This window comes from Peromyscus maniculatus, chromosome 8 (assembly GCF_049852395.1).
Source record: "Peromyscus maniculatus bairdii isolate BWxNUB_F1_BW_parent chromosome 8, HU_Pman_BW_mat_3.1, whole genome shotgun sequence".
Classification (NCBI taxonomy): Eukaryota; Metazoa; Chordata; class Mammalia; order Rodentia; family Cricetidae; genus Peromyscus; species Peromyscus maniculatus.
In genome coordinates, this window is record NC_134859.1 from 104,509,760 (window position 1) to 104,652,413 (window position 142,654).

The 142,654-nt window shown below is 52.5% G+C and overlaps 1 protein-coding gene across 1 annotated transcript; it reads left to right on the forward strand.

The window, feature by feature from the left end:
• The first annotated feature begins 20,670 nt into the window (after nt 1–20,670).
• On the forward strand, nt 20,671–87,504 carry Mgat5b (alpha-1,6-mannosylglycoprotein 6-beta-N-acetylglucosaminyltransferase B). Its single transcript, XM_042283171.2, has 17 exons — nt 20,671–20,867; nt 24,534–24,646; nt 34,319–34,466; nt 46,118–46,233; nt 46,799–46,872; nt 47,754–47,924; nt 48,473–48,637; nt 49,344–49,513; nt 66,429–66,560; nt 67,835–67,968; nt 72,704–72,834; nt 79,167–79,322; nt 80,733–80,879; nt 81,014–81,130; nt 84,263–84,337; nt 85,440–85,696; nt 86,037–87,504. Exons 1-17 carry the CDS (start codon nt 20,800–20,802, stop codon nt 86,233–86,235), a joined length of 2,373 nt encoding a protein of 790 aa, XP_042139105.2. The 5' UTR covers nt 20,671–20,799; the 3' UTR covers nt 86,236–87,504.
• Nucleotides 87,505–142,654: the final 55,150 nt, after the last annotated feature.

Genomic DNA, 142,654 nt, shown 5'->3' on the forward strand with positions numbered 1-142,654 from the left:
GCAGCTTCGTGTGTGTGTGTGTGTGTGTGTGTGTGTGTGTGTGTGTGTGTGTGTGTGTGTGTGTGTAACAGGGAAGGAAGGAGCCTTGAAGACCACCATAGACTGTGTCCCTTTCAAATTCATATGGAGGAATCTAACTAGAGGGACTAGGGAGAGGGCTCAGTCTGTAATGGGCATGCTGGGCAAACGTGAAAACCTGAGTTTTCATGCCAGCAGCCAGGACAAAGCCAGGCTTGGTGGTGCACACATGTGATCCCAACACTGGGAGGCAGAGGCAGGTGGATTCCGGGGACTCCCTGGCCAGCCGCTCTTGTCAATCGGTGAGCTCCAGGTTAGAAGGACCCATGAGATGGCGCAGTGTGTAAAGGCCCTTGCTGCCAAGTCTGATGACACGAGCTTCCGTCCCAGGACCTACATGGTGGCAGGAGAGAAGCAACTTCTACAAGCTGTCCTCTGACCTACACACACACACAGACACACACACAGATACACACACACACACACACCCCAATATGATAGTGTCAGGAGACAGGCACCTCCACACATGCATCATGGCATGTATACACATACACACACACACACATAGACACACACACATACACACACATACACAGACACACACACACAGAGACACACACACACACACACACACACACATAGACACCCCCCCAATATGATAGTGTCAGGAGACAGGCACCTCTACACATGCATCATGGCATGTACACACACACACACACACACACACACACACACACATAGACACACACACACACACACTCACAAACCCTAATATGATAGTGTCAGGAGACAGGCACCTCTACACATGCATCATGGCATGTACACACACACACACACACACACACACACACACACACACACACACCCCAATATGATAGTGTCAGGAGACAGGCTTTTGGGAGGTGGTTAGGACTGGAGGAGGTCATGAGGCTGGGCCTCATTCTGGGATTGGTGACCTTACTGCCTTTCTATCACAGGAGGACCCAGCAGCCAGGTGGCCATTTACAAACCAAGAAGCCTCACCACGAACCCGGATCTTGGGCTTGCCAGCCTTCTGAACCGTGAGTCTGCTGTTCGCGCCCCAGGCTGCGGCATTTTGTGACAGCAGCTGGAGCCGACTCGCTGGGACAGCTTTCCCGGCTAAGGCTTCTGTCTTCCCGGCAGCACCTGCTGCCCGGTGTCTGCTGGAGAACAGCCACCTCTCTCTGATGGAAGAAGGGATGCTGCTGTCCTTGTCCCTGGTCCCTGCAGCTCTGCAAGCCCCCCTGGAGAGCTGGGCCTCTGATTCCAGTGGACTGCCCCCAAGTCTCCCTCTGTGTCCCAAATGAAGGTCTGTGGTGCCCTGTCCTGGCCATCCAGGAGCACCCGCAGACGGTGCTCTGGGGGATGTGGCTGCAAGATGTCTTCTTTGTTGAGTTGATTTTTCTCTTGTCTGTGCACAGAATTGGGCTTATTTACTTCTAGAAAGCAGGGGTGGAGAAGAGAGACGGGACATTTTCCTCTCCTATCTACAAAGTGCACATTTTCTTTGTGTGGCTGGAAAACGTCTGAGCTTTGAAAGTGCGTCTTAAATGGCCTAATTGTCTGGTCTCAGTCCTGGCTTGGCGCCCTACATCTGGCTCTTCATGGATTTGAATGGGGGCGGGGCACTGCTGGGAGAGCCTTCCCTAACTTGGGGATATTTTTGGCAGATCATAGTTTGCTTTTCTGGGTCAAGTCTGTCTTCCACGGCCACTGCTACCTGCTGCCTCCGATCCTGAGGCCTTTGACTCTGGCTTTGGGGAGGAGTCCTGCCCTGGGCAGCTGAGTTCCCACCAGGACCACAGCTTCACTGTCATACCCTGGCCAGGGTATCCCACCCAGGGAAAGGGAAGGGGTGCTGCCTGAACTCCGGGTCCATAGAGCCCCAAGATGATGAGGGCTTGGAGCTGGCACCCACCCTAGACTGTGGTATTCCCTGAACTGGCTTCATCCCTGTAGATAACCGTGATGAACACCGAGGCACAGCCTTTATGAGAGGATTAAGTAGAAAAGGCTCCAATTGCCAGGCGGCCATGGCGCACGCCTTTAATCCCAGCACTCTGGAGGCAGAGCCAGGCAGATGTCTGTGAGTTTGAGGCCAGCCTGGTCTACAGAACGAGATCCAGGACAGGCACCAAAGCTACACAGAATAACCCTGTCTCAAAAAACAAACAAACAAACAAACAAACAAACAAAAGCTTCAATTCGGCCTGTGTTGAGAAGTTTAGTTAGTTTATTTGGAGTGCTGAGAATGCAACCCGCGGTTTCCCTGATGTGTTTCCTCTGAAGGGAAAGGTATCCTGGCAGTCAGAAGCCAAGGAATACCTGAGCCCTGAAGGGAAAGGCATCCCAACAGAAGCGTTACAGCTCTGTTCTGGGGGGGGGGGGACCCTTTTCCCAGCGAAGTGTTACAGTCCCTGCTCCAGGAAAGGTTTCCTTCCCTAATGCAAGTGTAACAACTCTGCTCGAGCAGGGGAGGGTTTCCCCAGCGAGACTGCTCCGCTTCCCCAGAGTGTAACAATTCTGCTCCAGCAAGGGAAATTTTCCCCAGCCAAGGTGTTACAGTTCTGCTCTGCTCCTGCTCCGCTCCCCTGACAAGGGCTGTTACAGCTCTGCTCCAGAGAAAGTTGTTCCCTCTCCTCTCTGCTCCACTCTGGCAAAAGAAAGTCCGCACAAAAAACTTCACTCGAGATTTATTGAGAGGGAGGGATCCAGGAGGGTGGCTGCCTCTGCCAGGGTGGAAAAAGGGCACCCCCCAAATGAACAGGCACAGGGCTTATATAGGGCTTCTTAGGGGCGGAGCTTTCCAAGGTGGGGATTTTCAGGGTGGGGATTGGTAGGATTTCAATTCCTGAGTTTGGGACAAGCTCAGAGGCTGGTTGGTTTCATGCTCAGGGATTGGCTGCTTTTTGTGCCCAGGGATTGGTTGGATTTCAATTCCTGAGTTGGTTAGGGGCAGGGTGTATTTCCTTGACTCTGGTCTGAGAGCCAGGGTGTTCTTTCACTGGCCCTTTTTGCCCTACACCTGATGGCAGGCAAATGTTCTACCATCGAGCTGCGTTCCCAGCCCTCTAAACACAATTTTACGGTTTTTGAGACAGGTTCTTGATGAGCCGAGAATGGCCGGAAACTCTGCATCACGTTGGCCAATCTTCCCAGTAGCTAGGATTACAGGTGTGCTGTTCCATGCCCGTCTCAGCAGAGCAATCTAGGCACACTGAGGGGCTGGGGTGACTCAGTTGGGGGAGCACTTGTCTAACATCCAGGAAGCCCTAGGTTTGATCCCCAACACCACATAAACCAGGCATGGTGGTGCATGCTTATAATCCCAGAATTTGGAAGGAGGCAGGAACTCCCAGACATTCATTTCAAGCTTGCCAAGTAGCCCAGGCTGGCCCTGAACTTAGTTTTATTTGCCAGGTGTGGTGGTGCACTCCTTTAATCCTAGCACTCAGGTGGATCTCTGTGAGTTTCAGGCAGCTCAGGGCTACACAGCAAGCTCTTGTCTCAAACAAAACAAACAAACAAAAAACCCTCCAAAATTTATTATTATGTGTGTTTGTCTGTGAGTGTAGATGCCCACAGAGGCATAGGATCTCCCTGGAGCTGGAGTTTCATGTGGTTCCAGCTGCTGGATGTGGGTGCTGGGAACCAGACCCAGTTCCTCTGTAAGAGCATTATTAACTCCTAACCACTGAGCTATCCCGCTAGCCTCTGCTCCTACTTCCTCTTCTCTGAGCTCCTGATGCTCTGGCCTTCCAGTCCAGATTTCCAAGTTACCTAGGCTGTTCCTGTGGGGTCCCTCCCCATCTTTACATGGAGTCTCCTCTTCCCTCCTGCATGGTGATTTTCTCTCACCAATCCCCAGCATAGCACATAGTGGTTGTCTCTCCTGATCTCAATACAGGGCCTCATGTAGCTCAGGCTAGCCCCCAACTCTCTATGTTGTTGTTACTGATCTAAAACTCCTGATCCTCTTACCTCCACCTTCCAGTGCTAGGGTTGTAAATGTGCACCACTGTAGCTGGGCACCACTGCAGCTGGGCACCACTGCACCCGGGCACCACTGCACCCAGGCACCACTGCAGCTGGGCACCACTGCACTCGGGCACCACTGTAGTCGGGCACCACTGCAGCCAGGCACCACTGCAGCCGGGCACCACTGCAGCCGGGCATCACTTCAGCTGGGCACCACTGCAGCTGGTCACCACTGCACCCGAGCACCACTGCAGCCGGGCACCACTGCAGCCGGGCACCACTGCACCCAGGCACCACTGCAGGTGGGCACCACTGCAGCTGGGCACCACTTCAGCTGGGCACCACTGCACCCGGGCACCACTGCAGCCGGGCACCACTGCACCCAGGCACCACTGCAGGTGGGCACCACTGCAGCTGGGCACCACTGCACCCGGGCACCACTGCACCCAGGCACCACTGCAGGTGGGCACCACTGCAGCTGGGCACCACTTCAGCTGGGCACCACTGCACCCGGGCACCACTGCACCTGGGCACCACTGCACCCGGGCACCACTGCAGCCGGGCATCACTGCACCTGAGCACCATTGCACCAGGCACCACTGCACCCGGGCACCACTGCACCTGGTTCTGAAGTTTCCTTTAGGGGGCCATGCAGTTCCTGAGATGTGGATCCCCCTCCCCATATGGAAGATGAGCCCCTCCAGTCCAGAGCTCTGTCTTTTTTATTTGATTTGGTTTTTTTGAGGCAGGGTCTTATTCTATAGCCCAGGATGACCTAGACCTCCCCATGTAGCCCAGGCTGGCCCCAAACTCATGACAATTCTACCTCAGCCACCAGAATGTTGGGATCACAGGTGTGAGCCCCCACACCTGACTCTGGCCCTGTCTCGCGCATCACCGCTGTGTTCCCTGAAAATATTTGTTGGTGGCCCTGCATCACGTGCCTCCCCCATCATCTCTCTCTCCACTCTTCCCTCCTCCCCCCTTCTTCAGTCTCCACCTTCCCTTCCCTGCTGCTCCTGAGAAGGACATGACGCCACTTTTGCCTCTCCTCTCTGAGTTCTTTTTTTTTTTTTTTTTTTTTTTTTTTTTTGGTTTTTCGAGACAGGGTTTCTCTGCGTAGCTTTGCGCCTTTCCTGGAGCTCACTTGGTAGCCCAGGCTGGCCTCGAACTCACAGAGATCTGCCTGGCTCTGCCTCCCGAGTGCTGGGATTAAAGGCGTGCGCCACCACCGCCCGGCTCCTCTGAGTTCTTTTTATCTTCTGATTTTTTTTTTTTTTTTTTTTTTTTTTTTTTTGAGAGAAGGGCAGAGGAAAGTGAAAGGTAGAATTCCTGAAGACAAGAGGTTGGCATCATGTGACCATGCCCCCCAGATGGCTGGCTGCTCCTGCTGTGGCCTGGCAGGGGACTCCCGCCCAGACTCCTTACCTGCCTGACCCACCCCCACCAGGAGTGCCCACGGGCCCCCATTGGGTCTGTTTTTAGCCAACCACTGAGCACCTGGGCCAGAGTCTCCTCCAGTCCGCTGCCCCACCCTCCAGACCTCCCTGAGGAGAGTCAGCGGGGTCCCTCTCTAATTGCAAGGCAGGGAGCTGAGGCTCTATTCAGCCCGACTGTAATTCCACTAATTATAGCTGAGGCCTGGAGCAGCACTTCCCCATCATCTGCTTAATTCAGACACTCCCCCAGTCCAGCCCTGCCCACCCTCCTGCGGCTGGGGGAGAGGATTTCTGTGTGGGTACCTGCTTTGATTGGCTCTGCCCCTCCCATCGCATCCATTGAAGCCTTACCTCCCAGGACCTGCATGTGACCATATTCGGAGACAAGGTCCTTAAAGAAGTGGTCATTTAACCCAGGTCTTTAGGGTAGGAGCCACTGTGTGACTGTGACCTTATAAGAAGGGGAGCAGTGAGGTGGTTACAGTGGCTGCCATCAAGCCTGATGACCTGAGTGAGTTCTAGTCCTAGAACCCACACACATGGTTCTCTGGCCTCCACACACGTGCCATGGCATGTGCACACTGTCTCCTCTCCAGAAACTACAAAATAAAAAGGAGGGGTGGTGAGGCCTGGCATGGTGACTCATGTGACCCGATAATGGCTGACTCAGGACTTGAGAACTATGGGTCTGTGTTTATGTATGAACTGCTTTGAGTAGAGACAGTCCCAAAACTTAGGGCACTTCTGGGCCCAGAAGAACAGCCTGAAAGACTGGAAAGTGCTGACCCAGGAGGACGGCCAAGAGAGTGCCCAGGTGGGCCAGAGAGGCACTGCTGGGGTCACAGAGACTGCACAGGAGGCCCAGAGAGGCACTGTGGGGTCACAGAGACCGTGCACAGGAGGCCCAGAGAGGCACTGTGGGGTCACAGAGACTGCACAGGAGGCCCAGAGAGGCACTGTGGGGTCACAGAGACTGCACAGGAGGCCCAGAGAGTCACTGTGGGGTCACAGAGACTGCGCAGGAGGCCCAGAGAGGCACTGTGGGGTCACAGAGACCGTGCACGGGTGTCCCAGCACTCTGCAGGGTGAGAAAGGAGAACTGTAGCTTGAGGCCACTCTGGACCACAGAAGGAGACCTCATCTTAAATAAAAGGGGAGGGGGCAAAGACAACCCAAGAGATCTTAGAAAGACAAGCCAATGTGGGAGTCCTCAGAGAAAATGCTTCTGCCTAGAGTGACCTCAGACACCGGCAACTGTGAAAACAAAACAAAACAAAAAACCCACCAAGAATCATTTCTGTCCTTCAGGACACTCGGTGTTCAGTACTGTGACATGTCAGTCCCAGGAGCTGAGATGGCAACGTGTTTGGAGAAAAGCCCGCGGCTCAGCAGGAGGCCTGCACGTGTGCACACCTGTTCCGGGAGGAAGCCACCCAGGGGAGTCTACTCCAGCCTCTGGTCCAGCACCAGCCGATGGGCGTTAGCCCTGTCCCGTGAGCAGGCCTCCTGTGCTGGCAAGTCCCTGGAGTAGGTGGGTACCAGATGTACCACAGCTGGATCCTGTACACATCTGGGCAGATTCTCATGAGCAGCACAAGGTGTGTGGGAGAGTATGTTCAGGAATGTATCCACAGTTCAAGTGGGAACGGGCTCAGACTCCCACCTCCACCCCATGGAGCACAGTGTGCCTATTCTGTCAGTATGCCAGGACACCCACTGGGGTCAGCTTTCCCCCTGGAGTGTGACTGAATCACAGGGGCTGCCCTGTGGCCAGAGAAAGAGAAGTGGGACTTAACGCAGAACTCGGGGTGACACTCAGCCCCAGCAGGCCAGGCCTGACGGACTCTGAATGACATGGCACACCCCCTGTGCCACTCTCTGTGGGAGACCTTCTGAAGGGCACTGTGCGATCCTCCAAGCCAAACAGAGGCCACCTCACCAGGTCAGCTTGCATCGGCCTGCTTGCAGCCTGGGCCTGTTGACTGTTGCCTCTGAGAAGGAGCGGGTAGAGAGGGTCGTTAGATTCCAGCCATTCCTCAGAGCCATTTCCATCCAATTCTGCACTAATCGCATGATGTAGACTAGGTATAGTTAACCGAGGGGAACTCCACTATGCAGCTCTGGCAAAGCCATCATCCACGCTGGGTAGGACTTTCCCATTGCAACAGCCACTTTGGGTCACCTGTGTCCTGTAAGCAACCCTCACCCACATATTGGAAGTAAGCCTGGTAAACCCATCCATTCCCAGGTTGAGCTTTGGTGGAATTCTCTTCTGGCTTCTTGTTGCGACCTTAGGAGGATGGGGTGGGTGTCGTCCCAGGGCAGGGATCCTCCCAGTAGTCACTGTCAAACTGTGATGCCCCAAATGCTCTGGTGGGTCAAGGCAGGAGGCACCCCATTGACAGTGCACAGCAAAGGACCGGCCCCTCGAAGGGAGAACACCAAATGTACTTTGTAGAGCAGGTGAGGTGGAGATGTAGACATCTCACCAGAAAGGCCTGCTGGGCAGGACGAGATCTATGGCTTGGAAACAGCTCGGGGCACCAAGCCACAGGGGTCTGGAGAGGGGATTGGTTAGGCCCACTCCCAGTCGGCCGGTGAAGTGCTGGTGCCCCTGCCACCAGGCGGCACCACCAAGCCTGGCTTTTGCTACCTGGTATGTTGAACAGATTGATGAGGATGTGGCCAGCTGTGCCTCTCTGGGCCACCCATGCTCGGTCTCTGTGACCCCACAGTGCCTCTCTGGGACACCCATGCTCGGTCTCTGTGACCCCACAGTGCCTCTCTGGGACACCCATGCTCGGTCTCTGTGACCCCAGCAGTGCCTCTCTGGGCCTCTTGTGCACTGTCTTGGCCGTCCTCCTGGGTCAGCACTTTCCAGTCTTTCAGGCTGTTCTTCTGGACCCAGAGGTGCCCTAAGTTTTGGGACTGTCTCTACTCAAAGCAGCTCATCCATAAACACAGACCCATAGTTCTCAAGTCCTGAGTCAGCCATTATCGGGTGTCAGTGGGCCTCACCTTTCTCTTTCTCCTGGTCTGGGATGGCTCTCGGGTAGCCTGAACCTTTTTGGTGGTTTGCTAATGCGGTCTGGATGAGTTGATGGGTTCTGAGTGTCCCTTCCTTCTGTGAGTGGGAGCTGTGTCCTTGGGTCACCAGTGAAGGAATGCAGGGCCGTGTGCAGTATGACTGCCCAGAACCACTCACTGGAGACTTGGCATCCCGGGATCTCACTGGAGATGGTCATGGAAGCCCTCTTCACTGAGCAGCAGTCCAGAAGATTTCCCCCAGAGAAAAGCATTTGGGGACGGGGGTATGCTGAGTTGGTGGTGTGTTTACTTTAAGTGTGCACCAAGCCCTGGGTTTGATCCCCAGCACCGAGTTGAAAACAGAGTGGCTAGATGCATGATAAAGTAAGTGTTCGAAATCCCACAGTGCTGTGCCTGTTAACATGGTTGATTTTCCCTCAATAAGAGAAAGAAATGAGAAGAGTGTCTGCTAGGAGTTAGGTTCAGCCGAAAGCACACAGGTCCAGTGAGCTCCTCTACAGGGACGGGGCGCTGGTTGTCCCAGCCATGTGCATACAGCTGCCTGCCTCCATTCCACCGGGTGTGGGGGGGTGGGGGTGGAGGTGGGTGGCTGTCCACAGCGTACACGGCCACTGTGCAAATTAAATGTGATGGCGCACACCTAACCGGCAATCAACCAAAACAGCACTTGGGGCGAACTCCAGACAATGCCTAACAAATAACCGTGTTTTCAGAATGCAAAGCCAACAGTGAGCTCTGCTGTTAACCTCTGGCGTTGGTGTCTCGAGGGTGTGCAGCTTTTCAGGTGGACTGTGCTCAGGAAAGTGTCAGGTCCTCCAGGGAGCCGGCTTCAAGTTCATCTTTTTAGTTGTGTGTTTGGTGTGTGCTTGTGTGCATGTGTGCTTGTGTGTGTGTGTGTGTGTGTGTGTGTGTGTGTGTGTGTGTGTGTGTGTGAATGCATGCGCAGGTACATCTATTGCCAGTGACTCCTCCCACAACTGAAGAAGAGGTCCTCCAACAACACAGTCTATGTGGTGTTGGCCAAGACTCACCCAGGCCAGAGCTGTGCTCTGGTCCATATATCTGTGTTTGCCAATGCTGGGTCTAGAACCCAGGTCTCATGCAGAGCCTGTGCTCTTTAGTGGTTTCCGTGTTGGGCTGTCCTGGGCAGGCCCAGGGCTTTGGCCTGAATATCCTCGTTCTCTGCCCCTGTGTATAAGTGCGCACTGTAGCTCCTTGTGTGCTATTCAGAGGCTGGGGATGCGCTGCCGTCTTGATCTTTGGTCACCACCTCTACAGCGGGGAGGAGTGCATTTCTGCTGCTGAAGCCTCCAGGTCTCTGGTGGTCTGTCAGAGCCGCTATAGCTGGCCTACATTCTGGACAACCTCTCAACCCCTCAGACAAGCTTTCTGTGTGGTTCCCAGTCACGTGTGGAGTGTCAGCAAGGCCCGGAAGGGCCAGTTGGAAGAGAGTGAGTCTGAGCCATCTGGAGCCCCTCGACAGAGCAGTCTTGAGACAGAGAAGCTTGGACAAGGTACACGAGGCGCTTAGGGGAGAGCCCCCAGGTGTCCGGGTGGCCCTACGTGTGCAGACTTAACTATCCCTTCCCGTCAACAGCTACCAAGACATAGCAGGAAAATTGCAGTATCCAAGGCCACAGGGACTGCCCGTGGTGGAGTGGCCATACTTGAGAGTCAAGTGCTGCCTGGGGGGCCCAAAGTCCTTGGAGGACTTACCAATGTGTGATTGGCAAGTTATACAAAATCCGCCCCCTGACCCCCGGCTCTGTGAATGGACATCGGGGCAGGTCTAGGGGCTTTGCCAGGAGGTAGGAGAGGCCTGCTGGCCAGAGCCTTGAGGAAGCAGGAAGAAGGAACAGGCTGTTTGGATGTGGGGGAGGGCCATCAGTGGGAGCTGGAAAGAAGAAAGGCAGGTGGGCACCCTGGAGTTCCGAAAGTGAGGTCGGGGATATGTGTCCCATTGATGTCTCTTTCTTAGGTCCCCAAAAGCCCCATCCCTGTGTCATCTCACAAGGCTGTCACTTTCTCTGCTATTCCTGAGCAAGACCCAATTCATTATCAGCCTAAAAATTGATTTAGAAAAAAAAGAGTCTCAGCTGAAAGAACCATTGAGATTCCAGATGATGGATGGCTGTATTAGCATGCTTCAGTTTTATACTTATCAAATTAAACCTGCAGCCGAGGAGCACTTAATTAAGATTCTTTTTCATCAGCCAGAGATGAGAAGAAAGGGAGAGAAAGGGTTCCTGCCTCACCTCCAGGGAGAAAGTGCTTAGTCCCTCAAAGAGCACCCCAGGGGTTCAGGTGGGTGTGAAGCCACTGCAGGCTGAGGGAGCCTGGTGTGGGGCAGGGGCCTGTTTCTCTCCTATAAAATGTCTGTCAGAGATGCAGATTTTATTCAGTTTTAATGCCCCAAGGATCCCTCTGCACACTCAAAAACAAAAGAGCAGAGGAGCCAGAGGGCCTGGAGCCTGGAGCCTGGAGCCTGGGGTCTGAGGACCTGGGGACCTGGGGCCTGGGAGCCTGGGGCCTGGGGACCTGGGGGCCTGGGAGCCTGGGAGCCTGGAGTCTGGGGCCTGGGGACCTGGGGACCTGGGGCCTGGGGTCTGGGGACCTGGGGCCTGGGGCCTGGGGACCTGGGGACCTGGGGCCTGGGGCCTGGGGCCTGGAGCCTGGAGCCTGGGGTCTGGGGACCTGGGGCCTGGGGCCTGGGGCCTGGGGTCTGGGGCCTGGAACCTGGGGTCTGGGGTCTGGGGACCTGAGGTCTGGGGCCTGGGATCTGGAGCCTGGGGTCTGGGGACCTGGGGCCTGGGGCCTGGAGCCTGGAGTCTGGGGTCTGGGGACCTGGGGAAATATTGTGACCTCCTTTCTCATTGTGCAATTGTGGACAAATACCGCGTTTATGGGGTGGGGGTAAAAGAGCGAGCTCAAGCTGAGGCCCGGGTTCCATCGCCAGTACCACATAAACCAGATGCGGGGGTTCATGCCTCTAATCTCAGCCCTGGAAAGACGGAGGCTCGAAGATCCAGTTGAAGGTCATGCTCAGCTACTTCCTGAGCTGGAGGCCAGCCTGAACTATAGGATGCTTGAGACCCTGTCTCTCAAAACAAAAGGAGGTAGCACTCTCCCTCTGAGCCTGTCATTTCTAGACTATTCACATTTGTAGTGTAGTTCTGATTATGTACACATCCCATCCTTATCTAGTTTTAGAATGGTCTCAACATACTAAAAGAAAGCCTAAGCTCTTTAGCTGTAACTTTCCTCCCCCTCCCCCAGCCCCTGGCAGCCATCCATTAGTCTACTTTCTGGCTTTGGGCATGTGCCTGCTCTAGATGGATCCCTCCCTCCCCCGCCACTCATCACTCTTGCATACACACACATACACACCACCTTGTGCACGCTCACACTTACCACCCTCACACACACCCCACCCTTGCACAGACTCACTACCCTTGTACGCACAGTCACATACCACCTTTGTGTGCACTTGAACACACACACACACTCACCACCCTTACACACATACTCCACCCTTACACACACACACACACACACACACACACACACGCACACACACACACACACACACACACACACACGCACGCACGCACGCACACACACCACCCTTGCTGTGCTGGAGATAGAACTCAAGGCCTTGCCTCAAGTGCTGGGTCATGGGGGTGCCTGACATGCCCAGCAGAAACCCCTTCCTTTCTAAGGCACGGTCCCCAGCAGGGCCTTTTGACCCCTTGGCTCTCCATTCTTCATGGTCTCTGTCTGGTGGCCTGAGGTATTAACTTCTCCAGCAGCTGTGGAAGACAAAGAGCCTTTATCGTGGGGCCCGAGCTCCGTGGGCATGCAGGTTCATGCCGGCCTGTGTTTGGTCCTAGGACCCCTAATCTGTGTTTGATCAGTGGTGAAGCAGATGGGCTTTGAGGTCTGTAGGGTCCTGAGTTTGGGGTCCTGGCGTGCATGAGCCTTTCTGTTTAACGCTGTGCTTCCGGGCACCTCCGTTTCCTCGTCTGTGAGGTGGGAGTGTGAATCAACCCGGGAGCGTGGTGCCTGGCAATGCTCACTCTCCCAGGACGCTGTGTGAGGCTTCTGTGGCTCCTGGGATGAAGACACGCAACGCTTGAAGCGTGGGAGCATGGGAAGCGTGGGACTAACCGTCCGAAGGTCTCCAGGGGCTGCAGCAAGGAACCCCAGGGCTGAGACCTTCTGGAGGATTCCAGGAGCATCTGCATCTGTCCCCTGCATTTTCCAGAGTTCGGGGCTACCTGCATGCCTGGGCTTGGGTCCCCTCCATCTGTACAGCCCACAATGGTTGAGTCTTTCTCTGCTGCTCCTCCTGCCTCACATTCTTCATCTTCCTCTTCCATTTGAGGACCCTTGAGAGTCCATCAGGACCCCCAATAATCCACAGTCCACAGTCATCTATGTGTGTGTGTGTGTGTGTGTGTGTGTGTGTGTGTGTGTGTGTGTATCTGTGTGTGTGTGTGTGTGTGTGTGTGTGTGTTTTGTTTTTGTTTTTGAGACAGGATCTTACTTTGTAGCCCGGGTTTTGGTATAACTGACTTTATAGGCTCATCTGGGCATTCATGGTCCCCCTGCCTCTGCCTCCCAAATGCTGAATTATTCTACCATGCTCTATTTTATGTATTTATTTTTATTCTTGGAGGTAGGGTAAGGTTGGCATTGAACCCCTGATCTTCTTGCCTTCACCTATGTATTTTACATTTATGTGTGTGTGTGTGTGTGTGTGTGTGTGTGTGTGTGTGTGTGTGTGTGTGTTGTACATGCTACATGTATATGCATGTGTTGAAGTTCATGTGTGGAGGCCAGAAGACAACTTTTTGGAATCAGGTTTCTTCCTCCACCTACGGATTTGGGGATCAGACTCATGTTGTCAGGCTTGGGGTACACATTTATCTGCTGAGCCATCTTGCCAGCATAATACTCTGTATTAAAATAAAAAATGCATGGCTGTTCTGCTTGCATGTACATCTGTGCACCATATGTGTGCCTGCTGCCTGCAGAGGCCAGAAGAGGGCGTCAGATCCCCTGGAACTGGAGTTACAGATGATTGTGAGCTGCCATGTGGGTGCTGGGACTTGAACCTGGGTCCTCTGGAAGAGCAGCCAGTGCTTTTAACCACTGAGCCATCTCTTCAGCCTGAACACCTCTGTATTTTAAGCAAACTTGATTAGGAACTGACATCCCACAGGCAACCGTGCTTTGATCTTGTCATGTGTGATAACATGTGTGATAACATGCTCTTGGGTGCTAGGGAGTCGTAGTTCCCGGCCCTCCTGCTGCTGACAGAACCCCCCCCCCACTCCTGTACTGTCCTGTGAGGCAACTGGGGGGCTGCCCGAAGTAAAGGACTGTCTTTTTAAAAAGTTTCCGTGGGGATGTGTGTATAACTACCACAGCAAAAATATAAGCCTGGTAACACATTTGGAGTCCCTGGTCATTTCCTGGCTTGTAGCAGGTAGGAAATAAATGTAACCTCAAACCACAGTAAATGAAGTACCTGCTTGTGTTTACAGTGTCCAGCTGGGGCTCACCTGGGAAGGGCTGTCTGGTTGGTCCCCTGGCTCCCTGGTCTCCGTTCCTCCATCACACACACACACACACACACACACACACACACACACACACACACACACGCACAAGCACACACACATTCATTCATTCATGAATTTATGCATTTGTGTAAGTGCACACACACAGCTGCTACCTTCTCCCCCCCCTCTCTGTCACACACACACACACACACACACACACACACACACACACACACACACAGCTGCTACCTTCCCAATAGAACCGCCAAGGTACGGCAGTTCTGTTCTCAGCTCTCACAAGCTGTGCAGCAGAATGGCTCTCTGGCATAAATAAAAATAAACCCCAGACGCTGCTTTTCAATCGGAGGATTAGCCTAAATGTTGTGAAACAGAAAGCATGAAATATGCATTGGAGAAGCGGCCCTCCCCGATCGGTGGCCTCCTTGTGCAGCTCCAGGCGCAGGGTGTGGGGCTGGTCTTCCCGCCTGGCACGGTTGATGATTTGTGTGCGGTGTCGGTAAATGCTGTTATGACATTATTAATGTTCTGCACTCCAGCAAAGGACAATGGCCTATTGCCTCGTAATGTGCTGTCTGCTGCTGCATCCTGAGCACATGAAATGAGGGTTTCAAACTCGGTAAAGTGCTTGTTTCCTCCTGCCCCAGGTCTATGAGCTGCAGAAGCTTCTGGAAGCCCTGGGAAGGCAGGAGAGGAGTCAGGCTATGGCCAGAGAGGCCCTGAAGGAACCCTGGGGGAGGGGGCCAGAAAACTCCAGGAAACAGTTTACCCTTCTGCTCCCACATAAAACTCAGTGCTCACCTTCCTTTCTGGGCAAGTCAGGGATCTGTGTCTCTGGGCTTGACCCCAGGAAGCTGGCCTTGCTGAGTGGGTGAGGCCACAGACCCCATTCTGCCCCTGGATAGATGTCATCCACGGAGAGCTATAAGGCAGGCCTTTTTATCAAGTGGATTTTACTGGCCTTGCACAAAATTCTAAAATTATTGAGCCTACATTTTTAAATTATGCAACTTCACAGTAGAAGCCCAGATTTTTGGCTTCGTTTGAAGTAAGTAGCTGGACCCATGGCCACACAAAGCAGTGATTGCCTGTACAATCCTTAGGGTATACAGGTCATCTGCTGCCTCTAGCCACTCTGTCCTTTTCTGTGAGGTCCCTGTGAAGGGCTGAACAGTGTCTGTTCAAGTGCTATGTGCTCACAGAACGACAAATCACAACCTGGTTTAGAAATAGGGTCTGTGCAGATGTCCTTAGAACGACATCATCCTGGATTAGAGTGGGTCCCATACGCTAGGACAGGTGTCCTCACACAAAGGGAACTGTGATCATAAAAAGACATACACAGGCCACATGAAGACAGCGGAGAGTGGTGTGTGGCAGCCGCGAGCCCAGAAACAGCCCACACCACAGCTGTCACTAACAGCTGGGCAAGTGCTAGGACAGCGTCTCCTTCAGAGCTCCCGGAAGGACCTGTTCCTCTCATACCCTGAGTTCAGACTTCAGGCTTCCAGAGTCCAGAGAGTACGTGGAAGCTGTTCTTCTCATGGCGATGTGCCATGGTAACCTAGGGAACGACTTCAGTGGTTTTATTTTGCCCATTGAGTCCAAGACCCTGAAGAGGGGTGCCTCCCTCACCCTCTAATCTTTTCCAGGGGTCCTCCTTTACCTTCTTCAGCAGAGGCACTCACTGCCACTCAGGCCAGCTGCTGGCTCTGGGTTTCTCCCTGCAGCTCCAGCCCAGGATGCCAGAGAGAGGGTTGCAGCAGGGCCGCCGCCGTCCCACAAGAGAAGGAAGTAATGAGAAGGAAGAGGGCGCAGGGCAGGAGTCCTCTCGGGCCCGACACCCCTCCTTAGATATGCCCTCCAGCAGGCCTGCCTCAGTTTCTACTGTGTGCTCCAAAATGATTTACATAGGGATACTTCCTATTAACATTTTTAAAAAGAAGACAGGGGCTGGAGAGATGGCTCAGAGGTTAAGAGCACTGACTGCTCTTCCAGAGGTCCTGAGTTCATTTCCCAGCAACCACATTGTGGCTCACAACCATCTGTAATGAGATCTGGTGCCATCTTCTGGCCTGCAGGGACACATGCAAGCAGAACACTGTATAAATAATGAATAAATAAATCTTTAAAAAAAAAAGAAGAAGACAGCATGGTGGCACACACCTTTAATTCTAGTACTTGGGAGGAGGCAAAGGCAGGCAGATCTGTGTGTTCAAGGTCATCCTGGCCTACCTGGTGAGTTTCAGGCCTGCCAGGGCTATAGACCTATGATGAGTGTGGTATCATGGGTGTGGTAGTTTAGGGCTATAATCCCAGTGCCCAGGGGAGGTAGAGGCAGGAGGATCAGGAATTTAGAGTCAGCCCCAGTATTTTGCAGCTCTGAAGCGAGCCTGGGTGTGGTGGCTTGAATGAGTATGGCCTCCTATGCTTCCATGCCTAGGAGGACTAGGAGGCATGGCCTTGTTGGAGGAGGTGAGTCACTCACTGGGGGTGGCTTTGAGGTTTCCAAAGTCCTGGCCAGGTCCAGTGTTTCCCTCTCTCTGACTGCTGCCTGCATGCAGATCAGGATGTGAAGCCCTCAGCTCCTTCTCCCGTACCATGCAGAGTGTGGTGCTGTCATGCTCCCCACCATGATGAGAATGGACCAGCCTTCTGAGATTGTAAGTCAGCCCCCAATTAAGTTTTACAAGTTGTCTTGGTCATGGTGTCTCTTCATAGCAATAGAACAGTAACGAAGACACTGGGCTATATGAGTCCCTGCCTCAAAACAAAACACAGCAATAAAAAGCCCAGACGAGCCCCCAGTGTGACCTCAGGGACCTAATCAGAAAAAGGTTTCTGTTCTGCTAAATTCCATAGCTGAGTCTGCTGTGGCCCAGGGCCGTTGACTCTGGTCCACACGGCAAGGCTCTGAAACAGAGACTCCGGTACAATAGTTTGTCTGGGAGCTGACCCCAGAGCACTGACAGAAGAATGAGAGATGACACAGGCAGAGAAGGCAGCCATTCCTCAGGCACTTGGCACCACAGAGCAACAGCTACCTCAGCAACCAGAGTACAGTCTCATCTGGAGCCTGTGGGGAACATGGCTCAGGATCACACCTAGGGGCGTCTATCTGCTGCTGCAGGGGTGCTTCTGGGGTGCTGCAGGGGCACTTCGGTCTCCTCCCAGCACATCGTCACATCTCCACGGCCATCAGACGGAGTGGAAGGGGTGCTCAGGAACTTGCACTTTCGGGTGTTCAGGTGAATGTAGAGGAAACACGGGTAGGGCACCATCAGTGCCAGCTATGGCAGACAGGAACAGTGGCATGTGTAGGGCACCATCAGTGCCTGCCACGGCAGACAGGAACAGTGGCATGCGTAGGGCACCATCAGTGCCTGCCACGGCAGACAGGAACAGTGGCATGTACCCACAGGCTCCATTCTCAGCAACCTTGTGAGACCAGTGCTATAAATAGCCTGATTCACAGTGGGGGAACTGAGGCACAGCGCTGCTGTGTTCAAGGTTGCAGAAGACAAGATTCATAATTTCTCTCCTAACGCATCCAGCAAGCGGGGCATGGGCACTGAACTTGAGAGCCGAGGCTGTCAAAGGAGCAGGCAGCTGAACAACCTGTCATATCAGCTATCCCTGGCTCTTCTCTCGCTGCCTCTCCGCTGGCTCGGAGCCTGCGGCTCAGTGGCAGAGGGGCAATCCTTCTGCTACCCTTATGGACAGATCCAACAGAGCAAGGTCCAGAGGAAGGAGGCCATGGGGAGTTACCTCTTTTTGAGACAGAGTCTTGTGTAGCCTAGGCTGGACTCAAATTCACTATGTAGTCAAGGCTACATTTGAATTCCTGATCCTTCTGCCTCTGCCTCCCAAGTGCCAGGATGCCAGATGTATATCATCACACCTTTTCCATCTTGTAAATCCTGGTTGAGGGATCACCTCCCCAGATGGCACACTGTAGTCATACCTACTAGGGAGATTCCGGGTCCTACCCTAGGTAGGTATAAACCAGGTGTAAACAAACCCCTTGAGCTTGGTGGGGTGGAGGGTGGCTGGTCAGAAGAGAAATTCTTTTTTGTTGTTATTTTATTTATTATTATTATTTGTTTTTTAACTTTTTTTTTTGTTGTTGTTTTCCAAGACAGGGTTTCTCTGTGTAGCTTTGTGCCTTTCCTGGAACTCACTCTGTAGCCCAGGTTGGCCTCGAATTCACAGAGGTCTGCCTGCCTCTGCCTCCTGAGTGCTGGGATTAAAGGCATGCACCACCACCACCCGGCATTATTATTATTATTATTATTATTATTATTATTATTATTATTTTATTTTGAGACAGGGTTTCACATTTCCTGACTTTGAAGAGCTAGGACACCTTCATGGCTCTAAGAAAGCACTCAGCTGGGTCAGCTCTACCCAAGGCCAGACCTCTGCCACGGCAGACCTGACCCCCTATTCCCACTAGTAAGTGTCCCAAAGCCTTGGGCACCGCATACAAAGATGGTCTGTAAGGGGTACCCCCTCCCTAGCTCAGGAGGAAGCACTTGCCCTGGTTAGATTTTTGTTGATACAAGCTAGAGTTATCTGAAGGAGAGAGGAAACGCCCCCACCAGATTGGCCTATAGGCAAGCCTGTGGGTATTTTGGTGATTAATAATGTAGGTGGGCCCAACCCACTGTGATGGGACCACCCCGGGCAGGTTCTGGGTGGTATGGAAAGTAGACTGAGCAAGACTTGGAGAGCAAGCTTACTGGCTCTCCCCCAGGCCTCAGCTTCAGTTCCTGCCTCCAGGTTCCTGTTTTGACTTCCAGCCCTGACTGCCCTTTGTGACACTGTGATGTGAAAGTATCAACCAAATAAAGCCTTTACTCCCAGCTTGCGTTTGGTCATGGTGTTTATCACAACAACGGAAACCTAATTAGGGAATCCTTATTCTCTCCCATCTCTACTGGGTTCCAACCAACCTCCTTTCCGCCTGCCCTGCCCCTCTGGGAGCCTCTGCCCACCGGCAGTGACTCAGGCTGCCTGCTTTTCCGGCCTCTTCACCAGCGTTCACCGGTCCGAGTCCCATTATCTCATTGCCTTACTCCCCGCCAATGTGCAAACGAGTGATAAATTGGTGTTGGCGGGTTGATGTGTTACCTCAGCTAGGTAACACATTTGCATTGAACAAGGGCAGGCTGACCGTGCCTCTGAAAGAGTGATGGCCGAGGGGAATCTGGGCACTCCAGCAGGCTGGCTAGGGAAGCGTGGGAGGGCAGCGGGGTCTCTGCTAGGCCTCTAAATCATACCTCTTGTCTGCCACAAGCTTGGGTGTCATTCCTGGCTGTCAAGGCCAAAGCCACATCAACGCTGAGGAATGAGTGCAGGCCAGCAAGAAGGGTTAGGGGTAAAGGCACCTGTCCTTAAGCCCGATAACCTGAGTTTGAGCCCCAGAACCCACCACAAATAAGTTCAGGGAGGGTGTGCACAGGGCTCAACAATGCTAAAATTCAAGTCTGTGGGTTTGGGAGTTGAAAGAGCCTCGGTGAGCTTTTTGGTCATGAGTTGTATAGTAGTAGAAAGCCCGGTTAACTCCAGCCCTTCATGACTCACTGGTGGAGAGAATCCGAGGCTAGACCCCAGGCACACAGCTGACGATCCGACCTGGCTCCCGGCATGAATGCCACCGACCCAGCTTATTATAGACCAGAGAGGAGTGGGAGGACTCGGGAGTTTCGGAGGGTGGGTGGGTGCTGCGGAGAGAATCGGCGGCTGTGAAGCCGCAGGTACCCAAGCTCTTTGGGGGTGGCTCGTGCCCCGCGGGACGGACAACGGTCTCCTCTCCGCGTTCATCTCCCCTTAAGCTTTGCAGTTGCCGGAGCAGCCTCGGCTCTCCGGGCTGCTGGATGCCCTAGGAAGTTGCATGGCCGCGGGAGAGGCGCAGGACCACGCACGGCCGGTGGCTCCCGCGCTCGCGGCCCCTCCTCCGCGCACAGCCCCGGCGAGGATGCGCGGCAGGGCCGCGGCCACGAGGTGGCGCCCACGCGCCGAGGAAGCGCGAGGCCGCTCCCGGGCCGCCTCCTCAGAGGGAACAATGCGGCGCCTCGGGCTGTAGCGCCGCGCGGGAGCCGGGAGCCCGGAGCGCCGGCGGGCGGCCGAGCGAGCGAGCGAGCGAGCGGCCGAGCGAGGGCGAGGGCAGGCGTGCGCGCAGCCGTCCCTCCCCCGGAGCCATGGGCGCGGCGGGGCGCGCGGCTGGCGAGCGGCGCGGCCGGAAGGTGCGAGCGGCCGGGGCGCGGGCCTGGGGCCGCCTCTAGCCAGCTCCGAGGGCGCGGGCCCCGGGGATGAGGGCGCCCGCCGCGGGAAGCCCGTCTGCGCGCCGCGGCGCCGTCCCGCCCAGCCAGCGAGCCTGAGCAGGCAGACGCGCGGCCGGCGATCTGGGGGCGCGCCGCCTCGCCGTCCCCAAAATGTGAAGCGGGGAGGGCGGAGACGCAGAGACCGCCCGGCCGGGAACCCTCGCCGAACCCCTCTGCCCCAGGCGCCCAGGCCGCGCCGTGTCCCCCGCCCCCCCACCCCGTGGCTGCAGAGCAGCGAAGCCACCGCGCCCCGCTCGCCCTCGGCGCTGCGACCCCCGTGGCTTCGGCCCGCAGCGGCTTCGCGTTTCCCGAGGCGGCCGGAGCCGGGCCCAGGACGGTGCGTCCGGCCTCGCCCGCGGCTTCTCGCCCAGACAAGTTTGAACAATGATCACAGTCAACCCCGATGGGAAGATAATGGTCAGAAGATGCCTGGTCACCCTGAGACCCTTTCGGTAAAGTTCTCTACTGCTTGGCACCGGGAGGTCAAGACCTCCCCAAGGGGGCGCGTGATGAAGCTGGGCGAGGTTCGTCCCCGCCGGGGTTGCAAGTCCGGGTGGCCGAGGAGGTTCACGAGTTTATGCTCGATGAGGGCCATGGGGATGGGGAACGGATGGAGATGGGGTTGGGGGATGTGTGTGTGTGTGTGTGGGGGGGGTGCAGGTCTGGACCTGTCTTGAGTTGATCAAGATTGGGGCGATATCAGGTATGGAGAGGTCAAAATGGGGTCAGAAAACACCAAAATCAAGGAGATCCTGGGTTCCAAAGTGATCCCAGCCAGCAAGTCTCTGATCTGCCCCCCACGTCGGTCCCATCTGCACCGAGAAGTTAGTGAGGGGTGCCTAGGAGGCACCCCTGGTGTTCCGCCTGTCGCCTTCTAGGTCGGCCCGCCCATCCTTTCTGCCTAGTCCACCCCCCTTTTCCCGCCCTTGTTACTTTCCCATCCTTCTGGTTGGGCACGAGCCTATGTCTGACACGAGGGTCCCCAAGACTGGGGCGTGGACCCCCTTCTGCTGGGGATTCGCTCCCAAATGCAGATCTCCAACAGGCTAGACAGGTGCAGCAGGGACATGGTGACCCAGTCAGAGACAGGCGCCTCCCTGCCTTTCCCTACCGTGGACAGTCCACCCAGGCAGGGGCGCAGCTTGTGAGGGCCTCACTAGGACCTGTTGGTCCTCAGAAGGGACCCTGCTTCCTTCTCCCAGACTCCAGCAGAGCTGGGCCCTCAGGCCAGGCTGGGGAGAGGGTGGTGTGTGTGGGAGCTGGAGGGTTGCCCTGTTTAGCAGCTGGGCCCCAGAAGACAGAGGGAGAGGTGGACTCAGCAGTGGGGTGGGACTAGGCCACAGGTGGAGTCTGCTCATAAACCTGAGGCACGTACAGGCTTTCCCTCCAGGCTCTGGGCTGATCCCCGGTGCCTCCAGACAGCCTTCTGTGCCCAGCTGGGCTGGAGGTGGGGAGACATGGCACACCTGGCTGTTGCCATCAGCATGCTGGGCCGGTTTGGGGCCGAGATGGCAACCTCTGGAGACGGTTGTCTATGTGAATGCAAAGGTCTCTAGAGTCTGAGAGCTTCGGGCAAGGCTTTTGGAGTGTTATTGGGAGAGTGTCTCAGAAACCCCTGGCCTAAGGTGCCCCGGGGGAACCAGGTCACCAAGCAGGCATCTCTGGAAAGACTCTGGGTCCTCCAGGGAGGTCCTGGACTCCTGTCTTGCCGGGCCACTTGAGAGGGTTCTTGCTGGTCTCAAATCCCAAGTGAGTTCTGTGGCCGGCAGGAAGCCGGTCTTCTGCAGGTTCCCTGTGTGATGGTTGCAGGCAGTCGTCTCCAGCACCACAGACAGCGCCTTCGCCCTGAGCCGGGTTCTTCCTCCTCTTTGCGCCCTTCTGCTCTCCCATACCTTAAAGTGGGATTCCCAGTGCAGTCGAAACCCCCTTCCAGCCCTGCAATTCACCCCCTGGTCTGTCTAGGATGGTGGGGACCCACAGCTACCCTTCTCCTCCAGGCCCCTCAGATCTTTAGATTGGAGGTCAGGGGCGACCCTCTGATGACATCACCCTAACTTGGTTTACCCCCAAGGGAGGTCTGAGGATGCTCCTGGCAGGGCCCTTATTTTGTGGATGTCCCTGAAATGAATGGATATATGAATGGATGAGACCATTGAACCCACTATAAATGACCACCAACTGCTTTTTGGGGACCCTGGGCCCCAGCTGTGGTAACTGGTAGAGAGAGAGAGAAATGCTAAGGCAGTGGATTGGGGCCTCAGAGCCCAGGCAGAAGGTGTAGACACCTTCCTCATGGCAAGCATCCTGTATCTCAGCCCTAAATGCAATCCCATGACTGAGAGAGATACTGGAAAAGTCCTTTTTGTCCTCAGGATGGGAGAATAGTGGGGTGCCCACAAGATATCCACCGGTGTGCTCTGAACCCTATTCTGGGCTTAGAGGGATTCAGTGAGGTCCCTCTGAAGTAAGAGAAGTGTCCTCTGTGCCACCTGCCTCCTACAGCTCCCCATGCTCCCCCCACAAATCAGGAACATGGCTGTCCCTGCGGACTACGGAGACCTCTGAGTATAGGTCCTCCCCCTCCCTAACTCAGTCTCTAACAGCTTCCTTTAAATATGGGCTCAGAATTTGTGGTGTTTCTTCTTTTCTTTTACAATTATGTTTTCTTTAATGGGCCAAATTTTAATTAAACACTACACTGCCAGTTTAAAATAATGAAAATTAAAATGTAAGTCTTGCAGAAAAACACAAACAGGCACCATGGTGGAAGACAGAGTGGAGGTGGGGCAGGTGGGAGCATCTGGTGTGACTTTTGGGGGCCCTCCGTGGTCATCCTGACTCTGGATCAGGTGGGGTTCCTCACTCTGACCCCTTTCAGCTCTGCCAGCTCTATGAGTCCTCCGTTGCATTTGGGGTCTCAGACCTCCTCTGTCTCTGCCATCCCTCTGGGCATGTTGGTGCCCAGCATGGAGCACTGGGTCTTGCTGGCTGGAGGCAAGGACTCTGAGCCTAGATTGCTGCTGTCACTTTGGGTTACTCCAATGTCTGGCACCTCTTAGATAACGAGTATGTATTGAAAGAATGAATGATGTCATGTTTTGGCCTGCTCTCCCTCCCTGTATGACTGCAGGCACACTTATGTGGCACTCCACGCCTGGGTGAGAAGATGTCCTGGCTCTCGGTGATGCACACTGACAAGCCAGGATGTGCATGACTGATAGAGAAGTATGTGGGCAGAGTGGGCACAGTGGGGGTGGAGGGGATATGCCCTGCCTTGAGATATTACTACCTAACAGTGCTGGGGGTGTGTGGCACCCTATGAAGACACAGATAAGCGAGCTCATGACAGATGGCGGAGGCTGTGTACACAGTGCCGAGTGTGGCTCAGGTGATTGATGGGCACCAGGTGGGTCGCGCCGTTCCATCTGTACCAGTAGTTTTCACATGTTAGTGTGGACCAGAGTCACTGGGGAGCTGGGTAAAACAGATGGCCTGCCCTGTCCCAGGGTCCATTCTAGGAAGGGGGAATCTATAATATCCTCCCTCCCACCTTCCCTCCTCTCTTAATCCCTGTGCTGGGATTGAACCTAGGGTCTAGTGTATACCAGGCAAGCATGCTACTGTTGAGGTACATCCCTAGCCCCAGAACAGCCATTTCTAATACTTCTTGGGAGCTGGTCGATGTACTACACTCCGGGAACTCACTACTTCAGATGAACGGGTCTCTTGAGGATGGCCCTTGCTCAGATTTCTTCCTGTATACACATTCTTCTTGTTTATGTTTTTCCCCCCTATGTGGTCAGTTTCTTGGTCCCATTGAGGTGGGGGCCTCCTGAGTCTGGGAGCTCAATCCCCAACTCTGATTCTTCCACACATCCCCCAAAACCCCTTCTCTCACTTGCTGGTTCTTTGTTGGCTTGAGAGCTCATTTAGTGGAAGGTGGACTGGAACTTGCTATGTGGCTGAGGATGACCTTGAACTCCCGACCCTACTGCAACTACCTCACGCACCATTCCCTCATGCTTAGAGCATTTTTGTGCCTTTCCTAGCTGGGAGTGGGGCGTTGTACTGCTGGTGTGCTCTGCTGACCCGCCCGCCCTGTTCCTCTCTCCCTGCAGGCTGTTTGTGCTGGGCATCGGCTTCTTCACCCTCTGCTTCCTGATGACATCTCTGGGAGGCCAGTTCTCTGCTCGGCGCCTGGGGGACTCGCCCTTCACCATCCGCACAGAAGGTATCTGAGGGCAAAGAGAGCCAATAAGAAATGCCAGTGTTCTTGAGTCAAAGGGGAGATGCGTCTGAGCTCAGCCCCTGTACCAGGCTTTCTGGGACTTGGGTCTCTGAATATGTAAATGTGTAAGAGAAGGGGGTGGGGACTGAGTTTGCACCATGGCACACACACTGCTTGGGCTCCGGCCTGCCAGTGCCACCAGGATTCTCAGGCCTAGAAGGAGGAGCTCCCAGGTGCCAGAAGGGAATCCTGTGTGGCTTCTTTTCTTGGAGTGTCAGGGATGGTGTCTTTGAATACAACACCTGTCTCTTTGAGAACCATGTTTGTAGGCATGGTTCTCTGTCCTGCCAGCCCGCTCCCAAATACCCATGGGGAAACTTCTTATTAACTATAAATGCTCAGATGATAGCTCAGGCTTGTTATTAACTAGCCCTTACAACTTGAACTAACCCATAATTCTTATCTACGCTCTCCCACATGGTGGTACCTGTCTTCAGCACGGCATGCTCATCTCCTGCGTCCTCTGTGTCTGACTCCCATGACTTCACCTTTCTTCCCAGCCTCTCTTTTTGTCCACAAGTTCCACCTAACCTCTACCTGCCTAGCTATTGGCCAGTCAGCCCTTTATTCAACCGCCGAGAACAGCAAATATCCACAGCGTACAAAAAGATCGTCCCACAGCACATGTTCTGTGACCCCAGCAGAGCTGTGGTAGGGGACAGGACTGCAAAGGGCTCACGTGATCCCTGTCTGAGCTCTTGTGATGTTGGTCTCACCTGGTCCCTCTCTGTCCCGGGCCTGCATGATGCTGGCTAGGTATGGGATGGAGATGCTGAGGGCGAGCTTTGGGGGCCAGACAGCCGGACTCTGCATCTCCATTACTACTCTATTACTAGTTGTCTAGTGTTGCTGAATTCTTAAGTCACAGAGGAACAGAGGGGGGAGGGCTTGAGGGAGTAAAGACCCTCTCAGGTGCTGGAGTGATCAGGCTGGTGAGCAGACACCTGCTGGCACTGCGCGGCTGTCACACAGCTTGAAGGTGACAAGCCCTTGGCCCTGCCCTTCCTCCTCCTCACACCACTCACAAGGCTGCTGGGAGTAGATAAACACCCGTTCTGTACAGTGTGCCACGGGGCGTCTCTGCGCCCGTAGTGGGAAGGAGGAGCATGGCATGGTGGGGAGACTGAGGCTGTTTGTGGGGCTTCTGGAGCTGTTGGTGTTGCGAGGAGATTTCTGCATGCCTAGAGAGTCTCTTGGAAATCACCTCCTCGAGCTCCTGGTTCCCGGTGATGAGTACTGGAGGCATCCTGAGTGGTGCAGGTTGTCAGCTCAAGTGGGCTCTGAGTGGCGCTTATGGTGCCGTCTGGTCGCCATCCGCCAGCTCATTCCTCAGCTTAGCACGAGTCTTTAAACTTGCAAAAGCGCTCAGAAGCCGGCTCATACTTATCATCAGCCATTCCAGCCAAGCATACCCCTCCTCCCCTCCCCCGTCTCTGGCTTCCAGGGTCCCCTTCTGGTAAGCGGGACAGGGCACTGCCTCCCCAGCATGGCCATGAGCCTGTGTTAAGATACTTGGGGAGGGGATCCCCTGCAGGGACTGTGGAGTGAAGTTTCCGTGCACATGTAGTGCGTAGGCTGTGTATACGAGGGGCGCTCCAGGGACGGGTGCTTAGGGGACAGAAGAACCAAAGAGGTGTGTGGGTCTCTACACAGGACACGCTCAAGAGGTGAGGTTGGAGAAGGGGTGGCAGGGTGAAGGCTCCCTGGGAAGGAGACGTGGGGGATAGATGGTCGGGGGCTCAGCACCGAGAAGGATGCTCTGGTTTCCTGGGAATGCCCTTAGACGTTGGTGTGCCTGTCTGGGCTTCAAGAATCTAGACCTCCAGGAAGTTCAGGGGTCTGATGGGTGAGAATAAAGACATTTCAGGAAAGGGGATGGTGCCTGGGCTCTGGTTCTTCTGCCCATCCTCCTGAAGGGCTGGGGGCCAAGACAACACTCCCACCTCATGATCCCTGTCCTGTCCTGGCAGTGCTTTGGGAAGGGTCTAGCTCAAGCCATAGATCTTGTACTAGGGAAGGGAGATAAACCTGCAGGCTACACATGTCGTTACATTAGAGGTGTGTGTGTGTGTGTGTGTGTGTGTGTGTGTGTGTACACCTGCAGGTACTTAACATTTCTGAACTGATTCTGAACTGAAGTCTCAGATACAGAGCACGTCCACAGTCCTTGCAGCTGGATCCAGGAGCAACATGCTCAGTTTCTGGAACTCTCATTATTGTCTCTTTCCAGTCTTTACAGTCCCTGGTGTGGCTGTGGGAGGCCCCTCCTCTGGGCCAGTTTACACTTCAGCATAAAGTTGTAACATGAATCTTAAAAGGTCTTATAATAAAAAACCCAGAGCCGGATATAGGGGAGAAAGCTGAAAGATCAGAGAAGCAGAACAGCCAGCCACTAGTTCTTCCCTCTATAAAATCCTCAGCCTGAAGAGAGTGAGTTCCTGTTTCCTCACGCCTTATATACCTTTCTCTGCCGAGACATCACTTCTGGAATTAAAGGTGTGTGTGCTTCCCGGTACTGGGATTAAAGGTGTGTGCTGCCACTGTCTGGCTCTGTTTCCAGTGTGGCCTTGAACTCACAGAGATCCAGACAGATCTCTGCCTCCCAAGTGATAGGATTAAGGGCGTGTGCCACCACCGCCTGACCTATATGTCTAATCTAGTGGCTGGCTCTGTCCTCTAATCCTCAGGCAAGTTTATTAGGGTACACAATGTATCACCACATACAGTGCTCTAGTTTGGGGACACAGTGTGAGATTTAGACAAAAGTCACTGAATGGGAATCCCTTGGAGAAGGTGGGACTTCTGGTTTTGGGAGGGAAGAGTCTTTGGTGCCTGGCATGTAGCAAGGTCCAGCCTAGTTCCTCCTCTCCCTCCTTCCAAGGAGGTCCCTGCTTTCTCCTCCTAGAGTCAGACTGAGCAGGTTGCCTCGCAGATGTGAGCAGGAGCTTGTGTAGGGAGCATGCAGGCTGGAGGTCCCAGCTTAGCTGCTTGTGTCTCCCTCAGATGATGGATCTTGTCCTGGCTCTGCTGAACCACGCAGGCCCCAGGCCAGAGAGTGAATGGAAGATCTCCAGGTTCTGTGGATGGCTCTTGGAGACTGACCATGGATTTGGGGAGGGAGGGTAACAGGTGGAAGAAGAGCCCCATTCGGCCTCCTGGGGCCTGTTCTGGTCTCTGCACTCCACGGCCTCAGCTAGGCCTGCAGCGGCTGTCCGAAACAGGAACCCAAATATACTCACTTCCCCAGCTGTCCAGACACCTACTCCCGGCTTCCTCTGCAAGTGCCAGGGAGGGCTCTATTTTCTGGCAGGTCGGGGCTGGATGGTGTAAAGGGGAGGGATGAGAATGGGAGAAACAGCCACAGAGAGGGTGGGTGCCTGGGGAGGAGCCAGACTAGCTGGCCGCAGGGGGTGATAAAAGCACCCATCTTCAAATGTGGCGCCTACTCATATCTGCACTATCCCAGCCTCCTTATTTATATGGAAATCAGAGGAGAGCGTGCGTTAGCTCCCAGACTCACTGCTGGGGCTCCTAGGAAGTTCATTTCAATTCAGTGCCAAGATGGGAAGTGACTCAGGAAGCTGTGTCAGTTTGCTTTGCTGATGGTCCTGGGGCCAGTGGGGACATCCGAGTCACTGGGGGAGGGCCTGCCTCCTGGCCTGCTCCCCTCTTGGGTATCTGTGTCTGGCTTTATCCTTAGGTAGCTCTTGAGAAAAAAACATGAGCTTCTCAGGCAGGGTGGAGCCACACCTCAGGGCTTTTGCAGGAGCGGGCCACTCCTGAGCCCCAGGAACAGGGGAGGAATCTTGCTGTCTTGGTGTAGGAACAGGAAAATGCCACAAGAGCCATCCAAACTGGATCTGTCTCCTCAGTCAAAGCCATAATGAAACCTGGGCAGTGGCCACTTACATGTCCCGACATCTTCTGGTTTTGGGGTCACACTTCCTGCTGACAAAATATTTTCACAAAAACACTTATTAATTCCTGCTGTGAGGAGTAGACTCTGACCCCCAAATGTCTTCTGAGATTCTGTGTGGGGGTGACCTATATTTCCCTGTTCATCTCTTCCTCTGATTTCTTGCTTCAGCAAAGGAACCAGCTCTCGTCTCCTCTCCTGACTCCTCCATCTTTCTGGCCCTGACTTGGTGGGAAGGACACCCCATTCTTTAGTCCCTTGTCCCAAAGCCTGTGTGTAGCCAATCGCATGGGGACAAAGAGGGTGGGTGCCATAGGGCAGGGCCTTCGAACCACTGCCAAGCACAGCAGACAGATTCAAACTCCTCCAACGGTGGCAGGAAGACCACTCTCCTCGCCCCCCGCCACCCCCCCCACACCCGCCACACACACACATCATGACGGCCCCTGCGGCGGGTTTTCCCGTGTCCTCAGGCCCTCTGTGTCTCTACCCCCTTTCTCCAGCCCTCCAGGCTGTACAGGAACTGTCTTCCTGTGTGAATATGCAGAGTGAGTCACTTATCTCTCTCTGCTCAGTGTCCCTGCTGTGCCCAGGCCCACCCAGGGGCCAGAGGAACAATGGAAATGCTCCTTGAGGGGTGCCAGTACCAGCTTTTATGGGACTCATCCCGTCCCCCCATTCTGCTTTTGTGGGACCCATCACTTTTCCCTCCTTTTCTATTTCCTTCCTCTTCCTTCTCTCCCCCCCTTCCTTTCCTGGACCCTGCTTTCTGTCAAGCACTAATGAGGAGACAAGAGGATAGATCCACAAAATTTGACGACTCCACACACACACACACACACACACACACACACACACACACACACACTCACACACACACACACACTCACACACACACACACACTCACACACACACTCACACACACATACACACACATACACACACACACACTCACACTCACACACACACTCACACACACATACACACACATACACACACACTCACACACACATACACACACACACACACATACACACACACACACACACACACACACACATTTTGCCCAAGGGGAAACTGAGGCCAAGAGAAGGAACTGACCTGTTCCCATTAGATCAGTGGCAGAGGAGGGCTGGAGCCACGCTTGGATTCTTCCTGCAGCCTGCCCCAGGCTCCTCTGTTACTCCTAGACTGTTAAGTTGTTGACTTTGTCTTTGGTTTCCCAGTGGACCCAGGCAGTTCTGCAGCCTGGGTAGTAGAGCTGGAGTATGGATGGGGCCAGGGATGGTGGGTGGAGGCAAGGAGGAGGGGCAAGAAAGCCTGGGGGTGGGGTGGGGTGGAGGCAAGGAGGAGGGGCAAGAAAGCTAGTGGGGGTGGGGTGGGGTGGGGTGGTGAGTCTCTCCAGGAAGCACAGCACCACCAGCCAAGTCAAGGCATGGGCTTGCTCTTGCTGAACTGCTAATCAGGCTCTGGGGGTCCCTCAGGTGGGTGCTCTGGCCAGTGCATGGCTAAGCAGGCCCCAATTCCAGGGTGATTAGCTGTAGTTGATTTCTTCTTTTTCTTCCTGCTCCTTTGGGGAAGGGACTACCACAGAGGAAGCCAAGAACCGTGGTCCACCAGGACTGCCCAGGAAGGCTGACTAGGCTGGGCACTGCACAGCTCAACGCCCATCAGGCGTCCACGATGATGATGGTACCCCTGGGGTTCTGCAGGGCAGTGGTCAGGTCAAAACTTGCATTCTCCCCTGTCTTGTGAGATGAAGTGATGGCCCTGCCTCCTTTTTCTCTTTGGCGCTTCAAGCACTAGCTGGATGCTGGGCGATGCGTTTGGAGATGGGCTCAGTTAGGAGACAGAGTGATGGCTGTCCTGGTCTCTGTGAGGCTGGCGTGGAGGCTGCTGCTTCTGTCTTGTTGGAGAGGATAACTGACTGACTCACAGATTGTATGTGAGTGGCAGAAGATGGGCACAGTGACCGGGATTTCATGTGAGTGGCAGAGGATGGGCACAGTGACAGGGAAACCCAAGGTTGATTTATCTGAGGCTGTTGTGAGATTTTCCCAGGCTGAGCTATCTTTAGAGAAACCCACTTGAGGACTGGGCATGTAGCTCATCGTGGAAGGGCACTTGCCCAGCATGCGTGAGGCTCTGGGCACAATCTCTCTCTGTCTCTCTCTCTGTCTCTCTCTCTGTCTCTGTCTCTCTCTCTCTCTCTTTCTCTCTTTCTCTCTCTGAGACAGGATTTTTCTGTGTAGCCCTGGCTGTCCTGAAACTCGCTCTGTAGACCAGTCTGGCTTGAACTCAGAGATCCATCTGCCTCTGCCTCTGCCTCCTGTGTGCTAGGATTCAAGGTGTGGGCCACTACCAGCACCTGACTTGGCCTCAGTCTCTTAACACTACAAGAAAAAAAACAAAACAATGGTCACCTTCTTGGAATGGGGAGGCCTTTTGCTGTTCCTCATACTGAGGGGCAGGAGAAACCATCCCCCCACTTCTTTCCTTTCTTTCTTTGCCCAGCCCCTCCATCTATCCTGGAACATCTCCATGTCCTTCCTTTTCCTCTCCTTGTTCCTTCTCTCTCCACTGGTTTCCCTTCAGAGCCAGGGCTGCATCTCCAAAGGACACAGGTCCTCTGGCTCTGCTGCTTCCTGAGTGACTGTCCTCCCAGCCAAGCAACCATCCATCATCTTGGGGGGTTCAGCTGTGTCCTCTTGCAAAAGGACCATCCCAGCTGGGCCTGTTGACATTCTCATCCTCATGGAGGGATGAGGAGGTCATGAGACCCTCCCCTGAGCTCCAGCTGCTCCCTACCATCTGTTGTGGGTAACTCTGCCTTGGGGGACACTAGAGTAGGTAGGGGGAGGAAAGAGGGGGGCTCCATCTATGCAGCTCCTGGGAAGTCCTCACCCCTGCTGGGTAAAGCTTTCCAGGGGTAACCTATGGGGGAGGAGCACCCACACCCTGTGGGTAACCCCTCACCTGTGCCCTGTGAGGAAGCCCAATAAACTAACTGGCTGTCCCCTGTCCCACGGTGCACTGTGGTGCCATCATGCCTCAGGTTGTGAGTGGGACCTTAAGGAAAAGGGTAGGTATTGTTTTAGTCTCCCTCTGGGGAGGGATTTTAGCAACAGATGCCTGGCTGCTAGTTCCCAGGCGAGAGATCCCTGCTGACTCCGGTGGCCTCCCTCTGACTGCAGACAGGCTCTCTGGCAGGTGGGGGGGGGGCAGCCAAAAGGGTCTTGTGTCAGTGTGGGGAAGCAGGCCGTGTCTGAGGAAGAGGGCGACGAGTCCTGAACAGTCCTGAGTAGTGACAGGCACTGTTCTCTTCCTCCTCTGCTGGCTCCTCTCCATCTAACTGCCTCTCTCCGCTCTCCCTCCTCCGCCCCTTCTTCTCAGTGGCTCCTGCTGCCTGTGCAGGATGCTGGGATGCAGGCAGGCCATGACATCCTTCCCTTGAGTTTAGGGATGTTGAGGCGAAGAGTGGAGGGTTGGCTTCCCCTCGGCCCACAAAGGGGGCAGGTGAGACTCCATGTGTCTCCTCCACAGTACTGCTCGACCCATGGAGGCCGCTGGGGTAGTCTGGTACCGCCTTCCTGAGAAACAGTTGCCCTTGGGTCCCCTGCTCTTTGTGTTCTCGTACACACAGGCCAGACTTGCAGCTGTCAGCACCTGGTGCAGATGGAGAGTGCCGGAATACGACGGCACCCAGTAACTGCTTAATGCCGCAGCTCCTGCTTGGAAGGCGGGTGACTCAGGACTGCTCCACGCCTCTCTGGCTTCCCAGCAGGGCCAGGCCGTGGTTGCTCAGCCTAGCAGTGGGTTCCTTTCCTTCCCACCTCTTCCTCACTTCCATTCTGGACTCTCCTTCTCCTCTCAAATAAGTTACCCTAACCTTCATCTGAGAGCCTGCTTTTGGGGAGCCCAACAGTTGACACCCTTTGCCCAAGTAGCCTGGAAGCATGTGGTTACTGTCTTAATGGGCTCTACTCATCCGTTGAGAACTTAACCCCGGAACTTTGGAGGGGGTTGAATGGGTCACTTGAAAGCCCAGAGCTAAGTGCCTTGTGGCCTGTGTGGCGTCTAGAATGTGCAGAGACACAGAATTACAAAGACAAGTGTTAATCCCAAAGATGGTGTTGTATTTTAAAAACAATAGAAGGAGTCACATCATACAACAGGGCCCACATGGGAGGTTTATTGAGGGGGGGGGGAGAGAAGGGGCAGAGAAGGGGCAGAGATTGGTTCTCTGGAGATGAGATCAAAGGAAGAGAAAGAGAGAGATTGGAGGTGGGCAAGACCTGCCTTTTATATGGAAAGAGAGAATGTGCCCAGGGGGTGCTCTTAGTGGCTGCAGCGGAAGTATGTCCTGTCAGGACCCTAAGGGCAGGCCAGTCCGGATGCCTGAATGCTGACAAACAGGAGGAGAAAGACCACAGACCCAAGCTATCACGGCCAAACCAACTAAAGCAAGCAATTAACTAAAGCAAGCTTTTTTTATTTGTGTGCACGGGGCTGCCTCCCCCTACAGTGGGGTTCGAGAGGAAGACAAGGTTTTTATAGCTCAGGGGTAAGGGGTTTCCAAATGGGGGATTTGGTGGGCGAAACAGGCAGGTTCACAGGAGCAGAACATGTCATAGCCTCCTGAAACAAAGACATGTTTTCAAGGTGGGTGTGACAGGGTCGTCATAACAGCAGGCAGTCATAACAGCAGGTGGTCATAACAAGGTAGTCATAGTGGTCAAAATATCATTTTTAAACAAAGGTAGAGTTACAAGATGGTTATTATACTTTTTGAAACAAAGACATGGTTGCAGTTTCCTGGAACAGGCAGCACAGACCTCTTTGTAGTTAAGGTTACAGGCGGGACGTAGCCTGCTCTTTGAGAAACAGATTTAATCATCAACAGGAATGAACCTGGTAGTATAAGATGGCTTTTAAGCCTAAGGTGGAGACAGGCTGGTTCATCACTAGGCAAGGACAGTCTCCCATGGGGCATGCACAGCTGCCTTTGGAAGGATCAGAAAGGAGACACCGGGGAACCTGGGGAGTTGTGGGGATCTTAGGGTACCTCACTTTTACTTGGCTTATCCTTCACAAGGTCTCCCTGGCAAGGGGTGAGAGCCTCACCTGGAGGATCTTGAGGCTCAGGACAAGAGCACTGTCATTTTCTAGAGAGGTTCCAGGGAGTTGGCTGGGAAGGGGAAAGCCAGGCTTCAGGCCGGGCGTGGGTGGGACAAGGAACAGTGCACTGGACCCCAGAGCACAGGAAGACCCAGGATCAGCATCATACAGGAAACGAGCACAGAGAAGGGCCCAGAACCCCAGGCCCAGAACTTCAATCCGTGGACAATACCATGCTTACAGAGACCTGACTGGGGAGTCCGGGCTCATGCAAGGCACGAAGGTTCCAGGCCTCCCCTTCTACTGGGGCCTTCCTGGCACTCACAGACCCTGGATCCCCAGAGGCTACACCCAGACTTTCATCATACAGTCCACAAACCAGAAGCCTGAGAGATAGCAGAAGTCCCTCAGGTTACCCAGCGGGGAGGGGGCAGGCGAGCCCAGCAGATCGATCTCTTCCCCAAACAAGGAAAAGGGGTCCCTGCAGGGTGAGTGGGTAGGAGGCACACTTACTGACCCCTCCTGTGAGGTGGGGCTGGGAGTGTGACTGCCCCTGACCATGCCCGCACTCTGTCCACAGTGCCCGGAGGCTCTGACTCCCGTGGCGCCCTCCGCAAGATGAGCGACCTGCTGGAGCTGATGGTGAAGCGCATGGACATGCTGGCCAGGCTGGAGAACAGCAGCGAGCTGCACCACCCTGCCAGTGTCGCACACTTAGCTGCAGACAGGTGAGGAGAGGTGGGGCAGGGCACAGAGCTGGGGGGGTCCCCGGGGTCCAGCATCGCCTCCAATGTACCTTGAGAGCTCAGCCCAGGTCCTCTTTCTGGTAAACTAGAAAAACTTTAAGATGCAAAAACCAGATGACTCAGCATGTAAACACCCTTGCTGCTCATCATGAGGACCTGAGTCCAAATCCCCAGCGCGCACGTGAAACCCGGGTATAGCCTTGCTGCTGTGGGAGGCCAGGAAGACCCCCGGGGCTCCAGCCTAGCTCCAGGTGGAGTGAGAGGCCCTGTCTCCAGGGAATTAGGTGGAGAGTGACAGAGCAGAGCACAGGCTTCTGGCTCTGTGTGTACATACGGCATACTGGCATGTGTGTCCCCCCGCAGCTCCCCCCCCCCCACACACACAATACACACACAGAAGATGAAAAAACACATCCAGAATGCAGGCTCTTCCCCCCCAGACTCGACGACCATTAACATTTTCTCACATCTGTAGACGTCTTTTGTCCTCATTAAATGAAATACCACAGGTGAGAACTGAAGAGCCCTACTGCTTCTCCCTAGAGACAAGCAGTTCACACTCAGCGCTAAGTCTTCCCCATTCTATCTTTTACACACACTTATCATACTCATTACAAATGTATAGTGTGTGTGTGTGTGTGTGTGTGTGTGTGTGTGTGTGTGTGTGTGTGTTGATGTCTGGCCCAGGATGGCCTTGAACCTACGTGGGGAGTTGTTGGTGGGCAGCATACTTCTTTGGATTGGTGTGGGGTTCCCTGCCATTGGGTTTGCCTGTTCTAGATTGATGGTCATGGGCCACCCCCAGAGTGGCCTGGCCAGTTGAGCAAATGCCCTGAGCACCCAGATGGACGCCATCAGCCACATGATAAGGTGACATTTAACTATCCAATACTGATATCTGGTGTCCTCATGGAGTCGCCTCTAGTGCTATCACACATCAACCCAACAAGCACTGTACAGGGTGTATTAGTCTCTGCAGAGGGGGAAACCGAGGCACGGATGTTCAGAAGCAGCCAAAGTTGTACAACTAGGAGGTACTGGGCCTGGCCTCACGCTCACCTTCAGAACCACGATGCCCCTGTCTGCCGTTCATTCCTTATGCGCTCGGCCTTGTGTGGCTCCTGTTTGCCTTGTTGGGGGCACTGGGATTGAACATTTTATCGTTGATTGTGTGCGTGCGCACGAATGCATGCCACGGCACACCTGTGGATGTCAGAGGACCACTCTCGAGAGTCAGTTCTCTCCTTCCGCCATGTGGGTCTTGGGATCCAACTCTGGTGGTCATCAGGCTTGGCAGCAAGTGGCTTTACCCACTGGGCCATCTTCCCCCTTTTGTGGGACTTTTCATATTTGTGAATTTACAAATCAGGAAGGAAAACCCTCTGTTAGTTTGTGCTCTGTTTTGAGAGTTTTCTTTTCTCTTTCTCTTTTCTTTTCTTTTTCTTTTTCTTTTTCTTTTTTTTTTTTTGAGACATGGTCTCACATAGCCCAGGCAAACTTAAAACTCACTATGTAAGTAAGGATGACCCTGAACTTCTACAATCCATCTGCCTCTACCTCCTAGGGATTAGAGACATGCACCACCACACCTGGTTTATCTGGTGCTGGGGGTGGAACCCAGGGCTTTGTGGGTGTACCTGCTGAGCCACTCCCCTCCTCCCCCGTGCTCTGGTTCAGAAAATGTTTATACCGTTACAGTGCTGGGGCCAGGGCTTCAGGCAGGCATCCTGTGCGGTGCCTGCAGAGAGCTGACCCCAGGGGGAGCTCTTCCCTCCTCCCCCACTGCAGGGAGCTCGGCCTCCCTGGTACTGGTTCTCTACTCAGAGCTGATGCCACTTAGCATTGAGCATCAAACAGAATAGAGGAGAGAGCTGGGTCTCGGGACCACCAAGAGTCAAATGAAGAGCTTCGTAAAGGCCCGTGTGGGGAGGTCAGCCATATCCCGTAAGGAGCACGCGGGATCATGTGAGACACTGGCAGAGGCTCCAGAGGGTTGGCGGGTGGTGGGTAAGAGGGGTGCTGTTCACACAGGTGCTGAGGGAGGCAGCCTTGTGGAGCCAGGAGGAGCCAGTGGAGGTAGTGAGAGCAGGAACTGCAAAGGCCCTGGGGCTGGTGTGTTGAATGAGCGAGCGTGTGGAGGCTGATATGGCGAGACGTGTGAGTGAGCGGGAGGTCATGTGGGGCTGTGCCAGCCATAGGACGCGGTTCTGAGAGGCATGGGTAGCAGTTCCGTTTATGGATTTTGCTTGTGTGTGTGAGATGTGCATGCATGTGTGTGTGATTGCACGTGTATGGGTGCACACGTGTGTGTACAGGTGCATGAGTGTGTGAGCGCACGTGGAGGCCCGAGTGTGCCTCTTTTGATCTGCTTTATTACCAGTTTTCCTAGTCTACCTAGCCAGCTTGCCTCGGGGACCCTTTCTGCCTCCTGTGGGCTGGGATTACAGGTGGTTGCCACACCTGCATGTGTGTGTACAGGTGCCATGTCCAGGTCAGAGGACAACTTGAGGGAGTCAATCCCTTCCTCCCACCAGGTCCGACTCAGGATCTCAGCCTGTCAGGACTGGGGGAGGAGCCTTTGCCTGCTGGGCCATCTCTCCAGTCTGGGTTTTCAAATTTCAGTTTAATCTTGTGTGTGTATGTGTGTGTGTGTGTGTGTGTGTGTGTGTGTGTGTGTGTGTGTGTTCTGAGATGCAGGGTTGAATGGATTTATTTAAAAATATATCTCTGACTGACTACTGTGTAAAAAATGGATTATTCACTGGCAAGAGCAGAAGCAGAGAGGCTGCTGGGAAAGAGAAGGCGAGGCGGCTAAGGTGTCCCGCTTCCCTGGGTCAACATGAGACTGTTATCTGTGTGAAGTGCCATCACCCTTTACATCCCCGCAGGCCTAGTGCTTGTCCCTGCCTGTGGCCCAGCTCCACCTTCCGTCCAGGCCCAAGAACAACCTGAGGCCACCGGTGCTTTTCAGGGGACAGAGCCCCGCATGGCCCTGCTCAATGAACTGCACTGTCAAGTGTCCAGGGACCCGGCTTGGTGGAAGACTGCACGTTCCCTGACTCTGGCTTCTCCCAGGGTGCCCCTCCCTCCACTCCTTGCCCTTCATCTGCTCCCAGAGAAGGAGGAGCCCTGCGGGTGGAGGAGCGCGCTCCGCCACCTCTGAGCTCTATCTCGGGGAAATAGCAGCCATCCATCATGACCAGCGGAGCCGTTCAAACTCCACAGGCAGAGCTATAAATTGCGGGGACACTGTGGCTTTGGGACACAGGGAGAGAGGCGGGGGTGTGCCAGGGCCCACGGGGGTCTGTGCGCTCACACACACCAGCCCCATCCCACCCCAGCCACCTTGGGGTTAACCATGATTAACCAGCCAGAGCCGCAGGGGGCCGCGGAAGGCCTCCCACCTCTGCTTGCCACCTGCCCCTGGATCCCCACTTCAGAAGGATCTGGGGCTTGTCCTCCTCCTGCCCTTCTGGAAGCTTCTGAGCGGCCTTGCTTTCCACTGTGGCTGGTGTGTCCTTGGGGAAAGCAAATTTGCTATTTTAGCCTAGGAAAACATAATTAGGAAGGCAGCTTTGAGGCAAACACCACTGTATTATGCATCCTACAGCCAAATAGCTATGATCTTTGAATTTCCCATCAGGCTTCTTTGCGGCGGCGACAGCTCTGTAGTTGGCGGCTGGCCGCGTTCAAGTAACTCTGTCTGTTGACTGTTCCTGGGTCTGCAGAGTCTGGGTGGGGGACACCAGAAGCAGTGAGGGACTGGCCGGGGAGTAATTACAGACAGACCCTCAGCGGCCACACACCCTCTGCCAGGCCTGGCCCGCGGGCCGTGGGGTGCGGCACCTGAGCCCGAAACAGCTGCTCACCTGAGAAGACCCCTTGGGGAGGGGCTACGTGCTTGGCACTTGGAAAGGACAGTTTTAAGTAAGGATTATAGGTTTGTGCCAACATGCCGAGCCCTAGATGCTGGGATCTGAGTCCTAAGTGAGAAAGCAGGTTCTGGGTGTATAAATAGAGCCGTGTGGAGAATCAGTGTGGAGGATTCAGCGTAAAGTGTAGGAAGAAGATACATCAACATTTTTTTTTTTTTCAAGTTTTTTGAGACAAGGTTTCCCTGTGAATTTCTGGCTGGTCTCATACTCAGAGATCTGCCTGTCTCTGCCTCCTGACTGAACGCTGGGATTAAAGGCGTGTGCTACCACCACCATCTGGCTTACACCAACATTCTTGTTTGGGGAAAATGAAGCTTTTTTTCAGCTCTGTGTGGGTGGCTCTGTGGGGTTGTGGTTCGGAGACTGCAGCCGCAGGGAGATTCGCCTCCTGGGACCTGTGTGTGAGTGCAAGGTGGGGGGGCATGCTTCTCTCTTGGGATGACATCAATCTCAACTTTACAAGACAGGCCCACTTTTCTCAAGTCCTGGGCTGGGTGCAGCTCTGAGTTTGACACAAGGCTGGCTGACAGGAAGACATTTTGGTAAATTACCCAAAGCTGGTCTCCCTTAGGGCTGGAGAGGCCAGGCTGTCAGGGAGGGACTGTGGGAGAGTGGCGATGTCAGTGGCCAGCTAGACCACCTGAGGGACAGGCCTCAGTGGGTCAGGGTGAGGAGAGGCAAGTTCAAAATAATCTGCAAGGAGCCCAAGTCAGGGGAGGGCCTGGGTGAGAGCAGGGACAATAACCAAGGCCCTGGGGCCAGTGGGCAGCAGGGGGGGGGGTTGGGCCAGGAGACCCAGCTGGCCTTGGTCCTCCTTGCTGTGTCTTCTAGGCTGTGTTCATGCAGTGCCTCAGGCCTCTCAGGAAGTCTGCAGAGCAGAATGGACCTGACGGTGGCCAATGAGAGAGAGAGAGAGAGAGAGAGAGAGAGAGAGACAGACAGACAGACAGACACACACACACACACACACACACACACACACACACACACACACACACTGGCCCTCAGCTTGCTGTCTCCCTTTTATTGAGTGAGGACCGCAGCCCATGAGATGGTGCCCCCTACATTAGGGTGGGTCTTCCACCTCAGTCAACCCTGTCTCAAGCTCCCTCGGTGACACGCCCAGAAGTTTGTCTTCTAGGCGACTCTAGAGCTCATTTTAGGCATCGGTGTGAACTGTCCTTTCTCTTCCCACTGAGAAAGGGGCACGTCACGCTCATAGCATCTGTTTGCCACCTCCAGACCCCCCTTGTCAGGGGATGAGGCTGGGGTGAGTGGACACAGAGGAGGACAGGAGGACAGGCCACACTACACAGGTGTCCCACGTCCTGTAGAGCATGTGAGATGAGGGAGGCACAGAGCACGTTTCCCATGGTGTGTGTTTGTATGTGTGTATGTTGCTGTATAGGTTTGCAGGCCCCGGGGTCTGTGGTTTCTGTGTTTTAGAAGCACTTTGTTTCATAATACAATCATTTCCCGTGAGCTTGCTGGCCAGCTGCAGGGGAATCAATGCTTCTGTTAATTGAATGTAACCCTCGTAAATCACAGAGGAACTCAGAATTAAACCTCCTTCTCCTGGCAGCTTAGAGTGCCACTTCTGGGGCGAGGGGATTGGCCTGGAATTGGTGGTGAGCTTGAGGGGCTGAACCTTTGGGGGCCTTGTTGGGGACAGGCCTGGAAGGCGTTGAGGACTAGAGTAGTGGTCTGGTAGGAAGTAGATGACAGAATTTCCTGCTGTCATGCCCTTGGGTCTGGAGTTGTACAGAATAGTATGCTCTGGGCTGGGGTGTTCCTCACAGCACCTGGAGGTGACAGGTCTGTGATTTTGCCTATCTGTTGGGGTACTCTAGAACAGAGTTTTGGTGATCAGGGAGGCTGGTGTCTGAGGCCTAGCTCAGCTTTCTCTGCTTCCTGAATGAGGACTGTTTGGTGTGGGGACCAGCATGTAGGAGCTGAGGAAGGGGTGGCAGGCTTTAATCTCCACAACATCTGGCAGATGCAGAGGGCCGCAGCCAGTGCAGATCCAGGGAGCCATCCTCCTGACTCCCCATCCCTAGCCTGCTCTGTAAATCCAACATATAGGAAAGTCCCTATATCAGCTATGGGCCATTCCCTAGTCCAAGCTATAAAATAAAGGATCAGCTGGCAGATTTTGGGGGGTCCTGTCGTAGGATTTTGGGCTCTGAGCAGCCTCTTGAGGTCACGGTGCCCACGAGGGGACTCTGTATGGGAATTTATCAGTATGGGAATCTGTGGTCCTCTCTCCATCCCCACTCAGAGCTGTTGTCTCAGGTCACACCACCAGGCACTGTCACTAGAAGAGAGGTCTGGGGGTGTCTGATCTTTTCCAGGCAGGACCACTTGCAAGGTGGCCCTGGGTCCCAGTAAAATGTGGCAGACACAGAAGACTTTAGAACTTATAAAAGTGAGGGATAGTGATTAAGTGGCTGTGGGCAAGGTGCCCCTCCCATAACTCCAGTGAATGTCCATCTTCACCCAACAATGAAGATGCCCAGGCTACAGATGAGGAGCTGGGCTCAGACAGAGTGAGGGCTGCTCCTGATCACAGAGCGAGGGCTGCTCCTGATCACGGCGAGGGCTGCTCCTGATCACAGAGCGAGGGCTGCTCCTGATCACGGAGCGAGGGCTGCTCCTGATCACGGAGCGAGGGCTGCTCCTGATCACGGAGCGAGGGCTGTTCCTGATCACGGAGCGAGGGCTGCTCCTGATCACGGAGCGAGGGCTGCTCCTGATCACGGAGCGAGGGCTGCTCCTGATCACGGACCGAGAGCTGCTCCTGACCGCAGAGCTGAAGGGCAGAACCAGGCCTGCTTTGCCTGCACAGGAGAGCCGGAGGAGCTGTCTAACGGCCACATTTGTTGGGGGTGGGTGTGAAGAAGGGCCGTGATTCTAGGCCAGACTGAATGGGTCCTAAGAAAGGCACCTGGGCAGTGGAATCCCACCAGGGTGACTTTGGGGGTGTCCGGCCCTCCCTGTCACTGCCCATGCTGCTCCGCTGGAGTCCGCCTGTCCAGGTTGGCAGGGGTTCACACTGCTCTCTTTCCATCTAAACACCAAAAGAGGGAACGAGAAGGAAGTGAGATACACTACCGTTAGGACCAAAGGCTCATGGTCTCTGCTCCAGCTGGAGGAAGCTCTGCTGGTGGCCCTGTAGGGATGGCATGGTTGTTGCCAAGGAGACTCTTTAGAACAGTTGTGGCTTTTGCCACCTGCACCGGGGGTGGTCGTACCTCAAGGGCTTCAGTCTGTAGCAGTCTGATCAGATCATTTCTTCAGCCCTGGCCTTGCTGAGTGTGGGCCCTCCTGGGTGACATGGCACATTCCAGCCTGTCTCAAATCTTCTTTGTGGTACCTCCTTCTTGGAGGGATGAGAAGTCTCTTTCTCTCTCTCTTTCTCATTTACCCCAGGCCTTCAGCTGTCTATGTAGCTGAGGGTGACTTTGAACTTCTGATCTCCTGCCTCCACCTCCCAAGCGTTAGAGTTACAGGCCTGTCCCTGTGCCCAGTTTATGTGGTACTGGGGGTCAAACCCCAGGCCTGTGTAAACGAGGCGAACACTCTACTGACTGCGCCTCAGCCCCCTTTTTCTTTCCGACCTGGGTGGTTCCCATCACAGCTCTGGTCTCTGTGGCCTGAGACTCTGCTTTTACTGCCATTGTGGAAAAGTGTCTCAGCGTGAGAAGGCTGATTGTGTATTATTTGAAAATAGAAAGTGCTGTGCGAATGTTAAGTCCAGTTTAATAATAGTGACGCCAAGTGATTTTGTTTTGAATGACTTGAACTTGTTAAGTCCAACAGATGCCACAGCACTATTTAAAGCCCATGCTGGCGATATGTTTTATGCAAAAACGGCTTGTTGTAGGAGAATTGCTGAATCCTCCAAAAAGTTCAGTGTTTCTCAGCTGAGCCTTCCTCTTAGGGGTAGGGTGTCTGCTTCAACCGGGAGAAAGAGCATGCCAACAGGGCTGGGGAGGTAGCACAGAGGTGAGCACTTGCCTAGCATTTGCGGAGCCACAGGTTCAGTTCTTAGTAAGCACCCACCCCGTATACCGAGGTGTTGCCATCTGCCTCAGCTTGAATCCTCGCCGTGACTCTGCTTCTGGGAGAGGTTCTGTACCCCCCCCACCCCCCCCACCCCGAGGTCACTCTGCTGCAGTGGAAAGTCAGGCTTGCTGTCTAGACTGTGCCTCTCAGCCTCACTGTTCCCAAAATCTAAATAATGCGTCCCGTCACCGGCTAAACTGGAAGGTCAGCTGGTCCCTCTGTCTCCCAAAGAGCACCACAGTGTAGGATGACGCTTGAGTTCAGTCAGGGCAATCAGCTGGAGAAGAACTTCCTACCAATGGAACCCGACACGCCGAAGTTCTTTGTTCTTTGTTTATCAGGTAACTGGATGAGGTGACTGCAAGCCATATGGCAGAAGATAACCGACATCTCATTTATGTTCTCCCAGTTCTGGGGGCTGACGTCTGAGGCTGGGTGCCCTCCCTGGGCTCTGGGTAGGTCCTAGCTTAAGCCTGCATCACTTTAGGAGCCACCTGTCCCCCGGCCTTTGCTGGGAGACACCCAGAAACACTCATTTAACCCAGATTAGCACCACACAGACCAAATAAGTCCGTCTGAGTCCAGCGTGGGGCTGTGTATAGGAGGGACAGGGGTGTCTCCGGCAGCTGCACCATTGAAAAGGCCATGTCAGCATGAGTGACAGCTCACAAAACTACATCCCTGGAGTCCCCACCCCAGTCAACTTTCCCCTCCTCTCCCCTCCTCACCCCAAGACCATGGTCGGGAGCAATGGCTAGAGGCTCAGGTGAGGGTCTGATGACGTCTCTCTCACAAGGAAATGCTAAAAGGATGGCTGGGTGAGGGTCTTGCTGGCCACAAGGGCTCTTATTTCAAGATGACATCATTCCACTGTACCTCGGCTGTCCTCACGTGCTTCTCCTCGCCTCCCTGTGTTGTCACGGGGCCTCCTGACAAGGACCCCAGTTACTGGATTTAGTGTTACCCCTAATCAGCATGACCTCATCTTCCCAATCGCAAAGACCCTATTCCCAAGTGGGGCACATTCCAAGGTTGTAGGAGGATGTGAGTTTGGGGAGATGCTACTCAGTCTTCAGTGAGGGGTCCCTGGGTACACACCCATGCTGGCAGGGTTGGGCTCTGTATACGAAAGCCATCCTGCCCTGAGGACTCAGGACTCTGCTGGGGATCCCAAGCAGGCCCTGTAGCATGGGAAATGATGGGGTTCTATGGGGGCAGATGGAGAGATGCCTACAGGAAGGTGACTGTGGTGGTGAGGTGGGGTCGGTTTCACACCTGCCGGAATGCCTGACTGGTCCCTCCCTGTGTGAGCTGCTTGGCCCTTTCCAATCCTGTGACCCCCCCAAACCTGACAGGAGTCCTGAGCATAGACTCACCAGCCCTGTGGATCAGCAGCCTGACCTGGCAGCCATGGAGACACCACAGCCTTGTGTGCTGGGGCATTTCTTCCAGTCACTTCAGCCCCAGGTTAAATCTCCAGCATCATATAAAGCAGGTGTGGTGTACATGCCTGCCATCCCGGCATCTGGGGAAGCCAAGCAGCAGTCGTCCACAGAGGTGCTGTCCTGTCCCTTGCTGGTGGAGAGGACAGGCCCAGTCTGTCTTTGGAACTTCCTTAGTGCCCTGTCATTCTCTGCTCCTTCTCAGGTGGAGGGAAGCTGGTCAGACGTGGCAGTTTGCTACGTGGCTCCGCTATTGTGCCTCCTCTGGTAGGCAGGTCACCCGGCCTGTGAGAGGTGAGGTTTGCGTGCTCAGGTGGAGCCTAGGTTGGAAAGACCCCTGGTACACTTTCCATGCTGGGTGTCTGTGCAGACCAAGTACCTGAACAGGAATAAACAGAGCGTAAGCAGCAGTGTGTGTGTGTGTGTGTGTGTGTGTGTGTGTGTGTGCAAAATCGTCACGCCAGAAGGCGAGGTGAGAATCAGAGCAAGGGATGTGAAGATATTGAAAACAAGGGCTTCCTGGAGAAGGCCCCAGGGTTGAGCCTGACGGAAGGTGCGGCCAGCAGAGTGGGATCCATCTCAATAGCAGCGGCTTGTGCAATGAGATAAACACTGGGTATAACAACTAATACAATTCCCAGCGCACTGGCCAGTCATCGACGAGGAAATAAATTCTCCGGGAATCAAAGCGGCCCCATACTGATGGAGAGTAATAGAAGGCTTAACATCTGCGGCCCAGGCTCTTTCAAGATCCAGGGAAGTGGGCTGGGGGTGTGGCTCAGTTGCTGGGATGGCTGCCTAGCCCCGAGTTCCATCCCCAGCGCCCCATGGACCTGACATGGTGGTGCACGTCTGTAATCCCAGCATTTGGGAGGGGAAGGCAGGAGAATCGGACATGCAAGGTTATCCTCCACTACACAGTAAGTTTGAGACTAACCTGGGCTACATGAGACTGTCTCAGAATCATAGAAGGGAGTTGGGGGAAGGAGACTGAAGAGACAGCGCCATGGTTAGGAGCTCTTGCCGCTCAGTCGTGAGGACTAGAGTTCAGACCTTTGCACCCAGGATGGGCTGCTCACAAATATTGGTAACTCTAGTTCCTAGGATCCAATGCCCCTGGTCTCTGCACACATGTGCATACACTCACACAGACATATACACACATAAAAAATAAATCTTAACCGGGTGGTGGTGGTGCACGCCTTTAATCCCAGCACTCGGGAGGCAGAGGCAGGTGGATCTCTGTGAGTTCGAGGCCAGCCTGGGCTACAGAGTGAGTTCCAGGAAAGGCTCCAAAGCTACACAGGGAAACCCTGTCTCAAAAAACAAACAAAACAAAACAAAATCTTAGTTTGTCTTACTGATTTGAGACATGATCTTACTCTATAGCCCTGGCTAACCTGGAACTCACTGTGGTAGACTAGGCTAATATTGGATTCACAGTGATCTGCCTGTCTCTGCCTTCTGAGTGTTAGGATTAAAGGCATGTGCCACCACACCAGCAAATAATATAAATCTTAAAACATGCGTAAGGAGGGTGGGTCTGGGTCTGGAGAGATGGCTCAGCAGTTAAGAGCACTTGCTGTTCTTGTTCCTATGTCAAAAGCTTTGTGACTTGCCTATCATCCCAGCCCTGGGGAGGCAGAGACAAGAGGATCCCTAGACCTTGCTTCCCAGCCCAGCTAGCCAATCAGGAAGCTGTAGTGAGCAACACTTCCTCAAACTATAAGATGGAGAGCAGTAGAGGATGACACCAATCAACTATGCCCTGCGGCCCCAGGAAACCAGTGTTAGTGCACTGGAGGGTCCCCAGGTTGCTGGGAGTGGAATGTGTCTTGGCAGGATGCAGGGCGAACAGACTTTGGTGAGCTGGCTGTGCCCAGGAAAAGGCCTCTGCCATCCAGGGGTTCCTGCGCTCATCCATTCAGGGCCTTGGCAGAAGGAATCTTGGAATGGAAGTCTCTTTTCTTCAGTCCCAGATGCAGTGTCTTACATAACCCAGCACACGGTAAACACACCTGGCCTCTGCAGAAGTGGGCTTTCCTGCTGTGTGCACGGTGTGAGCTGATGGAGGTGCACACGCTCAGCTTCCCCCAGCTGGTTTCCACTGTGGCCTCTGCTGATTGTCCTAGGCCATGGGAAGGCCACAGGGCTGTTCATGGGCTCACCTCTGGCTCTCCCTCCCCTCTAGGATCACCCCTGGGGCTGGCCTCGTTGAGAGGATCCAGGCCATTGCCCAGAATGTGTCTGACATCGCTGTGAAGGTGGACCAGATCCTGCGCCACAGCCTGATTCTGCATAGCAAGGGTGCGTCTGGCCAGGACACCGCCCTGTGTCCCCGAGGCTCATGCCCTGCTGGATAGGACAGAGCCTCCAGGAGGTCCCATTCCTCTGGTAATGCTTGCCTGGTTCCTGGGGGCCCTACTTGAGGCTCTCAACAGGGGGACCTGGTCCACCCCACCCTGGTCTGCCTGAGGGTTGGAGGACAGAGTCGGTCCCTCGGTTCCAAGAGTAAGACCACCATTCCTCTCAGTTTGGGAAAAGCCGGAGGCTTGGGCACAGCTGCCGTCCTCAGGAAAATCGAGGGTATATTTGGTGGGGAGTCTGGGGTGGATCCATCCAGGGAGCTGCTCTGTAGCTGCTTGCAAGAGCTTGCTGCTGTGAGCCTGGAGGAGGCTGAGTATACGGAGGAGGGTAGCTCAGACTCCAGGACTGTGGGGTGGAAGAAACCTCAGGTAGAGGGGGGCAGGGGCAACCACCGCTCTGTCCTACCACAGACCACTCCACCTTGCTCTGTCTGTGTGGCTACTTCCAGGCCCCAGTGCCTCAGGAAGCCATCCTCTTTTTTGTTTGTTTTGTTTTGTTTTTACAGTGTCTGAAGGTCGGAGGGACCAGTGTGAAGCACCCAGTGACCCCAAGTTTCCTGACTGCTCAGGGAAAGTGGAGGTGAGGCCCAGGGCATCCTGAGGCAGGATGCAGACAAGTGGAGGCTCCTCCTCAGGGCTCTGCCCAGTCCAGCTCAGCTCTGGATTTCTGTGCCAGCTGGGCTCTTTGTTGACCAGGTCCCTAGCCTAGCACAAGCTGGTGGTGACCGAACTCAGAGAAATGCTTTCTCCACTGAGCCTATCACCTGATCGCCAGTCATCTTCAGGGGCTTTGGCACTTTCTTATAGCTAAGTGTGTGTTGCCACCTGGAGCCTCATTCTGACACCCTGACAGGAATGAGCTTCAGTTACTGTTCTTGGTCCTCTTTGTCCAACTTGCGACTGGTTGGACCAAGGGCCCCTCCTGCCTACCTCCAGGGGCCTCTTCTAAGTGCACATCGTCCCTGTATTCAGAGAGCCAGTCCACAGCCTTAAAGCCAGCTCCCCTCTACCTCTGAACCTATAAGGGGGGGCAACAAACCCCATCCTTAGGGAACATGTGGGGACCACTGTGGAAAGAACTTTCCGGGTGCTGGCCCCCATGGGGGATGCTTTATGATCCCGGTCTCTAATTAAAGTGACAAAGACAAGGAGGACATGGGCTGTGGCTGCTGAAGCTCCTGGATCTTTGCACTGGAGCATGGCCCCTTTGTGTCTTGGGTCTCAGCCCCTCTTCTGTGAGGCCTTGGGGAAGGTGACCCACCTCATTTTCTGGTCTTCAGTGCGGAGGGCTCCCTGGTACAGTTGTATGTCTATACTCTTGTTCTGCGTCTTTAGGGTGGGGGGTGCCTCACAGCTCCTGCACAGCCTGGAAGATCTTGGGGTCCCTGGGGCTGGGGGAGCCTATGGGGCGGTCTGTGGGTGGGTTGCAGGCTGCCTGCCCAGGCCCGATCTTCTTCACAGTGGATGCGTGCCCGCTGGACCTCTGACCCGTGCTATGCCTTCTTTGGAGTGGATGGCACAGAGTGCTCGTTCCTCATCTACCTCAGTGAGGTCGAATGGTTCTGCCCCCCGCTGCCCTGGAGGAACCAGACAGCTTCCCGGACAGCCCCCAAGGCCCTTCCCAAAGTCCAGGTAGGCCTTGGAAGTGGATATCCGCAGGGACGGTGGGAGGGAACCTCAGCCCTGCCACCAGCCTCATGGAATGGGGCTCCCAGCTGAGAGTCCCCAGCTCACTTTCTGTGGAATCCTGTAGGGCGGGGAACTCGCTGGAGTCCTGGAGTCCTCCTTTAATGGGTTAGAATAACAGCAATAATACCTGTCAGGTACTGAGTGCTTTCTGCTCTAGGGCACTGTATTTGTCCTTCTGCAGATATAGTTAATGAAGACTCACAGGCCTAGAGAGTTAACAGGTTCAAGGCATCATTGACTGTGGTACCATTGAAAGGCAGCCCAGTCTCTGGTGATTCAGAGCTGACCAGATCCCCAAGAGGACATGGGGCAGGTGGTTAATGGGTGCTGGGCTGGGGTGAGCACTGGAAAGAGAGGGGGAGCCCCTGCCCTGGTGCTGGAGCAGGCACCCACGTTACAGTAGGTAGCAGCCTCCATCTTGGGAGAGCAGGGGACAGGATGGTGAGGATATGGTTGGGGACTGAGAGAGCTGGCATGTGGCTCCAACCCAGGCCGTGTTCCGGAGCAACCTGTCCCACCTCCTGGAGCTGATGGGTAGTGGGAAGGAGTCCCTCATCTTCATGAAGAAGCGAACCAGGCGGTTCACCGCCCAGTGGACCAAGGCTGCCAAGCACCTGGCAGAGAAGCTGGGAGACATCCGGAGGGACCAGAAACAGGTGTGTCATCCTCCCAGGGATGCTTGGACAAAATGCTCATAGCGCGGGGGCTCTAGGTGGGCATGGGCATGAGGTCCCAAGTAGATACAGAATTCCAAATGGGAATAAGTGTAGGGTTCCAAGTGGGAACAGGGTTCAAGGAGGTCACAGGTCGATGGGGGTTCTAACTGGGTGTGGTCCATATTCTCAGACCAATGGCATTAGATTCAGATGCAGGACTTGAGGGTGATAGAGCCAGGATAGCTGGTGGAGTCCCTGGCCCGTTCCCAGGCTGGGGCAGTTGATCAGTCCCTGGAGGTCCTCCATCCTTGGGACATTTTTTATCATGTCAGGCAGAATAGGAGTCTGGGAATAACAGACTGAGGAAGGTTTGTTGTCCCATTTGTCCATCCGTCTGTTCATCTGTCCACCCTTCCATCTACCCATGTAATAGAGAATTGCATGCTTGTCACCTCCCTCTCTGTTTCTTTCAGAGTCCTTGTCATTTTATAAAACTCTGTCTTGTCTGTGTGTACTGTTGTCTATCTGTCTGCAAAGTAAGCGCCTTGTTGACCTACAGCCCCAGTGTTCTGTGTCTAAAAGCAGCCAACCAGGCCTGGCCTGAGACCCTGTGTGCTGCGGGTGGTCTTCTGGGTGTTCCTGGGGCTGGGGTGGATGGACCCCAGAGCTGCAGCTGCTGCTGACCTCCTATGTCCTGCTCACTCAGATCCTTGTCCACATCGGCTTCCTGACAGAGGAGTCTGGGGACGTGTTCAGCCCAAGGGTGCTGAAGGGCGGGCCTCTGGGGGAGATGGTGCAGTGGGCCGACATCCTGGCTGCTCTCTACGTGCTGGGCCACAGTCTCCGGATCACGGTCTCCCTGAAGGAGCTGCAGAGGTGAGTGCCCAGAGAGCCATTCACATCCTGGTCGGGTGGGGGATGAAGGGGAGCCTGGCCAACCTGTAGCTTTCTGTCAGATGTTGACTGTCCCTGGTCCCCTCCCCGTTTGTCTGCTTCCACCCTCTCTTCCCTGCAGATGCCTGTTTGTATTTAGAATGCATGGAGGAAGTATGTTTGTTTAGCGCCGGCCCACAGGCTCCTGACCTCCGCTAGGACTGACCCTAGGGTCTGGGTTTATGCTCAGAGGCCAATGCATACTGTCTTGAGAGAGGAGCTCCACAAGCATGTGGGATCCCCTCCACCTGCCTTCCTGGTGGGCTGGGCACAGTCTCCAGGGAGTCTCTTCTGGAGCTGGGCTCACTGGTGGGCCTATGAGGGCTCTAGGATTGGTGGGTAGTGCTGACTCTCCCAGTGCTGAGCTTGTCAGGGTCCTTCTGGCATGGTGGGACATAGATACACCCCACCCTGTGCTTGTTGGGGAGGAGGGTCTAAAAGATTGTTTGCAAGAATTTGTGGGGGATTTGGGGGGCAGGAGTATGTTGGATACCAAGGGATTGGAGTGTGTGGTGTGTGTGTGTGTGTGTGTGTGTGTGTGTGTGTGTGTGTGTGAGAGAGAGAGAGAGAGAGAGAGAGAGAGAGAGAGAGAGAGAGAGAGAGAGAGAGAGAGAGAGAGTCAGTCAGTCAGATAGATAGTCAACAGACAGAGGGATACTGAAGGGTAGGAGTCTATGAGTGTGTCAAAGTTGTGTGTCTTGTCTGATATCCTATTGGGGTAATATTTTTTTTTAACCACTCATTTGTTGGATGCAGATCTATATCTATCTATCTATCTATCTATCTATCTATCTATCTATCTATCTATCTATCTATCTATCTATCTATATCTATCTATCTATCTATCTATCTATCTATCTATCTATCTATCTAAATAGATGCCTTTTCTGGCTTTTTTATATTTCTGTATGGCATTGGATACATACAAAGGCACCTCTAAAACGTGTACTGATGAAGTTGTGATGCACCCACAATGCTGTGGCCATCCGCCTGAGACAGAGAATAATGTCCAGCTAGACCTCCCTCGGCCACCCTCTACCTACTCCACAGGAAGCCTGTAACTCGAATTCTGCCTCATGGGCCAGTCTCACTGAATCAGGGGCATGAGGAGGCGGGCACTGGGCTGTATTGTTGAGGCACTAAAATGAGCCAGTGGTTTGGGGTGTTCATCCCCATGGCCTGAAAGCAATTATGGTAATGCTCTTATCTCCAGCGGGTACAGGAAGCATGGAAAAGCGTCTCCAGAGAGAGTGACAGGGACAAAGGTAGATCAGCTGTGGAGGGGAGAAGGGTGGCGGGGACCAGGGTGGTGCCGTGTACATAGGACGCTGCTGGGAAGCCCTGCATTGGGGGCTGCTGCCCGCTGAGAAATATGCCCTCCGCCAAAGAACCGCAGGCACTAAAGGGCCATCGGGTAGCTGTCCCGGAACCCTGGTGCTGAACTCACAGACTGATTCCCGGATGTGGGAAGGCAGACAGCAGTCTCTTCCGTGGGCATCTGTGGCAGTTGGGTGTGTAGGCCACCTCAGTGCTGAGACATGCCTGCTCACCACCCCCCAGCGCCTTCTATCTGCACCATGCCCGCTCTGCTCACTCAGGCAGAGCTCAGGGGTGTGCCGATGATCAGCTTCGATGAAATAACCTTTCTTCAGCTAGGGGCTTCCTATAGGAAAGCCACATGGTTCATGGAAACAGGAGGAGGACCAGTGACCCAGGGCCAGAGTCTCAGGCCACGTGACATCAGCAGGCTGGTGGAAATTGAGGCACCCCGGGTTGCAATGGGACAAATATGGAGGGCGCCCAGGGACTCTTATCCCAGGCTGTGGCCTCCAGAGACCCTTGGGAGCAGGGACATCCCATTTGGTTTACCCACACCTCACCCTGTTCAGATGGAGTCACACTTACCAGACAGGGCATTCAGCCTGATCCTCCTTTCCTGACCCTCCAGGATCTGCCAGAGGCCAGCCTTCCTCACCCTCCTCCCCGAGGGGTGGGAGAGTGTCTTCCGCACACGGTCACAGAACCATCAGTCTACAGTCCTGCTGGAGAGGAGCAGAGACACCGCGGGGCTCTCCTCTCCCCGCTCCCACTCTGAGCCCTTCCCTGCCCAGAGCCAGCTCCTCTGTCCACTTCAGGAATCGGGTGCTGAGCCTGAGGCCGGTGTCCATTGCCCATCCATGGACTGTGGGACTGTGGGGTTTCTGGACTTGGGAGGCACTGATAAAAAGTAACATGGTTGAGCAATGTTCACCTGTAGCCATTCCTCTGCTACTCACATGCACTCGTCTGTGCACATACACACACAGTGTCCCCACATGAACATATATATGTAACACAGGCATACACATGAATTTATGTGTGTAACACACTCACATGCATGAACTATGTAACACTCACATGCGTATACATGCATGAACTTATGCATATAGCACACACGCACACATGAATCTGTGTGTGTAACATCCACATCACATGTGCATGTAACATCCACATTTACACACATGAACTTATGGGACACCCACTTGCATAAACATGAATGTTCTTGCACATACAGTACACATTATTCACATACATGCCATATGTACCACGACATGAAGACAATGTCTACCCCTTATATGGTTATGTATATGTTCATACCTACTCACACACATGTGCACACAGGTCCATATAGCCTCTGCTCTCATATGCACATGTATGATATGTACCCGTGCATGCTCACATGTGTTCTTGTATGCTCATGCATGTGCAACACACACACACACACACACACACACACACACACCCTTCCAACACCTCACCAGAAGCTCAGTCTTTTCCCCCAGGCTTCACTTTCTGCCAGGTGTCTGAGGATCTCAGTTCCAGCAGGAGCCTCAGCTGCTCAGAGAGTTGGTGGGTCTGGCTGGGCCTGAATGCCCTGGCCTTGTCCCCTGAGGGATGTAAGTGTGAATGAGCATCTTGCTCTGACAGGGTAGATGGGTGTAAACAGCCCAGCCTCTCCTGGGATCTTCTCAGGAAGATGCTTTCGAAACCTGTTACCAGATATGATTGAAAAACAACTAAGAGTCAAAACAAAACCAAAACTGCCTTCCCGGGGGATTTCCACCACGAGGTCAGCAGCCACGTTGGGCCTGAGCTCAGGGAAGGGGCTCGAGCCCTGGCTGCAGCAGACCCCTGGTTGCTTTGAGCACACACCAGCTTTGGTATCCTGGTTCCGTGGCTCTCAGCCAAGACGCTGCAAAGCTCAGGGCTGTGGCTTTTCTCAGTGACCTCCCTCAGTGCTGTGAGGCTGGGAAACCGTAGAATGGGGCTGACTTGTCTGGCTTGTGCAAAGGGCTGGCCTCGGTGTACCCAGGACAGGGCCAGGGCATGGGTCGGAGCCTGGAGTGGAGCTGAGCCTTGACAGATTTGGAGAAGTGTGAGGGCTCCTTCTGAGGCCCACTCATGCCTGGAAGCTCTCGATCCCCTTGTCTGCAAGGGCTGTCACAGTGGGGTGAGACCCGTGTGGGAGATTAGGACAAGGAGGAACCCAGCTTGTTAGCTTTAACAACTTGATACAACCTAGAGTTACCTGAGAAGAAGGAGCCTCAACCCAGGAGTTCCCCAGATGGGCTTCCCTCGGTGACCGAGTGTGACCTGAAAGTGTAAGTGAAATAAACCCTTTCCTCTCCCAAGTGGCTTTTGGCCATGTTGTGTATCACAGCAACAGAAAAGGTAACTAGACCACGCTGGAGGTGACCCAGGAAAGGAGGCCTCTGGTGTCCTTTTCAGAATACCAGGAAGGGACCCGCTGGCTCAAAACTTGTGGCCCCGCACTTTGGTAGATATAGAGGCCTTCTTCTTTTCCACTGTAATTGGAGGGATGATTGACAGCGTAAAAACAGATGGAGGCTGAGTTGTGGTCCTCAGTACATACTCTGTCCCTCTGTCACTGTAGGGCCTTTCATGGCAAAGGACAGTTGAGTACAGTGTGGATGTGCTGGGTTTCTGTAGCGTGTGGTAGCAAAGGTATGATGGCTAGGTCCTAAACAAGAGGGTCTTCCTCACGGCTCTTGGGGCCGGAAGTCTGAGATCTGCTGTTGCAGGCTGAGTCCCCCTGAGCCCTCAAGGAAGGGTCCATTATGGGCTGCGTCTGGAGCCTAGGTTGCTTGGCTCAGCGTTGGCGTGGTATATACCAGCCTTACTCCTGCTTCCCTCTGCTTGGCCTCTTCCGTGTGTATGTGCCACTATCCAAACTTCCCCTATCACAAGGACTCAGTCCTAGCTGGATGTGGGGATTCACATCTACGACCCCAGCACTCAGGAGAGGGGAATTACCATGAGTTTGAGGCCAGCCTAGGCCACGGAATATGACCCTGTGATAGTTACTTTTAATTGTCAGCTTGATACAGCCTAGAATCTCAATGAGGGGTTGTCTAGATAAGCGTGGCCTGTAGGTATGTCTGTGGGAGGCTGTCTTGATTACCTTAGCTGATGTGAGAAGACCCAGCCCATTGCAGGTGGCACCATTCCCTAGGCAAGGAGTCCTGGAAGAATAAGAGAGACTGGGTAAGGATAGAGAGAGCTTGCTAAGAACGAAGCGTTTGTGCATCCGTTCTCTCTGCTCTTGACTGTATGTGGACAGCCACTTCAGGGTCCTGCCTTGACTTCCCCACAATGGTGGGCGATAACTGGAATTGCAGGCAAATGAACCCTTCCTCCCCTGGGCTGCTTTTGCCAGGGTGTGTTTATCATAGCAACAGATGTGAGGCTAGGACAGATACTGACCAAAATAACATAGAGACGTGCGTGGGTGTTTTGCCTGAGTGTATGTCTGTGCACCACATGTGTCCTGGTGTCCATAGACACCAGAAAAGAGCACTGGATCCTCTGGAACTGGGGTTACAGATGGCTGTGAGCTGCCATGTGGGTGCTAGGAATTGGACGTGGCTTCTCTTCGAGAACAACCAGTGCTCTTTACCACAGGGCCATCTCTCCGGATAAGGCTACATGCTGAGAAAATGGGGTTAGGGTGGGGTCAACTTCGTCGGGGAGAACACAGCAGCCTGTGACAGTACAGCTGGCCAGGGCAGAAAACACTGGAGGATGGGGTAGGAGGTGTGGTCACCCCTGTTAGCCCTGCAGCAGCAGCAGCAGCAGCAGGGGATGGGGAGGTGATGGCCATTGCATTCTGAAAGCTCCCTTGTCTGCAGCCAGGCCCTGTGTGGGGCAGGCATCGGGACAAGGCACGGCTTGTACGCTGTTGTAGCTCATTCACAGATGTTCCTGCCAGGTGTCTCGTCCACTGACTATCAAGAAGTCTGGGTGGATGAGCCAGCTTTTCTCTGTTCCTCATGTTTTGGTGTTTTAATTAACTGGCTCACTGGAGGCATGTCTAGGGCAGTGTGCAGAATCCACATTTGGCTCTGGTGCCTCAAGATATTTCTAGATGAGGGAGGTGGTGTGCAAGAACAATGCCCTGTGATAAGTACGCAGTGAGGTGGCGTCAGACCCCCACCCCTTGCTCCTGTGGAGCGTGCACAGGGAAGGAGATGTGAAGCCAGGGACTCTGTCCCCTGATGCATCCTGAGCCCTCATCTTGAAGGCCTGTCTCCACGGTGGATGTTTGAAAGGGAAGCCTTACCCTTCCTCCCTGCGGAGAATTGGCAGTGCTCATCAATTTTCTTTGCATAATTCCAAGCATTAATAGAACATGGCACGAGGAAAAACGGTGGGGTTCTTCCTCCATCCATGAGTGAAATTGGGTTTAGGAGAAAATTAGTTGACTTAACTGGCAAAGGATGGAAGCCTGAAAGGGGGCATTTAAACAAGGAAGCCGAGCAGGGAGAACTCAAGGCTGTCAGTGTGCAGCCAGGCAGAGAATCGGACTCCAACCCAGGACATTTGCTCACAGGTCCCTGGGAATGTCAGAAGCAGGGACCACATCTTGTTTGTCTTGTGCAGCCTGGCTTGGCCAGCTGTGCCTGTCAGACTTCTCTTTACCATGACAGACACTTGAGAGTAGCACTTTAAAAGGAGGGGTGATTTATTTTTAGCTTATGATGTATGAGGATTCAGTCCAGGGTCCACTGGATCCATTGCTTTGGGCATGAGGCGAGGCAGAGAGACTGGCGTGGTAGCAGTGCACAGCCAAGGCTGGACCGTGAGGTGAGGCAGGGAGAATGTTGTAGCGGTCTAGGGAGCAGAGAGCAAGACAGGAAGGGGTTGGGGAGCCGGCTCAGGGGGCGAGGTGCTTGCAGGGTAAGTGTGAGGACCAGAGTTGGATCCCTGGAGCCCAGAGCCGGGGAGCCTGCCTGTGATCCCAGTGCTCAGGAGGTGACGACAGCCCCTGGGGCAAGCTGGCTGGCTGTGTCCATGAGCTCCAGCTTCAAGGAGAGGCTCTACCTCAGTATATAAAGTGGAGAGGATGCCAGGCATTGTGACACATGCCTTTAGTCCCAGCGCTCAGGAGGCAGAGGCAAGTGGATCTCTGAGTTCGAGGCCAGCCTGGTCTACAGAGTGAGTTCCAGGACAGCCAGGGCTACACAGAGAAACCCTGTATGAAAAACAAAAATATAAAATAAAAAAATAAAATTGAAGGTAATGAAGGAAGACACCAAATATCAATGTCTGGCTTCCACACATACATACATGCATGTGTGTACACATGTGTGCATGCATCCCTGCTTGAATATGCACAAGATACCCTTTAAGGCATGCTGCCAATTATCTACTTTCAACCAGGCTCTTTCTCCTAAACATTCTACCACCTTCCAAAATAGCACCACCAGTGGGGGACCAATCCTTCAGACCAGAGCCTGCGGGGGACACTTCCTACTAAGCCACAGCATTGACGGTGGCAGGTTCTGGGGTTTGAACCTGCACAGATCTATTGACTGTTCTGAGCCAATGGAATGTGGCCCAGCTGTTTATCAGCAGATAGAACCGGCCGGAGCCTGGTGGGGGTGCTGTTCTCTGAGGGGAGGTGTGGTGTGTCAACTTGACACCATCTGGAATTGCCTGTGAGGGGAGTCTCAACGAGGGATCATCTAGATTAGTCTGTGGATGTGCCTGTGGGAGATTATTTTGGTTATGTTAGCTGAGGTGGGAAGACCCGCCCACTGTGGGTGGCATCATTCCCTAGGCAAGGCATCCTGCGCTGTATGAGAGTGCAGAAAGCAAGCTGAGCACCAGCACACACTCATGGATTCCCTGCCCTCTGCTCTGGACTATAGATGTGATGACTAGCTGCTTTAAGTTCCTGCCTTGACTTCCCACGGCGATGGACTGTAACCTGGGACTGCAAGCCTAATAAACGCTCACTCCCTTAAGCTACCTTTGTCAGGGTATTTTATTTCAGAAACAGAAATGAGACTAAAATGGAGGGTGTCCTCAGAGTCTACCTTCATGAGTAGGAGACTTGCTCATCACAGTCATGTGAATGGCGTTTCAGGTTAGGTGGGTCCCCAGGATGGCATCAATGGCTTTGTAAGAAAAGGAAGAGAGACCAGAGTTAGCAGACTTGCTGTCTCACTAAGGTGGCACCCATGTAAAAAAGCCAGACCTGGCCATGTCCTTTAACCCCAGTGCTGTGGGGATAGAGGCCGAAGGACCACTGGGGCCTGTTAGCCCAGCCTCGTGCCAGGTCTAGTGAAAGACTGTCTCAAGGGGATAAGGCGGAGTGATACAGCGTAACACCTGGCCTCCTCCTCTGGCCTCCCCATGCACACAGGTACATGTACCTACACGTGTGTGTGTGTGTGTGTGTGTGTGTGTGTGTGTGTGTGTGTGTGTACGGTACATACACATGCACACACAGCCAGTAAGAAACCAGAGGTGGGATGTACACCTCCAAACATGCTACTTGGAGAGGAGGTAGAAGGATAGCTAATTCAGGGCCAGCCTGGACTGCATGCCGACACCTTGTCAGAAGATAATCAAGGAAAAGAAAACACACTGTCTTAGTTGGGGTTACTATTGCTGTGATGAAACACCAGGACCCAAAGCAATCTGTGGAGGAAGGAGTTTACTTGGCTTACTCTTCCATATCCCAGTCCATCACTGAGGGAAGTCAGGACAGGAACTCAAACAGGGCAGGAACCTGGAGGCAGGGCTGATGCAGAGGCCATGGAGGGTGCTGCTCACTGGCTTGCTCTCCATGGCTTGCTCAGCCTGCTTTCTTATAGAACCCAGGACCACCAGCCCAGGGATGGCATCACCCACAGTGGGCTGGGCCCTCCCCCATCAATCACTAATTACAAAATGCCCTACAGGCCTGCCCACAGCCTGATCTTACATATGGAGGCATTTTCTTAATTGAGGTTCCCTCCTCTCAGGTGATTTGATCTTATGTCAAATTGACATAAAACTGTTCAACACATACACCAAATAAAAGTCATGTAAGAAGGAGACAGGAAGGTGTACAAGGAATTTGGCAACGTGGGTGCCATTGCCATGTAGAGTGAGGTATTTTGGTTGAGTTGTTAGCACAGAGTATAGTTGTGAGAAGACAGTTGGGTAATAGTGACTGGGTGGTCTCTTCCTGGATCTCGGCTCTAACAGGAATTAAAGAGAAGTGGGCAGTGCCAGGATGAGAACTGAATGAAGGAGGGAGTGATTAATCAAAATGCCACAGACTGGGTCTTCAGACAGTAGGAAAATATTGCCTCTGGTTCTGAAGGCTGGAATCTGAGTTTAGAGCTTGGTGAGGCTTAGGTCCTTTGAGCTGGCTCAGCCTCAGGCCTGCTGTGGGGACTTCGGTGTTCTTGGCTTACAGGTGAGCCGTTCCTTGGGCTCATCTTCTTCCCTCCTTTACTGGGAACACTGGTCATGCTAGATTAGGGTTCCACTCAGCGACCCCATCTTAGCATTGATCCCACCTGCTAAGACCCCTTTTCCAGTACCATCATCACCATGGGAACTGAGACAGGCTCCGTCCGACGGTGTGCTGGCTCATTATGCAAGGTGGGAGAAGTTTCATTATGTCTTAATGCTGTTGTGAGAGCCCATGGGGTGGGGTGGGGTGTTGAAGACCTAGGGCTGAGGGTAACCCTAGGGGACAGCCCAAGACAGGCTCAGCCCTCTGTGCTAACAGGAGAGAAAAGAGAGGGAACCTAGTATTGGGGGTGGTGTGTGCAGACAGGTCCAGGGATGGGGACCAGGGACCTGAGCATCACCTGTGATGACTTCTGCTTTATTTTGAGACAAGATGGGAGAGGTTTTGTGGCAGTAGGTGGAGGCTTGGGAGATGCAGGGAGGACAGAGAAGACTATCCTGGCAGCCTGTCACTACACTCTTAGTATGTTCTTCTGTAAAACAAAATTAAGCCAAATATGGTCAAGATGAGGTCGGAGCCAGGCTGGGTAGAGGAGGTGCAGTATTCGTGAACTTGTATTATTGTCTATAATTTTCTGGGTGCTTTGGGTATTTTCTAATCCATAAGTACATGGAGCAGGAAAGGTGGGATAAGCCTGCTCGGACTTCACAATTCCTGTCTACACAGTGCCCCTCCCCCAAGAGAAGGCGTGGCTATCTCTGATTGAGCCAATTGAGTTTGTCACTCTCCAGCTCTCCCTCATTGCTTAGGCTCTGTCCTCCATCCTGAGCCTCTAGTGAGGTCCCTGGCTGGCACTGCCCACTCTCCCTGCCTGGGGACCACGGTGGGACATTCCCCTGTGCCACCTGTACAAGCTTTGGCACCAACAATTGGACACTGGATCCCACCGGCCAGACCCACTCAGCCTTTCTTCAGGAGTTGGTCCTGGTCACAGCTCTTCATCTTCTTTCCCACCTAGGACAGAATCTTCCTTGTGAAGCCTTCTCCCTTCCCTTCCTTGGTGTTCAGAGCCTTGAGGCTCTCAGATAGAGTCCCATGCTTTGTGGGCCCACCACATGCGGGGCAGGGGAAGTTCTGTCATGTGGTGGCTGGGAAGGAGGAGGGAGGGGATGGACCAAGAACCCTTAGGAAAGTGCCACCCACTGAAAAGGCCCAGGTCTGCTTCCTTGGCCTCTCAGGAGGGCCAGGGCCAGCCTGGTGGGGCTGGTGGAAGTGCTTTCTAGATGCAGGGGTAACCCCTAGCACACCTCCCCAACTTCTCAGCCTATAAGGCAGCAGGAACATGGTTTCCCGGGAGCCAGGCTGTGCTTTCCCCCACATTTCAGGGGGAGATTCCGAGCCTCTTTGCTGGTCTCACGGGACTACTCCCAGACTGCTGCTTTCTGCCCAAATCCCCTGCAGGAAGTCTCGTTCTGGGGTTGGAAGCAGAGCCCTGGCATCTTTGTGTTTCCCAAGACCTCCAAACAGACTGGTCCTCAGGAAGGCTTTGTGGAACATCACGGGCTCATGAGAGCCCGTGGGACGTGATGCTTACCTGAGAGAGCAAAGAGAAAACATCCCAATGCTCGAGCCCACCTGAGAAAGGGCCCCTAGGGGCCAGCCTGGGCATCAAGAGCTGAAATGGGTCACCCCTGGGGGCTCACCCCTGGGGATAATGACCACTGAGGGCTGCTGAGACAGTCTGTTCTGGTTCTTGGCAACGTGGTGTGGGTGAGAGTGTGAGCGTGCTCGACATTAGCACAGCTGGATTATATAAACCTGCCACTCCTCACTTCTTCCCAGAGCAGCAGCTCCCTAGCTGGAGGGGTGAGCGTCTGGTTTCCTGAACTCTCCTGGGAGAGCCACGGTCCTATTATTAGCCTTGAGCTTGCTTACCAGCAAGGAACACGGGGAAGGAGGTGTTAGCCTCAGACAACCCGCTCGCCGAGTCTGCCCAGCCCTGAGAGACCTTGCTTCCTCGGTTCCCCATTTGCATCCCTTGGCCATGGCCACAGGGTGAAGGGGCAGCTGGGTCGCTCTGAACCTGTCTCTGTGCTCGGTCTCCTCTGAGCCACTCTTTCTGTGGGAACCTGGTCATTCTCCTTGGCTGTGGTCCAGGACTCTGAGAACACTTGTGTGTGCTGGGGGCGGTATCCGGGGACCCCCGCCTTTCCAGGAGGTGGGAACTAGGGGTGCGTGCATTGGGGTGGCATCAGAAGTCCTATATTAGACAAAGGGTGGTCAGCCCTGCTGGCAGGAAATTATAATTCTCCATTGGCAATCCCCCCGCTTCCTAGAAGCCAGACAGAGTCCCGTTGGGTCTCTGGGTTGCCTCTCTGTGTCTCCTGATGCCCTGGGATGGAGAAGGGCAAAGCCAATGACGCTAAAATGAGCTGCCCCCCAGGAGAGACAGAACGTTCAAGGCTGCCTGGTCACATGTTCCCAGCAGTGCAGCAGCACATCTGGGTATTCAAGGCTGCCTGGTCACATGTTCCCAGCAGCAGCACATCTGGGAAGCTGAGGGACCCTGGGTGCCCTTCGGCGCTGGAGCCAAAGGTATTTGAGCACTTTGTAGGAAGTTGTTTTAATTAGGTCACACACACACACACACACACACACACATACACACAGAGAGAGAGAGAGAGACAGAGAGACAGAGAGACAGAGAGAATAGTTTATCCCCAAATCTGAGCAGTGCCTCCAGAGATTATTTCTAGCCAGGGACCAAAGGCACAGAGAGAAATAAAGTGGAGGGTTTTTAGCTTAGGAGAGACAGTGGAGATTCGTCTGAGCAACACAGTATAGGAGCAGAGGCCGGCAGCAAGGGGGTGCAGGGTCCTGTGCAAGGTCACCCAGCAGTCTTGTGTGGGGAGCTCATGTCCACAGAAGTTTTTCACTGGACCGGAGTCCAGCATATTGCTTCCTACTCTGCCCTATCCTGCTCTCATCTTTTGGCAGAAAGTGAGGGAGGGTTAGGGTTAGGGTTTTACCCTGTGCTATCTGCAACCAGCGGGACTCCCAGGCAGGATGAGACCCCAGTGCCTCTGGGAGGCAGACTGCTGGGAACCGAGCATATGGAGGAGGTGGCTGTTTTAATTATTGTAAAATGCACATCACATAAAATGTGTTGTCTTAACCACTTTACAGGGTACAGTCTGATGACTTCAGATCTCCTTGCAAAATTAAGACTGTCCTCACTATACTGTCCGTCTGTTCCTCCTTCCTCCAGAAGCCAGCATTGTGTGCACATGCACATGTGTGTGCGTGTGTGTATGATTACCTGCATGCATGTGTGTATGCATGCTAGCCCATGTGTGTATGTGCAGAGGCCAGAGGACCATGTTCAGTGTCTGCCTCTATCACGCCACTTTTTTCTTTAAAGAGATTTATTTTTAGGTGTGTGTGTGTGTGTGTGTGTGTGTGTGTGTGTGTGTGTGTGTGTGAACTCAGGTGCTTGCTGAGGCCAGAGGCATGGGATCCCCATGGAGCTGGAGTTACAGGCTATTGGTAGCCTTCCAGTGTGGATGCTGGGAACCAAACTCAGTTTCTCTGCAAAAGCCATGCATGGCTCTTCACTGCGGAGCCTTCTCTCTAGCCCCCTCCACCTCACTTCTTCAGACAAGGTCTCTTGATTTACCTGGAGCTCCTAGAATCCTCCTGCCTCTACCCCCAAGGGGTTTCAGGCTTGTGTTGCCATGTTCAATTTTCTCAAAAAAAGATTTATTTTTATTTTATGTTTTATGAGTGTTTTGCATGTATGTCTGCACGCCACTTGCATGCCTGGGGCCCATAGAAACCAGAGGCTTTACATCTCCTAGAACTGGAGTCAAGGTGGTTGTGAGCCACCTTGTGGGTGCTGGGAACTGAACACTAGTCCTCTGAAAGAGCGAGAGCTCTTAACCACTGAGCCATCTCTCCATTTCCCCTGAGAAGCTTTTATGTAGGTTCTGAGGTTACAAGCTCAGGTCCTCACGGTTGCTCGGCAGTTGCTTTACCCACTGAGCCGTCTCTCAAGCCTGTCCCTTGTTTTTTGAGAAAGTGACTCTCACTGGGACCTGGAGCTAACTGGTTAGGCTAGGCTGTCTGGCTAGAGAGCCTCAGGCCTCGCTACTCTCTCCTCACCAACACTGTATATATACATGCACACTGCCACATTCGGCTTTTTCCGTGGGTGCAGGGGAACAGACTCAGTTCCTCATGCTGCTTAGACTACTGACAGCCGTCTCTGTAGTCCAGGCCGCTGCCTTTCTGGGTGGATTGCTTTGTATTGAGCACAGGTGGAGGGACCCAGGTGACCTGGGAGAGTGTTCCATGTCCTTGGGCAACCAGCCTATCCACCCCATACCTGTGTGTGTGTGTGTGTATAGGTGTGTGTGGGGTGTGTGTGTGTGTGTGTGTGTGTGTGTAAGCCAGAGGACAACTTGCTCAAGTCAGTATTCTACGACCACGTGGGTTCTGAGGATCAAATTCAGGCCATCAGTTTTGGCAACAAGTGCTGAGCCATCTCACCGGCCCCTCTGAATGTGTAGATTCCTCCCAGGGGTCCAGGGGACGTCTCTCTGGCCACCAGGTTTAGCAGTTCCAAAAACTTCCAGTGGGGTGACCTTTCCTCCGGAAGCTCCAAGATCTTGTTCTGTGACTCTGGGTCGGTGGAATAAGAGCTGGTACTAGTGACAGAGTCCTCTGGTTGGGACAGTGTGCAGCCTCCCCAGCCACCTCTGGCTGGAGACTGTCAGGCTGGCGTTTTCTCAATTCAGGTGGCAGCTCCAGCCAACCACTTAGTGTAAAATCGTCCATAAAAGTGCACTTGAATTACAGGCCATAAACCTACAACCCCCTGAGTGGCTGACCTTTCTGCTCCCTGGAGCTCAGGTGCCCTTGGGAGCAATGAAGCTCTGCCTGCCTCCCCTGGGGAATCAGCAGAAGGTGAAAACGTTCCTTCCCTGGACAGGAGGCTGCAGCTTCTCACTCCCTCCTCCCAGAAAAGGCACAAGGAGACGGTGTGCTCCTTCTCCCTGTCTGTCTATAGTGCTTCTCCAGCTGCACACCCGGCCCAGGGCCCAGGGCCGAGGGGCTTCCGGTTGCCTGCAGAAGCTTGGGCAGGTCTTACTGAATGCTATTTAGAATTACAGTAGTCACCATGCATTAGTTTAAGTAGAAAAAGCGTGAGGACCTGAGTTCAGATCCCAGCACCCATGTAAAAAGCAATATTTGCCTTACTCCCAGAGACGTTTCCATGGTGTCTGTAAATCTTGTCAAGGTGTCATATGACTTTAAACCCAGCACTGAGGAAGCAGAGGCAGGTGGATCTCTGAGAATTCAAGACTAATCTGGTCTACACAGAGTTCCAGGTCAGCCAGGCCTTCATAGGGAGACCCTGTCTCAACAAAACCAAACCAGGAAATCCAGGAATAGGGAGACACACAGTGCCCTGCAGCAACCAGAAACATGTGAGGAGACCTGCCATTTCATAGGTGTAGGTACCTGTGCCGAGACCCACCTATGATTCCTGTTTTTAGAACTGTCTTCCTTTTACCAGACCCAGATCCCCATCAGGAGGGGAGTGGCCACCCGCTTCCTCACATCTGCAAGGAGAAGACCAGAGCGAGGGTGCCTGGGTCCTTTTGTCTATGGCTCTCAGCTGGGTGAGGCCAAAAGAAGGGCCCGTGCTGCCTTCCGCTCGCCGGGTTCTCTGGAGGTCTGCAGCAGTGAGGCTCCTTTGTGGGGTGTTGGCTTTACCACAGCAGTTTGGGGGAGAAGAGAAGGATACCGCAGAGATGCCCTGCGTAGTAGAGATGATGGTTCGGCCCTGAAAAACACCACCAACTATTTCATGAAGTCTCGGCTGGGAACTGCTTTAGGGCGGTACAGCTCATGGGCTCTCTGCCCATTCTCCATCACAGGTTGGCTCAGGAGATCCTTGCCTTAGAAGCCTGTGTCCTGTGACACCTGGGGGTCCTGGGAAAGCAGCCCCGGGGGAGCGGAGGGACAAGGCAGAGGCTGTGTGGCCGGATTAGAGGGTTATGTATAGGATGAGGTCACTGGGGTCTTGCTTTCCTGGCTCCGCAGCACAGTTTCTGGCTTGAGGGAACTCATGGTTGGGGGACAGCTCCGCAAGGCAGGTTGCTGGCTCCACCCTTCACGTTGTCATACCCTGTAGGGACAGGCCCGCCGCTGATGCCACCATAGCCATCAGTAACCCCAACCCTGGCATCTTTTCTCTGCAGTCTTGTGGGTAGAAGCCATCTCCATCACTAAAAAGGGGCCACTGTGGATGGTTTGTCCAGAGGACCGTGTGCACCAGCCCCTCCCCCAGCCTGGGCTGGGAATGTGCTGAGCATGCCCCTCCCCCAGCCTGGGCTGGGAATGTGCTGAGCGTGCACAGACGGTACAGTGCATTCTGGGCTGGTACTTTTCCACCTGGCTTGAATTATTTCAGAGAGCCCAAGACACAACCAGGCAATGGATCAGTCCTGATCCCGTGTCTTTAACGAATCCGTCCTTGTCAGAACCCGTCTCCTCCCTGGCCCAAGGCTGCTTATGGTGTGGGCTCCCAGGAGGCCTTGGAGCCTCCTCCAGCACTCTGGCATCTGAGGTACAACCAAAGGAGGTATTGTCCTGTTCCTGCAGGCAGCCAGTGGCCTGGCAGAGGCAAAGTGTGGGGCATCTAGATCACTAAAAGGCCACTTTGCACCCCTAGGCGCTGAGACGGGAAGATGCTCTTAGCATCCTTGGCCTATTTGGACATGGTCCTCCTTGCTCTCAATACCCAATCAGCTCCCAGCAGCTGGACCTGATGCCTGCTCTGTCTGCTCATATCCCCATCCCTCCCAGGCCACTCACTCTGCCTGGAGCTCTCACAGTTTGAGGACCCCAAGTCTCATGGGGCACAAGGCCTGGCACCCTGTACAGAATGTGTGTTAATCGGGAGGGCCGGAGGGGGCGATAGATGCACATGCCAAACAGCCACAGCCCGGAGCTTGGCGTTATTTCAGCCCAGGGCTTTCTACTCTGGCGCAGTGTAAAGGTGGAAGGGGCCATGGGTAACAGTGGCTCACTTTCCATCTCACACTGGGGCTCAGTGCAGACTCACTGAATGCTAGAGTTTGAGGCCCAGGGGAGAAACCAGGGGGCTTCCCAGTCAGTTCTGCAGGGGCCCGAATGGGAGGTGATAGTTTTACAGACGAAGAGCTGGGTGCTTAACAATGCTGAAATCGGCAGCTGTGGTGGCTGTGCCAAGGCTTGGAGCCTTCTCCAGGGAGACCACTGAGCAGATGGTTGTTCCAGAAGAAGCCACAGGTCATGGCCATGCCCTTCAGGCTTCACTGAGATGAGATGACTGATACCCAGGCTCCTGCCAGACCACAGAGGATCGCTACTCCTTTCTGACCCAGCTACCTTCGGGGTCACTAGAAGCAGCCCTCTTCCAGGCCAAAACCTTTGTGTTTGTGAAGTGCCATGCCCAGGCAGGCCCCGGCCCCAGGGCACTCAGTGCCATGGCTGGCTGGAGCAGGGAGGGGGTCCCAGAGGCCTGCAGGAGCTGGGTGAGCCATGACCTCTGGAATCCTTGGCACTGAGTGAACAATGAAGGGACTCTGAGGACTTGGTCCCACACTCGTGGCACTCTGTGAAACAGACTTGTTCTGTGAACAGACTTGTTGGAGTTACAGAAACCCCCTTCCTCCTGGCAGGTGAACTGGGCCAGATGCACTGCTTGGCAAAGTAGCCGGGGTGGATCTCTCTTTACTCTCTGTCTCTCTGTGTGTGTGTGTGTGTGTGTGTGTGTGTGTGTGTGTGTGTGTGTGTGTGTGTGTGTGTTTGTGTTTGTGTGTGTGTGTGTGTGTGTGTCCGTGTCCCGCCCCTAGGTAGATGCCCATGTGCAGTGAGAAGTCCACACAACTGTGCAGGCCATCCCATGTGATCCATCTCTGAGAGTGTGCTCTCGCCTCCCTGCCCTTGGTCACTTTCCCTTCGCTTTCCATCCTGGGCTGTGGGAACAGGGTGGGCGCAGGGCTGCTTGAGAAGGTGGGTTCTCGGGGCTCAGACTCTAATGGGCTCTTCTCTCAGTAACTTAGGGGTGCCGCCAGGCCGGGGGAACTGCCCGCTCACCGTGCCCCTGCCATTTGACCTCATCTACACGGACTACCACGGCCTGCAGCAGATGAAGCAGCACATGGGACTGTCCTTCAAGAAGTACCGGTGAGAGGCCCGGGGACCCCTGGGACCATAGCTCTTCACCACGCCTTCCCTCTGCCAGCTCGCCCGGGGGGGGGGGGCGAGCACTGCATGAACCCCCTTCTTCCTGTCTCAGCCTTCGCCTTCCCACCCCAACCAGATCACTGACAGCCCTTCCATCCCTCTGTGGCATGAGGGCTGAAGCCTGAGAGGATGGGAAGTCACCTGGATGGAGGGCCCGAGGCATCCCAGGGGATGAGGAGGGTGGGAGAGAGCCCCTGGGGGTCGGCCATGGAGCCTGGAGTGGGAGAGCCGGTCAATGCCCTGTCCCCAGTGACCCCAGGATCTAAGGCAAGTGTGCCACCCCCAGCAGCAGTGGGTTCATTTAGCACCGAGAGCCGCACTGTTTATTCCTGTACTCGGATGCCATCAATACCCAGTGTAACCGGTTTTATTAGAGGAAGGTGACGGCCGCGTTATTGCTTTTATTATTAATGTGAGCTGTCTGTGCATTGCCATCTTGCCTATCGTGCCCCCCCCCCCCCCCCCCCCCGCTCCCCGGGAATTAGGAATCCTGCCGACCTCAGCAGTCTGCAAGATTCTGGGTCACCCGGAAGAACGCTGGGCCCCGGCAGCTTTGTGTGGGGGTGTCTAAGTGTCAGCACCTTTCTTCAGGACCCACTCGGGGTAGCATGGGTGGGTGGGGTTTCTGGAGCCATGGCCTCAGAGGTGACCTGGCCCTAGGTTAGCTGATCCCATAGGAGCTCTGGGCTTTGGACTAGAAGCTTTGGGGATGGGGAAAACCGTGGAGGAGGGATGCCAGGGTCAGAACCTCTTCGGAGACCTAGGAGGGGTCACTGTTGCAGAAGAGGCTTGGGGCAGTCTCCCAAGTCCAGGTCCCAAGAACCTCACCCATGGACACTGTTCTTCCCAATAAAGCATAGTTTACAAATGACTCTGGGCGATGAAGGGATGCCCCACCCCCTTCAGACACCACCTCACTTCCTAGCTTTCCCCCAGTGGAGGTGATGGTTTGACTTCTGGGTACCAGCCAGGGGCCAGGCATTAAGCGTGACCGAGCTACCCTGAGGCAACCGGACTGCTGTTCCTGTCGGGGAAGCCGGCACTGAAAGGTGAAGCGCCTGTTCTGGTCACGCGGCAGCAAGGCAGCGCCAGAGTGAAGCCCTGCCAAGTGCTGCGCTTCCCTGACCTAGCCACACATCGTCACAGGGACACCCTAGGCCAGGGACACACAGAAAGACATGATCTCAGGCCTGATTTCCCCCGGGGGAGCACAGGTGCAGAATCCGAGTCATCGACACCTTTGGGACGGAGCCAGCATACAACCACGAGGAGTATGCGACGCTGCATGGCTACCGGACCAACTGGGGTTACTGGAACCTTAACCCCAAGCAGTTCATGACCATGTTCCGTGAGTGACACAGGGAGAGAAGGGGTCTCCTGTGTGCGCAGGGGCGGGTCTCCCCGTGTGTGCAGGGGCGGGTCTCCCCGTGTGCGCAGGGGCGGGTCTTCCCGTGTGCGCAGGGGCGGGTCTCCCCGTGTGCGCAGGGGCGGGTCTCCCCGTGTGCGCAGGGGCGGGTCTCCCCGTGTGCGCAGGGGCGGGTCTCCCCGTGTGCGCAGGGGCGGGTCTCCCCGTGTGTGCAGGGGCGGGTCTCCCCGTGTGTGCAGGGGTGAGTACCCCCACATGTGTGCAGGGACAGGTGCCTGCCATCTCCTTAGATAGAAGTGGGAATCACAGAGATGGCCCAAGGTGTGCCCAGGGCTGGTGACTGACCCAAGGCTGGGAGTTCTGAGAAGCACATAGCTCAGAGCAGGGGCCCCAATGGTCTTCCATAAGCTTCCTGAACCAACCAGAGAAACTGGAAGGGGGTGGAGTGAAGGAAAACGGGGGGCCTTTCTGCGCAAAGGGATGGTAATGAAGCAGGTGGATGAGCTTGAAGGTTGTGAAAACCAGGGAGCCCCTTAAGGCTCCCGGACCGGGGTGAGCCTGGAGGAAGGGAGTGGAGGAAACCAAGGAAGGTGAGCGAGCCTTAGGGGCGGAGGGCCAGCCATTTGGTTTGTTTGGTTGGCTGGGTTTTGGTTTTTCAAGACAGGGCTTCTCTGTATAGCCCTGGCTGTCCTGGCACTTGCTCTTTAGGCAAAGCTGGTCTCGAACTCACAGAGATCTGCCTGCCTCTGCCTCCCAAGTGCTGGGATTAAAGGCATGCGCCACCACCGCCCAGCTGAGTGTCAGCCATTTGTATCTTTTTTTTTCCCCCCTCTGGTGCTGGGGATCCCAAGTGGGACCTTGTGCATGTTATGCCAGCTGCATCTCCAGTCTCTGCACCTTTTAAAACTTTGAGATAGGGTCTCAGTTTGTCCCCCAGTCTGGCTGTGAACTCCTGCCTCAGCCTCCCAAGTGCTGGCATTTCAGTCCTCTGTGGTTCTTGCTTAAAGATTTATCTGATGTCACTTAAAATATCTCCTATTACAATTTTATTTGTGTACATGGGGGCCATGGCAAGTGTGTGGAGGTCAGAGGACAACCTACAGGAGTCTGTTCTTTCCTTCTGTCCCTGGGATCGAACTCAGGTTGTCAGGCTTGGCAATAGGCACCTCCTCCACCTTGAGCCATGTTTCTGGCCCTCGGCTGTCACTCTTAATTGTGGTCCTCTGCTGCTGTGAGCAGAGAAGCATTTTAAACGTCTAATCTGTGACACTTCAGAGGCTCTGGGCCAGAACGCCAGATAAGCCGCCTCGTTAGGAATGGTCTAAATTAAGAGCAGGGTGGGTTCTGCGCAGTTCCCAGGGACTTCTGGAGGATACGATCTTTATTCAAGGCGTTAAACTCTGGGTGTTTCTGTCAGCCGCTTAGGTTCAGGCTGCACCGGGCAGAGATGGTTTGCATGGTCAGTGAGGAATGGCTGTGTCAGCTTCCAGAAGGGTGGCACAATTCCTGCCGCCCATGGAGTCTGGACGAGGAAACAGATCCAGAGAGGTATTGCCACCTGCCTGAGGACACACCACTCTGTGGAGACCACGCTTTGCTGGGGCGCCCATTTGGAAGTTCCGAGGAGCCCAGAAGCGAGTGTGGTTCCAGTATAAAGTGGAATGAAATCTGGAGGGAAGAGATATGAAGGGGAGGCCAGGGACCCCTGGGTGGGAAGAACTGTGGGATTTGAATCTCAGGTAATGATCCCCGAAGAAGGGAAGTTTTAAAGGTGATACGGGAAGCCTGAGGGATCGGGCAAGGGCCACTGTGTTCGCTCGAGAAGTTTTGCAGGCACAGTGTGCTGCTGACTGCAGGTGGACCAAGGGGCGAAGGTCAGTGTGAGGACAGAAGATGGTTAAGAGGTTTCTGCAAGAACCCAACAAGGGGCCAGCAAGATGACTCACCAAGTAAAGGAACTTGCCACCAAGCCTGATGACCTGAGTTCAATCCCTGGGCCCCACATTGTAGGAGAGAACCGACTCCTACAAACTGTCCTCTGACTCCATACATGCATCATAGCACACAAGTGCACACACGTATACACGTATACAGTTGATTAATTAACACTATAAAATATTTTAAAAAGAATCTGCATGAGAAAACGAAGACCTGTTCCAGAGTAGAGCTCTTTGAATATGGAGTGATAGACTTGGCAAACTCCTACTCATCCTCCTGAACCCCAAGGCAAATGTTTCTTCTTTTTCCCATTGCTTATGCGGATCCGCTTGTCTTCTATTTCAAACATAGTATGCTTCCTCACCTTATAATTATCATGTTCTTAGTATTTTGAGACAGGGTCTTGTGTAGCCCAGGCTGGCTCTCTTCCCCTCTCCTGGCCTCAGAGCTCTTTAATTGTCCCTGTTATTTTAATCGGTCACCATGTTTCCTTGTCCACTCACACTGACTGGTTCAGCTAATTATATTCTAAATCTGTCCCTTCTGTAGAGTTGGTATAGTGCAGGGCAGTCCTGATATGTCCTCAGCTGCTGAGCTGAGAGAGGCCCCCAGCTGGATGGAGGCAGAGGGAAGGGGGGCAGCCGGGCATCCATCCAGGAGGGTCCGGCTGCCTGTCTGGGGAGGAGTGCTTCCAGAGTTGGGAAGAGCCTAGGGAACAGCAGGACTGTCGTCTGCCCTGGTTACCCACACAGAGAGCGCTGGGCCTCGGGGCAGGTCTCTGCCCCCCTCCTGAAGCCAAGAAGAGGCCTGGGGTCTGTTTCATAACCAGCCAAGGGCCATGAGCATTCGCAGGCATTGTGATGGGAATCACCAGGGGCTGGGCATGCGGCTCAGTTGGCAGAGTGCTTGCCTAACATGGACAAGACCCTGGGCTGCCTCTCCAGCGTCATATAAACAGGGCATGGTGGTGTGCACCTATAATCCCAGCAGTTAGGAGGTGGAGGCAGGAGGGTCACAAGTTCAGAGTCACCCTAGTTACACAGGGGAGGTGTTGAAGACAGCCTAAGATGTATCAGATGTGGATCGGAATGTCCTGTGGGAATCCCCACAGTCCCTTCAAAGAGTGGGTGGGGATGCCACACTGTGTTTGATTAGCACACCTCTCCCTGCCAGCGGAGGCTAGGGTATGGCTCATAAGCATCTGGAGTGGGAAATGGGGTGACTGGAGTTTGGGGTGTCCCGGGAGACTGAGCATGCCTCACTTGCAGCCAGCACTCACCAGGGTTCCACCCATGCAGGGAGGCAGTGAGCTCTGGAGACACTTGGTTCTAGGTCGTAGCCCCTCCCAGGATGGCTACCCGAGCTGGCCGGACCCATGAGGGGACAAGGGAGAAGCCTGGTGACTGATCCTCAGATGGGCAGGTTTACCCACATCTGATCTTAGGACCTCGGCTGCGTTCAGTGCCGCAGACTATGGCAGGAGGAGGAATTTCTTCATTAACTTAAGTTAATTTTAAAAAAGCATCACTTAAATAAGGAGAGAACCCTTTTGATTATATAATCTGTTGGGCAAATTGTATGTATTGGGTAATCTTTTAACAATAATGCAATAATGATGCTTTCCTGAAAATCTAAGCAAATAATAAATAAATTACTAAAGAGAGATAAAACTCACTTTGCCCCTGCTTGGGGCTAGGGTTCTGGAATTAGGAGATCTTTATCTTAATTCTCTGTTGTGTTCTCAACAGAGAACCAGCCAGGGGACCCCAAGGGAGGCTGGTGGACCCCAGAGAGGCTCATGGGAGCAGGTGATGGGTGGTGGGGACCCCGTGGGATTTTATCTCTCAGAAAAGGGAGGAGCTTAGTCCTGGCAGAACAAAGGTTGGAAGGTGTGACAGTGAGGGTGCTTGGCTGGGGACACACACGGTGAGCTGGGGACACACACGGTGAGCTGGGGACACACACGGTGAGCTGGGGACACACACGGTGAGCTGGGGACACACACGGTGAGCTGGGGACACACATAGGTGAGCTGGGGACACACACGGTGAGCTGGGGACACACACGGTGAGCTGGGGACACACACAGGCGAGCGGGCACTGCTGTAGCCTGACCGTATTACAGCAAGAATAACTGAGTGGTGTGCACTAGAACTTCCGGTCAGGGAGTGTAGTGTCCAAGACTAGGCCCCCAGGGTACAGGATGCTCCCAGTAGGAGTGGGTGGGGCCTGGAGATTGTGAGAGGGAGCACAGGCCACACCCATGCTAGCACAAGCCACGCCCACTGCGCTAAGTGCCTGCCACAGCCACACAGGTCACGTCCATGCCAGTGCATGTGGGGTCTTGGGCAGGTCTAGGAACCCGATGGGACTCAAGTCAGAAAGGATTGTTCCAGAGAAAAGAACTTTGGAAACAGGGCGACAGCTGTCATTGTGCTGGGGGAGAGGGAGGCGAGGTGAAAGAGAAACCCCTGCGGTGACATGTGTGGGGTGAGAGAAAGGAGCCAACGGGGAGACAGTGCTCTAGAGGAGGGGTTGGACAGAGAGGAGAGTCCCGGCGGCGTTATCCAGAGTCAAGTCAGTCATCTGAAAACAAGCTGGGAACCGGGTGGCTCTGGAGACGCTCTGCTCCGAGCTTGTGACAGTCTCCAGTCCAGGCTATACCACGCGTGGGCATGCTCGGTGGGAACTCCTCGGGGAGGCAGGTCCAAGGAGCCCGGGGCTGCTGCTTGGGTGTTTGTTCGATAACCCGTCTTCCCGTCTCTGCGGCCGGGCTGTAGCTCACACCCCAGACAACTCCTTCATGGGCTTCGTGTCTGAGGAGCTTAACGAGACTGAGAAGCAGCTCATCAAGGACAACAAGGCCAGCAACATGGCGGTGGTGTACGGCAAGGAGGCGAGTATTTGGAAGGTGAGCCCCGGCAGGCGCACTGCCCTGCCAACCGTACCGGCTCCAGCGCAGGCGGTGCTCACTGCAAAGCCACTTGCCGGAGTGTAGGCCACACCCATCCTGGCACAAGCCACGCCCACTGCACTAGTGGCTCCGCCCACTGCCCTTGTGGCTCCGGCCACAGAATTACAGGACTTGCCCAGCCCTGTAGCGGCAAAGCCCATGCCTTTACAGTCCATACCTGAAGCGGCAGGCGCGGGTGCAGGGGATCCAGAATGCGTTGTACCCCAGAGGATAGACCCTGTGTCTTGCTAATGGTTCAAGGTAGTCAGTCTCCAACAAGATGGTGACAGCACCCCTCACGCCCTGGACTGTTCCCAGGGACCTAGATGGTTGCTTTGTGAAGAAACCCTCCACCGCCACCTCTAGGAACTGATGGATGACGTAGCCCCACAGGCAGGCTCAGGCTAGAGTGGAACTTGGTGGGATGAGAGGTGGGGGTGGGGCTTGGAAATTAGAACCCTGCCTTCCAGCGTGGGCCCCCCATCCCGGGAAACTTGTGAGGGGCGATGCCTGCTTCCGTTCACTAATCGGCTCTCTCTGTTTCTTTGCTCCGTGGCGACGAGGCAGCTCCAGGTACGGAACGGGAGCCTCCACACGCACGCCTTTGCCTTACTCCAGCCGCGGCTACACTGTGGGGTCTCCCTGAGCATGTGCCCTTGAGGATGTGCCAGGGTGGGGAGACTGGGTGGGGACAGCAGGGTCCACGGAGCCGTCTTTCCTGGGTCCCTGTGAGGACAGAACGTAGCTGAGTTGGTAGAGTGCACAAAGCCCGGGGTTCAGGCCCTGGGACCCATACGTAGTGTCAAGCCTGTAATCACAGGAGGATGACAAGGTCAAGGTCATCCTAGGGTGCATAGCTAGCGTCCTGGTCAAGCTTGTGACACAATTGTCTTATTTGAAAATTCTCATGCCCAGTGGGGTAGGATTAGGTCAGCTGTCACAGGTTTATAGTGGTCTGGCAAGACGGGTATCTTTCACAGTCTCAGGAGGTGGCCGGGGGAGGCACATGGTCCCTTGGTAACCGGGTCCTTGGAGACGCTCCAGTCAGTGAGAGGAGTTCTAAACAGGACTGTCCTCTTCCTACACAGCCCAGGGGCTGGGTCTCCATCACGTGGCTCTACCCAGTTTCAAGGAACTCCAAGGTGTGGCTTTATTCCAAGCCACCCTGTGGCCACCTCAGTCTGGATTCTTGCTAAGGAAGGAGGAGAAGCAGGTGTTGAGTGGTGTCTCATTGAGCAGCCTGACATGATACAAGAGGCTGGCATTCGTGTTAACTCCAGGCGCTGCTGAGGACTCAGGCGTCTCCTCCTTTCTTCTTCCCCTTTGGGCCCACTTTACAGATGGGCAAAGTGGGGCTCAGCAGGCTATAGGGTGATCCCAGAGTCAGTGGCCGAGAGGATGCTCCAGCCACATTTGGCTGAGCCCAGAGCTGGGCTGCTGAACCCCAACTCTGCACAGCCTTCCCAGAGTAACGTGGGCTTGTGGAGTGGCGGGGACCCTTCAAAAGGTCCAAAGTCCCTGCTGAGATGTCTGGGGACAGAGAGAAGGCCTCAGGAGCAGAACTTGCTGAGGTCACCAGGGAAGGAGCACAGTGGGGGAGAACACCTGGCCGACTGAGGGGGCAGGGAAGTGTGAGCAGTTTGAAAACAGCCCAGATCAACCCTATTCAGCCAGGAAGCTCAAAGAAACTGCATCTGCCCAGTGTCTACAGCTGGAAGGGGGCAGAGAAGGCCGGATGAGAACGGAAGGCCCTGTCCTGGGCAGGTGTCATGGAGAGCCCTGGGGAAGAGGGAGGGTAGAGGCCCTTCATCTCCTGTGTCTTGTGCAGAGGCTAGTATCCCGCCTGGTCTCTGGGATTTTGTGTGTGCTAAGCAGGCCTGCCTGTCTTGTCTCGGTTTCCCAGGAAACAGCCAGAAGCTATGGTTTGGGGGCTGTTTGATTATAGAACTTATGAGGGGCTGAGGGATAGAGTTTGGGGTTCAGCAGGCTAAGGACAGGCATCCATCAGGCCCCAGGGAAAGTGTGCCTGTATAGCAGACAACCCAGACAGCCAGTGACAGGCAGGACAAATGGTGACATGAACCTAGAATCATCACAGCCCTTAGAGAGCAGAGAAACCACGATGGAATGACAGACAGGTGGGGAGCACAAGCGTGCTGCAGATACGTATTTCTGGAGTCTTTGTTTGTGTGAACATGCCTCTGTGTGTGTGTACCAGTGTGTGTGACTGTGTGTGTGTGTACCCCTGTGTGTGCCCCAGTGTGTGTGTGTGTGTGTATGCCTGTGTGTCTGTGCCCTAGTGTGTGTCCCTGTGTGTGTGACTGTATGTGTGCCCTAGTGTGTGTCCCTGTGTGTGTGACTGTGTATGTGTGCCCTAGTGTGTGTGTGCCCCTGTGTGTGTGCCCCAGTGTATGTGTGACTGTGTGTGTGCGCGTATGTGTGCCTCTGTGTGTGTGTGTGTGTGTGTGTGTGTGTGTGTGTGTGTGTGTGTATGTGTGCCTCTGTGTGTGTGTGTGTCTGGCTATATGCCTCTGTGTGTGTGTGTGTGTGTGTGTGTGTGTGTGTGTGTGTATTTGTGCCTCTGTGTGTATGTGTGCACGTGTGTGCACATGCAGAGGTCAGAGGACAACTTTCAGGAATCAGGTCTCTCCTTCCACTCTGTGGGTCCCAGGAGTTGAACTCAGGTCACTAGCTTGGTGGCAAGTGCCTTTGCCCACTAAGCCATCTTGCTGGCCCCGCGTTGATCTGTATTTTAACACCTCTCCAGCTAACCACTTCTCTGTCCTTCACCCTTGGCTCCAGAGAGAGCAGCCTGCACCCTTGCCTTACTGAGGACCCTTATAAGCAAACACTTTGACTTTTTCTTGGGTAATAAGAACCCTAACCATGCTTTAATTTCACTCTGTTCCGGTCTGCTGTTTTATACCCACATACCCAATTGTTAGGGTTGTTTTATATAGAGTTGGGAATTCACTGAAATTTATCGCACACCTTTCCTTACATCATCCCAGGTCCCTGTCTCTGATTCTTTCCGGAGTTGCTGACCCTCTTTTCATTTTTTTTTCTTCTTACATTTTCTACTTATTCTGTGTGTGTTGGAGAGCATCCTGGAGATCAGAGGATGATTTGTTGGAGTCTGTTCTCTCCTTCCACCATATGGGTCTCTGAACTTGAACTCAGGTCTACTTGGGTTGTCAGGCTTGGTGGCAAATGCTGTCAAGCCCTCCCACCAGCCCCTCACCTGTGTTCCTGAAGGGCACTTGGCTGTGCACAGAATCCCAGCTCGGTGTCTCCTCGTCAGTGTCGTAAAGACATTCTGCCGCCTCCCCACACTCTGTCTGCTCACAAGCTAGCTGTGAGGCTTAGCGCGGCCTCGCAGGCACTTTGCCTTTTTTCCTTGTCTGCTTGAACTCAGCATGTTTGACTCTGTCAGCCGTTTCACTGGGGTTCCGTTGGCTAGCTTTCATTTGACTTATACGGAGTTCATAGATCCTTCTGAACCTTGTTGTTTGATCGATCACAAAGTTTTAGAGAATCCTCCCCTGTCACCTCTTTAAATATTGCTTCAGGCTGGACATGGTCTCAGAACCAGAATTAAATGGCTATTGCTCTGGCCGCACTGGACTCCATTCACGATACACGGGATCATTGCTGTGATCTCCCCTCTTATATTCCTTTTGGCGTTAGTTTTCTTTCTTGTGATTTTTTAGATACAATCTCACTATGTAGTCCTGGCTGTCTTGGAGCTCCCTAAGTAGACCAGGCTGGAATTCATGGAACTCTGCCTGCTTCTGCCTCCCACGTGCAGAGAATAAAGGTGTGTGCCACCAGGTCTGGTTCTTTGTGTTTTAGTTTTAATGTAAGTTTTCACAGAGCAAAAGTTATTGGCTTTGTTGATTTTTCTGAAGATGGGGTCTTGCTGTGTAACCCAGGAGCCCTTGAATTTACTGTGTAGTGGATGGTTGTTTGAGCCATGCCCTGAAGCACCATCCCTAGTGAGGGAGCAGGTAACTGGGACATCTGCCTATGACCTTAAGGTACATGCCCCTGGGGCGTGGCCCCTGGGGAACTCTTAAGACCTGGGGTGCACATATATTCTCTTTCTTCGCTACATCGTGGTTTTGGATGCTGAGATCTTGGACCAGGTAGATCAGCGTGGGACATAGCTCAACTTTCCCAGACCTTACGATAAATCTCCCATGGTTATGAGTTAACCCCCAAATAAATTCCTTTGCTCATTAAATAGACTCTGTGGATTAATCCCATTAACTGTGTAACTCAGGCCATTCTTGTGGCAATTCTCCTGCCTCAACCTCCCATGTGTTGGGGTTACAGGTATAGACTTCGCCTGGCTAAACCTTGACCTTAATAGAAATCAAATACTGTCTTTTATGGACAATGCTTCTGATGCTGTAGCCAAGAAGTCTTTGATTATCCCAAAGTCGCAGCGTTTCTCTGTTTAGCTCTGTCAGTTTTAAGGATTTAGTTTTTGCCTTTGAGTCTATGACCCATTTTGAGTTAACTTTGCCATGTGATGGGATATACAGATTCAAGTTCTTCCAATTCCGAGTGACCCCACTGGGTCCCATGCTCAGACACCCTCTCCCTCTCTTTGCATGAGGATGGCAAATGCCTTGGATCACTTGTTGAAAATGCGTTCTTCCTCCTCAGAAACACACTCCCTTTTCAGCAGTGAGGTGACTGTGGGTGTGGGATCTCTGTCTGGACTCAGATACTCCATCTGCCTGATCTATGTGTCATCCTGAAGTCCGTACCACACTGTCCCCAACCCTCCTGCCACACATAGACCTGGGGTCAGCTGCTCTGTGTAATGAGTCTTTCTTTGGACCGCCAGCTCCCAAATAATGACATGGAGACTTCTTATTAAGTATGAAAGCTTGGCCTTAACTTAGGCTTGTTCCCAACTAGCTCTAATAATGTAAATTAACCCATCTATATTAATCTGTGTTCTGCCACATGGTTTATTACCTCTGCCTAGTACCATGTGTCTCATCTCCTCCATGTCTGGCTGTCGAATCCTGCTTCTCCCCAGAATTCCCATCTTTTCCCAGAAGTCCTGCCTATCCTCTCCAGCCTAGCTATTGGCCATTCAGCTCTTTGTTAAACCAATCAGAAAGTGCCTTGGCAGAGACACATCTTCACGGTGTACAAAAAGATTATCCCACAATAGCTCTGTCTGCTAATGTTGTTCTTTTCCAAGGTCGTTCCATCCATTTTAAGTCCCTGGAATTTCCAAATGGGGGTTAGCCTCACCCCATTCATTTCTGTTGCAAAGCCTTCTGGGTTTTCAGTAGGATTTTTTTGGTTGCCTTGAATTTTTTATGTGTTCTGGAAATGAATATGAAAAAAAAATCATAAGAATAATTTGAAATCAAAGCTGATGCCATTTTCTTCCAGAGAGGATTTCTGGGGCCCCTAGTCCCAGGTCACCTTAATCATTTATATCAGTTGAAACAATTCAAGTCAGAAGTGGCTCCTGTGAGGGCTGCTAGTTCACGTCCTTCAGCTAATATCCTCCATCTCCAAGCTAGAACTTCCACCACCTTCTTCCTCCCTAGATGAAAGGAAGGATGCAGGGATGAGAGGATGGGAGGATGGATGGACAGGGAATGGACGGATAGATGGATGGATGGATGGATGAGTGGAGACATGGATGGATAAGTGACTAGAAGGATGAGTGGGTTGTGAATGGATGGATGGGTGGATGGATGTGTGGGTGTATGGGTGGAAAGGTGGGTGGAGGTATAGGTGGGTTGATATACTTATGTATGGGTGGGTAGGTAGAAGGATGGATATGTGAATGGATGGTTATGTAGATGGATGGATGGATGGATGGATTGATGGATGGATGGATGGATGGATGGATGGATGGATGGATGGACAAGATGTGTATAAACAGATTAATGGTTGGGTTGACAGATGGATGGGTGAATGTGTAAGGGAGTTCTGGAGAGTTCCACGGGTCCTCATAGCATTCATGTTCACAAATATATTTAAGTATTGGGTCTCCTTGGGCTTCTTGGGAAAACAGTCAGTTCTATGGCTAGAACCAACCTTCATGCCTTTGGTTTAGTTCAGGCCCTTCAATTCGCAGATGGAGAACTTGAGGGACAGAGGAGAGGGACCTTGCCCAAGTCTACACAGCAAATTAATAATCATCCCAAGACAAGCTCCTGTCTTCTGACCCCAGAGCAGGGGTGCCTAATGTACCAGCTCTACCTTCTGAGCATAAGGTAAGGCTCCATCGTCTCCTCCTCCTCCTCATGCAGGGCAAGGAGAAGTTCCTGGCCATCCTGAACAAGTACATGGAGATCCATGGCACTGTGTACTACGAGAGCCAGCGGCCCCCCGAGGTCCCTGCCTTTGTGAAGAACCATGGCCTCCTGCCACAGCCTGAGTTCCAGCAGCTGCTGCGTAAGGCCAAGGTGAGGCTCTGGCCACTGTGCCACCCTGCAGGCCACAGCCATGGATGACAGGCATCCACCAAGCTGGACGTCTCCAGGTGCTCTGCCGCCCAGAGTCCTGGTAGACAAGCAGGTATCCAGCAGGCTGGGATGCCCTCCATTGGGAGGGACTGGGCAATGGGAGCTGTGTTATCTGGCTCTCCCCTCTCAGTCCCAGCAGAGTCCCAGGGCTGGTCAAGCTGTAAAAGCTGTTGAGGGGCAGTCACACAAGCTGAGGGGATCCTGGCTGGGTCCCCATAGGGCCATTAGTCCTGACAGGCTGCTTCTATAAGCCTCCAGAGTTGGATCTCTGTAGTTACAGCTGGTACACTGGGAGTGACCGTGTGGTGGCCCTGGAGTATTGTCTGAGGCCAGAGAGCCTCCCACCAGCATCCAGTCCCTCTCTGGTCTTTCCTTAGGTCTCTTAGGTATGTGTGTGTTGGGAGCATGAAGGATGAGGTGATCTCACACAATGGCCCTGGACTCAGAATTACTAAGTATATACCTTCCTGGGGCTGGTATAGTGAGTTATAGGGTGAATGTTTTAACATCTTGAGCGAAGGTCCCTTGAGAGCCTGGATATCTGAGGTGGGAACACTGGCCCCTCCTTTCCTTCCCCAAAGCATAGCTTGATGGAGCAAGGAGAGGCCATTTATAAAACTAGACTGTTCCTTTCACAGTGGGGAAACTGAACCCACAGTGATCTGTCTATACTACCCCTGCAGCTTTCTATGAATGCTGAGACCATCCTTGCCTCTGGTTTCTGGAGTCCTGGGCTGAGGTGGCCCAACCTCCCTGACCATTGGCTCACCCCACCCCACCCAGTTTTTGTTTTGTTTCGTTTTAACATTGGTTTTTGGTGGGGAATTGGGGTCAGATGTGTACCACAAGGTCAGTACACAAGGTCATCATCTGGGTGTTATAAGTGGTTCTGGGGTCCCAAGAAAATGACCCCACAGTGCAAAGTATTTCATGAAAGGCAGAAAGTTCTCCCTTTGCAGAGGCATGTAAGGAGTGCCCTGGGTTTGTATTTCAGTGCAGAGGGGTCCTATGCTTCACTCAAAGGTCAGGGGTCAGGGTCAGGCTCAAGCTCGCAGACGATTGGCTAGCCTAGTGGGGCCCCGAGCAGCAAAGCAGGACTTTGGAGAGCAGGCTGCGATCCTTGACACATCCTTTTGTCTGGGCGGGGGGTGGGGGGGGGGTGTTGGGCCACATGGCATCCTCACTCATTTCTTTAAAGGTAAAACTTTCTTCATCTCATTTAACCCACTGATAGAAAAACAGAACAAAACCATTGTATTTCATTTTCATTTCCCACGTGGAGTTTGAGCTCAGGCCAGCAGGTTTGGTGGCAAGTGCCTTGACCCACTGAGCCATCTTGCCGGCTTCCAGCTCTTCATAGGGTTCGGATTCCCCTATGAGGGCCCAGCACCGCTGGAGGCCATCGCCAATGGCTGCATCTTCCTTCAGTCTCGCTTCAGTCCACCCCACAGCTCCCTCAACCACGAGTTCTTCCGGGGCAAGCCCACCTCCAGGGAGGTGAGCAGAAGGGCCCTGCCCCAGATCTGGGAGTCTGAGAAGGGGGACTGAGCCTTGGGGTGCAGAGAGGGGAGGGGCCAGGGTGGGTGCCTGAGCCCAGCCCGTCTGAGCAGCCACCTCTTGGTCCTGGGCAGGTGTTCTCCCAGCATCCCTATGCAGAGAACTTCATCGGCAAGCCTCACGTGTGGACTGTCGACTACAACAACTCAGAGGAGTTTGAAGCAGCTGTGAAGGCCATCATGAACACCCAGGTGAGACTCTGACGCCATGGCTCTTCTCTGTAATTGGAAGAAGGAACTTGCTAGAGAACTCGCTCAGGCTTGCAGGATTGGCTTGGAAAAGAGTCCAGCCCGTTCCTGGTTAGCGCATCCCTGAATCAGGCCGCATGGGCTAGAAAGGTAGGCATGGGTCCCCACTTCCAAACTTGGTGTGTCAGTAAGGGAAGAGAGTGCCTCTCTGCAGCGAGCAACCTGCACACCCTTATCTGGAACCGTGGATCAGAAATTGTTTACTGAGCCCCTGGGAGGGCCAGGCCCAGCAAGCACTCCTGGGCACAAGTTGGGAATTTAGCAGGTGTTCTCGGGGTGAGCCCCGCCGTGGGTGTGGGAAGGTCTGTGCCCTTCGGGCAGCAGTCAGTAAGTGTAATTGCACACAGCTGTTCTGAGGACACCGGCTTGCTTGCAGGTTCTAGCTCAGCAAGCCTGGCAGGGCTCAGCCCATGCACATTGCATGCATGTCCACAGTCCTGGTCCAGGGACTGCCTTATGAGGACCAAGAGCAGAACATCGGGGCCCCTTTAGCAAGCGTGGGGGGCCTAGTGTGTGTGCACATGAGGGATGAGGGCAAGAAGGGCTGTACCTGAGGAGCGGACGTCTTCACAGCTTTCCGTCACTCCTTGTGCGCAGCACTTTAATCCAAGAAAATTGATCCCTCTTTTTTTTTTTTTTAAAAAGGTATTTATTTTATTATTTCTATTTGTGTGTGTGTATGTGTGTGTGTGTATGCATGCACCCACATGCATGTGTACATGAGTGTGAGTGCTCTCTGAGGCCAGAAGAGGCTTCAGATCCTGTGGAGCTGGCGTTATAGGCAGCTGTCAGCCACTGCTGTGGGCTCTCGGCAAGAGCATCAAACACGTCTCTTTCTTCCCCATGAGGAGGTGCGCACACCTCCGCTTTTCCTCTCTTCTCTTCTCTTCCTCTCTCTCCTTTCTGTCTTTCTGTCTCTTTATCTCTACATTATAATAAACTCTGCATGAGGGGGGGAGGTGTGGAAAAAGAGCATCAAACACTTTTTGGTTTTTTGAGACAGGGTTTCTCCGTGTAGTTTTTGGGTGCCTGTCCTGGATCTGGCTATATAGACCAGGCTGGCCTTGAACTCACAGAGATCAACCTGGCTTTGCCTCCCGAGTGCTGAGATTAAAGGCGTGCACCACCACCACCGCCCGGCTGAGCATCAAACACCTTTAAAAAAGATTTATTTCTTTTTATTTTATGTGTATCAGTGTTTTGCCTGTGTGTATGTCTGTGTACCAGGTGTGTGTCTGGTGCCCACAGGGATCCATCTGCTGGAACTCGAGTTACAGACAGTTGTGAACCTCTTGCAGGAATAGCCAGTACTCTTAGCCGCTGAGCTATCTCTCCAGCTTTCCCGAGAACTTATTAAAAATGTGTTGGGCTGAGTGTTTCTGAGGTTTCCATCATCTTGGTGGGGAGGGCGTGGCAGATCACATGATGGACAGGAAGCAATGAGAATCTCCACCTACGCTGGCTGCTGCCTCCCTTGTCCCCTTTCATCCCATCTGGGCCCCGCCCATCTGGTGACTCAGCCCAAAAAACAAAAAAACCTGAACATCTGTTCAATTTTGTTCAATTTTTGTTAATTAATCTAAAAAATAAACTAAAATTCAAGAACGACGCATTTGGGGACGCTTGGATATTGTTGACACAAAACACGACTCTCACCTCAAAGAGATTGCTTACTCTGGAACCAAATATGAGCGATCTGGGCCCAAGAACACAGATTCAAGTTACCCCAAGACCATGTTCCAAGGTGGCAACAGTTTCATGAAGTTTTTATTTAACAACGTGGAAAATCATGCCTCAACACACTTCAGACACATTGTTGGAATTGTCAGGTGGGCAGGTCTTGGAGAAGCAGGGACCCATGGTAGGTTTCTGGTGCTAACAGAACCCAGTGAGCTCCAGGGATCCCCTCTCTGGCTGGCCAGTGAGCTCCAGGGATCCCCTCTCTGGCTGGCCAGTGAGCTCCAGGGATCCTCTCTCTGGCTGGCCAGTGAGCTCCAGGGATCCCCTCTCTCCTACTCCACACCAAAGCTGGGGTTATAGGAGCATGCTACTGTGCCTGGCTTTTCTGCAGGCTTCCTGTGCCCTAACACTCCACCGATCTGCCTAGACTAGGTTGCCGAACAGCCTCTAGACATTTGCACAGATGCCACAGGGCCTTTCTTTGGGGGTGGCATCTTATGTAGCCATGTGCCTGGGCAGAATGTGTGCCAAGATTCACCTCGTTCCATCTAACTGGGATATGTGAATGTCCTGTGCTCCCAAGTGTGAGTACTCTGTATGTGAGTGTCCTGTGCTCCTGTGTGTGTGTGTGTGTGTGTGTGTGTGTGTGTGTGTACTCTGTATGTGAATGTCCTGTGCTCCTGTGTGTGTGTGTGTGTGAGTGTGTGTGTGTACTCTGTATGTGAATGTCCTGTGCTCCTGTGTGTGTCTGTGTGTGTGTGAGTACTCTGTATGTGAATGTCCTGTGCTCCTGTGTGTGTGTGTGTGTGAGTACTCTGTACGTGAATGTCCTGTGCTCCTGTGTGTGAGTACTCTGTATCTTGCATGGGATATAGGAAGAGGGTGTGTGCTTCTTCATGTGTGACCATCTCCTGTATACCTGCTGTGTGCCAGACCAGCGGGGCTCAGTGGTGGACAAGCCACAGTCCTCGCCTTCAATGGCTTTGCAGGCTCATGCAGGAGATGGGGAATGAACAGGAAATGGTGACCCTAGGAGAGGACCGCTAGGGTGCTGAGAGCCACTGAGAACACATTCCTCATCTGAGGATGAGTAGGCTCAGGGTGGCTCAGGGGTAGGTGATGCCTGAGAGGGGATGACGTGCTGGGCTTTGCAAAGAGGAGAAGAGGGACAGCAGGGAGGGATGAGGCCTGGAGATGGGTGGGGCTGGAGGACTGGACTGTATGAATCCTAAGCGGATACCCCCGAGGGTGTCCTGGGAACAGGCAGTGTGAGCAGGTAGAGGGACCAGGTGGATGGATGGATGGCTTTCTGAGCTGAGAGTGCCACCCTGGTCTCCGATGCTGAGCATGGGTATGGCCCCAGCAACCAGGCCCCTTTGCTCATCTCTTCCACAGGTAGACCCTTATCTGCCCTATGAATATACATGTATGGGGATGCTGGAACGGATCCATGCCTACATCCAGCACCAGGTAGGTCACCCTGCATCCTCTGCCCCAGGGACTTGAGACTGTCACTCCAAAGCCTATGACGTCAAAGAGTTGGGGCCATGCTGATGCTGGGGGTCTGTGTAGACTACAGCTAAGGCAAGCCATCCATTCAGCTCTGCTCTCACAGGGAGGGCTGGGGTCCAGCAGTCATGGCTAGCAGGCCCCACCCTACCCACAGACCTGGAAGTCATGGAGACTAGGTTTTTGTCTGTTTTGTTTTTTAATTTTCTCGGTTTGATAACTGAGCTAATGGAACAGACAGGAGCCCTGACCACCACCCTCAAGGGAATCAGTGAGACAGGGACTAGAGTGGGGGTCTGCCCTGAGAAGTGGGGGGAAGGCCTGCTCTCGTGTAGGCTCAGCTGTGCCATATGCCCCCTGTGAGCAAACAGCAGACAGGCTCTGACAGGCTCTGACGGGCAGACATCGTCTCCTCCGTCAGCTCGGAATGCATAGGAGCCAGCCATGAAGCCCAGGTCAGGGGACCTACCTGCACCCCACAAGCTGCAGGTGGCCTGGGCTGTGCTCTGTCAGAATCCAGGTGTGAGAGAAAGCCAGAAGATGTAGAGCCCTGGGGCCTGGGACCCTGGGGACAGCTGCTGTGGTGTGCGATTTAGGCAGAGGCCGGGTATGTCTGGACTTTGGCCAGCCATGGTATGAGCATTAGGACCTGAAAACTGGTTCTGAACTGTCCTGCTACAGATAAATATCTAAGGCCCCTGAGAAGAGCCTTGGTGAACAGCACAAGGTTCTGTCCCCACGCTGAGCAGGGCCCATGGGCTTCATGCTAAATAAAGCCTTGAGTCTGACCCCAGAAGCGAGGTCATGCAGGGTAGACAGCTCCTAAACAAGTGAGAGTTCAGAGCCCACCTCTGCCCTCCAGTTGTGAGTCCCTGGCATACGGCCTCTGCTCTTTGTGAAATAATTAGCATCCATTCTATGGGCTACTTGGTATTACAGGAATAATGCTTGAGGCCACTTGGCATTCAGTAAGTGCCCAGTAATGGCTCTTACTGAAATTGTAGTGCCAGGCACTCTAGAGAAAACCCATTCTCTTCCCTAACACCTCTCTTTTTTCTGACAGGACTTCTGTGCAGGTCCAAGCCCCGCCCCGCCAGGGGCCCACACCGCCCAGAGTCCCTTTGTCTTAGCCCCCAACGCCACCCATCTCGAGTGGGCCCAGAACATCAGCTCGATGGCGGGAGCGTGGCCACCTCCCCACTCTCTGCGGGCCTGGCTGGCAGCCCCTGGGAGGGCCTGCACAGACGCCTGCCTGGACCGCGGGCTGGTCTGCGAGCCTTCCTTCTTCCCCCATCTCAACAGCCAAGATGCATTCCTCAAGTGAGTCCCAGCCCTGCCCGTGGTCCCCACCTGCCTGGCTCCCCTGTAGAAGGGAGTTTAGTGCTTCTGAGTCAGCCAAGAAAAACCCATAAGAGGTCATCCCTTCGGGCCTTGCCCTCCCCCACCTCCTTTGGTCCCTGCCCAGCCTGTGTGGGCATCTCTCCAGCTGGTCCCCAAGACCCCAGGCCCAGAGCTTCTCTGAGTAAGCTCTGACAGATGGATTCAAAACCTTGACTTGTGTTTCTCTGCCCCCCGCCGGGGGTGGGTGGGGTCATGCTAAGCTGGGGGCAGCCGTCACCTCTCTCACCACAGAGGGATGACGCTGATGGCCCCTTTGCAGGCTGCAGGTGCCCTGTGACAGCACAGAGTGGGAGATGCATCACTTGTACCCCGCCTTCGCCCAGCCCGGCCAAGAGTGCTACCTACAGAAAGAGCCGCTGCTCTTCAGCTGCGCCGGAGCCAGCACCAAGTACCAGAGGCTCTGCCCCTGCCGCGACTTCCTCAAGGGCCAGGTGGCCTTGTGCCAGGGCTGCCTGTGAGGCCCGAGGCCACCCTGCCAGCATCTGCCCATCCCCGGTTGGCAAGCACCAGCACTTTCTGAGCTGCAGCCATGCTCACTGCCATCTCCCGGCTGCGGCCTCTTACCCTGGCCAAGGGAGAGGAGGCCAAGGAGGCAGCAGCTAAAGCCTGCAGCTCCGTCCGAGGGGCTCCTGGCCCTCCCCACAGGACTCGCGGCCAAGCAGATGATGGGCTGACCTACCTGTCTGGTGGGCCCAGGAGCGCGTGAATGGAGGCCCCTTGCTTTCTGAGGTCTGGATCAGCTGGTGACATGACCCTTGGCCATTCTCGGGCCCAGGATAGGCCTTCTGATCAGCAAGTCTGGGGACATGGCCGTGCTGCCCCGCCTAGTTCGCCAGAGGTGTCGAGGAACGGGGACCGGGCCGCAGCCACGCTTGCTGTGAGGACCACATCCTCTTCTTATGATGCAGCAGTTCATGCAGGGCCAGTGTTTGTCTGCAGTTGTTTGGGGTGGACAGAGAACTTGGGGAGGCTGGGAGAGGGACCCTGCCCTCCTGTCCACCCTCCCTGTTCCTCACTCCTGCTTCCTCCAGCAGGCTTCACTTTGGGCCTCTTCTGAGACACATTCCGGCATGATCTGCGGCTGGTCCACAGCCTCCATCTCTGCCCCTCCAGGGGCTACCTCCACTGAGGCTCTGACAACAGGCCCAGACCCCACCAAGGCATCCTCTGCAGGCTCTGACACCACCCTAACCTTCCAGCATCTCATGCTGGCCGGGCTGGGATGAAGTTTCACCCATGGTACACTTGGCTGGTTCTGGTTGCACGGGTCTCCCAGACCTTCCATGACTCCCACCCATCTAGGCCCCTCTTTGTCACTCCCTCCTGCTTCCCACAGCCTCAGGCCACTTCCAGACGTCGGTACCCATCTCTGTGTGGCATGCCCACCTCCAGTCCAGGGTGACCCTTCCCTCTCCGACCCCAGGACCTGCCAAGTCCAGCCGGGCCTCCAAGAACACTGCCACTGCTCATGTGTGGCCTGCCCCCAGCCTCATGAAGGCAGGCTTCCCTGCGCCCAGACAGTTGTAGGAAGGGACCAGCCTGCCTGGGACTTGCTGGTGCCCCCTGGCCTGGTTGGCCCTTGTGGCAGCAGAGCCCAGGGCAGCAAGAGCCCTGTGATTCCGAGGATTTGACTGCCAGAGGAAAGCAATAGAGACACTCTTCTCTCTTTTTTTTAAAGATTTATTTCTTGAAATAAATATTTTATTGGGATGTGAGATGATAAAGAAGAGATGTGCTGTCTTTTCGTCTTTTCCTGGAACTTCCAAGGCTTGCCCAGCATGGCAGGGCCTGCCCAGGGTCCCCAGATGCTGCTCTGTGTTGATGGAACATGACACTGGGGGCTGGGTTAGAAAAGGAGGTGCTGCCTGCGCCCAGAAGAAGTCCTCACAGCTGTGACCACAGGCCCTTCTGTTAAGTGCAGCCTCCATGCCCGCCTGCCTCAGCTGGCCTCTCCGCAGAATCCGTGGAGTTGTGAGGCCCGAGAAATGCACTGGGAAAGACCTTGAGGTCACACATGAGATGTGCTGGTACTTTTGGGGTTCACTGTGTGTAGGACTCCGGGCTGGGACTGTGAGTTCTGAGAGCTCAGGTGGCCAGTCGGCTGATGTCATCCTATCACGTGAGCAAACAGAGGCACAGAGAGTTAAGTAACTGCCCAGGTCCCACAGCTTGTGACATCAGGACCATTTCAAAGCTGCCACGAGGACCTGGGTCTGGGCTTTTGCAGTGGTTTAAATGCATGGAGACATTCTAAAGTCGGGGAACCTCCTCCCAGCCAGGGATTCTGCACAGCGACGGTTTTATTCCCTGAAAGTGTCCAGACATGTTATGTCCTGAGTTGGCAGATGACCAGTTACCTGGCAGCCGGTGGGTGTAATTAGGTAATGCAGGTTACATCAGCTTCCTGCAATTCACAAGACCCCCCTACTCACCCCCATGTACCCCCACACAGAACAGTCCAGCCCGCAGCACCAGACTGACCCAGCCCTGCTCTAGGGCAGTGGTTCTCAGATGGGGCGTTTCTCGGTCACCAGCATCCCTGAGCTTAGCTTCCCAGAGTCTGACCAACAGGTCTGAGTGGTGGGAGGTACTTTGGTCATCGGTGAGCTCCCAGGAGCTGCTGCCGCCCCCCCCCCCCCTGCTGTGGCCTGAGCTTTGAGAATCACTGTCTAGACCAAGTGGGCACTAGAAGTATTCCCAACTTGCTTCCAATATGCTAATGATGATCCTACTTATTTACATATTTTATATTTTTTTTCAGACGGGGTCTTACATAGCCCAGGTTAGCTTCCAACTCCCTATGTAGCAAAGGGTGAGCTTGACGTTCTGATCCCCCTGCCTCGACTTCCCGCTGGGATGACAGGTGTGTAGCACCACCGTCACTTTTATTCAGTGCCGGGGATCAAACCCAGGGCTTCACATGCGCCGGGCAAGCATTCCACTGGGCACAGCCACATTCCCACCCTGCGCAGAGTCTCCCATGGGCTCATCGGGGTGGATGTGAGGTTTGGAAGGATTCTGCCAGCCCCTTGTTAGATGGCCAGCATCGTCCCACGGGCCACGGCGGGCACGTTACAGCATGGAAGCCGCAGGCCTCCTCAGTCTTGATGGCAGTCTGCTTTCCTTTGCTCCCCCCCCCCCCCGCCCCCCGCCCCGGTCCAGGGCCATGGCCAGCCTCACCGGAGCCCACGTGGGTAGCAACTCAAGTGTCAGAGTCCCACGTTTGTCCCAGCACTTGACAGCAATGCCAGTGCTCAGGGCTGAGCGGGGCCCTGCCTCCCGAGGCTTGCCTTGGCTCGGGGAAATAATTAATAATAATGAATGAAAAACTTAATTTATTGAGAACCATTTACTACAAAAGGGCTCAGGGCACACTGCACTCTGGTGTAATTAGAAGTGGCACCTTTTAAGCTTTGGTTTGGAATGCAATCCAGCTCTGCTGCCCAGTTTTGTGGAGGAACCTGGGGCTGGGAGAGGGGCCTGCCCTGGAAGGACAGGAAGGATCTGGTGCAAGGGCCCGAGGTCAGAATGGGTCTCTGAGTCTGAGATGCCACAGCTGAGCCCCCAGCAGGAAACTGGAAAGGCTGGAGGCAGGGGCCACCCTCATGAAGGAACGGACCAAAGCCAACATGCCAGACTCAGACCCTGACTTGATCCTTGAGGAACAGGGGTGGAGGCTATCGCTGGACCTATCCTCAGCCTGTGGGAGTCCTGTGTTAGTCACCCCAAGTGGAAAGGCGTGTAGATGGCTGTGAAGGGCACGGAAGAGGGTCCAGTCTCCAGGAGAGGGATAAGATGGGCAGGTTACATGTTGGCAAGAAGCCCTGTTGGGGCAGAGAAAACGCCAGAGGGGTCCAGATGGCATGGGCATCTGCTTGAAGCTACGGATCCTGCTGCCGACTCCTAAGCCTCTTTGAAAAGACTGGGAAGAGGAAGGCCACACTGAGGTGCCATGGAGGACTCATGACGGGGACTAGTCAGGTGTCTTCACCTCTGAGAGAGCAAGCCCCGGCTGTCCCTACGGGGCCAGGCTGCCCGCTACAACCCAGCTTCTGCTTCCCTGTCCATCTCCATAAGCCCCTCCAGGGCCCAGATGGTTTTGATGATGTAAGAACCTCCTTTTGGGGGGGCTGGAGAGACTGCTCAGTGGTTAAGAACACTGCTCTTAAAATGACCTAAGTTCAGGCCTGGTGGTGATGGCGCATGCCTTTAATCCCAGCACTCAGGAGGCAGAGAAGGCAGGAGGATCTCTGTGATTTTGAGGCCAGTCTGGTCTACTGAGTTCCAGGACATCCAGAGCTACACAGAAGAAACCCTGTCTCAAAAAACAAACAAACAAAAAACAACCCAAGTTCAATTCCCAGCACCCACATCGGCTGCTCATAAATGCTTCTTAACTGCAGGTCCAGGGGATCTTTGCCCTATTATAATCTCAGTAGGTACGCACACTCAGGTGCACACACCCACACACAGACACATCATTTAAAATAAAATCTATGATTTTAAAAAAGAATCCAAGCTGGGCACATGCCTTTGATCCCAGCACTCCAGAGGCAGATCTCTGAGTTCAAGGCCAGCCTGGTCTACACGGTGAGTTCCAGGACAGCAGAGTGAGAACCTGTCTCTGAAGAACCCACCTTTTGGATAAGGCTGGATAACAGCAAGTAACCTCTGGGTGGCAGGTGGCCTGGAGGGGCAAGAAATAAAAGATCCCATGCTCAAGGCTAGCAATTCCCATTTCATTTTATACAAACTGAAGCCATGCTGGGGTGTGGTGGCCCTTGCCTGTCATCCCAGCACTCAGCAAGTAGTGGCAGGAGGATTGAGAGTTCAAGGTTATCCTCAGCTACATAGCACATTGGAAGCCAGCCTGGACTGTGGGAGGACCTGCCTCCAAAACCAAGAGACTGAAGTTGACACAGCCCCAGAGGGAATGGAGTCAGCTCTAATTCTGGAAAGTTCCGAACAGCTGTCTTGGCCTTTGAAGTGCTGTTTCTGTCTGCCCATTCATTCATCCATTCATCAATTAAAAAGCAATTTCTGAGCACATGGCCCAGCTGGCCCTGTGTTGGAGCTGGAGATCAGCTCTCAGCCCCTCCACCCCTGGAACAGAGGCCCTGCTCCAGTGCTCAGTGCTCGGTGAGGCCAGCTGTGAAACAAGAAACCAAAAAAACCGCATGCAGTAATGATGAAAGTATTAATTTCCTGTTTTAATTATTCAGTAGAAATTAATGAAAATATAAGAGGAATCTCTGAGGTGGGGCGAACAGTCAACGTAGGGGACAGGAAGGAGAACGCTGGGCCAGTCCCCCCTTAGTCCCGTCAGTATGGCATGTTCCCAAGGCAGGAGACGGGAATACAGCAGTCTGTATCAGGAGTCTCTCGGATGCTGGGGAGGTAGCAGGACCCAGCGCTGCCCTTAGAGAACTCAGAGCCCCCAGGGACAGACCACCCCACCAAAGGATAAAGCCACAGCAGGCACACGGCTGTGGATCTGCAGCCTGGAGGAGGCTGGGGCGTAGGAGAAAGAAAGGCTCTTGAAGTGCTCTAGTTTTGTCCTGTTGCTAGGACAAATACCAGGAGCAGCTGGGCAGTGGTGGCACACGCCTTTAGTCCCAGCACTTGGGAGGCAGGTCCTTGTGAGTTCAAGTCCAGCCTGGTCTACAGAGTGAGTTCCAGGACAGCTTGGGCTACACAGAGAAACCCTGTCTTGAAATAAACAAACAAATACATACATACATACTACAAACAAAAGCAACTTAGGGGAGAAAGGGCTTATGAGGACTTCCAAGTCACAGCCCATCACTGAGGAGAGCTGGCAGAACTGGAGCAGGAACGTGGAGGCAGGCCTATTCACACAGCACCGCCTCCCACCAAGAGGATGGATGAATGGTAGAGCTCAGCCGACCAGCACCCAGCAGCTGGGCCCACAGCTGTCTGCAGATTCATCTCAGCATGGCTGCAAATTCATTTGACATCCCCAGCTGACGCCATACCTGTTTCCAGAACTCTGCTTTGAACACTGGGTTTCAACATCCCGTCAGGCCCCTCACGCATTGATGAGCTACATAAAACCTCTGATGTGCGTTCATTTTCTGTTTGATGGAACCATGATTTTACCTTTATAAAAATGACCCCTCGGTGACGCCTTCCAGCCCTCAGGGTGAGAACTCACAAGACCCGCTCACGTTGCAGAGCACAGAAAGGTCACCCAGCCAGGCGTGGCAGGGCCGGGGTTTGAAGTCTGGGCTCTTCGGTGTGCTGACTTTGCGCTGTCGCTGCGAAGGAGATGTGTGACCTCTGACGTCTCGGTGAGGCCCAGGCCCACCTTGTACATTAGGCTTGTTAATGACAGGTGAGACAGGGAGGGGTTAGAAAAGAGAAAAGCTCACAGGAAGGAGCTGGCATGACAGAGTCACATGACCCCAGACCGTCCCAGTCGAGCCAAGAGGTGGGAGAGAGGAGAAGAAATGGCCATTGTGTACAGCATGGTGGAGGTCCTGAAGGGAGAGGCAGGCTTGTTAGTTCCAGAGAACAAAGAGGCTTTGGTTCTTTTTCAGGGAGATGGACAAACTTCATAGCAGGTGACCTGGTTAGTTTTTTCTCAACTTGACAGAAAATAGCGTCATCCGAGAAGAAGAACCTCATTTGAGAAAATGCCTCCATAAGATTGGCCTGTAGACAAGTCTGCAGGGCATTTTCTTGTATGGTTGAAGTGAGATGGGAGGGCCCAGCCCCTGTGGATGGCACCGCCCCTGGGCAGGTGATCCTGCATTTGAAGACAAATTGAGCAAGCCTTGGGTGAGTAAGCAACACCCCTCCATGGCCTCTGCATCAGATCCTGCCTCCAGGTTCCTGCCTTGAATTCCTGCCTTGACTTCCCTCAGTAAAGGACTGTGGTCTGTAAGATTGAATAAACCCTTTCCTCCCCAAAGTAAAACACCATGGGACCTAGCCTGGCCCAGCCTGGCCTAACCTGGCCCAGCCTGGCCTAGCCTGGCCTAGCCTACAGAGGCAGACACTAGGTTGGGACTGTAAGTCTATTTTGTAGCAGCAAGGGGGAGGGGCTGCCAGCTCACACCGTGAACAAGTGGGTTTTGTACAAGCTGGCTGTGCAGGGAGGCGGTGGCATTGTGGGCATCAGAGCTGTGGGGGAGGAGTAACAGCTTTGATCAAGTACTTTCTTTTCAAAATGTTTTACTTTATTTATCTATTTAGTGTGTGTGTGTGTGTGTGTGTGTGTGTGTGTGTGTGTGTGCATGTGTGTGTGTGGAGGTCAAAGGACAACTTTTGGGAGTCAGCTTTCTCCTTCTACCATGGGGGTTCTGGGATAGAACTCAGGTCAGCCAGCCCGGCAGCAAGTGCCTGTATCTGCTGAGCGCTTGGCTTTCCTGTTTTCCTTCCTTCCTTCCTTCCTTCCTTCCTTCCTTCCTTCCTTCCTTCCTTCCTTCCTTCCTTCCTTCCTTTCTTTCTTTCTTTCTTTCTTTCTTTCTTTCTTTCTTTTTTTTAAAGATTTATTTATCATGTACACAGTGTTCTGTCTGCATGTATCCCTGCAGGTCAGAAGAGGGTGCCAGACCTCATTACAAATGGTTGTGAAGTCACCATGTGGGTGCTGGGAGTTGAACTCAGGACCTCTGGAAGAACAGCCAGCACTCTTAACCACTGAGCCATCCCTCCAGCACCCCTTTCTTCCTTCTTCCTCTCTCCCTCCTTCCTTCATTCCTTCTTCCCTTCCTTCCTTTTTCTTTAATTTACAGAGTCCCATATATCCTAGGCTGGCCTTGAACTCACTGTGTATCTGAAGAAGGCCTTGAACTTCTGATCCTCCTGGCTTCTCCCAGGTGTGGTGCCAGCATGCCAGAGGTATTCGGTGTGGCTAATGGGACCAGCCACATCGCCAGCCCAGTCTGAATACTGTCTAAGTGTCACACAGGGAGGCAAGTGTTTACCCATTCCTTCACCCCTCACAACCCTCCAAGGTCAATGCTGTCACTGTCCCCTACCACACAGGGGAGACTGGGCATTCGGGGGCTTCACTGAGATTTTCTTCCTCTGTCTTATTTGGCGTCTGGCTCTATAGGTCCATGCACCTTCACCAAGGCCTGCTGGGGGCTTCCTTAAAACCAGGGGTGGGTGTGACCCTGGGTGTCCCAACACTAGCCTGCTGCCTCCACCCTCCCCTGACTTGTGAAGGCTGTGGTGGTAGGCACGGCTGGACCTGCGGGCCTACTCGCTCTATGGCCTACTCGCTCTACGGCCTACTCGCTCTACGGCCTACTCGCTCCATGGCCTACTCGCTCTATGGCCTACTCGCTCTACGGCCTACTCGCTCCATGGCCTACTCGCTCTATGGCCTACTTGCTCTATGGCCTACTCACTCTATGGCCTACTCGCTCTACGGCCTACTCGCTCCATGGCCTACTCGCTCTATGGCCTACTCGCTCCATGGCCTACTCGCTCCATGGCCTACTCGCTCTATGGCATGGACTCGGGGGCACCAGAGTGGAAAATTTGCTCATGACAAGTGGGGATAGGACCCTGTCTCCCCAGGTTTCAGCAGGACTCTGTGTGGGGTTGGGGAACCAGGGCTCAGAGGGGCCCACCCGTTCTTGTCTGCTTCTGGGTACCCGTCAGGCTAATTGAAATGTGCCAAGTAGCTGCCAGGGTTGTGAGCTACCGCTGTGCTGATGAGGACTTAGCAGAGAGCTGAGGAGCGGCCGCCTCATTTGCAAGGGAAATGACTTGAAGACCTTATTTGCAATCTCTGGGCCGGAGGTTTTGATGAGCTGTGGAGGAAAAGGTCTCTCTGTTTTATGCATGAGGCTTGGAGCCTGGGAACCCCCTTCCAAACACATCCCATCCCTGCCTGCCAGCTCCTTGTCTCAGGTGGGATGGTGGAGAGGAGCCTAGGGGAGGGTCCCCAGAGGGCTGCATTGATCTTGAAGTTCAAGGTCACCCCTTGTGGTGAGAATGGGAAATCCTTTTCTGTAGTGGAGGGATGGAACCTCACGCATGCTGGGCGAGCATTCTACCACTGAGCCAAATTCCTGACCCGAGAACATTAATTTTTGCAAGATTCCCCCCTCCTCAGCCATACAGTGGGCCCCAAGCCCCCGTCTGAAGATCGTGGGAAACTGAAGAACCTCAGCATGCTGGGTATCCTTAGTGGGGCCTTTTCTGGCTCCAGCCCCTGCCCAGGGCTCCGTGAGACCCCCATTGTACACCAGGAGAACTACTGGGCACTGCCCTCTCCATGGGCACTGGGACCCAAACACTGCTCTCCCCCTTCTGTCTGGAGGGAGACCCAGAGTTAGATGCCTTTGTGAGACTGGCCCTCACCAGAGGTACCCCATCCGTGAAGGAGATCCTCCTGTGGCTTCCATGGTTGGAGACATAGCCCAGTTGGTTTACCTTAACCATAAGCACGGTTCAGTCACCAGCACTGTAAGAAGGCTGGGGGCTGGGCAGGTCGGGAGACACTCAGTGGGTAAAGTGCTTGCCTTGCAAATGTAAGAACCTGCGTTTGATCTCCTGAATCCACATTTTAAAAAAGGGAGTGGTGTGCTGGGGAGATGGCTCAGCAGTTAAGAGCACTGGCTGCTCTTCCAGAGGACCCACATGGCAGCTCACAACTGTCTGTAACTCCAGTTCCAGGAAATCCAACACTCTCACACCAACACACATGCAGGCAAAGCACCAATGCACATAAAATAAAATATAAATACATGAAAAACAAATCCCTGTGCTGGGAGGAGACAGGCAGGTCTCTAGCTCACTAGCTTGTCAGCCTAGCCTGGTCCACAAGTCCCAGGACGATGAGAGATCCTGTCTCAAAGGAGAAGCTAGAGAGCTCCCATGGACAGCACCTGACATTGTCCTCTGGCAAGGACACACGTGTGTGAGCCCATCCTGTCACCTGTAGTGACTGGGTCCACACATGTGGATCCCTAGTCTCCCCTCAGGGAGGCCTGGAGTCTCCTGGAAGAAACCTGGTGTCTGCAATTTTCCCATGTCCCATGAGGTGAGACGCAGAAAGCCAGGCCAGGGCCTGCAGGGCCAACTTCAGCTGCCTGACGTGGACTTTGGTGGCTTCTGACGGCTGAGACTGTGGTGGTTTTGGAGGCCAATGAATGCCCTGGGTGGTTTGTATCTGGATTTCATGTCAAATAAATGGGACTTAGAATTTGCATCTGTCTTTAAGTAGCCATGTGTCGTGGAGCAAGTTTCTTTGTGTAAAACAGGACAATAATGCTTAGGCAAATGAAATCAAGCAGATGGCAGACAGGTCCTATCTCGATATGAGCATCAATAAATGTCCAGTCTAACCTGTGTCACCAGAGCCTCCAAGCCTGCCTCGCTCACTTTGCCCTTGGGCTGACACGTTCTTCTGAGGGCTGTGCACAGGAGGACACTGGGAGGTGGGCCGGAGAGCTGGCCCAGTGACTACCAGCACTGGCTGCTCTGGTGGAGGACCCAGGCTCTGTTTCCAGCACCCACATAGCAGCTCACAACCACCTGTAACCCCAGTGCCGAGGATCCCAAAGCTTCTTCTGGCCTCTGTGGGTATTACACACAAATGGTCACACATGCATTCAGGCAAACACTCACACCCATGATTTAAAAAAAAAAAAAAAAAAGAATATGCTAGCTGGGTGTGGTAACAGACACCTTAATCCCACCACTTGGGAGGCAGAGAGAGGTAGGTGGATTTCTGTGAGTTCGAGGCCAGCCGGGTCTACAAAGAAAGTTCCAGGACAAAACAAACAAACAAACAAACAAAAGAGTATACTATGGAGTGGACACCGCTCTCCAGGTGCTTGTCAATCTAATTTCTAGGGGAAAGATGTGGAGAGGAGGGGCCTTGAGGTCACAAAGGTTCTGTACTGTGAATGAGTTAATACTGTTATCAGGGAAATGGGTTAGTTACCATGGGGATGGGTTACTGGTAGAAGGATAAGTTCAGTCACACCTCCATCCATCTACTCTGGATGTGTGTGTGTGTGTGTGTGTGTGTGTGTGTGTGTGTGTATTTCTCTTGTCTCTTCTATCGCTCCTCTCTTCTCTTTCTCTGTGTGTCTGTGTGTCTCTCTGTGTGTCTGTCTCTGTGTCTCTCTCCTCCCTGTGGTGCAGACCTGGACTTCCCTGCCTCCAGACTGAGCACTAAATAAACATCTATTGTTTGTAATTTATCTGTGCTGTTCCATTGTAGAAGCCCAAACCAGATGAAGAGGGCATCTTCCACATTCCCCCCAAATGAAAAGGTACTCACCTAGGAGGAACACTCCCAGGGCATGAAGATGGTGCTGGGGAGGTGATTCCCTCATCTCTGGAAGAGAGGCCAGGACGGAGGGTGTTGGGCTGCACAGGGGGAGAGCTGCAGCCCAGGAGAGCCCCCCGCCCTCCCCCTGGGACTGTAAAATGAGAGAACGGTGAGCAGCCAGCCAGAACCACCCCCACCCCCACCCCCCACCCCCCGAGCTCTGGGCTCAGGGAGGGAGACCCTGCAGGGCACGTGGGATTGGCAAGCACAGTGGGACTCATGTTTATGGAGCACCTACAAGGAGTGGTGTGCCTTTCCTGTCCCTGGCTGTACCCCTGACGCTTCTTAGGAAGGGAACCATTGGGGTTTCAAGGTCTCTGAGCTGCAATACACCTGCCCGGCATGGCGGGCACCTGAGGCGCTGTGGTGGTCCTGTTCTGGGAGACTGTGGAATCTCCCTGGTGGAGGTGGGCCACTGGGGGCTGGTCCTGGATGGTCATTCCTGCTTTTGACCTAAGCGTTGTGCTTCTTAATCCACCAAAACGTGAAGGCGTTTTCCTGCCTCCACAAATAAGGCCGCCATGCAGTGTGCCTTCTGAACCGTGTGCCTTCTGAACGGTGTGCCTTCTGAACGGTGTGCCTTCTGAACCGTGCGCCCAACAACTCCCCTCTCCCTGAAACTGCGTCTGTCAGGTAGGTGTCTGGTCACTGAAGAAACATTTAGAAATTTGACAGAGGGAGTGACAGTGGGCGGGCACACATCCTGGTACCAGAGAAGTTGATGCATCTTGGAATCAAGGGTTTCCAGGGTTCCAGGTAAACAAGCACAAACAACAGTGCAGTGGTAACAATGGGCAATGACAGAGCTGAGGAAGAGGCAGAGCAGGGTGGAAGGGAACCAGGGAGGTGAACTCTCATGGTTCCCAGTGTGAAGCCGATAGCTTTCAGCTAAAATTGAAAAAGAAAGAATACAGGGCATTATCTAGAATTTCTGGACAACCACCAGATAGACAAAAATCAGAAGTGGTTGAAAGGGGCTCCCCGCAGGGGGTGAGCGGGGCACAGGGGAGGGTGAGTCGGGGGACGCTGCTCCCCGTCTAAGGTCTAAGTGCTTTATACAGCCTCATCTGCGCCAGGTGAGTTATCTCCGCCAAGGCAGAGACAGCTGCAAAGCAAACAGTGAAGACAAGCACCGGTCATGGATCTCGCCACCCTCTGGCCACCTTCTTCTCAAAGGAGCCCTGTTGTGGTAATGGTGGCACTTAGGTCCGCTTTTAAGGAAGGGAAAAGGCCAGCGGCTGCCCTGCCAGCTGGGTGCAGCGGGCCTGTCCTGCACTGTGAGGATCTCTTGGGAAGGGAGCAAGAACCTTGCAGAATATATAATCTTTTCTTTTCTTTCTTAATTTAAGTCGAGGCTGGAGAGTTCAGTTAAGAGTTTAACAGTTAAGAGTATGTACTGCGTGGGCTGGAGAGATGGCTCAGCCGTTAAAGGCTAGGCTCACAACCAAAAATATAAGAGTATGTACTGCTCTTGCAGAGGACCAGAGTTCAGTTTCCAACACCCATACAGAACATCTCACAACCTCCTGTAACTCCAGCTCTGGGGATCTGATTCCCTCTTCACAGACATACACACATATACACCTAATTAAAAATAAGATTTATATTAAAAATTAAATAAAAACAGTGATTATTTTCAATGGTTTTTGGATGGCACCCAGAGCCTTACATGTGCTAGGTGTGGTGGTTAATTCTGAGTGTCAACTTGACTGGATCTAGACTCAACTAAGAGCCAATCTCTGGGCGCCCCTGGGATTTTCTTGATCAGGTTATTTGAAGACACAACTTAACCGTGGGCGGACTTTCCACGGAGACCCAGATACAGGGAGGTCCCGGGGCAACGCTTCAGCTTTTTGCTTGCTTACCATTGCACATCATCTGGAGAATGTGCCAACCCGTTGATATCAGCGCTGCTACCACCATCTTTGCTGATATTGGGAGCAGATCGAAAGCCTTCCAAAATGGGAGGAAGACCAGTGGCTATCCAGGAATCCTCCCTGAGGCATCCAGGTTCTTAGCCTCTTCGGTGTTAACCAAAAGGTGCTGTTTAAGTGCAAGGTGAGATCTGATGCCCTCTTCTGGTCTCTGATGGCACTGCATACACATGGTGCACAGGCATGCACATAGACAAATATATATATATATATATATATATATATATATATATATGTCTCAAAACTAAAAATCAGGGCTAAATGAGACTCACACATCACAATTGGCTGTATTTTAAGTCTGTGTGTATGGGAGGATGGGTGTATGGGGAGAGTGGTTGTGGTATATTTACCTGTCAATGTGGATATGTGTACATGTGTGTGCAGGTGCCTCTCTGTTGGAGGCCAGAAGTTGACACTGGCTGTCTTTCTTCAATTACATGCCACCTTTGCTTATTTATTTATATGTAGTTGTGGCATATGCACACATGTATTCAGGTATGATGTCTGAGTGTGGAGATCAGAGGAACACAAGTGTCCCGCTCTGCCACTCTCCTCCACCTTATTCCCTTGAGACAGGGTCTCTCACATCCCACAATGCATTGGGACTGCATTTTGCATGAAGTTACCTCTGGCTTTTTATATAGGTCTTGTTGGCATTCTGGCCTGCCCCTTGGGGACCCGCCCTGTGTCCTAACGTAAATCTTACTTTAAGGAAAACCCCTCCCTCCTCCTCCTCCTCCTCTTCCCCTTCCTCCCTTTCTTGCCATGAGGTGTTCATGACTCCACTTTCCCTCTCTCTCTCTCTCTTTCTCTCTCTCTCTCTCTCTCTCTCTCTCTCTCTCTCTCTCTCATAATAAACTCTCACATGGGCTGCATGGTGTGAGTCACTTTCCACATGCTGCAGCCTGCCACCACATCTGCATGGCATGTCTCCCTCACCCACCAGGGCACCTTAGCCCAACCTGCCAAGGCCGCCGTATCATTCATTACAGGTCTAAGAGCCACATTCAAGGTTCTCCAATGTCAAAGCGAGTGCTCTGCTTACTGGGCAATCTCCCCAGTTCCTTATTTGTGAGGCAGGTCTCTCACTGAATCTGAATCTCATTAGCTCAGCTAGGCTGGCTGCCTAATGAACTTTAGGGATCTGCCTGTCTTTACCTGCCCCCAAACCCCTCAGCTCTGGGGTTCTGGGCACACACCACACTTGACTTACATGTGGGCGCTGGAGATTCGAACTCATTGCATGGCAGGCTGTTTAATAACTCAGCAGCTCCCTGGCCCCTTAAGTCTCCTGTAATCCGAGCACTTTGTCTTTATCCTTTTTATCTGTGTGTTGATTTATTGAACAAAAACAGGCTCTGTCTGGGGAAATGTGTCCATTTGATTTGGTTTTTGTTTGTTTTTCTGACTGCACCACTATAGGCACTTTAAGTTAGGATCTTGTTAAATGCATTTGTCAGAGAGGGATTTCTAGGCTCACACAGAGTGAAGTTGACCCTCAAATATGTGAGACACTGCCTGGGGTGGAGGGGTCCTAACAGCCTTTCCCCACATTCAGGTCTTATTGCCATTTGGGTGAGTGAAATCACAGAACATGGACACCCCGTTCCCCTTAGTTTTCTTATTATCTTGTGGCTTTTGTCAAGTGAAGCACTTGAGTACCAGTTGACTCTTTCTGCTGGTGTCGCTCTCTCTTGAGTGGCAGGTGTTGTGGAATACTTAACTATGCAAAGATGTGTTACATTTGTTTATGTTGTGGAATATCACTTTAACTATGCAAATATGAGTTACATTTGTTTCTCCTGCCTTTGTTTAATTATGTAAAGATGTGTTGCATTTGTTTCACCTTGCCTGCCTAAGACACCTGATTGGTCTAACAAAAAGCTGAATGGCCAATAGCTAGGCAGGAGAGGGATAGGCGGGGCTGGCGGGCAGAGAGAATAAGTATGAGGAGAAATCTAGGCTCGAGAGAGGAGGAGAGAATGAGGGAGAAAGAGAGGGCCATGCCCTGGCCAGAAGTCAGGCTGTCACCAGCCAGCCAGACACAAGAAGCAGTGAATGCAAGATATACAGAAAGAAAGGTAAAAAGCTCTGAGGCAAAATGTAGAAAAGAGAAACAGTTTAAGTTAAATGGGCTAATGGGATGAGCATAAGATAAGTCTGAGCATTCATAACTAATAAAAAGTCTCGGGCTGGAGAGATGGCTCAGAGGTTCAGAGCACTGGCTGCTCTTCCAAAGGTCCTGAGTTCAATTCCCAGCAACTACATGGTGGCTCATAACCATCTATAATGAGATCTGGTGCCCTCTTCAGGCCTGCAGGCATACACACTGGCAGGATACTGTATGCATAATAAATCTTTTTTGTTTTTTTAAGTCTCCATGTCATGATTTGGGAGCTGGTTGATGACCTGTTATAGGCAGGTCTCCATTTTGGGGGACCCTCAAATAGAGGGGTCATCTGTCAGCAGAGAAGCAAAAGACAAGCTTGTATGCCCAATGACATGTTCCACCAAAGGCCCAGCCTTCAAGACTTTGATGGCATATATTCTCCAAGAATAGAAAAAATGGAAGAAGTGTGTTCATGGAAGCATCCTGTAACTGGCCAGCATCATCTGTGATGGCTTTCCCAGCACCCATATCAGGCAGCTCGAAATCTCCTGATTCCTTCTCAGGAGTCCTGATGCCCTCTTCTGGCCTTCTTGGGCACCTGCACTCATATGTTTATATCCAACCTTACACACACACACACACACACACACACACACACACACACACACACACAATTAAAATTTATAAATACTACATAGACTCTGCCTCAAAAAAAATTTAAACAATAAAATCTTCATAAAGATGACAAAAAAAAAAACCCAAAAAACAGGTCTGTTATGCCTAATTCTAGATCCAAGCTAAGGGTCTGGCTCTCCCTCTGGTCCTCTACCCATGATTCTGTCTTTAAACAGCCCCAGGATTTGAGCAAACACAGCATCTTCCGGAGCCTGAGCACATACACATTAAACCCCACTCTTCCTTGTATCTAACTGCTCTCTTTTATTGAAACGAATAAAATCTCATGAGCAGAAATAGAAAATTCTGCAAAAAATATGCCTGTTAATATAATAGTTGAAATCCCCAGGGCTTTATAAATAGGAGGAGGATGTCTGTCTTGGGGACTCTGCCTCGGGGTGGCTGGCTGGGAAGATGGAAACAACCTCTACCTAAGAGGACCTTTTAAGTGTGGGTGGGATCAGCCTGCACTGAGAGGGGTCTCAGAAACCTGGGGTGGGGGTGTCTCGAAGCAGAAATCCTTTTCCAGTTACAGCTAGCTCTGTTTTAAAAGGGAACTTTAGGTGTGGCAGAAAGTCATTCTTATGCAAATAGGCTCCTCCCCCACTCCTTCTTTAGGTGACTCTTTTGGTGAATCAGATCTCACTTTCCCTATGCTCTGGGGCTGGGAAGCCACCACCTTCAAACCCCGCTGGGGTTCCAGGTTTTTTGTTGGACCCACAGGGAACTACAGGGGATGAGGTCCCTTTGTGTTCATGCAGAAGTGCTGTAAGGCTTGAGATCTCCTGACCCCCCAGGTCTGGGACCAGCCGATTACCTCACAGAGGTGACCTTGCTCGGTCGAGCAGATTCCTCTTTCTCTGTCCCCACCCAGTCTCTTCCCTTCTGCCACCATCCAAGTGGCCCATCCCATCCCAAACACAGCCATTAGATTAAACCAGAGTGGTGTCTGGGTCCCACAGAATGAGGACAAAGCCTGCTCTCAAGACACTAGCTGTAAAGCATGTGTCCGAAGGAGGGCTCCCCAGACCACCCTCCTTTCTGATCAACCAGCTACAAACTTGGGATGACTTCCTCGCTGGGTTCAAAGTGGGCCCCACACAATGGCAGTGCCCATGACTCTGACCAGGAAGACAAAAGGGTTGTTACTGGATAAACTGAAGCCTAAATTCAGCATCCCTCAAGCTGCTTTCTGTTTGCTGGAAACCCCCTTGAATCCACCCCCCAAAGGGCAATGACCTCTGGCAAGGGCATCTGGTTCTCAGTCTATCAGAATGGCTTGTATCAACTCGAAGACCCCCCTCCTGCTGACTGTGGGAAAACCTGCTTGCTTTTCTGCCATTTCGCCCCCACACCCCAACAGCCTTTGCAGTTTGAGTCCCAATAAACCTTCTTTCTACTCATGGAGTGGTCTTGTCCCATGGTCTCACTGTGCCCTCGTTTACATTCCTAATGTCCACCATTGTCTAGAAGGCCTCACAGAACCAGCTTCGGTGGGAAGTCAGACGCAAACTTCTCCCATGCCTTTGGGTGTGGCGGCACACACACACACACACACACACACACACACACACACACACACATACACACATACACACACACATACACACACAGACACACACACAGACACACACACAGACACACACACATACACACATACACACACACATACACACACAGACACACACACAGACACACACACAGACACACACACATACACACACATACACACACATATACACACACACATACACACACGCGCGCGCACACACACACACATACACACATGCACACACACGCACACACACACACACACACACACACACACACACTCCTGTGATCAGATGGGGTAAGGTCCTAAATGTTGTCGTATGTGTAAAGCCCCCCTGTGGTGGAAGGCGGTGTGTTCACAGGGACTAAAGTGTGGGTTTCTCGCATTGGCACGGGAGATCACTTCCTAAATACAACACCAGCAGCACAGACACTGGGAACAACAATTAATAAATGGGACCTCTTGAAACTGAGAAGCTTTTGTAGGGCAAAAGACACAGTCAATAAGACCAAAAGACAGCCTACAGAATGGGAAAAAACCTTCACCAACCCCACTTCTGACAGAGGGTTGATCTTCAAAGTACATAAAGAACTCAAGAAACTAGACATCAAAATACTTAACAAACCAATTAAAAAATGGGCTAAAGAGCTAAACAGAGAATTCTCAAAAGAAGAATCACAAACGGCTAAAAGACATTTGAAGAAATACTCAACATCCTTAGTCATCAGAGAAATGCAAACCAAAACAACTCTGAGATACCACCTTACACCTGTCAGAATGGCTATGATCAAAAACACCAATGACAGTCAATGTTGGAGAGGATGTGGAGCAAAGGGAACACTCCTCCACTGTTGGTGGGAGTGCAAACTTGTACAACCACTGTGGAAATCAGTATGGCAGTTTCTCAGAAAATTGGGAATCGATCTACCTCAAGACCCAGCCATACCACTCTTAGGCTTATACCCAAGGAATGCTCAATCATACCACAAACATACATGCTCAACTATGTTCATTAGCAGCACTATTTGTAATAGCCAGAACCTAGAAACAACCTAGATGCCCGTCAACTGAAGAATGGATTAAGAAAATGTGGTACATATACACAATGGAGTACTACTCAGCAGAGAAAAACAACGACAGCATGAAATTTGCAGGCAAATGGATGGAACTAGAAAATATCATCCTGAGTGAGGTAACCCAATCCCAGAAGGACAAACATGGTATGTACTCACTCATAAGTGGATACTAGATATAAAGCAAAGAACAATCAGACTGCAACCCACAGAACCAGGGAGGCTACATAGCAGGGGGGACCCTAGGATGACTGTGGCTTATAATAAGTTTTGGTTTTACTCAATCACTGGGCAAGCCTCAGTGAAACATTTTACTATTAGGATAAGAATTTGTACTGTATCAAGCTGATAATAGGAAAAAATAAATTAATTAATTAAAAAAAGTGTGGGTTTCTTCAGGACTGATATCCCCACCCTCCCCACCCTCCCCACCCCCACCCACCACCACCACCACCACCACCATCACCACCACCACCACCGTCACCATGCCCTAGGCCTAGTACCCAAGAATTTCCCGACCCCAGAGCAAATTTGATTCAGGATTTGCTGGTTCTGGAGAAGATGGCTGTGCCTTCTTGGCATGCTGGCACACTGAGCCCCAAGCACCTGGCATGGAAGGCCACAGTTCTCAGGACCAGTGACATGGGCAGAGCTCCCTCAGATGACTGGAGATTGTCACTGGCTAGACTCTGGGCAGTCTGGGAGAGTCTGAATTGTTCTCCCCGCCCCAACACACAAGTCTGGTCCCTCTGCATCTGACTAGACACAGGACCTGCATGGATTCAAGTGTGGAATGCAAGGCTGGCCATCCTCCTCACCGGGATCTTGGTGAGGCAGACCAGAGCCTCACTTTTGACCTCAGTTTCCCGCTCTGTTCTGGGTGATTCCCCAGGCTGCCACCCGAAGTTGTGCATGGCTGCACCAAAGCCAAGGTCGGAATCAATCTTGCCAGATCAACGCAGGCCAGGCTCGTTCCCCCGTCGGAGCCCACTCACAGTGCCTCGACTGCCCATAGAGGGCGCCCTTTTCAAATCTGCCCTAGGTTCCCTAAGAGCTAAAGGCCGCCCTGACAACCTCCATATAAGAAACAAGGAAGCAGGGCTGGAGAGATGAGATGGTTCAGGGGTTAAGAGCACTGACTGCTCTTCCAGAGGTCCTGAGTTCAATTCCCAGCAACCACATGGTGACTCACAACCACCTGAAATGATGCCTTCTCCTCCCCTAAGGGACATATGCAGGCAGAACACTCTAAACTTAATAAATAAATAAAAAATAAGAAGCCGCGTGTTGTGAACCCTTCAGCTCGGTGTGCTGTTTGCCACCTCCTCCCCCATCCATTGAGACCGAGACCATGAGACCATGAGCGCGCGCGCATCCCTCGCCTCCACTGGACCCCTACACAGCTTCCACCACTGCTACCGCCATGATTCTTCTGATTCTTCACAAGGACCCAGGATGAAATCCCAGCACCCACATGGCTTCTCACAGATCTTCATAACTCCAGGTCTAGAGGATCTGACACCCTCTTCTGACCTCCAAAGGCACCAGATATGCACACAGTCCACAGAGAGAGACATGCAGGCGAAACACTCATAGACATAAAATAGGTAAATCGGAAAAAACAGCCTCAAATATTTAAAAGCTACCTCAATAAAAATCATATACTACTGCAAAATAATGGCATTTTCTAAGTGGTATACTAAATTTTAGAGCATGAAATAGCATAAAGCTCAAATGAAGATTATCTTTAAAAGAACAGCAGTAAAATAAATTATTTACAGTAGCCCTCCTATATACAATGGACAAAGAGGCTGAGCAGGAAATCAGAGATACATCACCCTTTACAATAGCCACAAATGACATAAAATACCTTGGGGTAACACTAACCAAGCAAGTGAAGGAACTATATGATAAGAACTTTAAGTCCCTGAAAAAAGAAATTGGAGAAGATATCAGAAAATGGAAGGATCTCCCATGCTCATGGATAGGCAGGACCAACATAGTAAAAATGGCAATTTTACCAAAAGCAATCTACAAATTCAATGCAATCCCCATCAAAATACCAACACAATTCTTCACAGAACGAATAGTACTCAACTTCATATGGAAAAACAAAAAACCCAGGATAGCCAAAAGAATTCTGTGCAATAAAACAACCTCTGGAGGCATCACAATCCCTGACTTCAAACTCTACTATAGAGCTACAGTAATAAAAACAGCTTGGTATTGGCATAAAAACCGACATGTGGACCAATGGAATCGAATTGAAGACCCTGACATTAACCCGCACACCTATGAACATATAATTTTTGACAAAGAAGCCAAAACTGTACAATGGAAAAAAGAAAGCATCTTCGACAAATGGTGCTGGCATAACTGGATATCAACGTGTAGAAGGCTGCAAATAGATCCATATCTGTCATCGTGCACAAAACTTAAGTCCACGTGGATCAAGGACCTCAACATAAATCCAGCTACTCTGAACCTGCTAGAAGAGAAAGTAGGAAGTAGTCTTGAATGCATTGGCATAAGAGATACTTCCTAAATATAACACCAGTAGCACAGACACTGAGAGAAACGATCAATCAACGGGACCTCTTGAAACTGAGAAGCTTTTGTAGAGCAAAGGATACAGTCAACAAGGCAAAGTGACAGCCTACAGAATGGGGAAAGATCTTCACCAACCCCACAACTGACAGAGGACTGATATCCAGAATATATAAGGAACTCAAGTAATTAGACATCAAAATGACCAACAGTCCAATTAAAAAATGGGCTATAGAACTAAACAGAGAATTCTCAACAGAGGAAACTCCAATGGCTGAAAGACATGTAAGGAATTGCTCAATATCCCTAATCATCAGGGAAATGCAAATCAAAACAACTCTGAGATACCACCTTAAGCCTGTCAGAATGGCTAAGATCAAAAACACTGAAGACACTTTATGCTGGAGAGGATGTGGAACTCTCCTCCACTGCTGGTGGGAATTCAAGCTTGTACAACCACTTTGGAAATCAATATGGCACTTTCTTAGAAAATTGGGAATCAATCTCCCCCAAGATCCAGCTATACCACTCTTGGGCATATACCCAAGAAATGCTCAATCATACCACAAGAGCACTTGCTCAGCTATGTTCATATCAGCATTGTTTGTAATAGCCAAAACCTGGAAACAACCTAGATGCCCTTCAACTGAAGAATGGATAAATAAATTGTGGCACATATACACAATGGAATACTACTCAGCAGAGAAAAACAATGACATCATGAGGTTTGCAAGCAAATGGATGGATCTAGAAAAAATCATCCTGAGTGAGGTAACCCAGACTCAGAAAGACAAATATGGTATGTACTCACTCATAGGAGGATACTAGATGTGGAACAAGGATGACTGGATTGCTACTCACATCACCAGGGAGGCTACCTGGAAAACAGGACCCCAAGAAAGACATGGGGATCGCCCAATGATGGAGAAATGGATGAGATCTACATGAACAACCTGGACATGAGTGGGAGCAATGAAGGGTGAGGGTCAACTGAAAGAGAACAGGAGATCCCAGCTGGATCAAGAACAGAGTGGGAGAACAAGAAATAGGAGACCATGGTAAATGAAGACCACATGAGAAAAGGAAGAAACAAAGTGCTAAAGAGGCCCACAGAAATCCACAAAGATACCCCCACAAAAGACTGCTGGCAATGGTCGAGAGACAGCCGGGACTGACCTACTCTGGTGATGGGATGGCCAAACACCCTAACAGTTGTGCCAGAAACCCCATCCAAGGACTGAGGAATCTGGATGCAGACATCCACGGCTAGGCCTTCGTGGAGCTCTGGGAATCTAATTAGCGAGAAAGAGGAGGGTTTATATGAGTGAGAATTGTTGAAACCAAGGTTGGATAAAGCACAGGGACAAATAGCCAAATGAATGGAAACACATGAACTATGAACCAAAGGCTGAGGGGCCCCCAACTGGATCAGGCCCTCTGAATAGGTGAGACAGTTGATTGGCTTGATCTGTTTGGGAGGCATCTAGGCAGTGGTACCAGGTCCTGGGCTCATTGCATGAGTTAGCTGTTTGAAACCTGGGACTTATGCAGGGACACTTGGCTCAATCTGGGAGGAGGGGACTGGACCTGCCTGGACTGAGTCTATCAGGTCAGTCTCAGCCCTCAGGGGAGGCTTTGCCCTGGAGGAAGTAGGAATGGGGGGTGGGCTGGGGGGAAGGGCAGGTGGGCAGGAAGGGGGAGAACAAGGGAATCTGTGGCTGTTATGTAGAACTGAATGGTATTGTAAAATAAATTAAAAAAACAGAGAAATAAATAAATAAATAAATAAATAAATAAATAAATAAATAAAAAATAAGAAGCTGCAAAGGTTAAGGAATAAATTCAAGATTATACAGCTGTTGAGGATTCACATCAGGCCTCCCCGGCTTGTACAGTTGAAACTTGGGCAATATGGTTCACGGAAAACCACATGCTGAAATCCAAGGCCAGTCACAAAGCCAGTCTTGGTGGGTCACTTCCTGGCTGTTTAGCACACAGATAATTCACACCTCCAAGCCTCAGTTTCCCCCATGTCAGAGACAGGAGTGTTAGCCCTGAGTGTGCAGACTGTTGCAGAAGTGAGAAGTGGGTGGAGCCTGCACAGCATTCAGCTGAGGGTCAGTTTTGAAGGCACTTGGGGTTGAGTTCAGCCACCTAAGAAAACCAGGAGAAAGCCGGGCAGTGGTGGCGCACGCCTTTAATCCCAGCACTCGGGAGGCAGGCGGATCTCTGTGAGTTTGAGGCCAGCCTGGGCTACAGAGTGAGTTCCAGGACAGCCAGGGCTACACAGAGAAACCCTGTCTCAAAAAAAAAAAAAAAAAGAAAAGAAAAGAAAAGAAAAGAAAAGAAAAAAAGAAAACCAGGAGAAGAATGAGAAGGGAGCAGAATCCGGCTCAGGAGGTGGCTCTGCCGAGGTCTTCTGCTCAGAGGCCCAGCGCGCTCCCAGACCTGTTGGGCTCAGTTTTGCAGGTCGGGGAACTGTTGTGGCTTTGCATTGAGGTGGGGTGTGTGGCGCTGCCTGCTCTCCCTTGCGTTGAGGCCTGGTGCTGTGGGAGAGACCCCCCAACTCTCACCCTCCCTCCCCCTGGGGCTGTTTCCTCCACCAGAAGACTTCTGATTTGTTGATATTATTTAATTATGATTAAATTATTCTTCGAGAGTCTCACGTATCCCTGGCTAGGCTCAAACTCGACATGGAGCCAAGAATGACCTTGAACTCCTGATCCTCCTGCCTCTGCCTTCCAAGTGCTGGGATTGCAGGCACATGCCACCTTCATGCTGAGGGTTGAACCCAGGGCTCCAGGCACACTAGACAGCACTCTACAACTGAGCAGTTGGTTTGAATATGCCCTCACAGGGCACACCCTCAAGAGAGCGTGGGCCCAGACGCATCTGGCAAACTATTTCAAAAGGAGCCTGAGCACAGCGTAGCAGGGGCTGGGAGGCAGGGGGGGGTTCTAGGGTAATATTCTTATTCTATATTTGCACTGACCACATAAGCTCTCTCATCTTCTATTTAAATGTGAGAGACAATGGTCACTGCAACCTCAGACTTCCTGCTGGGGGTCAATGGCATCCATCATTGTTCTTGTACAAATTAATAATGTGGCCCACCCCTGGTTGCTATGACAACGGTCCTCCCCTCCCCTGTGCTTTTGTGAGCATGAAATGGAATTGATCGGAAATGCTTCCTCGTGAACTCCAGATAAGCGGAACAGAGAGAAATTACCAGAATCCTCAGCACCTCTGTGCAGGTCTTTGTTTTTAGAAGGATTCAGGCAGTCCCACGAGAGACCCAGAAGCCACCACAGAAAAGACAGAGCTAATTAAGGAAGGCTGTAAAAGTCGCCCTGGCACGGTGGATCCCACACGCGGCCCCTGACACCGTGATCAGCCCAGAGCTTTCCAGAAATGTCAAAAACAATGAGGTTTTCCTTTCCTCCCACTCCCCCACTGTCTCTGGCTTCCCACTTCAAGCTGCCTTTCTGCAGCTGCTCTCTCTGAAGGGTGCAGAACAGGTCCAGCCCCAAAGCAGCAAACCCAGGACTCCCCAAGCTGGCGGCTGCTGCCAAGGGGCTCGGGGCAGACAGGAGGTGAGAGCCAGGGGTCCCCAGCTGGAGGAGGGTGAGGGGACCCACTCTGAAGAAAAGCTTGTTTGTGTTCCAGCCAGCACCATTCCTGCCCAAACAGAATGGAACAAAACGGAAATAAATACGTTTTAAAAAGTATACTTTCCCCAAGTACATAAGCAGCTCAGACTTAGAAACTGTAGAAAGTTTGACATGGCTGTTGTAATAGAAATCTCACTGCAGCTGACCTGCACAAGACTGGACGGGGAGGGGGGGGGGACGACTCCGTGAGGCCCCACCCTCCCCACTGGAAGTTAAGAATTGTTGGGGGTGGTCACTTCCTTAAGTGGTGTAGCTTTGAGTCAGTGGTCTTGCTCCACAGAACAACTTCCCACCCACTCGCTGGCAGGAAAAGTTCTGGGTCACCCTAGAGGAAGACACGGTGTGAGTGGGGCGCATTGAGAATAAAGGGCTCTGGTGGGGGGGGGGGGGACGAGAAAGGGGAATGGAGGATGACTAAAATTCATTACATAAACCCATGAAACTGTCAAACAATTTAGAAAAATGTTAAAAAATCAAGTCCCAGGGAACACAATAAAGCCAATGACAACCCTGTGCTCACTCCAAATTGCTGCTACTTTGGGGGCACATTAGTCCATTTTGTGTTACTAAAACGAAACGCCTACTGCAGTCTAAAACACATTTTGGAGGCTTTAAGTAAACATCATGGTGGGTGGTGATGGCTGGCGAGGGCACGTGCCCTGTGGGCATGGGTCTGGGGAGGAGACTCGGAAACGGTTCTTCTCAGGCCGGAATGCATGCTGCCATCCCAAGCCAGCAGGACGAGCCCCTCTGTTAGACTCTGGCTCTCACAGGCCCCAGGCTGCCTCCTCATACTGCCCTGGAGTCAGGCTTCAAACACAAGAAACTCTGAGAGGCACACACAGAAAAAGTACAGCCCGTGTGTGTGTGTGTGTGTGTGTGTGTGTGTGTGTGTGTGTGTGTGTGTGTGAATGTGTGCTCTGCTCCTTCATGGAACTTGACCTGATGGCTCCTCTCCTGTCCGCAACAAGCAAAGCTTTGACTGTTGTCCTGGAATCTCATGGTCCAGGAATTAAAGGGAACAGATCTGAGTCCCCACTTGAAGATGGTTCATGTGTGAGAGAGAAACCACTTGGGGCTTTTCTGGGGCTAGGGCTACTTAGTTTGATTCTGCTCTGGATGCCATAGCAACCACGACCCCCCAGCTCCCAGCCAGCCAGGTGAGGAAGGGAAACAACAGTATCCCAGCACTCATAAGAGCAGGTGTTCCGCTCGCGATCAAGATGGCGAATGTTAACTATAACCGGATCTAGATCACTCAGGGGCCTCTGGGCAGGCCTGTGGGGGATTATTTCAGTGCTGTTACTTGGCATGGGAAGATTCATCTTAATTGTAGGCATGAGCCATTCCCTGGCCGGGATCTCGGACGGACTGGATAAAAGTGACCTGAGCCACAGCGTCTGCTGTGCTCTGCTTCCTAACCGTGAGTGTGGTGTGACCGCCTGCCTCAAGCTGGGTAGCCTCGCTCTCCCACCATGATGGGCGGCACCGTGAACTGTGAGCTGGAGTGAACTCTTTCTCCCTCATGTTTCTCTTGTCAGAGTATTTTATCAGTGACAAGAAAAGAAAACAGCCAGTATTCTCCATTTACAAGGTGTCCACGGGGCCTCAGCTCCAGCATAAGTGGAGGAATCCTGCCTGGAGAAGAACCTGAGGTCTGTATTAATTACTTTTCTCATTGCTATGGCAAAATACCAAACAAAGGCCACTTAACAGTTGCTCACAGCCCATCACCGTGGGGAAGGCGAGAAAACAGGAGTGAGGCCCTGGTCACATGACATCCTCCATCAGGATGCAGAGAGAGAGAGGAAGGTTGGCGCTCACCTCTCTTCCTCCTGTTTATTCAGTCTGGGACCCCAGCCCAGGAGATGGCGCCACCCACACTCAAGCTGTCTCCCCTTTCCTCTCACCCTCCCTGAGACACCCTCATGGGGTTCAGAGGTGAGCTTCACTAATGTCCTAGATGGATCTTAATCCAGGTAGGTTGTCAGTCCAGACCAACCACCGCAGATGACCTGAGGAGACAGGGAAGTTCAGCAGGTGACCTTCAGGCTTCCCTAACCCATCAAAAGTGCAGAACCCCTAAAACCTGTGGTCCTTTCGCTTACAGAGTCCCCTCTGACCCCCTTCTTGTTCCAGCATTATCTCCAGCTCTGAGCCTGTATTTCACAGACACGAGGAACTCAGATGCCGTCTGCTTCCACGGTGTCCCACTTTGGCTAAATATGAGACCAGACAGAACCAGACAACCGGCCACCAGCCTTGCCACGCTACCTTAGAACTTCCTAGGTGGCAGGCACTCTATATAGAGAGTCACTCCTTCATTTGACTGAGGGACTTTGTGGAACATGTCCCTATGGGTAAGAGGACAGTTATGACCTTATATGGGGCTTTGTTAGGATTCTGCCCCCCCCCCCCATCTACATGACCGCACATGCGCAGTTCAGGAGCTGAGCAAGGGGTCTTGCATCTTACATCATCAGTGCACGCTGGTGATTACTGCGTGAGGCATGGTCACACAGTCAGCGCATGTGTGGCGAAGCTCCGTAAGCCTGTCTGTGCATGTGCCCCGGAACCCTTAAAAAGCCGGACACAGACTCCTCCTCTTCCTCTCTATTCTGTTCCCCCTTTCCCCCACCATCTCTCTCTCTCTCTCTCTCTCTCTCTCTCTCTCTCTCTCTCTCTCTCTCTCTCTCTCCTCTCTGCACGTGCGTCTCCCCCAGGCCTGGTTCTTCTGCCCCCCCCCCCCCAAATAAAGCTCTGAAACTGGGTTTTGTCGTGGCTCGTGACCTTTCTGCGCGGTAACCAGCACTGCTATCATTCTTAAAACCATCAGGCCTCCCTCTCTATTTACCCACAGGATCATAAGTATGGAGAGAGCATGAAGCCAGGGAGCCTAGGAGTCTTGGTTTCTAGAGACATGAGTGTGAGTCAGCATATTGAGAATCAGTGTGTGAGAACTGGGGTATGCACAAGTGTGCAGGTGTATGTGTGTATGTGAGTGTGTGTAGGACAAGGGTTGGCTTTGGGTCAATCATTCTCCATCTTATTGTTTGAGATAAGGTCTCTCTGTACCCTAGGGTATGCTGTTAGGTCTGAGTTGGCTAGCTTCCCCAGGGTTGGAGTTACAGCCATGCACCTCTGTACTCGACTTTTTATGTGGGTGCTGAAGGTCCAAACTCAGGTTCTAACTTACCATCTCCTCGGCCCCAGAAAGCTTAGATTTAGAAAAAAATTAATTGTATTTATGTTTATGGGTGTTTTGCCTGCACATAAGTCTCTATACCCTGTATGTACCTGGTACCCTTGGTGGCCAGAAGAAGGGGTCAGAGCCCATGAAACTGAAGTTACAAATGGTTATGAGCTGCCTTGTGGGTGCTGGGAGTCGAACCCAGGCCCTCAGGAAGAGCACAGAGTGTTCTTAACCACTGAGCCATCTCTCCGGCCCCAGCTTTGCTTTTCTTTTTTTCCCCTTTTATTTTGTTTTACAATACCATTCAGTTCTACATATCAGCCACAGATTCCCTTGTTCTCCCCCCTCCTGCCCCCCTCCCCTTCCCCCCAGCCCATCCCCCATTCCCGCCTCCTCCAGGGCAAAGCCTCCCCTGAGGACTGAGATCAACCTGGTAGACTCAGTCCAGGCAGGTCCAGTCCCCTCCTCCCAGGGCCCCCAACTGGATCAGGCCCTCTGAATAGGTGAGACAGTTGATTGGCTTGATCTGTTTGGGAGGCAACTAGGCAGTGATACCAGGTCCTGTGCTCACTGCATGAGTTGGCTGCTTGAAACCTGGAGCTTATGCAGCTTTGCCTTTTGACGTTCTCAAATGATTTGATTTTCCCGACCAGTAGATTCCACCCCCATCCACCCCAAGTGTGTCAACCACACCGTGAAGAACTGAAATGCGAGGCATAGGTTTATCTGGGCTCCTGGAGCACAGCAGAGACCGCCTGACAGTTTGTGACTGTGGGAAGCAGCCCTGACCGCCTGCCTTTGCCTCATCCCCCTCACCGTGCAGTTCCCAGCTAGGAGCCAGAATCTGACCCGGGTTCAGTGGCTGGAGACCACAATGATGGGGTGGTGGGATGCTGGGCGGGCTGGGGAGCCGCAATTACCCAAATTTACATATAGATTTCCCAGGGCCGGCTGCCTGCTCTCCCTGCTGGGGTGAACCATTCTTGATTTTTTTCCTGATTACCCAGACGTTGCCTTGAAGAGGCTTGAAGAAGCGGTACTGCTCACTAGCTTTCTGAGTTGGGATGGTGGGAGGTGTGGGGGGGACTTAACAGCATTTATGGGGATCCCTTTCAAAAGCAAGGCTGCAATCAATACACACCTTCTAGAACGGGAGGAAAGCAGTCTTCCATTCCCTTCCTGCCGCTGGCTCACGGGCTCCAATTTCTGTGCGCTCACCCTCCTCACTTTCACTTCCGTCCTATTTCTGCCCTTCTGGCTAATTTTGCATTTCTTGTGGAGACCGGGCTGGGCTGGCCAGCTTAATGAGCCTCCTCGACTTGCCAGCAGATAAATGGTGTGCCATTAGCCGCCTGTTTAACGGCCATATTTCTTCCTCCGGATGAGGGCTCAATATCTCTCGCATGAAATATGGCCTGAGGAGCCCCCAGTCCCCAATGTGAAGTACTGAGCGATTCCTCAGTGGTGGTTCCAGAGCTTGGCAGCTCATGACAGCTGCCTTTTCCAGCTCAGCTCCTTGGACTGGATGGAAATGGGGACCAGGGAGGCTTCCGTTTTCCCCAAGATGTCTTCTCCCTAGCTCCCTTTTCCCCACTTTGGTTTTCCATGAAGCTCAGTCCTCCAGCATCCTCATCCCGTCCTTGTCTGTAGTCCTTGGTCCTTCTCCTGTGAGAGGCAAGGAAGGCTGCAGGCTGGTGGCCTCCCTTGGCTGACTGCGCTGTGACCGGTGGTTCCCAGAGCTGGAAGAGATGAAGGAGCTGTGTCCAGGGTGTGGCTCTCTGCAGCCACCTCCTAAATCACACCCCACTCCAAGCTGCCAACCCAAAAGTAGGTTATGCTCTGATCTCAAACCGGATCTCCTGAAATCCATCCTGGAGGCCACCCTGTGGACCACTCGGCAGCGATTCCCTCCGTCATCATCCAGCCAGCCTCTCCTCCGTGAGTCCTGCTTCACTCTTGGCCTGCTCTTTACAAGGGTTCTTTAAAGTGTGTCTATATTTGTGTTACACAATTGAGCACTCGTGAAGGGAAGGGTCCCACCAAGATGGCAACTAAAGGAACTAGCCACTCAATACCGTAGGCTCGAATCTTACGGTCGACAAAGTAAGCACCGCGGAGAGCTGGGAAAGCGGAGACTTGTCCCTAGCGGCCAGCAGGGAGAACACAGGAGTTACCTTCGGAACTGTGCCATCATCGAGAGAAGGAAGCATGGGGATTTATCTAGGGATCCCAATCATACCCACAAGGGAAAGCCGTTTAGGAAGCAGCGTATTCCCGACCACGCTCAGTTTAAGATGTGTTCCACTGAGCATGTTCAGTTCATGAAGGAAAGATAGCAGCTGTATGTGTGATGCTTAACTGGGCGTCATAGAGGCCATGTTTGAAAGGTTAAAATGGTAGAGAAGAATACTTCCCAACACACTTTTCTTGTAAAGTTGGAAGAGGAATGCTTCTGGAAATATTTAGTCTCCTTTCCAAAAATGGTTTTAGTTGCAGCCAAAGGAAGACACCTTGAAGTTGCCTTTTTTTTTTTTTTTTGGTTTTTTCGAGACAGGGTTTCTCTGTGTAGCTTTGTGCCTTTCCTGGAGCTCACTTGGTAGCCCAGGCTGGCCTCAAACTCACAGAGATCCGCCTGCCTCTGCCTCCCAAGTGCTGGGATTAAAGGCATGCGCCACCACGCCCGGCTTGAAGTTGCCTTTTAATACAACAGTTTGTTCCATAAGGGCACCTGCCTCACTCAGCCTCCACAGACCCAGGCTCTCTTCATCTCTCTTCAAAGATGAACAAATCACAATGCAACATTCAGACAAAATAGTCACATTCCTAAGAAAGAAAGGGGCTGGGTGTGGTGGTGCCTGCTGGTAAACCCACCACTTGGAAGGCTGAGGCAGGAGCATTGCCCTTCTTCACTGGTACTCAACTGTCTAACATACATATAGACACGTTTCAAAGAACTCTTGTGAAGAGCAGGCCAAGAGCAAAGTGGGAACTTACAGTGGGGAGCTGTCTGGATGATGAGGGAGGGCTCCTCAAGGCCAGCCTGGGCTACGTAGAGAGATCCTGTCTCAAAAAAGAAGGGAGAGAAGAGGGGAGGAAGAAGAGGTGAAAGAAGAGGAGGAGGAAGAGGAGGAAGAAAATGAGGAAAAAAGGAGGAAGAGAAGGAGGAAGAAAAGGAGAAAGAGGAGGAGGAAGAGAAGGAGGAAGAAGAGGAGAGAGGAGGAGGAAGAGAAGGAGGTAGAAGAGGAGGGAGAGAAGGAGGAAGAAGAGGAGAGAGGAGGAGGAAGAGAAGGAGGAAGAAGAGAAGGAGGAAGAAGAGAAGGAGGAAGAAGAGGAGAGAAGTATCCAAACCTCAGTCCCGTGCCAAGAACAGAACGAGGCACAGTGTGATTTTCCACTCCTGGAGAGGTTGAGAACACAAAACTGGTCCGAGCCATTTATTCTCCCGAGCCTTGGCAGGAGCGGCTATGAAATTGCTCTGCAGAGATAGTTTTACAGACACGAACATGCTTAGCCCTTGCAGGGCAGGGCAAACACTTAATACAGACTCCCAGCCAGAAATACAATAAAGACGTCCACATCATACTCCCCCGTGAGGGAGACAGGAGTAACGAAAGGGAAAACTCCTAGTCACTGATGGGAACAGAACTTCCAGGAGCGGCTTTCCAGCACCCATGTGTTTGTGTGTGCGTTCACAAGCACGACATGCTTGCTGGGGGGTGGGGTACAGAGGACAACTTGTGGGGAGTTGGTTCTCTTCCTTCCTTCCGCTCAGGCTGTCAAACTTGGGAGCAAGTACCTTTACAGGCTGAGTCATCCCACCAGCCTCCAAGCCCGGCTTGAAAGGGTGCCTAAAATGATGTGGAACTCAAGGGAGGAACTGGAGTCAGGAAGAAAGAACAGGACGCTTTGAAATGAGAAAAACAAACCAAAAAGCAAACACAAAAACTCAAAACCCAAAACCCAACAACGACAACCTCATGCTGCTGTGATTGTGAGATTTGTCAGCTTGACACAATCTAGAATCACCCGGAAAGAGTCTCAAAGCCGGATTGTCCAGTCAGGTTGTCTTGATTCTGGAAGTGGGAGGACACAGCCTAAATGTGAGCCGAGCCATTCACTGGTTTGGGGCCCAGAATAAAGAAAGGAGAAGGCAAGTGGAGCTGAAGCCTGCACGCACGCACGCACGCACTCGCTCTGCTTTTGACTGGAGAGGTACATACAGCTGCACCCCTTGCCTGGACTCCCCCACAGTGACCGACTCTACCCTGAGATGGTGAGCCTTGAGTTGCTTTTCTCGGCCTTTTATCAGGGCAAAGGGAGAGGAGACCAGGGCAGTCCCAGAGGGAAAATGTCTTCATTGAGCTGGGAATGTGGCTCATACTTGTAGTCCCAGTGCTTGGGAGGTGGAGACAGGAGGATTAGAAGTTCAAGGCTATCCTTGGCCACATAGTGAGTTTGAGTCAATGAAACCCCATTTTTTTAAAAAAATTGGGGGGCTGGAGAGATTGCTCAGTGGTTAAGAGCACTGGCTGTTCTTCCAGAGGTCCTGAGTTCAATTCCCAACAATCACATGGTGGCTCACAACCATCTGTAATGAGGTCTGGCACCCTCTTTTGGCATGCAGGCAGAACACGCTATACATAATAAATAAATAAATTAAAAAATAAAAAAGAAAGAAAGAAAAGAAACCAGAAGATGGTTTAAATTTTTTTTTGTTTATCAAAATGATAAATTAAGTTCATGAGACATCAAAGGATTATAGAAATAGGAGAAATCATCTAAAATGCAGCATAGAGACAAAAAGATGAGCAATATGGGGCTGGAGAGAGGTGGCTTAGTGGTTAAGAGCACTGTCTGTTCTTCCAGAGGAGCTGGGTTCAGTTTCCAGCACCCACATAGTGGTTCCCAACTGTCTGTAACTCCAATTCCAGGGGATCCAGTGCCTTCTTCTGGCCTCTGTGGGAACCAGGCATGAATGTGGGGCACAGACATACATGCAGCCAAAACACCTGCACACATAAAATATTTTAATGGGAATGTGCAAATACATAAGTATGATGAAATCTGGAAGACAGGTGAAGTGGTTTGAACATACACAGATTTAGAAGAGAATAAAGACCATGAGGGTGGGTGAGAGGGCTCAGTACATAAAAGTGCTTGCTGCCAGGTCTGGTGAATAACCTAAGTCTGGGGCCCACATGATGAAGGAGAGAACTGACCCTGGCAAGTTGTCCTCTAACCTCCACATGTGTGCTATGACATGTATATGTGCACCCACACAACCTTAATTAGTTAATTAAAAACAATAAAGGCAATGAAGGAGGGGCATATACAACCAGCGGATATGATCAGAGTTTTCTATAATTGAAGAAATGCATCATCAGAGTGAAGTTTATTATATTATCCAAACATGAGAAATAAAAGAATAAATGTACATCTGGACACTGGAGAAACCTCTGAAGCCACCAAGCTCTTAAATGCAACCAAAGAGTTAAGGGTCCCTAAAAAGAAATGACAGAAGGATTCACAGAACTCCCAGCATCACCAATGGCTGCCAGAAGGCCATGCTTTGAAGTACTGAGGGAGTGTATCTGTTAGCCCAGAGTTTTATACCTAGCTAAACCATCACCCAGAATCCAGTGTTGTGATAGGGACACTTCAGATAGAGACTGAAAGTTTCCTCCTCGCTCATCCTCACTGGAAGGACGTAAGAGATTTCTTGAGTTGTAGTCAAAATCAAATCTGGAAGTCCATAAATAACTATAATATAATATTATTACATATAATTATTTATAATTATAAATATTAATAATGATGATGATGAATCAGAGCAGTTAAACAAAATAATTAAAATTCTAGCCAACAATAACATACAAGATGGGAGGAAGAAACTATTAAAAACCAATAGGAATGTATCAGATATAATTCTAAATATGCCAGTTAAGTCCAAATGTATCTGTAGTTTCAGTCATTGTAAATGTCCTAAGCTTATCTATTAATTGTTAGTCTAAGTAGACAAAGGGATATGACCTAGTTTTTTGTTTGTTTGTTTGTTTGTTTGGGTTTTTTTATTTTTTTTTGAGACAGGGTTTCTCTGTGTAGCCCTCGATGTCCTGGAACTTGCTTTGTAGACCAGGCTGGCCTTGAACTAAGAGATCCACCTGCCTCTGCCCCTCAAGTGCTGGAATTAAAGGTGTGCGCCACCACCACCACCACCCGGCTCCTAGTTTGGTTTCTGTTGTTGTGATAAATGCCATGACCAAAAGCAACCTGGGGAGAAGGGGTTTATTTGGCTTTACAGGTTACAGTCCATCATTAGAGAAGGGAGTCAGGGCAGGAGCTCAGGGCAGGAACCTGGGGGCAGAAACTGAAGCAGAGACCATGAGGGGGGGCTGCTCACTGGCTTGCTTCTATCGACCTTTCTTACACAGCCCAGGCCCACTGGCCTAGGGTGGTACCATCCTCCTAGACGAGTCAATGATTGAGACAATGTTCCACAGAGAAGCTCAGTCCAGCCTGATGGTGACTTCTCCTCCTCAAGGGTCCCCCTCCTCAAATGTGTCAAGCTGACAGCTAAGTTGAGTCAGCAACACAGAAAGCTGTGCTGGAACGATCTGCCCCAGGCAAGATGCTGCAGGATCTGAAGACCAGATGAAGAGGTTACTGAGGTAGAAGTGGGGGCTGGTGAGGTGGGTCAGTGACCCCCTAAGGCCATGAGCCAAAGTCAACCTTCTCTCCTGAGAGTGACCGACCATCTTGGTGTTTGTTCTGGTGATGCACACAGTCTACAGAGGGAGTCTCAGTAAACCCCAGAGCATTCTCCTGGTGAAGACTCCCTCCTCCAGCCTGAATAATAAAGCGAGGAATCCACACACTTGGAAGCCTACACGAGTACTTCTAAGTAGTTCGGAAGATGAATCATAATTTTAAAAACATCAAATATTTTGAAGTAAATGACAGTGAGCAAAAGTGCATATCAAACAGGATAAAACTAACACAGCAATCTCAAAATTCAAAACACGCTGGTCAGACATGGTGGTGCAGGATTTCAGTCCCAGAATTCAGGAGGCAGACACTCTCTATGACACTAAGGACAGCCTGGTCTACATAGAGAGTTCTAGGCCAGCCAAGGTTAGAAAGTGAGACCCTGCCACAAAAATAAAGTAAATTAAAAAAAAAAAAAAAACCCATTCACTGTGGTGGCTGGTTTTGTGTGTCAGCTTGACACAAGCTAGAGTCATCAGAGAGGAAGGAGCCTCAGTTGAGGAAATGCCTCCATGAGATACAGCTGAAAGACACTTTCTTAATGGGGAGGGCCCAGAAAAATTTAAAAAGTACTGTAAACATCTTAATATAAAACACTCTTAAGCAGTTGAAATGGCCAAATGTATACATAATAGAAATGATCAATGGGCAAAGTGTTTACCTGAATCCAGTCCTTAGACCCCAAGTTTAACAACAACAACAAATGCCAGCCTGTTGGTGTGTGCTTGCAGCTCTGGAGAGGCGGAGATAGGCAGTTCCTTTGGGAGTGTCTGGTCAGCCAGCCTGCCTGGTGAGTTCCAGGCCGGTGAGAGACCCTGCCTCAATAAGATGGGCAGTGCCTAGAGAATGCCTGTCAAGTTGTCCTCTGGTTCCCACATGCACAGGCATACACATTCACATGTGCTTATGCACACACACATGGACACACAAAGAAGCTGACAAAGGCATTTCCACAAGACATGGAACATCAAAGCTGTTGACACACAAGTCAGTCAACTCTTAAAACATGGGAAGCTCCAGGTCTGGCAGGAACAGAGCCAAAGCCAATCTTACCCAACCTCGAGAGCTCAGTGTCTCACAAGGGACAAAGTGCTCCCTCAGAGTTTCCTGGGGAGCAGGGTGGCATAACTTGGATGCTAAAGGCAGCCAAGAACAGTATGTACTCACGAGGAAAATATGAACACGTAGGGACAGTTCCTGAATCAAAAGGAACAAGGCAAGCCCACAAAGTCTCTATGGAAACACTTCATCAGAAATCCAAAGATAAACCTGAAATATAAAAACAGTTGACACCGAAATACCTGTGACAGTCGTTCCCCACAGGAAAGTGTCAGAACAAGTCGAGTGTTCAAGTCGAGTGTGGCAGCTCCAGCACTGGGGAGGCTGAGGCAGGACTTCAAGTTCCAGGACAAATTCTTAGGTTTTGAAATTCTATCCCCTCCCCAAGTAAGTTTATCCCCACTGTCGACTGGAGGGGTTCTAGAATCTTTTGGGAGATGGGCCCCGGGGCATGCCCCTTGGGAACTGTCTTGATTAGGTTAAGGAGGAAATAATACCATGTAGTGGGTAGCCATTCCAGCTTGGATCTGGAAGTTCCAACCCCCATTGAGACTCTGGCAACTGTCACGCCTATGAGGCGGGGCCAGGGGAGGTGCCTGGAGACCTGAGAGCTGGATCGGCCAGATCCAAGCTGGAATGGCTACCCACTACATCACCACCCACTGTGGGCGGTGCCATCCTCTGGGCTTGGATCCTGGACTATGTAAAAAGGAGAAAATGAGCTGAGCACAAACACTGCTCTCTTCCTGGCTGCCACCTCAAGCTCCTGCTGCCTTGATTTCCCTGCTGTGAGGCCTGTACCTCAGACTGAGAGCCCAAATATACACTTCTTCCTTAAGCTGACATGGTCAGTGGCCTTTGTTTCCTGATTTGGTTTTAGAATAAGGAAAAGTAATTAAGATACTGGCAAGGTGATGGTATGCAGCAGCCGACCATGGTTATTAGGATGTACGTTACAGGTGAATTAAAGGCCTTGAGGTTGGGAGGTGCACAGTTGGGAGATTCCTTGCTTGGCATGTATGAAGCCCTGGTATTGGCCCCCAGCATTCCATGAAGCAGGCATGGTGGACCATGACTATAATATCAGCACTTGGGAGGTAGAAGCAGGAGGACCAGAAATTCAAGGTCAGCCTCAGCTACATAGTCGAGTTCAAGGTCAGCCTAGGCTACATGAGATCCTGCCTTAGGCATAAATGAAAAGGGGCTGAAGAGATGGCTCAGAGGTTAAGAGAATTCACTGCTCTTGTAGAGGACCTGAGTTCAGTTCCCAGCACCCACCAATTGCTCATAAATGCCTATAACTCCAGTTCCAGGGGGTCCAATGCCCTCCTCTTACCACCAAGAGCTCCTGAATTCATGTGATACACAGATATAGACACACCCATAAAATAAAATTTAAATGCATAAGAAAAGGCAAGAATTTTTTAAAAAAACATTTAAAAACTTTTCAGAAGATATATGAGATTCATTCACATTAACATAGAGAATTAAGATTCAGGAACCACAAATTATACAAAAATGAGATGAATCTAGTTTAACCATGGCAAAATAAAAACTCTTAGACCAAAGAGACAGCATAACAAAGAGGCAGACAGACTGCACTCAGGGAGATCTTTCAAAACCACACTGGTCCAGTGTGGTGATATTGTGTTCCCCAGTATATTGTGCACCCTAATAAATTTATCTAGGGTCAGAGAAATTAGTGGAAGGTAGATGGATGATGGGTAGGTAGATGGATGGAAGGATGGATGATGAGTGGGTGGATGGATGAATAGATAGAAACAGTGGGTGAAAAGAAAGCCACTAATTTTATTTTTTGCCTGTCCTGGAGACAGGAAAAGACTAAATGTTTGTTACTGCTATAAAACAATGCATTAATATAAAATTTGAAGTCAAGTACCCAGCCTTGGGCCCAGGAGGCAACTGCCATTGAAAAGATAGTTTTTAACCCACAGTTTACAGAGAGGGAGCATTCACACCATGGGGTGGGAGTGGGGACACACTGGAGCATCAGTGGCGTCACCAGGCAGGGGTAGAAGAAAGAATTACAGACAAGTGCCTTCACTGAGGTTGCTGGAGGCAGGATGGATAAAGTTAGGGGGAGGAGGCATGTACTAGCGATCTAAACCACTTCTGTGGGGGGGACATCACGGTGACTTGGGCATCCCAGGTGTCCTGGTCCTAGGCCCGGGGTGGCCAGGGCAGAGTAGATAGTGATCCGAGCTGTGAGTTCAGGGGAGGATGTGGGTGGGGTACGGGCTCTGCGGCAGTTTTTCATGGTTAGGGATCATGCCCCCAGGAGAGGGCTCCTTTCATCACATGCTTCTCCAAAACAAGGCGAGTCTGGGTCTTGTATTTGCAGCCATAGGGCAGATGTTAAAACATCCAGTTTGCAGACCCCAGACATGTGCTTGATCCAGTTACACTGCGGGTGTCCCTTCCCCTCCCCTCCCCTCCCCTCCCCTCCCTTCCCCTCCCCTCCCCTCCCCTCCCCTCCCTTGCCCTCCCCTCCCTTCCCCTCCCCTCCCCTCCTGTCCCCTTCTTGTTTTAATTACCCTTTCTTGGTAAACAGCTGCTTCTTCTGGAACCTTGGGAGACAGAGATGAAGTTAAAGTGCCAGAAGCAAGAGTTTATTTGTGTGTGTGTGCGCGCGTCTATGCGCGCGCACGTGTGCATGCGCGTGCGCGTGCGCGCGCGCGCGCGCGCGCGCGTGTGTGTGTGTGTGTGTGTGTGTGTGTGTGTGTGTGTGTGTGTGTGTACCCTACTTTTAGTACCCAAGGCCCATCAGAGCCTCTCTGGGCCCTGGGTTCTTACCCATCACCCGCTTTGTCAGGCAGAAGGACGAGGCTGGAAGAGCACACATCATGCACACACACACTTGGCAAGCATTCTCCCTCTGACTGCAGCCTTGCTCCACGGAGCAGTCTTGGAGCCATGGCTTTAGGCTATTCAAACACCAGCCAGCTGTTCCCTTCTCCACCAGGAGAGATGCGCTGAGCTAGACACTCGCTCGCTGCCCACAGCCCGCAGCACTGAGGCCGCAGAGAGACCTGGCCTCTCCCGCAGCAGCTGCATGAGGAGCTGCCGCAGTGAGCAGGTGCCTTCTCCAAACTTTGAATCAGGAGGAGTTCCACCCCCACACCTAGGTTTCAATCTCCCCAGGACTGGGACCCAGCCTCTGTTGCTGGGGAAACACTTGGCTGTGTTGAGGAGCCCTGGTACTCAGCAGGCACCTTTAGAGATCCCAGCTGTAACCTGACAGAGTCCCTGTGCTCGGCGGCCTCACTGCTAGACTTGGAATATGAAACGTCCCCAAAGGCCTGCGTGTTGTTCAGTCTCTGGCAGACAGTGCTGCTTTGGAAGACGGTTGACCTTTTAGGAGGTGGGGCTGGGGGCATTGAAGGTTACACCTGGTCCCCAGTTGCTTGTGACATCTCTGGTTCTTGTCTGCCTTGAGGTGTGCAGCCTCCGTCATGTGCTCCCAGGTTATGTGGTTTCCCAGGGGAGATATAAACAAGAGCCTATTCAACATTCACAGACCAAAGCAATCATTCCTGCAGGATTGATAATACCCAGGCTTGGACCGGTCTGTTAGGTGATGGTCACTGGGACCAAGAAATCAGGCCGGTTGTCTTCGGACCGGAGGACTGCTGAGTGACCAGACTGAGGGGAGGCTCTGGCCATGGAAGCTGAGCCATCCAGAAGCTAGGGAGCCTGATGGTGCTTTGGCCCCTTGGTGGGGGAAGCAGGCGTTTGAACCCCAAGACACAGGCTACTCCTTTGAGCTGGAATCAAACTAGCAGCCTAAGGATGGTCCACAGATGGGAGGAGCATGGACGGAGGGTTTTCAAGCCGACCCTGCTCATTGGGAGGCATTACAGAGCATGATTGATTCATATCCAGGCTCACATAACACTGCTTGCTTACAAGGTTGCATAGCGACCATTCTTATCCATTGGCACACACTGTCTCCAATTCCACCCCCATCTCCTCCCATGCTCCCTCCTGGGGACAATGCCTACCTCCCTTGCCTATATTTGTCTGCTCTAGCCCACGGTCCCTCCGGTTTGGTGAAGGACCAAGTGCCCTCTAGTGGACTGGGGCTCAGAGGCCCCAGGCTAGCTGCTCACGTGTTGGCTACCCATGAACTGCTAATGCTGACTGGAGGCTTTCAGAGTTCAGATGTCAGGTCCTGGGTGCAGATGAATGGAGGGTTCCTACTAGGAAGCCGTGTGCCCAGAAACCACGTTCTGTTCCTCATAGGAGCCGCTGTCTGGGCACTAGCTGGTTAAGGTAGTCCTAGGCCAGCCAGTCCCTGCCTGGGGCACCACACGGCCTGATGTCAGAGCTCATTCTCCTCTGGGATGAACATTCTGGAAAATATAGATAGAGAAAAAAAGAATTCAACCAAACCCAAGCCCCAGTTAAGCAAATTCTGATAATGCAGTAAAAGGGTTTTAAAATTTAAAAAATATGAGCCGAGGGTGTAGCTGAGCTGACAGGATGCTGCCGAGCATGCACCAGACCCTGGGTTTGATACCCGTGCCATGAACCAGGTGGGATGGTGCACACCTATAATGGTGCTCGGAGAGTGGAGGCAGGAGGGTCAGAAGCTCAAGGTCAATCTTAGCTCATTGGGAATTTGAAGCTAGCCTGGGCTACTTGAGAACCTCACACACACACACACACACACACACACACACACACACACACACACACAATCTAAATATGTAGACAATGAGCAAACACAGGGATGCTTAGATTAAATAATATATATTATATACTTATTTTAATGCCAGGCATTTACAACTACCAGTGTCACTTATTTTTAAAGTATGTAAATGTGAATCATTTAAATCACAGGAGTCTAAAGTACGGGAAAGGCACAGAGCAATCAATGCTAATTAGGTTCTTATCTTGGTTAATGAAAATAAATATTGAATTTATGGGAGAAGTCTGGAAGTGGGCCCTGCATGCAGACAAGGCTCAGCCTGTCTTTAACCCACAGACGCCTCTGTGACCTGCCCTGTGGGTGGCTTTCAAGCAGACTCCTGTTTCAGTATCCACAGCCTCACCGCCAGTGCCCTCTGGGACTGGTTCCCTGTGTCTGGGCCTAGTGATGTCCAGAGACCAGCCACCTGACCTGAGTCCAAGGCTCATCATAGTCTACCTCCCCACAGGCCCTGAGCTCTGGGCTGTGGGCCTGGTCTGCCCTGGATGAACTCAGTCTTCAGGGCAATGTCCTGCATTAGAGGAGCAAGTTCCTCTCCAGGCACATGCCAGAGCCGCTGGGAGATAGGGCAGGGACAAGGGACTGATAACCACACCACAGTCCCACCGACTAGGTGGCGTGACACACCAGAAAGACATGTTCTCAGTCTGGAGGCCAGACATCCAAGGTCAGAGTCCTGGCAGATTCAGCATGGTGAGAGCCCAACTCACAGCTGGCTCCTCCTTCCACATCCTCATGGAGCTGATGGGGCATTGCGAGCTCACTGGGACCCTTTTACAAGGGTGCTCATTCCACCCACGGAGTGCTGCCCTTTGCGCTAGTCACCTCCCAAGGTCTTGTGTCCCAACTCCATCCCCTTGGATCTCGGTATCACCATACCGAGGGTCTAGTGTGTTACGCTGGTGAATGTCGGTCTGGAGCAAAGCCGTTACAGTGTTGAATAGCGAAGGGCCGCGGCGAACACCTCCTCATGTTGTCACGGTTTTCCACCACTAATGCCCAAGGGGGCTGATCCAGGGTGTGCTGCGGTGACTCTCCTGGGCAGAAGGACAGACTTCACCACAGCCCCCTGCAGCATGGGCTCACACAGGCCTTCTTGTGCCCACCCTCTGCCTCAGGCAGCCCGGACAAGCATTGGAGCCCAGGCCCTGCAGGAGGCTGAGCCCCATCTGCCAGTCTGAGGATGGCACCTTCAGACTGCCACTTGACGGGACATCCAGATGCCCCTGGGAAGCCTGGGGAACTGACACAGTGGGATGCTCCAGCCTCAGACTGTGGCTCTGCCCTTCGGTCAGCTGGGGGGCCTGGGCCGCTCACCCTGCAGGAAGCTTCGGATGCCTTCAGGATGAAGAGGCCGGAGTGACGCTTCCTGACAGACAAGACAGATGTGTGTGTGTGTGTCCCCTGCTAAAGCCTCTGGGCAGGAGCCTCGGCTGCTTGTTCCCTGTGTGCTCCCATTACTGAAGTCACTGCCGGGGCTTTGGCAGACACAGTGCCAGTGGGGTGAGTGCATAATAAGAAGCGAAGAAAGCATGAGAGTGAATGAATGGGGTCATGTTAATAAGTGATGAGGGATGAATAATGAATGACTCTAACAGTCATTCAGATACAGCCTTCCTGGGGCCAGGAGCCTCTCTAAGAAATTTACCGTTCATTTATTTATTATATATATATTTTTAAAGGTTTATTTTAGTATTTTCATTTATGTGTCTATGCACGCAGTGCCTGTGGAGGTCAGAAGAGGGCACCGTATTCCGTGAAGCTGGAGTCACAAGCGACCACAACCGCTTGACCTGGGTGCTGGGAACTGAACTTGGGTCCAGTAGAGAGGCAGCAAGTGCTCTTAACTGATAAGCCATCTCTACAGCCCCCTGCATATCAATATCTATATCAATATCAATCTCTCTCTCTCTCTCTCTCTCTCTATATATATATATATATATATATATATATATATATATATATATATATATATATATATATTGATACAGGTCTCACATGGCTCAGGCTGGCCTTGAAATCATTATATGGCCAAGGATTACTTTGTATTTCTGGTCCTCCTGCCTCTGCCTCCTGAGATTACAGATGTGTGCCACCATGCCCGGTCTGTGCAGGGCCCGGTGTGTAAGGGAAGCACTCTACAATGAACTCTGCTCCCAGGCCTGAAACTCACCATACCAAGTCAACAAATGTTTGCAGTGACCTTGGGAAGTGAGCCCTGTGTGGTACCCACTTCGCAGACTGAGGCCCCGGGCAGTTTTTCAAGGTTCCCCAACCCTGGGGGGCAGAAGCGAGGACCTAACTAACCCAAGACGTCAGCTCAGGGCCGTTGACTAGCAAGTTCTACAACTCTCAGGCATTCAGATCAAAGCTCATCTCTTCACAGACCGCAGGGGGAAGTGGGGGCTGAGGTAATGGAGAGGAGGGGTGGTCAGAGGGGACATCCACCGAGTACCGAAGGGACTCAGAGCCCTCTCACCTAGAAGTAAAGTGTAAAGAAGATGTCACTGTGTTCCTGCATCTGGAGTCCCTGAGAGTTCACAGGGGATAGAGAGAAATGAAGACAGACAGCCAAGCTTGGGGACATTAGTCATTAGTCTGCTTTCCATGGCGTCTTAGCATCCTCAAGCGTCTACACGGGACAGGGGACAGGGGACAGCACCCTCCGATGGGATCTCCAGGTGGTCTCCCAAGCAGGAACCAGGGCCGGCAGGTGGTCTCCGTAATCGATTCTAAATTAGATTAATTGAGGCTGAGCTCTGTCTTCCTGAGGCAAGAGATTGGCTTTCCAGACGTTGGCTGGTTAAAGGAACTTTGAAACTGCACACGGCCACCAGATGACAAGACAGGGTCTGTCCAGTCTGACGTCTTCCGCTTCTAGAGTGAACAGAAGGGGACAGTTTGCAATCAGACTTTCCATCGGGTGTGAACGCAACCCTTTTCGAGGGGTCAGGGAGTCAACGCTTACTCTATAGCAGCCCAAACAAGTCTGCTGCTGTCTCCCCTGGACACAGTTTTCCCTGCCAGTGGACACCTTCCAGCCATACCTCATGACCCAGACCTGACGTCACTTCCCACTACCCCGTGCGATTGCCTCTGCTCTGAAACCATAGAATTCACCACAGCAGCTGTCTCCCTGCGATCTCATGCTGTCTCCTAGGAGGAGAAATCCCAGCTCCCCTCACTGAGCACGTCCCATGACCAGTACCCGGGCACAAGGAATGGGCACACAAGCTCTGTGCAGATGACAAATAAGACTTAGGGATCAGATGGTTCAGTGGGTGGAATCCCTGCTGCTTAAACTCAGGGGCCTGAGTTCGGGTCCTCAGCACCCAAATAGAAACCATGTGCCTGCAACCTCACCCCTGAGTGAGGGGCAGAGATGCGTGAATCCAGGGCCGCACTGGCCAGCCAGGCTAGCTGAAATGAAGAGTTCCAGGTTCAAAGAGAGACTCTGTCTCAAAAAAGATGAAGAGACAGTTGAGGAAGGTACCTGACATCAACCTCTGGCCTCCACAGGTACACATCCCCACACTTTCAACAGGAACACAGTCATACTCCCCTTACACACACACACACACACACACACACACACAAGGCTGTGTAACTCGGTACTGACTATAAACCAGCGAGACCCAGGGCTGGCCTTTGAACCACTGGGATTCTGTAACAGTGAAAGCGTAAATGTCATGCCAAGGTCTTCACAGTAGCTGTGGTGGGATATGAAAACCCCACACCCGTTTGGGTGATAGCACAGTTTTGCTGGGTTTGCAGTTGAAGGGAACAATGGATGTCAGGTGGAGAATGGTAAAGGAGCTACCTCCCACACTCCATCCACTCATGGAATTCCTAAACTCTATCCAAAACAGCCTCCGTGAGGATGCCGCTTTTGATCTGTTAGGTTGGGCAAGAATGAAGGGCATCATCAAGGCTGCAGGACATACCCTCTGGCACACTGGTCCAGTGTGTCACAGGAGCAGCTAGGCTATCGGGCAGTGTCTTCGCAGGGCTATTTGCTTGATCAAAGGGTTTTGCAGCTTGTCTGTAGCCTGTAACTACACCAGCTCTCAGGAATAATGAATTATGGATAGTTGTTGAAGTGGTACAGGAAAAAACATAAATGATAACAAAAATGATAAAAATATTGGGAAGAATATACAGGGGTTGGAGAGATGGCTTAGTGGTTAAGAGCACCAGCTGCTCTTGCAGAGGATCTGGGTTTAGTTCCCAGCACCCAAATGGCAGCTCACAACCATCTGTAACTCCAGTTCTAGGAGATCCAACACCCTCTTCTGGCCTCCATGGGTACTGCACACATATGGTGCACATAAAATCATACAAACAGATATAAAAATAATAAATAAAAATAAAAATTTTAAATCTGGGCATGGTGATACCTGCTTTTCATTTCAGCATTTTGGAAGCAGAAGAAGGCAGATATGTATGAGTTTGAGGCCAGTCTAGTCTATCTAGTGAGTTACAGGCCAGTCATAGCTACATAGTGAAATTCTGTCTTAAACAAAACAAAACAAAACATAAACATGTAGAAGACTGGTTAAATAAATGGCAGCTGTTCATACAGTGGAATTCTAGAAAGCTCTTTAGGGACGAGCCAGGAGAAAACAGCAGGAGCAGAATGTGTTTGTAAAATTCATTTGTGTGTATTCAGGCGAGAAAGAACACACATTCTCACACGCACACACACACATTCTCTCTCTCTCTCACATACACACACACACATATGAGAGAGAGAGAGAGAGAGAGAGAGAGAGAGAGAGAGAGAGAGAGAGAGAGAGAGAGAGAGAGAGAGAGAATCCTAGAAACGCAGGTAGGAGATAGGGAGGGTGCACTTGTGGGTGAGGACAGGCCTCCAGGAAGCCCCAGTGAGCTTTCTCCTGGCATCTCGCCCCATGTGCTCCTCACCCTTGGGTGGGATTGGTGAGCTTACAGCAGCCCTAGCAGATGGATGCAGGTCAAGTCATAAAAGATGCTGTGTGTTCCTATGTTCTCTCTCTCTCTCTCTCTCTCTCTCTCTCTCTCTCTCTCTCTCTCTCTCTCTCTCTCTCTCTCTCTCTGTTGGTAAAGCCAGTCAGCTGCCATGGAGAGTCTGCATGGTAGAGACCTGAAGCTCCTTGCCAACAGCCCATGGAGGGAAGCACCATAGTGGATACTCTATTCACTAAAGCCCCCAGACCACTGAACCCTGAGGCCCAAGTGGCTTGAGGATGTGCTATGCCACTTAAAGATGGCTTCACTATGGCTGACCGTGTTCCCCCAAACCTGGTTTGGTCATGTTGGCAGCCATACAGACCGGCGGTGTCTTGGTGCACCTGTGCCTGTGTGGATCCATACTGACAGCCAGAGGCCCAGGACCCAGGAAACAGGTGAGCTGCTTCTTGCTACCCACAATGGCCCAGCCCTTCTCAGCAGCCCTCCAGAGGCAGCCTCAGCCCTGGTCAGCTGTGGCCTGAGGGAAGGCATGGGTGATTCAGAAGGCAGAGGAGGCTTTGAGGGAGTGCTGTATGCTTGCCTGCCCTCACGGCTGGTTTTAGAGGCTGACATGGGAGCATTGCTAGGTGACCGTATTTTCAAAGCTCATTTTGAGACAGATGGTCTGCCCGAAGAGGTTTTCCCAATTTAGCCGTTTGCTTATATAAGAAGCCAGACAAGGAGTGTATGTCAACTCGTGCTGGATTGTCCGTTAACAAATCCCCTTTACGAAGCGGAGAGAGAGCCGGGCATGCGGCTGGCTCAGTTGGCAGAGCGTTTGCCTAGCATGCATGAGGCCCTGGGATCAATCCCAGTGCCACAGAACTGGGATGTGGAGGAGTATCCTATAACCGCAGTGCTAGAGAGATGGAGGATGAGAAGTCCACAGACAGCCACAGCTACAGAGCGAGTCTAAGGCCAACCAGAGCGATACGAGCTCTGTCTGGGGAGGAGGTGGGGAGCAGAGCTGTGCCCCTGCCACCTGGGGGTGCCAGGTTGACAGGAGAGGTGCAGGCAGATCCTAAGGGGAGCACCGTGGGGATCTCCAGAGGGATGATGTCCTCTCCAGAGCGACCCCAGGACATCACTGCAAGCCTGAGTCAGGGCTAGTCAAGAATTGAGCGGCTTCAGCTCCAAGTATGGGAGCTCACCCTCCAAGTATGGGGGAGACCTGAAACTCAGCAGCTGGCTCTTGACCTCTGAGGGAAGATCTGAGAGGAGGTGGGGCTCACCCTGGAGTTCAAAGGGGGCACCCCCCCCCCAATGAGGTCCTCCTGGCTCTGCTGTGGTGATGCACAGAGGCTGTGGTAGCAGCAGAAAGCCCTCCCCACACAGCGTCAGTCAATGTGGCCCGGGGGCATTAGTACAAGGTCACAGGTTTCCAACTTTTCCCTATTCCCGCTGCCTCAGACCTGAGAGCATTCTCCCGCCCCATCTCTCTCATCCTTATTTTCTGTGTATGAGTGTTTGCCCACGTGTGTGTGTGTGTGTGTGTGTGTGTGTGTGTGTGTGTGTGTGTGTATACAGTGTGTGTACAGTGTGTGTGAAGTACCAGCGCTCTGCCTGCTACATTCATGGTTCCCTCCTGGGCAGGCACTGCACGTTAACCCTGAATTTTGCACACAGGCACAGAGAGAAGACAATGACTTGGCCAAGGCCACACAGCTCCTAAGCAGTGGCAGCAGGACTCAAACCCAGGCCCCGAGGACTCAGCACTGGCCTGTGTACCGTCGTCTCCCTGCTTTGTACTGAAACCTTCTGCAAACGTCTGTCTACTTCCTCGGTCTCTGCCTTTGCCTGGAGTGGGACCACTCTTCCCAGAGTCTCGATGTTGCCCTCCAGTAATCCACTGACTGGATTACTGCGTCATTCCCAGCTGGTCTCTTCTCTCTCCGTGGAGTGTGGATACCGTGGGACCCTGCTGTCTCCACTCCCAGGACTAGAACGATAACCAACACCTGGCTTTCTATGTGCGTGTTGGGGATCAAACCCAAGCGTTTTGCAGACTGAGCCATCTCCCCGGTCCCTCCTCTCTTTACTCTCACTGACCCCCAATGTGATACGTGATCACAGGAAGTCACCGGCTCTTCCTTGGTGAGGGCAGCTGTCGGCTCTCCAGGGCCTGTGTATGTCCTTCAGGCTCTGCTAAGCTTCTGAGCCTTGTCTGTCGCTTAGTCTGCCTGTATCCTCTCTCTAATGTCTACACGTCCCATGATCCTCCCTGCCTCACTCTGCCTCCACTGCACTGTCGTGGTGTCACCTATGAGGACGGAGGGCTCACTGTCTTCCTAGCAGCTGAGAGGACCTTTAGTCTACAGACCACAATGCTGTGTGAACAGATTGTCCCTGCTTCACAGGACACTCCCCGTATGCTTAAACTCCTTTTGCTTATGATAATGCAGAGACTCAGAGAGGCTCAGCACCTAGCTTAAGGTCACACAGCAAGGGAAGACAGACTGAGATAGGACTAGGCTTCTCCTCCCAAGAGGCTGCTCCACACTCTGGCAGAATGATCAGGAAACGGCCCTACCTCTCTGCCGGGTCCCTGTCCAACATAGCCGAGCGTGTCTCTGTGTGACGTCATACCTCCTCTTTGCTTCACCTGGCTTTGGCTTAGAGGATGTGGTAAGAAAGGGCCATTTCCAGCCTCGATATCGCTTTCTCTTTGAATGCTGTTCCCCACACTGACAGCAAGCCCAGGCTAGTGACAGGGAGGATGACAGAGGCATGGAGCCTGGCTATAGCTGCCCTGGACCAGCCATCCATCCCCATTCCTTGCCACCTGAAAACGCAAGCACGCAAAAGCCCAGCTGAGCCTTGCCAAGCCAGGGCCTCCCTGGGGACAAAAGACATTCATTATTTAGAGCTGCCGAGGGCTTGGTTGTTAGGTGGCGTTTCAGTGACGCTAGCTATCCAATGTACCTGGACAAGAACCTGCATCTATCCAGGGAGTTGGCAGTCTGAACATGGGTACCAGGGAAGTCCGTGGTGAGCCAGAGCTGGGGAGAGGCCCCAGTGCCCCTCCAAGGCACTGCTTCACTCTGGTTTGTCCAGTGTCTCTCTTAGACATGGCTGCTCACACACCAGGCCATACACCGCAAGTGTCACAGGGTGGATCACGTGTCCTTCGTTTCTGTTCTCCAGATCTGGCAAGGGAGTATAGAGCAGTGACCGCCAGCCTTCCTCCTTTAGCCGAAGCCTTAGAGGCAGCTGTAGACATGGAGAGCTCATCGTAGGGCAACATCCAGAGCAGGAGGCAAGGAGAAGGATATTAAGGATGTGTTAGGAGTCTGGGGCTCAGATCCTCACAGGGTTCGAAGCCACCGCCCCCAGCTTTGGGGCTCTGGGGTCCCTTTGGGAAGCTGGCACTTGTGTGGTTCAGGACTGCTCTGAGCACAGGCTAATGGAGGTGTGTGAAGACAGCAGCAGGCAGTGGACATGGACCCCTGATACCAGAGGCCACCGAGTACCAGTTGCCATTCCTCAGCAGGACCTGCCCACAGCCCTCTCCCACTCTGGACATGCCAAGCCTCCACCCCTCAGTCCTTCGTCCTTCTCCCCACAAGACTCAACTCCTATGTGACAGCTGCCCTGACCTTCCACCCCTTCCCTGTGCCCTGTGGCCCTTCACACCAGCCTCTGTTATGGGGACAGGGGCCGCACAGTGGGCGCATACCATGTCCCAAGTGCAAAGAACAGCAGACCACTTGTGTGACCCTCTTACCACCTTGGCAGTCTGAAGTGGGTGCAGGGAGTCCTGCATTGCTTAGACCAGGATCCAAGGGCAAAGTCACATGGTCAGAAATGGGATGTCAGGACTTGAACCTATGACTTGTCTGGACACAACCTATGGCCCAGACTTGCACAAGTTACACCTTTGTAGATACGGGTCCCTCTCACCTGGACACTGAGTTCCAGGTGGCACAGTATCCACCAGGACCCATGTACAGCAGCACACACTCCATCACCAGGACAGATGGAACCAGCTTCGAAGCCTCCCGGCAGCAAGTTCCCTACGGCAGCCAGCCACCAGCAAAAATAGCCATCTCATTTGCATGGAGTTGTATGGAGGAAGAAGCAAGAACTCAACTTCAGACAAAGGAATATTTTCAAATTTAAAAATAAAAAGAGGAGAAGAAAGGCAGCGAGCAGCCAAGCCCCCACGGAACACTGCTCAGCCCGGCAATTTAGCACGCTTAGCTGGAGACGCAGCCCCAGTCAATACAACAGCGGGCACATTATCAGTATTGCCACAAACCATTATTCATTATCTCTGGGGCTTGCTGCACCATTGAGCCTTCTCCTGCACTCAGCTGTATTTTAATCAGTCACATTATTGGGGGAAAAAAAAGTCCCCCGGAGAACACGATGGCGTCACTCCGTGTGTGTGTGTCAGCCAGCTTGCAGATCGGAATAGGGATGTTCCAAGGTGCGGTGATGTCATGTGACATTGTTCAAGTTAATCTGCAGAGAAATTAAACATCCAGTGGAGCTGAGCGAGGGAGCTAAGTGGAGGCTGGCTTGGTTTCAGACGCTACTGAGATGGCCTCGGGGTATAGATTCTACAGGAGACGTTTGCAAGGATTCATGGTGCCACAGACTTCCACAAAGGACACAGAACACACGCGAGAGCCACAGCTCACAAACTCTGATTTGACGAGGAGTCTACAGGGGTGCGGGGAGCTAGGGGCCTGGGGGAGGGGAGGTAGGAGAGGGAAGCAGACTCAGTCTCATCTGTGTGTTTTCCTGAGCCCTTCCCAGGGTTGTCTTGACCTCGAGAGAAAGAAGGGCAAGCACCCTGGGGCTGGGGAGGTGGCTCAGGTGGTACAGTCCTTCCCACACCGCGTTAGGACCTGAGTTTGGACCCCCAGAGTCCATGTCATAAACCAGGCATGACGGCACAGATCTGGAATCCCGGCACTGGGGAGGTGGAGATGGGAATCTCTGGAACTCATTGGCCAGTTAGTCCAGCCGATTGGATTGGTTCAGGTTCAGGTTCAGCGAGAGACTCTCAAGAAATAGGATGGAGAGCAGCTGAGGAGGCATACCACCCTCCCTCATCCACCCACATTCTCTCCACAAAAGAATGCACGATCGTTTGCTGGCCATGGTGGCTCACATCTGTAGTCTCTGCTCTCAGGAGACTGAGGCAGAAGGATCATAAGTTTGAGTCTAGCCTCAGCTACATAGTGAGAGCCTGCCTCGAAAACCCAAGAGCCATCAGGCAATGGTGACACACACCTTTAATCCCAGAACTCAAGAGGCAGAGGCAGACTGAGGCAAAAAGCAAGAGGCATGAAAGAAATCAAACAGAAATAAGACAATATCTAGTCACAGCTACCACCCCAATAATGCTGAGTAACAATCACCCTAAAACTTCATGACTTAATACAATAATCTTATACTGTTATTTTGTTTGGCTTTTTAATTTTGAGACAGGATTTCTCTGTGTAGTCCTGGCTATCCTGGAACTTGCTCTGTAGACCAGGCTAGTCTCGAACTCAGAGATCTGTCTGCCTCTTCACTTAAAGAATATTCCAAGACTTCTGCAGGGTCCTCTAGAAAGGCCTTATCTCTGATACTGATTCAGAGAGAAAGCACAGGAAGCACAGGGCAGGGAAGGGTCTGTGGGGTGTCCATGTGCCGGGGCCAGGACGTTCATCCTCACCTCCTCCCACTCCCAGAGGTCCGTCACCTGCTATTTGTGTCTCCTTCCCAATTATATTGTCCCCCAGAGCCCATATCGTTAGCCAGTGAGTAAGAAAACTACATGGGATTCCATGCTCTGGGATTTAAACAGCGACTACCACCTCCCCGAAAACATGGTGTTTTGTAAGTAGCCAGCCCGTATTTTAATTTCAGTCTCTCTGTTCTCTCCAGCTTTTATCACGCACCAGAGATTTCTGTGCAAACACAAGCACATCTCTGACAACGCATCTTTGACAGGCTCGACAATCCCTCTGCTTCCTCGCCTGGTGCTGATGGAGGCCTTCCTTAGCCCTGCCCCCTCAGGAGCCTATAAATAGACACACACACACACACACACACACACACACACACACACACACACACACACACTCGGGAAGTTTCAATGCTGCAAAACAGCTCAGCTTAAGGCGCTGTGGGTGTATTTTCCCAGACTTCAGGGTTCACTTGCCTCCACGGCAGCTGGCAAGTGCTGGCTTCTTCTGTCAATTACCTCCTACCGCCCTCGGGGGCCATGGAGGGCTGCAAGGACAGAGCAGGCCCTGCCTGTGCAGACTCAGCTCCGAGGTGCACACTCTACCACCTTCCCCTGCTCTCAATGTTCCTCCTTCGACTCCTCAGGCTGGAATACAGACCCTCTCTCAGGGTGGGGTGGGAACAGTTAGAGCATCCTTCAGCACATCCTGGCTGTGCACACTGGGGGCAGACGACGCTACCAATGGGAAGCTTGACTTTGGACCTGTGGTGGCAGCGTGGGCAAGGGGCTGAGTGCACTCTGTGATGGGGTGCAGCCTCTTACAGATCCGCCTGCCATAGAGAAGAGGGTGCTCACCCTGAATAATTCTGGGTCCAGTGAGGAGCAGGCCCGGACTCCACCTACAGTGTGAGGATCGCTCTAGCTAATTTTATTCCAGAGGGGATTGGACAAACTCTCTCTGGCCAGATATGTGACTGAGAAAGAAATGCTCACTGTGTGTAAGCCATTGTTGAGGATTGGAGTTGCTTGTCCAGTGATGATCATTAGTGTGCTGGTTAGTTTTTTTGTCAAGTTGACACAAAATGAGTTCATCTGGGAAGAGGAAACCTCAATTGAGAAAAATGCTTCTATCAGATAGGCCTACAGGCCAGTCTGTGGGGCATTTTCTTGATGAATGATTGATGGGGGAGGGCCCAGCCCACTGTGGGCAGTGCCATCCCTGGGAGGGGGTCCTGAGTGGTGTAAGAAAGCAGGCTGAGCAAGCCATGGAGCAGAGGGCAGTAACAGCCCCCTCCGCGGCCCCTGCTTCAGCTCCTGTCTTGAGTTCCCTTCAAGCTTGGACTGCAAGCTGTAAGAATGAAACAACCCCTTCCCATAACCCCTTCCCATAACCCCTTCCCATAACCCCTTCCCGCCCTAAGTTGCTTTTTGACCACGGTCTTTATCACGGCGATAGAAAGCAAACAAGGACAACTGGCTAGTTCAAAGGGGACAGGCTTCTGGCCTGCCTCGTTCCCCTGAGCTGTTCTCTGTATACAAAACTAGCAGAAGTGGGCATTGTGGGTCCTCTTTAAAGACCATGGACTCAGAGCGCTTTACCAGGAGTGAGAATTCTGTTTCACTACGTCTCCCAGGGCCCCCAACAAATAAGCACCTTTTATCACTCATCCACGTGGCAATAAGGGGGCTGGGCACACAGCTGGCTTGGGAGAGTGCTTGTCTACTGAGCACAAGACCCTAGGTTCCATCCCTAGCACCACATAAGCTAGCGTGGTAATGCTTACCTGGAACCTCCACTTAGGAAGTGGAGGCAGGAGGATCAGAACTTCAAGGTCATTCTCAATTATCATAGTAATTCTAGATCTGTCAGGGCTACATAAGACCCCACGCCCTGTTAGTTCTTAGGGTCAACTTGACCCAAGCTAGAGTTACCTGGAAAGAGGGAACCTCAACTGAATAATTGCCTCAATCAGATTGGCTATGTCTGTGAGAGATTGTCTTGGCTGATGATTGATATGGGAGGGTCCAGCTTACTGTGGGCGGCAACAATCCCTAGGCAGATGGCCCTGGGCTGTGTAAGAAAGCTAGCTGAGCATGAGTCTGTGAGGGAGCCCCAGTAAGCAGAGCTCCTGTATGGTTTCTGCTTCAGTTTCTGCCCCGACTTCCCTCAATGACAGTCTGTGACTGGGAAGTATAAGCTGAAATAAACCCTCTCCTCTAGGCTGCTTTTGGTCGCGGTGTTTAATCACAGCAACAGAAAGCTAACTAGAACATCCTGTCTCAATAGAGTGAGGCTAGGCCAGCTGCTGGAGTCAACCGGTCAATGACAGACTCAAGGCCAAGGCTCTGGCTCCAACATCTGGAGTCAGCCAACTGCTAGCAAGTGAGATCATCCCAGCACCCTAGGGGAAGTGACATAGAGACCCACCCTCAGAAACCTGGGCCTTAGAGTCTCTGTCCAGCTGCAGAGGTGCTGAATCAAGCCTGGTTTTGAAAGCGGAGCTAGAATCCTGAGTGTCTGGGACTCCCTGAGGATATATGGAGATATATATATCCATCTAGTGAGCTGAATCCTCAAATCACCCAGATAATCAATATTCAACCACTGTGCTCCAGAGCAAAGCATCGACTCGCTGCCAGCCATCACTAGGCAACCAGAAACTTATACACCATCCACATCCAAGACAGCAGGGCATCCCCATGGGCTTGGTCTTGAAAGACTGGCGGCATGTGGAGCCAGGTAACCATGGAGCATAGGAATGTGCTGTTCTCAAGCCTCCAGTGTGCTTTACCCAATACACTAACTTGAAACAAACTGCTTGATTAAAAATCCTTTTATTGTAGACAGTTTCACATCAATACACAGAGAGATGCTATGACAAGAACCCATGGACTCATTATCTCTCATAAGTGTAGACTTAGTGATGGGTTTCATCCTACACCCCATGTGCTACCCGTCTGTCAGGTCATAGCTGGCAAATCTTCCCCTTCATCCTCGGGTGTTTCAATACACACAATGGTCAACTGGCAGTCAACCTGACTGGACTGAGAGGGCTGAGATTAGTAGAGTGTGTCTATGAGGGTATTTCAAGAGACAGTTTAACTGAAGGAGGTACCCGCCCTGGATGTGGATGACACCAATCAATAAGCTGGGGACCTGAGTGGAACCTACACCTGCTGGCATAGGTGTCTCAGTTACTGCTCTATGAGTCACCATGACCAAGGTAACTTACAGGAGAAAACATTCAATCGGGGCTTGCTTATAGCTTCAGAGGGTGAGTTTATGACCATCATGGTGGGGAGTAAGGCAGCAGGCCGGCAGGCATGGTGCTGGAGCTTACATCTGATCCACAAGCAGGAAAGAGAGAGAGAGAGAGAGAGAGAGAGAGAGAGAGAGAGAGAGAGAGAGAAGAGACTGGACCAGGTATGGGCCTTTTTAAACCTCAAAGCACACCCCCAGTGACACACCTCCTCCAGCGAGGCCACATCTCCTAATCCTTTGCAAAGAGTTCCAACAACAAGGGACCAAACATTCAAATATACGAGCCTGAGGGGGCCGTTCTCATCCAGGCCGACACAATAGGTGTGCTCTCTCCTGCTGGCTTTGCACAGTCTTACACTGATGTTTGCCTCACCCTGGCTCAGCAACAATGGCCAGCTAACTGTGGGCCGAGCCTCTGAAGCCGTGAGCAGAGGCAGATCTTCCCTCCCTGTAATTTTGCAAGTTTCTTCTTGCAGCTTGGGGGCAGGGCAAGAATGGACTTTGGGGGTCTTCTACTGCTCCCACGGTTTTGAGTCAACCACTCTGAACCCGGAGCTCACCAGTCTACTAACTGGCTGGCCACAAGCCTCAGGGATCTTCACGCGTCGACTTCTGCAGTGCTGGGGTCACAAAGGTGGGTCCTGGCTTTTCGTGTGAGCGCTGAGGATCTGGAGTCTTCACGCTTGTGTGGCAGCCACTCTACTGACGGAGCCATTTCCCAGCCCAGCAGCGCCTTTTGAAAACTCTAGTCCTTCAAGAGGCTCTCACAGCCTGGACCTCATGACCACAGAGTGATTCTCCATCCTGCCTGTTGCTATGGACCAGGAGGAGGTCAGGCAGCTTGTCCAGATGCTAGTCCACATTTAGCACGACTCCTTCCTCAGAACGCTCAGCAGCCTGCCCTGCCTGGATGTCTCTTTCTTTTCTAATCTGCGGTTGATGACTGTGAACTAGAGGTTGGCAGCCAGGGAGCTGGGGGTTGACAAGCGAACACGGACTGACAGAGGCATCGTGCCTGGGCACCGTTACAGCAAGGACCCTGACCACTCCCTCACTGGGGTGACAAGCCACTGTTTTTGTTTTGTTTTTTAAATATTCTTTTTTTCCTGTTAATTTTTTTATGTGTGTGCATGTGTGTATGCCATATGTATGCATATGCCCTTGGAGGCCAGAAAAGAGCGTCAGATCCTGGAGCTGGAGTTACAGGCAGTTGTGAGCTGCCTGGTAAGAGCCCTCTGGAAGAGCAGCAAGTGCTTTTGACCTCAGAGTCATCTCCCCATCCCTGAACTACTGATTTTTGCTTGTTTATTTTGATTTCTTATTGCTGTTTTGTTGGTTTTCATTTGCCTGTATGGCTTATTGGAGTGGTTTTTATCATTGTTGTTCTGTTTGCTTTTGAGACAGGGTTCCAGGACTGGAACTCACTCTGTAGCCTGGGATGGTCTTGAACTTATAACCCTTACCTCCCTGTCCCCCCATACTGGGATTACAAGTGATCACTATCATTCCTGTCACCAAACCACTGGTTTTACATTTTAATAAAGATTTATAGCCTGGCAGTGGTGGCGCATACCTTTAATCCCAGCACTTGGGAGGCAGAGGCAGGAGGATCTTTGTGAGTTCGAGGCCAGCCTAGGCTACAGAGCAAGATCCAGGAAAGGTGCAAAGCTATGCAGAGAAACCCTGTCTCAAAAAAACCAAAAAAAAAAAAAAAAAAAGATTTATTTTATTTTTTTTTAATTTGTGTGTGTGTGTGTGTGTGTGTGTGTGTGTGTGTGTGTGCCATGTGTGTGCAGGTATCTTTGGGGGCCACAAGAGGGCATTAGACTCACTTGGGCTCGAAGTACAGGCTGTGTGAGTCTTCTGACATCAGTGATGAGAACCAAACTCAGGTACCCTGGAAGAGCAGCAGATGATCTTAACCACTGAGCCAGCCCTCCAGACCGTCAGACCACTGTTGTTGTTTCCTCCTCCCCTTCCTTCTTCTTCCCCTTCCTTCCTCCTCTCCTTCCTTCCTCCCCCTTCCCCTCCTTCCTCCTCCTTCCCCTCCTTCCTCCTCCTCCCCTTCCTTCCTCCTCCTCCTTTCTTCCGACAGAATCTCATGGAACCTGGGCTGGACTTGAGTTTACTATGTAGCCAAGGATTCCCTTGAACCCTGAACCTCCTGGCGAATGAGTTATTAATCCGTTTGACAGGTCTGAACACTGCTGAACACTGAGTGCTGCAGGACAGGCATGCGCCAACACACCCGGATCAAAGCACAGTCTTTGAATTATCAAGCTCTCGTCTCTCCACGCTGGAACCGATCA

Excerpts from the sequence above, each read along its gene's own strand:
- Mgat5b (XM_042283171.2), top strand. The coding sequence starts at position 20,800 with ATGATCACAGTCAACCCCGATGGGAAGATAATGGTCAGAAGATGCCTG. Across the intron at positions 67,969-72,703 it reads GCAGTTCATGACCATGTTCC|CTCACACCCCAGACAACTCC; the intron begins GTGAGTGACACA and ends GCCGGGCTGTAG. Across the intron at positions 84,338-85,439 it reads ATGCCTACATCCAGCACCAG|GACTTCTGTGCAGGTCCAAG; the intron begins GTAGGTCACCCT and ends TTTTTCTGACAG.